The sequence below is a fragment of the Salvia miltiorrhiza genome, chromosome 5, assembly GCF_028751815.1.
Source record: "Salvia miltiorrhiza cultivar Shanhuang (shh) chromosome 5, IMPLAD_Smil_shh, whole genome shotgun sequence".
Taxonomy (NCBI): Eukaryota; Viridiplantae; Streptophyta; class Magnoliopsida; order Lamiales; family Lamiaceae; genus Salvia; species Salvia miltiorrhiza.
The window spans coordinates 2,388,755-2,515,754 of record NC_080391.1 but is presented as its reverse complement, the minus strand read 5'-3'; the positions used below and the strand labels follow the sequence as shown (position 1 = coordinate 2,515,754).

Below are 127,000 nucleotides of genomic sequence, written 5' to 3'. Positions count from 1 at the left end.
TATTATAAAATTAGTTAAAACATGATATTATTAAAAATATCAAAAACATTATTGCGGCTGTCAGAAAATATTAATTATTAATTAGTTTATTAGAATTTCAATTAAAATATTAATCTTTTAATAAATATTCAATTATTATTAATTAATTATAATTAAAAATGCATTAGAAAATGAATTAAGTCAATAAATATGAAATACATAAATAAAGTATTAATAATAAAAGATTGAGAATGATTGCTGAAACATTTGGACGATGTTTGGCTGTGTTTGGAAAAAGTGCTTAAACAATAAAGAGATATATGGAAATAGGTGATGTATTGATAATAAAATGATTTTGGAATGACATACAAACATAGCAGAAATAAATGGAGCATCTAATTGCAAAGTGGGGAATGGACAGGAAGAAAACAACAAATTATGAAATTCTCAAACAGTCTGCACCAATATTTCAATGGCTGTTATTATTTTTAAATTAAATAAAAATTGTAACTGCAGTAATACAAAAAATTATAGGGGTAGATTAGAATTGTTCGTGACAGCTGATTTTGTCTGTGGACCCCATGCGCTGTCGTATTTTACTAATTTACCCTTTCTTTGAGATTTATCCACTATTTGTGTGATTAACCAATAAAAGAAAAGGTAATAGGTCTTTGGTTTGATTTCATCAAAATATGAATAATTTTTCTAATATAATTGGAATTGGTTTAGTGTTTGTATTATTAGTATAATTATTAGTTTGATTAATCTGTTACAAACTTTTTTTTTGTAATATGTTCATTTTATAATATTATAAAAGATATGTATCATGTATCTCAAAAAACGAAACCACAAACAAAGAGATTATTTTTTCTATTTTTGCTTGTGTATTTAAACAAAATAAGCTCGGCTGATATATTCTCTTGAATTAATATAAAGTGATGTTATTAAGTCATATTGCGACTAGCTATAAATTTGTTAAATAGAAGAAGAAAAAAATGTTTAAATTGATTAACTATTTTTTTCACATTATAATTGTTTTTGCAATATTTTTTATTTTTAAAAAATAACTACAGTGTGAATAGAATAGTAAAACTAGCTTTTTATTTATTTAGAATCAAGAAAATTCAAACGAATGATTTTTTTTCTATTTAATCAGTTTATCGTTGGTTATAATATAACTGCATAAATTTACTTTTAATATATGCCCGATGACTTTTGTGAATTAATCAAATAATTAATAGACACATATCTATTATTCTCGCAATGTTAGTATATTAGTGACTCGGGATAAGAGCATCCGCAACAGGCTCGCGGAGCGGGCGCACGAGCCCCGTACGACTGATGGTGTAGGAAGTGCGCGCTGCAGTTTTTGTCCGCAAGCTGGGTGCGGAGAAGAGAGAGAAAGCCGCGTGGTGAGAATCGCCTAATAGAGAAAAAGAAAAGAAATTTGGAACAAACAAGCTATGAGACGAGGCTCGCTACTGCAAATTAAGCTCGATGGCTCGAATGGAGGGGCCCACCTGCGGGCTCGAAATCTTGGCTCGTGGTCGTGGATGCTCTAAGTAATTGAAGGTCGCTCATTAAATACACGTGTCACACTGATCAGTTAAATATAGTTGTACGAGTGGCATTATGAGATGTACCTCTTGTTTTCATCCTTTATGGATGTTAATAAATGATTCTGGGAAGTCAGTCACTTCCTCAACAAATTAATTAAAGCATGCAGACTCTGTTAGGCCAACTCCAGTGACATATACCAAAATATCAATTTAAATGCAGTTTTTCACATTATCTTATCCAACCTTTTACTATAGTAGTATTATTTTAGTGCCGATGTGGATGGATTCAAATATTCTTAATCTGTATATCGATATTAAATATGAAGACATATATTTCAGAGAATATTCTTTTTGGTGTACAATGTACATAGTTTTTTAGCAGATGCTAATCTAGTAGTAGTGTATATATTAGTTACATGTAAAAATTAAAATAATAGAAGTGACTTGTGTTTGTTAGAGAAAACTCAAGACTAGTGAACATGCATGAGACCCATAACATATTAATTAAATTGAATTAAAAACTGTTGACGTGATTTGCAACTTCATTTTGTTATAGTAATAATTTTTTTTAAGATATTAACACGAATATGGGATATGGCCGAGAAGACTCCCTACAAAAGGCTAGGGTTCGTTGCCATTAATAAAACTTGAACCAACAATCTTTTTAGAAGATATAGTTTTTGGTACCTTAATTTTGCTGCATGGGCTAGACCTCTTCGACGGCTAGGGTTTATTATAAATATGTGATGTAATATGTTGTAAACGAGCTGAGCCAAGTCGAATATATATTAGCAGGCTCAAGTTCGGCTCGTTTAAATATGTAATACCCGGACTTTTGATGACGTGTTTAATTGCTTGAGTTTGAGTAATTAGGGTTTAGATCCCTTGTTTGATTTACTTTGTAAACAGATGAGGAGTTATATGAAGTTTTCTTATTATTTTTAAGATGTTGAGATGTTCTTTCGATGATGTAAGAATGATGTGAGATTTTATATTCGTATTTGAGTTTGAGTATTTGAATAATTCGAGATAATTATTTGAATGAGAACGATGAACTCGGAAGTGAAATCTGAGTCCGTTAAAACGTTTTTGAAAATTTTGACTTTTTGACGATGAATAGTAAAATACTGCTATTTCGTCTTTTTGTCGACTTTCAAAATCTTACGTGCACGTCGTCGAGAAATATTCTTAGTTTTTCGATACGAGTCCAATAATGAAAGTTTTTATTTTTGGACGACGAGTGAATAGTAAATCGGGATTTCTCGATAAACGTGTAAATCTCGTTTATCAGAATTTCGAGAACGAGCTTGTATTTTCTATATTTATATAGAATTACGAGTGTAATAAAAGTGAGTAGGAGTTGAGAGGGCGAGTAACGAAGAGTATGGGTAGTTAGTCGTTAAAACGAGACGAGACGAAACGAGATATTTAACGACTAAATATCTAGGCCTACCCTACCAAAACCACCCCCCAACCGCCCACTACCCTTAACTCACGCTGCACACAACACACACACACTAATTTGTGCTGCACACACACTAAACCACATTAGAAACACACACACACTTCACGTAACACCATTGTTGAGAAGCTTAAGCTTTTGACCTCCGATTTGAGCACCGAGACGAGCGCCGATCATCTTTTCGATCACGTATCTAAGTAGGTAAGACCTCTACCTACGTTTTGATGGTTTTCTTTTCGATTTTCGTCGACGTCGAAAAACGTCGATTCTCGACTTTATTTTGAAACGACGTCGGATCGTCGTGAAATTTTAGTATGTTGTTCTTGGGTAGATGTTGAGCATGTTTAATGAAGGGAGTAAGAACGGAACGAACCGTAGCTATGAAACCCATGAGGGCAGCCCCGTTTTTCACATATTAGCTTGTCTTTCGATTTTTGTTTGATCGTTTTGACTTGATATTTGTGCTTAGGGGTATGCTAGAATCGATATATATTAAATTCGTATTTTTCCAAGCACGAAAATTGTATAAATTTTTAGAGTATGATTATTTAAATTCGTGAAGTTTGAGACGTTGCATAATGAATATTATTGCGTATATGTGTTCTACGATATCACATGAGCATGCTAATTGATTTACAATTTATGGATGATAATTGTTGAACGAAATTAAAACTGGAATTCTGTCAAAATTTTACAGCAGTTTCAAGCTTATGTTTCGATGAGTTTTCATTGCTTGATGGCTCTGAAATTTTAGTATGTTTATCTATGATATGTGTATTTCGTTTCTGCAAAATTTCATGTCTTTTGGATGATGTTTGCTATTTTAAAGATATTTTGAAAAATCCTTGACAGAATCTGTCAACTATTGGTAGACTTCACAAAAACGTTTATATCTATTAATCCATGAAGGATTTTGCATCACCGTTTTTTTTAAACGAAACTAGACTTCAATACTTTTCTAAAAACATAAGATTTCGATTTTTATGACCTCTGAAACAGAGCAGTTTATTATTTCAAAAATGCCCTGTTCTGCTGTCATATTTGTCCAACAGTAAAAGTGTATGAGTTTCATTGTTTATTTGGCAGATCATATGAACGTTTTCTCTTGTGAAATTTTAACCAAATCTTCAAGGATACCTTTAGTTTTGGATGATTAAATTTGATGGAATTTTATTAAGGTTTGCCTTGGTTTCTAATGGCCTAAACAAAATTGGCAGAAACTGTCAATCTTTGACAGCCTGCACTAAAAGAGCAATATCTCCAAAAACCTTTAACCTTTTTGGTTAACTACCATTTTTAGAGTGAACTACACTTCATGAAGTTTTTGAGATCAATTGGTATGAGAGTTTATGATGATTGAGTTGGTTGTTATGAATTTTTAAAGATGACACAAAAACAGCAAAACTTTCTAGAAAACAACTTGATTATATTTGTTTTGATGGATGATACGATATGACTAAATGGTGTGAGTTGTGAGAGTTATGATTAACGCACATAAATGTTGGTATCTGACACTCGAACAATTGGTGTCGAGTATAAATGATAGTTTACTGATAAAGAGTTTTGATGATTTTGAATTGTTTGGTTTGCGTTGAAAAGATGTCAAGATGTTAAGTTTTGAGTCGAGAGACGAGTTCACGTAGTGAGATTCACGCGTTGAAATCTCGTGGCTGACATTATATATGAATAGGTCATGCCGAAATTTTTAGTGAAATTAGAATTTGAGCATAGTCAATTCTTGTTGACCCGTGACTCAAATACATGCCTAATGGAAAGTTTAACTTTCTAATCGGTTAATTAGACGAGATGAGAGCGAATAGATCTGCTAAGAAAGTGGACTTTTCGATGTGTTAAATATTTCTTTTAATTGAAGCGCTGCTAATTATAACATAAGGATGTTATAATTAATGAGTAATGACGAGAGATAATAATTGTTATATTGATTAACAATCAAGAGAGATGAACATTAGAGATACTAATGTTTCATAAAAGAGATTAGATTATTAATCGAGGTTTCTTTTATAACTTCTCACCAATTCTTCATAACGATGAAGGTCCTTTTGGGAAGTAACGACTTGAGGGAGAGAGTGACGTTACTCATTGATACAGAGACACAACGAGGTGGGCATTACTTTTACTATACGTATATAGAGATCCCCTACGTATCGTAGGCCTCTTATACGAATGAATGCATGAGATGATCTAACTGTTAATTTCAGTTTCATATATATCAAATGAGTTTAAATGTTACATTCAAGCAAGTTATTTCATGACAAAATCTTTGAGTTAAAGTTATTTCAAGTATTGTCTTGCCATAAAATGTTTCAATTTTAGTATGATATCTATCTGCTTTGGCTTTGCCAATGATGCAATCGAATTCGGGTCCTGAGCAGTTGATAGCTATCCTGCCAGGACTAGTGTACATCAGTGACCGTGAGTCATCTAGCGGGTTGGCCGGTCAAGTGACCGTGAGAGGTGGCCACCTCTCCGGCACACAGTTTCAGATATGATAGATTACAAAAGAACTTAGTCTGATCAGACGAACTTTAAGAATCACAAATGAACTTAGTAAGCTTGGGCCTTTTTAGCGAAAAACTCCCTTGCTGTACTGATTATGATGGCATGACAATTTATAGTTTTGAAGCATGTATTTTTATACCTAGGCATACGTGCCCACTGAGTGCTTTTGTACTCAGCCCTGCATATGTTTTCTAAATGTGCAGGTTGAGCTGATGTGATGATGGTGCTGCAATGAGCGGAGTCTCCAGGGTTGTTAATAAATAGTTAACCTGTCTAGAATATGTCTTCATACATATGTCTAGCTACTTTCCGCTGCAAGATGTTGTTGATGTTATAGTATGTTATGTCATACTTTGAGTCTTAAGAGAATGGTTGCATATGATGTATAACTTGATTAATGATATTAATTAACTTTTATGCAGTCTTTCATAGACTGTTTTCAATTGAGTATTAATGAATAAAAATGACGAGTTTTATTAAGATGAGTAAGTTTTACGGCTATAAATGACGCCCCTTTTCTTCCCCTTCTTCTTTAACCCCATCCCTAGTCGTGGATCACTCGGCCTAACTATCCCTAGTTAGGGCGGGCTGTGACAAAATATTCGGATGTTCGAGCTTGATTCGAGCTTCTATCTTGTTGATTGAGCTCGCTCGAGCTCAATCGCCCACTTACCAAGCTCGAGCTTAACTCATGTGATACTCGATAATGTCGAACTTGACCTCAGCTCGTTAAATATTCATACACATGATGTTCGAATTCGTTAAAAGTTTATGAAAGACTTCTTAATTAATATATTACTCAGGCTCGAGTTTGACTCGTTTAAGATTCGGGAATTAACTCGATTGAAGGTTTGTAAACAAGTTCACTAATAATCAAATCTGAACATGTTCGCGAGCTCAACAAGTCGAGTACTATCAAGCCTGAACTCGGCTCGATAAAATTATCAAGCTCATAATTAGGTTTGAGCTCAACTCGTTTACTATCAAATCGAACTCCGAACGAGCTTTTTTCGAATTCAGTCTCAGTTAATTCATAATCTTAAATGTAAACAAAATTTTTAGCTACTCTATTAATCCATAAACAATATCGGTTTGCTCCCTGATGTGCATACCTTAATTTAAATTAAATGCCACTACTCACTAGGTATATATAGTAACATGTGTTATACTTATGAATGATTTTATTGCTAATGGAGTGAGCCGCTGCAGCCTGCTGTCATTTTAAGGATATTTAATATATTGTTAGTTTGTAACGATCTTCATTTAATTAGATCTATCTAAATTGACGCTTTTAGCTCGAAAATAATATATTAATGGTGGCCAACTAACACTTTTAATAAGCAGTGGTGTTCTTGATTATATTCCTCAATTCAACTACTTATTTTCTTATCCAATATGGCAAGATCTAACCCAAAACTCCGAAGATAGAAATTATAATTAAATTAAAATATAGAAGCGCGCAAAATCAAGAAAAATAATTTGGTCACTGAAAAACAGGTAAAAAATGATGAATACTAAAGACGGGCAAATCGTGCGTATCGGGTCATTATCGAGTCGACACGATAAGGTCAAACACTTGTAAATAATTTTTATGATTTAAGGAAAGTAATGAATTCACCGTAGATCTTCATGATTTAAGAATTGTAAATAATTTTTAATTTATATTTTAAAATTAATTTTTATTTTAGCCCATTTCTTTAATGATATATATAAGGAGAGAGGTTTAAAGGAGAACCATTATATAAAATGAAAACGATAATCATATTCAGCCCTTACATATTCAGCACATTTCTTCAATAAATTTTTTGTTCTCACTCATGATGCTTGTGAGTTATGATTCAGTTAAATAGCACTTAACTATAAACATAAATTTCATAAGGAAAATAAACAGCAGTTAAAGTAAATATATATATAAACTTCAACCTAATTTTGATAAGGAAGAAAACGCAATTAGATCTTGGATATATGAAAAGAGTACCGTATATTTGGCAATAAAATAAAGTAAATAATGAACAAGCTTAAAATTTAAGTTAACAATCATGCAATATCAAGCTTACCTCTTGGATTATTAAAAATAAAATAAAATAACACTAAATTTACACTTGAAGTTTATTACAATATTTTTTATGAAGAAACGATATACAAAAGAAATTGAAGTGGGGGTGTGTATATACATGTGATTGCATATATTATTCATATAAGTATTGGGTAATTAAATTTAAGAAAACAATTTTGTTCTAACAATTGAAGATGGTGGCCTATATTTTCTTTTACATAATTTACTCGTAATCAAATAATATACTCTCTCCATCTCATTAAGCACGGTTCACTTTTTATTTTCAGTCGTTCCATTACATTTTCATAAAAAAATATTAATATTTAACTTTTAAAAATTTGTAAACCTTATCATTTTTATCTAATTTACACTTTCTTCTATTGTTCGTGACAAAAAGAAGCCAGTCATGGTCAGGGAAGGGGGAATACTATAAATTAAAAAAACATAGCAAAAAAAAAAGGGAAAAAAAAAGAGAGGAAAGTTCTTGGGTTTTGTAATTGTGGGTACTTTAACAACTAGCCCCACCAATCTTGTTAATTAACCATTAATGTAATTGGATCAGGTCACTGAAATTTTTAAAGTTTGGAGAGGTTTTGATTGGCCCAAAAAATATTTATATGTATAGCATGATCGTGCAAGATGGTTGGAGCTAGAGGCTAGGTGCACCTGCACCCTAAAATTTAATATACCAATTGAAATACATTTGTATAAGTACTTTTAATTACATTAATCAATATCACTATTACATAACATGTTAGAAGGGTGTGGGCACTTATAAATATTTTTTTAAACATATGTGATGATATTCCAACTATTTAATTTACAGAATGTGCCATCGCTTGAGTTTCTCTTAAGAAACATTAGCTTTGCCGCAATGATCTGGAAGTCAGACTTTCCGTCTTGGCTTTTAGATATTATTCGTCATGATTTAATATAATTTGTCTTCCCCTAAAAAAAAAAAAAAAAAAAACATTAAAGGGGCCAATATTTATTTATTGCTAAAATAGGATTGCGGAATAATATGTATTATGGCACTTCCCCCTTTAATCTTTATAGTTAAATAGTATTGGTGTGAAAATTTAAATAAATGCATAAAAAAAGAAAAAAGAAAAGATCTTGGAGTAATGAGCCACAACAGTGGGGAAGAGTAATTAAATTGAATTAAAAATGGAAAATGGTACCCTTCAACTAATTAATAATTGTTGTTAGTTAAGTATATAGAGATGGAAAGGGATTTGTGTGTTATGCTTTAATTAATAGGTTATGCTTCAAATCAAAGACTTTCTTCATTCCTCCAATAGCTACTGCCCTTCTTTATCTCCATAACCATAATCACACCCCATTTCTCCACTTACTGCTAAATGACCTTATTATCCTTGACTACCTTTATATATAGTATTTTTTTTAAAAATACAAGATATATATAATATCATCAAAATGTTAAGTATAGTTCATTTATTTTTATTTAGTTTTCTTTATTGGAAGGGATGGGATTAATAATCTCAAAATATGCTACATAAAAAAATAGATCAAAACATCAATCCATTAGGACCATTACTCTCACATACCTCTACACATATATGTATATATATCATGGAATTAGATAAAATAAAGTTTATTTTAAAACATAAATTAAGAATTGTTTTTAACCCTCGGATCTTGAAAATCTATAGTCGCATTTCATAAAGGAAAAAACTTTCATTTTTTGAATTAATCAATTTATTACACAACACGTACAATTTTACTGCACTGGACATTTAAGTTTCTACATTATATTTAGTTCTCACAATTTTTACATTAAGAAAGAGTCTCATTTGAAACATTTCCTATATATTTAATTCATAAATGTAGTAACATACATTTGACTTGTCTATGCAACTCAAAAAGGAAAAAAGTTATAGGTCTTGATTTTTCTTATTAACTAGTACTACGTCCATTTGTGTGATGCACGGTGAACATAGAAATTAAACGACAGTGAAAAATTCCTTTTTTATATACTATATAGATATAGATATTAATATGGAAAGATTGAGGATAAATTCGCGACTCTCTTATTAGTGCATAGAAATTAAACGACAGTGAACAATTCCTTTTTTATATACTATATAGATATAGATATTAATATGGAAAGATTGAGGATAAATTCGCGACTCTCTTATTAGTGTGATATGAGGAAATAATTAACGATATGATTACACATTGATTAAGCTTTTCATTCACATTAAATGCTAAATAGATCGTGGATTTGTGGGTGTCGGACAACACTAACGCAGTCTCAAACTTAAGAAATTCTTTGAAAAATCAAACAAAAATAAATCATATTTTATACTTGGCCTTGTCATATTGTATATAAAGAAAAACTATATAATTAGAACTAAAAGAATACTTGAACTATTAGGAAAAATAATATCTGAAGGAGATAACTTAGAAGTTGGCTTGAGACTTGATACAAAGAATATGATTAATCATGTTTTTTTTTTTATGAACTTACAATATTAAATAAAGAAAAACAGGCCGCGCCACAGAGGACTCGAACCCAAGACCTTTGGCCTTAGGCATATAACTTCTTACCGCTTGGTTAACACACGCACACAATCATAGTTTTTTTATTATATCTGAAGGAGTATCATTAACTTTATTTATAATATTTTATGTTACAAGATCAAAACCATGATAAACTATATGCTGAAATCTAAAAATTACATACAAATATGCGTAATCAATAACTTAGACTTGCATTTTATAATTTGGAAAAAGTTTTAGCCTTTTCAATTCAAACAACTTGGTCAGCTTAATTCTCTAATTTCAAATATTCTTTGTTGCGAAATTATCGCAAAAATAGTCATAGTTTGAAACAGTATATTGAATTTCAGATTAACCAAAATCAATAATATTCGTACAATATCGTTCAATTTGAGGAGGTCTAGCGCAAACGATAAAATTGAGAGTTGAGACATCAAAATTGCTCTTTTATAAAAAGTCATCGATTCAAATCCCACATACATCATGTGAATTGAATTGTATTTGAAGTCAAATGATAATAAAAAAAATCCTTGATTGTGATAAATTTTACATGAAAATCAATAACACTTTAACATTGTTAAAAATATATTTTATCGGCCAACAAATACATTAATCAATGTGCTAGTCCATTAGCCAGGCAAAGGTCGACTGACTAACATATTTGTCACCGAACAAAATATATTTTGAATCGTCAATATCATATTTGTACTATTTCTTTACACAAAATTTGTTTTTGTTGATTCACTTTAAATTGAATATCTTATGCAAGTTTATATAATAATAACAACAACAACAATAATAATAAATTCGATTTGGTTCGAATAATCATAATCCACTTTGATTGATCTCCAATTTTCCACATATAGCACATGTACAATAAAAAGAATACAAAATTATTTATACAAAAGTTCGAATGATGAAGACACACACAAACTTTTTAATGTGATAATTATAAATATCTTATTAGAGGCATAATTTTAAATATCATATGAATTTTTTTTATGTATATTTGTACCATACAAACATACTCCGATATACATAAGATATCTATTTATAAAAGATTTGTCCTTAAATGGTAAATAATTCATTTTTCAGAGCATAAGATCACTGTAGACAGATGACATCCTCAAAAAAGGACAAACTTGTAAATGCAGCTCTGCAATAGTCCTAGATTTGCTGTTCCTTCTGTTGACCCTCTCTCTCTCTCACACACACACACACCATCATAATTTTTTATTTTTTTTTTCTTTTTTTCACATTCCACTTTTGTCTAGATTTCACACTTTATCTATCATTAACACTATTCTTTTTCTTATTTTCTCACACCATTGCTATAAATGCAGGCTTACTTCTAAGTTCTAACCTTATTTTTGCTTTCCCTTTACTATTCACCCTCTCTCTCTCTCTCTCTCTCTGGTTTTCCTCCATTGCAAACCAAGCATTCTTTACAGCTTTACTGATGTGCCTCTTTTCCCCCACATTCGCAAAACCCTACCTTCCATTTCGCTCATCTCTGCTTTTATTAGACATCCCACAGCTCTGATTTCCTCCCATCATTCAAAGCCCAACAAAATAAGGGAAAAAAGATGAATTCTTCCGCCTCACAAAGATTGGATTTTTGGTCTGCCATTGTTTCGAGAAAGAAAAAGAAATTTGCTTTCTCATTTGCATGATTGTTATCATTTTACTTGGCCCACTCTACACCACAACCTTCTACTTCTAAACTACTCTTTGTGCTGCTTATCTTTCTTTTGTGATACTCTTTTTTTCCTTCTTTTTTTTTTTCCCTTTCTTTTTTGGTGGGTTTGTGGTATTCCATCTCTGCATTGGGGTATCTATGCTCATTGGGCATCTGCTGAGACAGAAAAGTGCACTTTCTTCGCTTCTTTGGGTTCTCAAGGAGGAAGATCAGGGTGGTTGAGTTCAGATCACTCGCCAAGGTGAGGGCTTTCTCTCTCTAGATGTGTTTCTCTCCCTTTATGTTTCTGTTGCTTGGATGGAAAGCCACACATTTTCTTGATTTTGAGTAAGTTGTTAGATTTGGGATTGAATTTGAGCCTGTAATCTGTGTAGATCAATGGTGGTTTAGTTTTTCTTTAGCTCATAGATTTTTGTAATGCTGTTGAATGTGTTATGCTTGTAGAATTTATATGTGGAGAAGGCTTCTTGTAATAGGTTAACTGTAGTATTCTTGAAGATAAAGAAAGATGTGTGTGTTGATACTGCTAACTAGTGTTATCACAGTCAGCTCATTTCTTGTTTGGCTGAGTTTGTTTAGGAACTTAGAAGTCTAGCAGCATTGAATCTGTTGATGTTTCGTTTATACTGACATCTTGATATAGGGACATCTTACAGTATAACCACTGAGCTCTTAGATGCACATTGCTATATTTTGTGTGTTTTCTGATAATGTGATGCGATTCTCGAATTTAGGGTTCAATGAAGTAGTCCTTGTTCAGGACTTGCTGAGTGCAGATTACTTCCTTGTGCTAAAATCTCAGAAAATGACTTCTGGAAGTTTAAATTCTGAGTTATCGAAGAAGTATGGGGCTCTGAAACTTTGGGTTCTGATTGGCATATGCGTGGGTGCGTTTATAGTTCTAATTCTAGGGATCTTATCAATATGGATCATGTTCCAACGGAGATCTCGAAGAACCTCGGATAAGTACTCTATATGCCAGATTCCTAACATCTCAAAAGATATCAGGGTGGATAGAGTTGCGGAAGAAAGCACGCAAGATCATCCAGAAACATTATACTTGACTATTAACGACAAATCTAGTGATAAGAAAACGGAGAAGATGTTAGTTCATTTGGGTAGGAGTAAATCAAGTGATGCTGATAATATCAGCCAGAGCAGTTCAGTTCATCATCATAGCTCTCAGTCAGGAGAGGAGGGGAGTTCTGGTAATGCCCGTAAACAATCTTCAATGTCGTATGGGCTTGCCATGGCGTCTCCTTTGAATGGTTTGCCAGAAATATCTCATCTTGGGTGGGGCCACTGGTTCACACTTAGAGATCTTGAAATTGCAACCAATCGTTTTTCAGCAGAAAATATCATTGGGGAAGGTGGTTATGGGGTTGTTTATCGGGGAAAACTGGTCAATGGCTCTGAGGTGGCAGTTAAGAAGCTTCTTAATAATTTGTGAGTATCCTCATCAGGTTTCCTATCTTCAGCTTTTGAAAACTCTGTTTTTGATAAATGACGTGCTGAATTGCAGAGGTCAAGCGGAGAAAGAATTTAGGGTCGAAGTTGAGGCCATTGGTCACGTTCGGCATAAAAACCTAGTGAGGCTTCTTGGCTACTGCATAGAAGGAGTTCAGAGGTTAGCTTCTATAGTGCTGTAATTTTGCTTTTAAATCTGGTTTTCTTGCTGTTTCTTTGTTTGCATTTTGAGATAGGGCGGCATGACTTCTATTTTCAGGATGTTGGTATACGAGTATGTAAATAATGGAAATCTCGAGCAGTGGCTTCATGGGGCAATGAAGCAGCATGGCTCCCTAACGTGGGAAGCCCGTATGAAGGTTCTACTTGGTACCGCCAAGGCGTAAGTGAACTTTTTTCTTGTTTTTAATCTCTTGCAGCTTGCACTATACTTTTCTTCATAGAAAATTCCCTGACATCAAACTGTTTAAGGTATAACGGGGCACACTGTTTTTAACAATTTCTAACTAAAATGTTAACCGTTTTTGTTATGCAGACTAGCTTATTTGCATGAAGCTATAGAACCAAAAGTTGTACATCGTGACATAAAATCAAGTAATATCTTGATCACTAACGAGTTCGATGCTAAAGTTTCCGACTTTGGTTTGGCTAAGCTGCTGGAGTCTGGGGAAAGCCATATAACAACGAGGGTGATGGGAACTTTTGGGTATATTTGCCTTTTGAATTTCTGATATTTTTTGTTGATGTAGTTTTTCCTCATAATAATCAGGTGCTTTTGTTAATTTCAGTTACGTGGCTCCTGAATATGCAAATACCGGCTTGCTGAATGAAAAAAGCGACATATACAGTTTTGGTGTTCTACTTCTTGAAGCTGTCACCGGAAGAGATCCAGTAGATTACGCACGTCCAGCCAATGAGGTGCTAATTTAATTACTTTTATACGCATTAGCTAGTAAATTCTTAGTGAACCGGGATGTATGCTACTCCAGACAGAGTGACCGGGAAGCTGGTCATCCTCTTCGAGTAACAATCCATAATTGTGTCTGTGGCAGGTTAATCTCGTCGAGTGGCTTAAAATGATGGTTGGGAACAGGAGAGCGGAGGAAGTCGTGGACTCTAGCCTTGAAGTCAAGCCTACTACCCGTGCTTTGAAACGTGCACTTCTGGTTGCGCTAAGATGTGTAGATCCCGAGTCGGAGAAACGACCCAAAATGAGCCAGGTTGTCCGTATGCTGGAGACCGATGAATTTCCTTATCGTGAGGTGAGCATCTCTCTGGCCTAGATTTGTCAATTAATGTGAGATAATATATACTCCCTCCTTCGTCCACAAAAAAATAGTCTCATTTTGTTGTTTTGGTATATCCACAAAAATTAGTCCATTTCCATTTTTAGAAACTTTCTATCATATGGTGGCGCCGCTTTCTCAACTCACAATACACTTAACTATTTTTATTAAAACCCGTGTCGTTATTTTCTAGGATTATTTTTTGTGGACGAAGGGAGTACTTTTTTAGCATCATAGCTACACATATTGAACATATCTACTTGCATTACTTGTCGAATACATGAACTCTTTCGTGTCCGTTTGATGGATTCGCCTAGATACTAATTTCATTACCTGCAGGATCGTCGGAATAGGAAAAGTCGGACCACGAGCATGGAGATCGAGTCGATGAAGGAGGCCAGTGGTTCGGCTGAGCTGGAAATCAGGGTGGAGCCATCCGAAAGCCACACTTCTAAGACAATGGATAGAAACTGACAGAAAAAAAAAAAAAAAAAGATGACTTTTTAGAGCTCTCAGTGACACATCCCTACCATTCAACATTTTCTAAGTTTGTTTCTGGAAAGATTCCTCCAGTGACAGAGTGACTGTGAACAGCAGCAGGCCCAGAGTTTGGAATCTTGAATCATTGGGCATCGATCTGTTTTCGAAATAACGACCCCCTCGAGCATATGTGAGACCACGGCGGCTAACGTGCTTGCGGCCATCTTTTGTAACATTATGGTATCGTTCTATTTTCCGAGTTCATTTCGTCTTTCGTTGATGGTGAGGACTACGGCACCCCAGTTTATATCTACATCTTCTTATATAAATTTTAGGCAGAAACATTGTTCTTGCACTATTAATCTGTGTAAAACTCTTGCTACATCAGATGTTCTTCTTTGCTAGAAATTAGGACAGGCCCCTGAGATTCTGAAGAGAGAGAGAGAGAGGCTTTGATTGGTCACATGTCTTTCAAAAGTAGTGTTGTTGAATCTGAGGTTTGAATGTGCAAACATGGGCTTAGGTTTCAGACAGAATCTTGTACCCTACAATGTTGGAGTTATGGGCTAGCTAGTTACCTTCCTTACTATTTTGTTTGCTAATTTAAATAGATTTGACTCACAACGGCTATGTTTTTTGATTTCTTCTTCTGGGCATTTGCAGTTATAATCATGTAGATAGGGCTATGACACTAATTCCCCCCCCCCCCCCCCCCCCCCAACCCAGTGCCCACCCACCCCCCCAATCTATTTTTTTGGTGTCACATTGTATTGTGTTAGATACTTTTTCTTATTATCATTTTTTATTTTGGGTGAGGCTGTTAGATACTTTGATATCTGACTTGGGAGAAAGTGGAAGAATAGAGTTAAAGATGACTCCTCTGCATGCATTCTGCATTGTTTATTTTATACACCAATCATTCTTTCATGAAATTGAGATTCCATTAATGTAAATTTATGCATATGGAATTAAAGATTTTGGCATTTTGGCAAGAGAGTTAATTTAATATATGATGTAAATAAATACACATAATATGTGTGAATAAGTTGGAGAAGAAGTCCCTGATTCCCACCAATTTTCAATTGTTCACAATATATGTATATAATATTATTATTATATAAATATATGAATAATACTCTCTACGTTTCATAAGGCTGTGCATCACTTTTGGTGGCACATATTTAATAAAATGTTAAATGAGTGTATTAGGAGTGGAGAAAATGATCCATTATAAAGTAAGAGTAAGAATGGCAAATGTATATTCTTGTGGATATCCCAAAATAGAAAGAAATGCACACTCTTATGAGACGGGGGAGTATAAAGTTAAAAGTTAATGGATCCGTTAGTTTTGTTAATTAAAGATTGGATAGTATCAAACATAGAGGTAAAAGAACCTGTTACAACAAAAGAATTATATTCTGAATTTGTAATTTTAACGTGATTTTTAAAACATGGTAAATTAAATTATCATTTTTTTTAGAGGCAGCACCCTACTCTAGCCAAAACCTTTTAGTTATAGGAAATTCTAGCCATACAAATAAAAATATGGAAATAATAGCATTTTTGACTGAAATACCCTTTTAGTGTGTAACAGTATAAAATACTCTATTACACACATTTTATAAGCGAAAAAGTGTGTAACAGTGTAAAATACACTGTTACACACTTTTTCGCAATCACACACTTTTACGTAATTACACATTTTTGAGAAAAAGTGTGTAACATTGTAAAATACACTATTACACGATTTTTGAAAAAGTGTGTAACATTGTATTTTACACTGTTACACACTTTTTTGCAATTACACACTTTTACGTTATTACACACTTTTCCGAAAAAGTGTGTAACAGTATTAAGGGTATAATTGTACATTTACATTAAAAAAGGCTAGTTTTTCCATATTTTTATTTGGGTGGACATTTTTTCCTTTTCTTATCCAAGAAGTGCTAATTGAGCCCATTAACTCTTTTTTTTATTTTTGCAATTTCGTCTCCGCCATTTTTTTTCAATCATCAAATTGTTGAGTTGAAGTTTATATGGATTAGATCATCACGTAATAGTTACGACGTCGTTTTCCTATAAAATTGTTGAATATTGAAAATTATGGTGCAAATACAAGATACAATTCATTTATAATTTGGAGAAATTTTTAATTGAAATTGTAAAAAATGGCGTCATTTAAGCCTCACAAAAACAACGCCCTCTTTACTAATCCACGTAAACTCCGATTCAATATTCTAATGATCTAAAAAATGTAGGAATATAACTGTAAAAATTAAAAATATAGTGATTTAATTCCTCACACTTCAAAAGTTATATTAAAGTTACAACTTTGAAATAATTCATGATTTTATTTACTAAAATGCCAAAAGAAATTGATAATGAACTTTCCATAAATGGAAAATCATGTTTGCCAAAATTAAGTAATACAGTATATCTATAATTATTTCTATTTATCAAACTATGTTAAATTTTACACATTAAAAACATATAATACATGTGCATCACATGAGAGATAAGAGATAATATATTGTATATATATACACCAATCACAATTAGAATCTAATTAAGATGAGATGACTGCATATACTCCCAGAGTGTGCCTAAAAGAAGTTCTTATTTTTCAATTTTCTTTTTGTTTATAGAAAAATCTTGTTTTGTCCATGAGAATAAAAGAAAGAAAATAAAAGGAAATCATTATTGTCCGTTCCGTACATCTCGAAAGTGACCACTCTCTTCTGAGTAATAACTCAGACAAAATGATATGCTAATTTCGGGAAAAGGGTTTTGATAATACCGACACATTATTAAATGGTAAGCTATACGAATATATTTATCATATTCATTTACTTTTCAAAATCTAGTCATGAATTATAATTATTTCTATTTCATATGATTCCGACTGCATATTTTTTTTTTTGCAGAAATAGGCCTATGTTACTTTTCAAAGGATGCTCACAACCTGTTCGACGAAATGCCCGAGTGAACTTTTCAGTCATGTAAGCCCAATGCGTGAAGTGGAGTAGCCATTTGCAAGAAACTAAGAAGCAAAATGGCGCGCAATGTGCTGCACAGTTCTAACCAGGACTAGGCCGCCTTCTCCAAGAAGAAGAAATGGAGCCATTCCTTGAAAGAGCTCGACCTGATCGGCGGGAGGCTCGTGAGCATCAGCGATCATTCTAGAATCTTCGATGCGAAGATCGAGAAGAAAATGCGCACATTCAAGTCCATCGGCGGGGGCAGATCACGCAACGCATTCCCCCCAATGGGGAGATGCTCTCGAGATGTGCATTGATCTCGTGATCTGCTTGAGCGATGAGAGCGAGCTGACCTTCCATGTATCAAAGCTTGAACTGATGAAAGAAGGGCTTTTCCAGATACGGGACGTCTTGATCGACACGAGTCGTTACCAAGAGCGTTTGGTGCAGAGGAGGTTGACGAGGACATTAGGCCACTCCTCCAAATGCTTGTTCACTCTCTTGATGCACACAGCACCGTTGTGGATGTCGAGCTGGGGGTGTGTGGAGGGGTGCACGTCGTTGGGATCGGGCAGAAGCTGTGCTTGTACGCGGGGAAGATCTTGACGGTGGACGAGGAGGAGGTGGTGAGGAGCGGGGTGAAGCAGCTGGATGCGGCCATGGGGTTGTTCAAGTTTGTGTGGGAGAGTGCGGGGGTGAAGGGGGATTTGGAGGTGGAGGGCCATTTGTGGTGTGTTGGAGCTCAAAATAGGTCATTTATATATAGAGGAAATGTTTATATGGTGCATGCTATAAATCTTTGATCATCTTAGTATATTTTGATTGATTTAAGAGGGTGTTTGACTAAGTTTATAAACTCTTCAAAATAGCTTATAAGCTCTTTCAAAGTGTTTGACAAAATAAGCTCCAAAACAGCTTATAAGCTCTAAAAATAAGCTCCCCAAAAAATAAGTTCCTCTGTCCCAATTTATTTTTTTATGATCTTATATGCAATAATCATTTTATAAGTATTTTTCAACTATAATTTATTATTTTCATCGTATATCATTCTAGTTCGTTTTTTTCGATTTTCTTTCTCTAAAAAAATGTGTTCTCCAATCTCCATCTAGTAAAAAACTTCTCTCTCTAATTTATAAACTCAATTATCCAAACACTTTGACAACTTATAAGCTCTTAAAAAACTATATCTTATAAGCTCTTGAAAAGATAAATAAAAAAGATTCATCGTTTTGTAAATTTTTTAGCCCGATAAATTAGCCCGAAAATAAAAAATTTATGGTTAGGATCGAAAATTTTTAGCGAAATAAAAGTAGCCTGAATGACCCAAATTAAAAATAGTTGGGCTTGCCCGAATAACATCTGTAATAAGAATTATGAATAGCTATGTAAGCTTATTATAAAGAGAGAAATCCAAATTTTGTTTTTCCTTATGAGATGGGGTATAGCCCACTGAGACCATCTGGACACATTAACTAATACCAAAAATTAACCAATTCAATTGATGTGCCAAAAATATTGTTAGAGGTAATTTTATACATAGCTCACATTTTACTTTTAATAACCCTCTCTTTTAAAAAAATATATAGAAAATGGTGAACTTCTCTTTTGTTGAAAATGAGATAAGAACACACCCAATGTTAAGTTAGTTTCTTCATTTCTCATTCTAATTAATGAGAAGTAAGAACTGATTAATATATACAAAAAAAAGAAAAAATAATAATTAATGTTGTAAAATTAGCATTAGCTAGACTCTTTTGAACACGAGTGAGGAGGTGCTTGATTGAGCTCTAAGTAGTTTTGGATTATGTCAATATGGGATGTTATTGGCCAAATATTAAAAGATGCCAAGATGAAATAATTATTGCATGTGTGGAAGGATTAATTCAACCAACTCTCGGCATTAGACATAGAGCATCAAGGTATATCGCGTGAAAATAATTTAATATATATGTATAGAATTTATTCATTTTGATAGAAGATACTTTCACATCTAAAATTCTTCAAAATTGTGATAAATTTTAAATTCACAAGTTTTAGTCGAGTACTATTCGAATTTTATCCAGACGAGGCCTTTGCACCACACAATTAAAGATTATTTTTAATTATTCTAAAGAAGAGCTCACTGTGAGGGAGGGCTCACACGAGTTTAATTTTTGTCGAGAATTACTATTCTTAATTATAAGGAATTGAACTCATAGCGAGGAAGAGCTCACATAATTAATTTTTTTAGAGTACTAATCATTTTTCAAGAAGAGCTCATAGTGAGAGAAAGTTTTGTCGATTACTAATTGTTTCTCATGTAGGCGAAACCTCTACACTACATGCAGATGAGATTGAATCCAAAAATCCTCGCAAAGAAGAATTTTATGATGCCTCAACTTTACCGCTTGAATTAAGTCTTTATTTCTCTGTAAAAGGAGAAAAACAAATGTAGCATCCTCACCAAAACAACACAAAAACAAGATTAAACTAAAACACAAACAAAAAACTCTTTCACTAAATATTCTACAATATTGAAGCGCATAGTATTCAACATCACTATCCACATATGTCCCTCTCACAATTCCCTCTCTCTCTAGAAAAAAATGATGATAGAAGAAAAAGAAAGGCAATAAAGTATGCCAAAAAGCACAAGCTATGCTATCTCCAGCACACAAATGAAACCAAACTCTCTTTGTCCAAACTCCTCCTAGCTAGCCACAATATCATTATCATTATAATAATCATAATTTCTGTTTCCTTAACCCCAAAATCCTCCCTCAAAAACTGATAAATCCCATGTCTAATGATCCAAACAAGATCAATCCCTATTATCCCTTTTTCGAATTTGACCATGACCATGTTGATCACAACCACACCATGCTATCAGAAGGGTTTGCATTTCCCATAGTCACAGATCACAACAATTTCAGCCCTTTTATGTACCAAAACCCTAATGAATTTCACCACATCTTGCAAGGCTACAACACCCTCTCACCACCACTTGATCCACCACCACTTTGCAACAACACAAGTAACAATTCCAACGATGTTGCCGGCGGCAGCGGCGGCGATGGTGGTGGTGGTGAGAATATTCCGGTGACGCCGAATTCGTCGGCGTCGATTTCCTCGCAGGAGGCTGGAGCTGAAGAGGATTCCTCCAAAAGCAAGAAGGATGTTCGAGATGGCAAATCTAAGAATGTGTATGTTTTTTTTTTTTTTTTTGGTGGTAATTGAATTGGGAAAAATTAATAGTTGAACATGCGTTAGTTACAGTTGAGTTGTGGACTTTTTCGGTTAGGTTTGGTGATATATTAATATATTAATTAATTAATTAGCTTATTTTCAAAGCTGAAGATAATTCTTCACACTTGAAATTCTACACCAAAAATATGCATACACACACAACTAGTTATTCACAGCTAGAGAGATATGTATATTGATGCAGAAATGTTAGAAAAATCACCTAAGTTGGTGTGAGGGAAAATAGAAGAAACCCTAGCTAGTGCTACTGGTGCATTTGTGATCTCTTGCAACAATAAATATTGCTGCAAAAAATATGTAAAATATATATATATTTGATGAGCAGCAAAGCAAAAGAGAAGGAAGGGAAAAAGCAAAGACAAGCAAGGTTTGCCTTCATGACTAAAAGCGAGGTAGATAATCTTGAAGATGGATATAGATGGAGAAAATATGGCCAAAAAGCAGTCAAAAACAGCCCTTTTCCGAGGTAATTTATTTTAATTTCTTCTTCCTATCTTTACCACAAAAAAAGAAGAAAAAAAAAAAAACACTTTTTTTTACAAGTTGCACGAGTGGTAGGTCAATTTCAACTCATTTCTTGAATTTGATTTGCTCCTAGCTAGGTTAACTAATTAAATCATCATTTTCTAAGCAAAGGGAAAACATAATGTTTTGGGCTAAAAATGTATGGGATCCAAATGTACATATTTTTCTGCCTTTTTTTTCGGGTTAATATATTGTTTTATGTCCTCAACTTTCGTTTTCTCCTAAAAGATCTCAAACTTTCAACATTTTCTATAAGAGATCCTGCTGTACAAACTTCGGTGACGAAAAGATGCCTTATCTCGCCGGATGAAATATTTTGGACACTGTTATTGATGGCATATTAGGAACATCATTGTTCAAAAATATTGAAATTGGGGGGTTTTGTCAACTTTCTGTCACTAAATTTTGTATAGCGAGACATTTTATGAAAACATTGAAAATTCGAGATTTTTTAGAAAAAAAAAAAGATTGGGATATTTTAGGAAAAACCCTGAAAGTTCGAGATATAAAACAATATTAATCTTTTTTTTTCAATAGTTAGATAAATAGAAATTTTAAAGATCGTATATATATATGTAGGAGTTATTACAGATGCACTAGCCAGAAATGCAACGTGAAGAAGCGCATCGAGAGATCGTACCAAGACGCGACGGTGGTGATCACCACCTACGAGGGGCAGCACAACCACCACAGCCCCGCCGTGCTACGGGGCAGCGCCGCCGCCATGCTGGCGCCGTCTCTATTCTCGCCGCAACCAGCGTTTCCCACTTTCCCTCAAGACATGTTTTACCCATCATCAGCTACCAACTTCTACACACAATTAACTGATTCCGGCCGCCACGTACCGCCACCACCGCCGCCGCCAGCCTGATCAACGCCGCCATGAGTTTTTCTTTCCTCCACAAACCGGAGCCTGCAGATATGTATGGTGAGAAAGAGCTTCTTGATTTTGAAATATTGTAGCTAATTAATCATCTCTTTTACTAGTAGTTTCTTGCTTTAATTGGTGGATTTAATTTGTTGAAGCGTTTAATGCAGTTTCTTCTGACTTATATTGGAACATAGTATTGTATTATTCTTGTACATTTCAAGAAATGTGGTTTCATTGTGTGTGTGTGTAATATGTATGAATGAAAGATGCTAATAGAAATCGATTTTTAATTGGTTTTGTAGCCTGCAAAAATACTGGTTTCTTTCAGCGCATATTTTTTTAGTTCAGATACTGATTTTTTTTTTTTTTTTTTAAATCTATGAAACCGATTTTGACAAAACATCGGTATTTTTTAAGGCTGCGTTTACTTTGATGGATAAATTTATCCATGAAAAATGATGGATAACACAAATTTATGCCTTTAAATGCCTCATTCCTTTTCCAACATTTGACACAAAAAGAGATAGCTCATCATTTTCCCTTCCTTATTTTCACTTCAAGGATGGATAATATATCACACCTAAAATGGATGGATAATATTATCCATCTTTGAAGTGAAAATAAGAAAGGAAAAATGGTGAGCTATCTCTTTTTGTGTCAAATGTTGGAAATGGAAAGAGGTATTTAAAGGCATAAATTTGTGTGTTATCCATCAAAGTAAATGCAGCCTAAGTGGTTTATATCAGAGTTTTTGTTGTAGTAAAAAAAAATGGAAGGTAAGAAAATAAAATGCAGGCCAGATATTAATTAATTTGCCCGATATCTCAATTTGAATGAATTTGAGTAATATTTTGACCTGTTTGCAATCAATATTTGATATGATTGAACTCGAATTCTAGTTTGGACGTGATAAATATGTTGAGATTAAAATGTTAACGTTCATTTTGGATTAAAATTTAATTATTCATGTTCTGCACAAAAATTTAATTAAAAGTTATATACGAACATTGTACGAATCGACAATAATCGTGCAACATCGTATATTTGTATTGATGCAGTCGTGCAATAATAGAAACTTTTTTTTTTTGAAACGGCATTAATAGAAACTTTTATTACTGCACGATTGGTGGAATATTGCACTAGTCGCACAACAATGCAAATTTATATTAGTGCATGACTAATGCAGTAATATAAGGGCCCGTTTGATTTTCAGTATTGGATTAATCAGGATATAAATTATCTTGATAATTTAGTGTGGATTAGTCATGATTTCTAATCTCAGATGGGTGTTTGATATCATTGGTAATTAATCCCAAAAAGTGTTTGATATCCATTGAAATAGGTTGGATTAACATATTAAATACCTAAATTAGTAGCATATGGAGGGGGTGGAATAATTAGTGTGAGTTAATTCCATGGGGGAGGTGGGATAATTAGTGTGGGTTAATCCCACAAAATAAGCTAGGGTCTTGGGATAAACCTGGAGTTGACCATATTAGTAACACATAATATCAAACACTACATAAATCCATATTAATTTAACTTATCCTGCTTTTAAACTCATATCAAACAGGCCCTAAATTTGCATTGTTGCGCGACATGAAGGGCATTGTCGTCTATTTAGCTTTGATAAATATGCTTTTAAAATTTTGGCTAGAAATGTTTTTTCTCTCTATTTAAAACAGTTATTAATAAATGTGCCTCAATGATCATATATGACCGAATCTAGCTTTTTATAAATTAATAAAATATATTTTTAATTGGGGGAGAGGTGCATGAGGATTAGTGAACCCTAAATCACTTTATCTTTATTGTTTAGGAACATAAATTATAATATGAATTTTTAAATGGATTTTTATCATTTTATAATACCAAACTTACAGTCCCGCCGCAATTAGTTAGTTACAAGTAATTTATAGGAACTCAATAGAAAAAAAAATTAAGAAAAGGACAAGGTAAGCTAGTAATAATTAGTAGTGAGAAACCAAACGTGCGTAGGAGAAGATGAAATATGTAATAAATAGAGGAATACAAAATTCAAAGTATATAAGAGATGTTTTAAGTTAATTAATTAGTTATATTTCAGAAATATTTATGATGCTATGTTGTTATACATACATACATATATAGAAGATCCAATGAATATGATCAATATGGTGAAAAATGAAAATAAATCCGCAACGTCAGATATTCAAATCTTATATATAACTGATATTAATTTTTTCAAACTTATCGTGTAAATTAAAATAAAAATAACGAATAAATCAATATAAATATATGAAAAAGCTAACACGAATCTATGAATATACCACATATAATGCATGAATAGTCGTTCAAACTTGACTTCGAAGCCTGGAGAAGGCAAAACTTTCATCATATTGGCTGAATACATTATTCGTGCATTACAAGCAACTTATTCGTAAATTTATATTAATTTAATTATTATTTTCATTTCTTACATGAATAGTCATTCTCACGTAACCTAATTAACCCTATATATATAAGATCTAAAATTTATTAAAGTTTGTTTCTATCAGTAGCTAGACATACTATTTTTGGCCATCTTCCTCACTACTACTAATTTGCCATTTTTATACTATTATTGAATGTAATTAGTAGTTACAAACTTAGATCATGAGTTCATAACATGTGGAGGCACGCTTGCTTTCTGATTGCGTGAAATGACTTCTCAAGAGCTTGATATTATTGACCCTTTCAATATTACATGAATATATATACTCGTAGATATCATTTCTAAACCCATACACATATGTTGGGAAAGTCAATCATCACGTCATAATTTTATATTTATTCATCTTTCTATTATATGTTAAATAGCCGGAATGTTATTTAGTTAGTGGTTTATAAATTTTTAATTATTTTTTTTTTGAAAATAAGAGGTATCTATTATATAATCAAATAATCAATCCGCACGGGACCTCTACACTATACAAAAGTGGAAAAATTACACGCACGCGGGCAGAATTTGACTCTAAAGCTCTCACAGAAGAGAGTCTTTGTGTGCCTCGGCTTTATGACTTGAGCTAGGCTATTTATTTTTAATTATCTTATAACATGTTTTAAGAGCTAGTTGTAATAGGGATATATAGTGCCCAATCACCCCTAAAATATGAACAGTTATTAGGGTAAAATTTAAATTGAAAAAAAAAAGGTTCCACAAAATATTGAAAAAAAGGGTAAAACTAACATTTATCTGACGGTCACTATAGACGATGTCTGTTTTGGCAAACGGCGTTAAAGTGAACGTTTCTCACACCAGGATAATGACTATTAATGAGGATAAGATGACCAAGAAAGGGAAATGACAATTATTTGTATGTGTGCACTGCATTTGTCTCTTTCTTGGCTGGGAAATAAAATGTCATCATTTTTAATTGTGATGATAATATCTTCAAAAAAAATTTCTGTGATAGAATTATGTCCTTTCATAGGTAAAGGAATATCGTTTTAGGGTATGTTTGACATTGGCTAATACACTGTATTAGCTAATTTTAGTACGTACAGATTAATCTAATGTTTGGTATTATTTAGTAATAATGCGGATGACCCGGTTTAATCCCACGACCCAGTATTATTAATCCAGATTTCTTAGGATTAATAATACCACCTCCCCCCTAAGATTAACTTAAACCAGGATATTCTGTATTTAGCCATGATAGCAAACACCAACTCAGTATTAATAATTTGTCATTATCCACACTAAATATCCTGGTTACAAATTATCCTACATAATCCTTTACTGAAAATAATTGTGACGTTGGAATTGCAAAACAAAAAGTGTTGCAATTGCTATATTTTAAAAATCACGCGAAGATTGTAAATTAATAAATGTTACTATGTTATTGAATCAGATAATTAGTCATAATACATTAGATACCAGTGACAATTCCATACCCTCACTTCAATTTTAACCACCAAAATTAATTAAGGATTTTAGGGTTTATATTGTAGCAACTGCGAATACATAGAAGAACACTATATTCGAGGTTTGTGATTCACGACCGTTTTTTTAATAGTTTATTGTTTGATAAGGATAATTAAAATGTAATACACATACCTTAACATCTTAATTGATATTAAAAAACTAACCCTTTTATAACTCAAAGCTTGAAAATATTATATTATTTAATTATGTGATTATGTACACCACCTAACATTTATTAATTATATATAAGTTTAATACATTATACCATTTACAATGAATTATATATTACAAATATTTTAAAATATTGTACAAATATGATATTAATATGTTACTATATAGTAAGACATTTCAATTAAATATATCACACATTATCTCGTATCGCATATCAAACCAGCCCTATTTATGTGGCCAGTTTTTTATAAATAGTTTAGGTGTTTATTTGGCAAAAAAAAAAATGTTTACAATGATCGTGACAAGGACTGTAATTGAAGGCATGTTTGTATTCCAAGATTTAAAAGAAAAACCCATAGTTTCTAAATCAAAATGAATTAATGTCCAGGATCCTTTCCTATAGAAGAAAAGAGTACTAGGTGTCTAGTTTATAGCCTTAATTAGGTTCAACTCATTAATAAATAAATTAGAATAATCTTTTTTAAGAAAGAGTGACCCACATTATGATATATAGTATAATTTTCAGTTTCGAAATTTATTAGAGTATGCTTCCCTCAATATATACACCCCTTCAGTTAATTTTTGTAAGGCGTACACTTTGGATTCGTTCGCCACGTGATACGAAATAAGGTTTGATATATTTGATTCATAAGATATCTTTTACCCATACGCCATAATAATATCATATCTCGTGAAATACATTAAAATATCTAAAATATAATATATCGTTTGATTGATATGATGTATTAAAATTATATATAAAATTTTAATTCCTAAATTATATGATATTTGGTATGATGTCTGGCTTTAATTGATATTAGGGCAATATAGTTAATAATATAATTAAAATTGACATAACATACATATCGTCTCAGAAGTTGTATGAATAATCGCACAAACCTGTATATAGTTTCATCGGACTTTTGAATTTATAAATAGTCGTGTGTTTTGTACTATTTATTATCAAACAAGATATTATGGTATCATAAGTATACTATACATCCTAATCATTCGTAGCAAACGAGACCTTTAGTGTGTTGAAACGCACTTTGCGGACGACCGTTATTGATTGGTAATTATTTCGAGTTTAAATATATTATTATTAATTTTAATTAGATTTTATTAATTTATAGTATTATATCATATGTACAGTAGTGTACCTCTTTATTTAAGCACCTTCTATAAAAAGAATACATGTCATTAATAATGAGACGGAGGGAGTAATACTTGACTCAGATGAAGTACGGATGAAATAGTGCAATATGCATATGATAATTAGACCATTAATTAATCTAACAATAAACTTTGACCAAAGGAACATCACTTGGACCAATTATTTGTGGTTTGTTTGTTCTCTTATGGAGTACCATATTTTTTAAGTTTAAAAATTTATTAGATTAATTTAATCCCCTAAATTAAAACAGCCTTTTATTAAAGCATTGGAGGGAATACAAATCTGTTATTAAACAAAGAGAACACGTCCAAGAATAAAGTAATTAATCGCATAATTAACTTAATTAAAGAGATTTGAACAGCAATAATATGAAGGAGCAGGATAGTTAATTAGACAAGGATTGATGTATATAGTTAGCGTGTGTAAACAGATTAGTGAGAATTAGTGACCATACCATTCCATGTTAGGTAAAAGAGCTTCTCAAATCTAATTATATATATATTCAAAGTAGCTTACCTACCCTACTCTCTAAACAAATCCCCAATACTTTCTAGCTCTTAATCATTACTAAAATATTAATTACTATTATTTAGATAATTATTGGTCAAGAATTGGTCTTCGAGATGTTGTAGAGTGAGGGTTTTCTCATAACACTAGTTAATAAGTAAGACATCCACAAGATATAATTCTCGATTTATTTTAAATAGTGTTCTACTGTTGCTGCTTTTGCAAGCCCGCAAATTGAATTTCAAGTAAGTCTGAAACTATTTTTCCCACTTTTGTGTGGTGCAGAGATCTCGTCTACGTTCGAGTTGTTTATTTGATTCTAATTCAAAAAAAAAAAAAAACTACTAGGACTATATGATAAAAGTCAAAATTAATACCTACCTATCCAATAATTGGGTCTCATTCATATGCACATGGGTGAATGGTAATCACAGATATTTCAGTTGACATGTTCTTCAATTAGATCAATCGAATATAGAACATACTTTTCTAACAAAAGTCATACTCCCTTTTATGAACCATAAGTGTGTATGTTTTGACATTGTAAATCATTTGGACATATATTTCTTTAATTTTGTTATTCTTTTATTTTGTAATTATCTTAAATATATTAGTATATATTTTCTTGGGGGCAGCTTAAATTAGTATATTGTGATCTATAAACCTTTTATTTCATTGATGGGTAAGGAAAAATTAGTGAAACTACTCACACTTTGCACATTTCTATATTTTGGCCTATTATTGATATGTGTTAAGGAAAAATTAGTGAAAGCCACATTTCTTCATTAGTGAAACTACTCACACTTTGAAACATTGAAGAGTCTTGTACTGTATATTTGTATGCGCGTGTTGACTTAGTAGAGTGGTTAATATTTGAAGTTAATGGTCTCGTTTAAATGGGTTGATAGTAAATGATACATATACGATATATCAATTTTATATATAATCAAATACTGAAACTCAGTGGGAAAACTACCAACAGTAAGAGTATATTCCGTGTTTTATTTATTTTCTGAATTAATGAAATATTATTAGAAGAGGAAAAAAAAAGATATAACTATTTTTTTTCTTTTGGTTCACCACATTAGGACGGACTCGAAAAAATTGGCAAGAATCATGTGTACATATTTCTAAGTAAAATATATAGTTCACAAAGTACACTATCATATAAAAAGAATAAAGTGGAAAAGTATGAAAGGTGTGATGGAAATTGAAGTTTTCATGATGTAATATTGAGTGAGAGAAAAAAAATTGAATTAGATATCATGTTATTAGGGATGTCAATTTAGTGCGAAACCGATGAATTATTTGATCGTATTAAAAAAAAAAGAGTGTTATGGTAATAAAAAATTAGCTCGAAATTGAAAAAAAAAAATCTGAATGGCATGAACCAAAAAAAAGTCTGAAGTGCTAGCATAAAAACAGAGTGGGTCGACCTGATTAACCAAAAATTCTCTTATTACTTGATTGTCAAACTTCATTACTATAATTTTGAATTTGATAATAGAATATTTAATACTTGTGAAATGTGTTTTTATTTTTTCCAATGCAAAATAAAAAACTTTCTTATATGAAAATTAAAGGAATTTAATCTTTAATTTTAAATGTGCGTTAAAATCTTACCTCTTATGAAATTTCTTATTAATTACTATGTAAATCGGTATCGAAATAACACTCATTTTTGTATCTAGCTAATACAATACAAATCAAATGTCTGTTATATTTTTTTCGTATACTTTTTAACCCGATAGACTAGCTTGAAAGAAAAAAGCTTTAACATGAATCGATAACCCGAACGCCAATAGATTATCAGTGGACCGCCGGATTGACGCCCCTATTATTATCCAAATGGATACATGAAATCTATTCACTACTACAAAAATGCACATACATAACACTTCATACATAACGGTTTTTTTAAAAAACCGTTATGTATGAGCGCATTTTTGGAATAGATAACGGTTTTTATAAAAAACCGTTATCTATGTACTGTTGTCCATACACTTAGATATCGGTTTGAGTTAAACCGTTATGTTTGTGCGTTATCTATTAGTTACATACATATCGGTACTACAAAACCGTTAAGCCGACCGTTATCTATGATCATCTTTTTATAACGGTTGTTTTAACCGTTATATATGAGCGTCTCAAGACCGTTATGTATTATTTTTTATATTTATTTTTAACTTTAATAATATTATAAAAAATTAAAATCCTAATTTCCTAATACACACTAGCGAACCCACAGACAGTCTCCTTCTTCTCTAAAGTTTGAAATGGTACCTATGACTATTTTTGCATGTTAAACTAGTCGTGGAATTGTTGCATTATGGGGTAAATAGTTTTCAACACTTATCATTGCTTGCTCTTGGAATAAAATCTAGAATTTTAATGAATTCAATTTACTAGTCATGCAAAGACAATCAACGGGTCTCTGTGTTTTGTGTGTGGTGGTTAGCTTATGATATGAATATGACTACGAATTTGACAAGTGGTGTATGTGTTTGTATGTTATCAGGGGATGTTACTTCCAAGAAGGGACGAAGATCAAGATGGAGATGAGCGTGAAGGAAGCGTTGAAGAGGTCGATGAAGACTTTGTCAGAGTGGATAAGCCGGGAAGTGAATCAAAATATGTAATGATCATATATACTTGATAGTTGGTTCATTCGAATAACAATGTATGAATATTATGGATGATATATAATATTGTTATTATTGATTTTATCATTTTGTTGTTTTAAAGTTATTTATTTATTTCTTGAGGTAAATAAAATAAAATTAGAGAAAAAAAATATTAAATATTAAAGATAACGGTTAAAACCGTTATAAAAAGTACAAAAAACTGTTAACTATGATAAAAAAAATAAATATATATCTAATACATAACGGTAAAAATATTAAAACATAACGGTTTCTACCGTTATGTATTTCTTACAAAGATAACGGTTTAAACCGTTATAAAAAGTACAAAAAATTGTTAACTATGATGGAAAAAAACAAAAAAAAAATCTAATACATAACGGTAAAATCTTAATACATAACGGTGAGGAACCGTTATGTATAACTATTATAGATAACGGTTATATACCGTTACGTATGAGCGCATCGTACCGTTATCTATACTACTATACATAACGGTTTTTTTACCGTTATGTATGACCGTATCATAGATATCACCACTATACTTATCGGTTTTTTGGGGTCATAGATAACGGATAAAATCCGTTATCTATGAGCGTTTTTGTAGTAGTGATTGGCTCATATATAGTGCAAATGTGGTATGGGCATATGAGGTGAAATGCTCATTTTAGTCGGACAAAATATGGATATTTGTGGCGTTGTGCCCATGTCGCTCATTACTTATACATTGAATTGTTATATAAGCTTAAAAGCTCATTTCAACCATTATTGAATGTTGCAACAATATATTGAACGTGACCATTCCAATGTTGATTGATCATGACATCGTGTGTTTGCATAAAGAGTTAAATCAGCTTAATTTTATTCATTTCGATTGTTATTAATTTTATATATATAGTGTTCACACACCGAATTAAGATCATGGTAACTCAACGAAGATATAATCAAATAAGCTATCCATAAACATTTTAAGGTTGAGGCAAATAGAATAAAACCTAAATGGGTTACACTTTACCCTATCAAAATTACTTAAATAAGTAAAACCCCAATCTAACCAATATAAAAATTAAAGTAATGACAATCATTTGAGGTATCCATTTTACGAGCATCTAATACGCCTATTTGAGTCATTAGATCCTTTAAGCAATTGACTATATATGCTCCAATATTTTGTTGTGTTACAATATCCTCAAATTAAATATATTTAGCAAACCAAAACACACATATAAAAAGGTATATATGATATAATATTTTAATTATCCAAAATTGATGGGTCAATTTGTAGGGTGGTTTTGCTATCACAAGCGGTCACAAAATCACAAGTTGGTATTTTCAGTGGGGACTAAATGAAATGATTGGTCTATTGATTAAACAACAAACCAAATTTTTATTTTACTTTTGAATCGGCATGCCGTTTTTTTTCTTTTATAAGGGAAGATAGAAAATGGTAAGATGAAAACAAAAATGTTAATTACATATAAATTTTCAAACAATTATTATTTTGCATGTTAATTTTTAAATATGTATTAAATTTATTTAATTATTAATTTATTCTCATTTTGCTATTTCCCTTAATTCCCGGTCAAAATTAGTGTTGAGGTGGTTGTATGAAATTCTACTCGTCCAAATTCGCCAATTACAAAAACAACGTTGATCTGCATAGTTAGCATAATGGACGAGATAACATCCTCTTATACGACCACTTCAACCGAACAATGGGCGAGATAGTAAAATAAGAAGAAATTAATATTGGAGTAATTTTAATACAAATTTAACAAGTAATATATAAAATAAAAATTATTTGAAAATTAAATAATTTATATGTAATATTAATAGGCCTAGAAGCCTAGGTGTTGTGAGAAGTCCACTTCAAAAAGTGGGCCAAAAGAGCAAGTAAATTTCAGTCCTGAAATAGAGATTCAAGATAGATACAAAGGCCCACTATATAGGAATTCAACCTAAACAGATTTGATTGATTTGAAATAAAAGGGTATAAATGGGCCCAACCCCACACATTTGTTCATTGAACCTATCCTTCTATCATCTTTTCTATCTTTTCCACTATTTCTTTACTTTCAATAATTTCTTTGACAATCTGAAACAAATTTAAAAAGGGGAACATCAAATAGGGGTCAATGTTCTAATGATTTTCTTTATTTTTTTGCCTATTCTTGTAACGATATTTTGTTCCATTCTTTTAACATATGGAAGCAAGATTTTGATTCTCCGTCAACTTTTTTCTTCCTAAAATAATGTATAGTAGTATATTATTTGACCACTAATTTTTAGAAGCAATTTTTTTTTTTTATAAATTTTTAGAAGCAATTGAATAAAACATACACAAGCTAACTAATGTGGCAAAAATAAAAATAAAATGAGTTGGTCTCTTGTCAGACCTCCCTCACCGTATGGGGCGGGTTGGGGCGGGACTGGCATGGATTGATCTGAAACGCACAATACGATTGTTTTATTGGGAGAATTTATTAAATAAATAGTCATTTAATTTAGTGAAAATTTTAAAGTATATAATTCACATAAATGGGAGAATTTATTAAATAAATAGTCATCACATAAACTAAATGATGCCACCTGAAAGCGTAATTTGCACTGTCAATTGAATAGTTTAATTTGCACGATCAAAATTATTTTGCATTATCATACCAAATCATTCAATTTTCATGATTGAGATTTGAGTGAACCTTTGACTTGACTTTCCCTAAAAATTAATAGAGTTTATTTTTCCTTAAATTTTTGTATCGTCACAAAATATCACTTTTAAAATTTTGGCAAATATATTGTCACAGAATAATATACCCGAAGCAGATTCTTAGCAGTTTGGGCCCTTAACCATTAAGGGAAAGTACTAAGCCCATTAACTAGCAATCAGGTATATTATCTATAAATAATTTAGAGTTAATTGCATATAAATTATTAAATTTTTAATTAATTTTTATTTTACACATTAATTTTAAAATATGCCTTAAAATTATTCAATTTATAATAATAATTATTATTTTTATTACTATTTTTCTATCACATCCATTTTTCGCCAAGTTTCGTACTGCAATGACCGTATAAAATTTTACAAGTCCAAATCCGCCGATGACTAAAACAACGTCTATTTGTAAAAATAGAGAAATGAGCGAGATAACATCATTTCGGAAATGAGTTTGATTAAAAAATGAGCGAATTAATAAAATGGGAATAAAAAATAGTAAATAATTTTTATATAAATTTTGAAATTAGTATACAAAATAATAATAATTCTATAAATTCAGTAATTTATATGCAATTAGAAAATTTTCGATTTGAATTTAGGTTGGGTTATTGCAAAAATTAGATGAATATTTTTTAATCAAAAAACTACTTTATGCTTCCCCAAAAAAAAGGAAGATATGAAAAATTGGACTAGGAGTGTATATATGATTATTTCATACTTGAAAAAAAGGTAAATGTATATATATCTTATTTTTATGTACAGTTTATTTTATTTGTGTTTATCTCCCAAAACTTTTATCCGAATAAGATTTTGTAATTCTTTAATTTGAGAGTCGTTGACAGAGAGATGATACTGGATTGCGGAGCAGTGGCAGTTCAATGGCGGCCGCGTCGGCGCATTAAGACTCTGTGTAATTTGAATTCTCCGTCTGCTACGGCGGAGCAGCTCCGCCAACAGCTTGATACTCTTCACAAGGAGGCGGACAGCACAAGGATCAAAGGTCAATTTCTCGCTCAGTTCAAAATTATTTCAATTAATCGCATTTGCTTTCCATTTCCTCTTTAAATTGGCGATTTATTGCATTGAATCGGCGTTGTAGCAAAGCTAAATAGCTATTGGATTTTAGCTTCATTTTGTTTCCTCTCTATTCAGAGGAGCTGATGCTTGGTGAGGATGTGATGAATCTGTTTAATTCCGAACTAATTAGTAATTTTTAAATACGGTGTAGATTCTGATTGAGGTGAAGCAAAAGAAGAGTGATGATCGTAAACATGGAGATATATTTCCTAATTAGATTTTTTTTTTTTTTTTTTTTTTTTGAGGAAACAGACACAGAAGAATATGCTTAATGAATCTGTTTGTATTGCCAGCCAGTAACGCAAGGTTGAGACTCATCCGGTTATCTGAAGCAATTGAGAAGCTTAGACGGCAAGCAGCAGTTAATGTTCAGACTGGAAAGGAAAATGAAGCAAGGGAGTTGCTGTTCCAAAAGAAGAAAGTCATGCAAGCAATGGAGAAGTTGAAGACTCGTATTGAATTGTTTGATCAGTTTTCTGTGAAACTGAATGAGGTATAGCTTCATATCTGCAATTGGGGGTGACAAATACATAAGTCTGAAACTTAAGGATTGAATAAGGTTGGGGAATGTTTTTGTTTGACATGTCGCAATTTATTATTTTTATATCCCTCTGGTGTAGATAGAAATCATTTAGCAATAGAAGTCCAAGAAAATGTGAACATAGATGAATCTTTTTGCTGAATCACATGTAAGTCCAAGTAACTTAGCTCTGATAGATTCTTTAGGCTTCTTGTATTTAGGGTAGGACGTTTTCAAGAAAGCCTTGATATCATATAACGATCCGACACTAAAAATTTTGTTTCCGTTGGAAAATAAAATGTGTCTGAAATCCTTGCATGATGGTGATGGATATAGTTATTTCATTTCTTCTATAAGTACCAAAATTCTTAGTTGATATAAAATCTGCACCTAGCTAACTTTATCCATTTCCTGCTATTGGTAAGTTGCTAAAGCTTATCGTGCCTAGTGCAAGCTCAGTAATAAAATGGTTTTGCTATGATTCAAAAGATTAATTAATATCGCAAATAACACAACCATCACCCCAATTTGCACTTGCAACATGACTTCTATAATCATACTAAAACCGTGTCAGCCCTTTCCATTACCATATGAAGCACTTCTATATGTGCATGTATATCCATCGTTTATGTTATTCATTTGTCTCTTTTAGCTTTGTTTTTTAATGTTTATTCTGGATTGAAGAGAGATTGAAGGAAATTTCTTTCTGTTTATGAATTTAACTGAAGCTTGGTCTAAAGAAAAGATTAAGTTTCAGGCAATCTCCATGAAGGAAAGTCTACTTATTGGGAATATGAGCCTGGACCTTGAGGTTAGTGAGGCAGAAGCCCCTAGTCCCGTTCGAATTGTATCACCAACAGAGGAAAATATTATAGATGATAACCTGCACTTCGGTCCGGATAACATGGAATTCAGAGGGGATCAGGAAATGCAAGTTTCATCTGAGAGTCAAACAAACATCCACAATGAAAATGACTGTAATAGCCTCGAAGATTCTTTCAGTGAAAAAATGTTAAGTGATGCTGACGACGCCCAGGACCTGAGGGAATCCTCAACTTATGAGGACTTCATGATACACTTAGATCAACAGCTCAACAAGATCCAAGAAGAGCTTGAAACATTTTTAAGGGTTTCAAACTTGCTTCTGGAAAGCAAAGAAAGGCCGGAATATTCGAAGGTACAACATGCAACAGAAATTCTTGAGGGTGTTTATCATATAAGAGAAAGGTAACTATAGCTCAAGAACTCAATGTTTTCATCCGACCCTTTTGTTTTTTTGTCTTATTACTCTGTATGTATAACAGGATTGCCACTATCAAGCAAAGAAAATGAGCTCTAGGCCAAAGTTCCATTTTTTATGGAACCAAATCTTTCAGCAAATGACATGATGGTACGTTGCCTCATTTATGTTTTTTATTTTTTATTTCAAGAGTCTTTGTATTGTTTCTGAGAACTAAGTAATAATTGCAGATCAATAGTATAGAGTTGGAATGTGAACATTTGAGCTATGATATATTGATCATTGAAGTGTGCCAGGTGACATCTTGCACCATGAGATAAGTTATGTTGATTTGTGATCTCCAATATTTGATTTTATGGTTGTTTTTCCCCATGTGGTCAATCCTTCAAAGTCATATTTTACTTTCCAATGTGTCAAGGATGTTGTAGCATTTATTTAATTTTGAATAACTTTAATTTCAATATCTAATATATATTGACCACGTAATGTAGATTTTGCTATTGGTACTTTTTTTACTTGGGGAGGGAGAGCGGTGGGCTTCGAAGCCCAAATCTTGCTGCATACAAATTGAAGTCCTTACTGCTTGGATATCTCCTTGGAGACATTGCTATTTATTAGAATTTTACTATTTTATAAATTTAGTTGTTTATTTCAAAATGATATACTCCCTCCCCAAGAATAAAGAGACTATGAAGGTGGGACGGAGGGAGTATTTTTTTTTATGACAAGGGAAACACATTGAGATCTTTGGCCACAAGAATAAGTACTCTACCACTACACCATTTCCAAGGAGACAAGTTGAAGTTAATATAAATTTACTTGATATTGTGTGCGCATGTTGGCCAAGCGGTAATGAGTTAATGTTTAAAGCCAAAGGTCTTGAGTTCGAGTTCTCTGTGGCGTGGCTTTTAATTTTTTTTTATTTAATTTAATACTATTAATTTATCTAAAAAAATTACTTGATATATTTACTTTCCTCAGTGAAGAGGTTACTAGTTCGATTTCCACTTAAGATTTTCATATCTTGATCTGAAGCAAGAGTTTTGAGACCCAGTTTCAACCCGCGGATCCAATTATATATAAAATAGTATATATATAATTTAATTTTTATTTTTATGTAATTATGCCGTATATGGCTAATCTATACATATATTTTCATAACTAATATATAATTTTATTAAAGGTGATATTTTACTTTTATCTTAATTTAAAATTTATTTATTTATTTATTTATTTATTTATTTATTTATTATTATTATTATTATTATTATTATTATTATTATTATTATTATTATTATTATTATTCTTCTTCTTCTTCTTCTTTTTTCTAGGTAAAATAGATGACACATTGTTCTATTATTACTGAATATTGTGATGAAGACAATGATAAACTTGATTTTAATGATATGATAGTTAATTTTCATGACTTTTATACCTATACAATTGTAATAAGTGTGTATTTTATTATATTTTCTTATTAACTTCTTTAGGATGTTGAAAGTAGTTGTAACATGAAAGACGTCTTTAAACAATTACAAAATTGATTGTTTTGATATGTTGTTGAACTATTAATCTACTACTAATATATAATTATTTAATATTTTATTATTATATTCTTTTTTATTTTGAATTCTTATAAATATTTTTGTTGGATTATGGTGTAATTATTTATTTTTGTATGATTGTTGAAACTCTAGACAGTAATTATGATTTTATTCTAATTTTAATTAATTTAAAATTTATTTTATTTTAAAAGTGAAAAAAGTGTGAATGCAAGTCTGGACCCAAGACCCTGTATGAATTTGCGCATGAATCTCATTTTTTCAAATCCAATAAATCTAGACCAGATCCTACCTAAGTAAGACATCCAAATTTGGGTTTGAACCCTGTAAAGTTCGATCCAAATCTGGCCCATTACGATCTATACATGTGAGTTCTATGTAATTTTAAGGATAAATCTATTCCAAATTTCCATAATTAGTACGGACTACAATAATCTATTCCCCTTTATAAAAAAAAAAAAAAATCTATTCCCCCAAAACGGAATTGTGTTGAGTCAACCTTTGAAAATCAAGAAAGGAAATTACACCATTCATAAAATCTATTCGACCATCGCTGCCGTTTCATTCTTCACGAGCAATCCAACAATGGAAAACAATAAACCCTATACCTTTTTTCCAAAACATAAAAAAGAAAAAGATAAAAGCCATACTCATATGGTAATTAAGAGAAATTAATTCCCATTTCCCCTATTTAAACCTCACTCCATCATAATCCACCACCAAAATATCCAAAAAAAAAAAAAAACCCATAGAAAAAAAAATGGCAAACTTAGCTATTGCTACACTACTTGTGCTGCTATGCTTCATCCTCAACGGCCGCAGCGTATCGCCTTCATCTCTACCACCACGAGTATTCAACGTGATGGCCTACGGCGCCGTCAACGACGGCACCAGAGACAACAGAAAGGTAATAAAAAAAAAAAAAAAAAACCTCGTACGAAATCAATGCAGTTCGATTTGGTACGAGGATGATGAGATTGAGTTATATGTATTAATTGCAGGCGTTTGTGGCGGCGTGGAGGGATGCGTGCGACTACGAAGGGAGAGGTAGGGTCGTGATTCCCAGAGGCGTCTACGCATTAGGTTCGGTGATATTCGAGGGTTACTGCAGAGGCTCGATGAGCTTCATCATCTACGGAGTTCTCAGAGCTCCCACCGATCCTCGCTTCTTCCTCACCGACACGTGGATCGGATTCCGCTACGTCGACTACCTCACCGTCAAGGGCGGCGGCTACTTGGACGGCCAGGGCCATGTTGCATGGGGCTATAATAACTGCAAGTCCAACCCTAACTGCAACCCTCTTCCCGCCGTTAGTTTTCTTTCTTCTCTTATCACTCCGTCGAGTTCGAGGGTTTTTTTAGACAACAACTTACACTGATTTAAAAATTAGGTTAAAAAATTTCCGAGCTTGCAAAAATAAAACATTAATTAATCAGTAATGCATACGTAGGACAATTCTCGGCTCGTTGCTTACTCAAAACTAAAATAGGCCTAGAATTAAATTTTCCGAGTTTCAAAAATAGGACACTAATTAAAATGAGTCGAGGAGTGCATTTCCAAATCAATCTCACTTTGTGTATGTGAGACATTAGTTTGATTTTCTTTGTTTGGTAATTTTTTGCAAATTGTGGACTGATCGAATAGATTTAGTTTTCTTTCTTCTCTTGTCTATTTGTGTAGGTGAGATGTTAGTTTGATTTTCTTTAGGACTTGGAATTCTTGGTGGAGGAAAGAAATTTATTACTACGTCTAAAATGGAAAATATTTTTGCGTAAATATGGAAAACGGAATTTCGGCTTAAGTTGGAGTGAAAAATTAAAGGAATTTACTGGGAGAATGGTGCGATAGTATTTCTGGACTATTAATTAATTATTAAGATATGAATATGACTAGTCAATTGGATAATCTTATGTTTTATTCTTGGTGTACGTTGCATTATTTATTTAGATATGAACATGAATAGTCAATATTGGGTAATCTTAAGGTTTATTCTTAGTAATACGTGCCCTAAAATACTTGCCTCCACACATTTATCACCGTTCACTACAAGAATTAGGATGATAGACTACACGTTATAGATGACACAGTGCGTAAAATTGTTGTCTATATGTTAATAGACGACGGTTTATAAAGTATACATCGTCTATAACGTTATACTCTCTCATCCATCAAAAGTGTGGTGTGATTTAAGACACAATTAGGAAATGTGAATAGAGTAGAGAAATATATGTACTAAAATTGATTTGTTAAGCCATTTTTAAATGGTTTGTTAAACAATTTTTTGTAAACACTGAATATGAACGAGATTAGAAATGTAATTGAATTTGAAAATATAAGAATATGTATACCAAAACGATAAAACTACACTTACTAGGAATGGATCAAAATAATATAAAAACTACAACTTTTATGGATGGATGGACATGAATAATTATATATAATCATATCTAGAAATGAACATAATTTAGTTGAAACCGATCATTGATATTTGATTAAATCCGATATATATATATATATTTATTTTCTTCTCATGATGACTCCAACCTTCAATCTAATAATTAGAGAAAATGTGACTTTAAAGGTTTTAATGATTAAAGACCGTTTTTAGGGATTCTTATTTGGATGATTAACGACCGTTTTTAGGGGTCGTTATTTGGATGGTCGTTCCGTCTTGAAAGGTTTTAATGAGGTTTTTTGCATGGTGATTAATTTATCAGACAATGAGGCTTGATTTCGTGAGAAACTCATGGATCCACCATCTCCGATCCATCAACAGCAAGAACACACACTTCAGCATCTTCGCATGCCAGAACCTGACCCTCAGCAACGTCAGGCTCGACGCCCCCGCCGACAGCCCCAACACCGACGGAATCCACATCGGCTCCTCCGCCAACATCCGCATCCTCAACTCCGCCATCCGCACCGGCGACGACTGCATCAGCATGGTCTCGGGCTGCCGCGGCGTCGAGGTCGCCGACGTCCGCTGCGGCCCCGGCCACGGCATCAGCATCGGCAGCCTCGGCCGCAGCCACGCCGACGAGCCCGTCTCCGGCATCTCCGTCCGCAACACCACCTTCGTCGGCACCGACAACGGCGTCCGCATCAAGACGTGGGCCCCCTCCCTCGCCACCTCCGCCTCCAACATCACCTTCCAGGACATCAAGATGATGTCCGTCGCCAACCCCATCCTCATCGACCAGGACTACTGCCCCATGCCGCCCTGCTTAGAGGTAACTAACCCCTCACCCCACCATTCGTTCGATTCATTAATGTATTTTTTCCATTGGTTTTGAAAAACGGCCTCTCTCGCATCTCTGCATGCAGGGCGAATCGGCCGTGCAGATACAGGACGTGCTGTTCAAGAACATATGGGGCACGTCGAACTCCAAAGTCGCCGTGAAGCTGCAGTGCAGCGGCGCTCGGCCGTGCAAGAATGTGAGGCTCGTCGACATCGCCTTGCCGTACAGTGGCCGGAGAGGGACTACCATGGCTCTCTGCGTTAATGTCTTGGGCACTTCTTTTGGAACTCAAATCCCTTCTGGATGTCTATAGATTCTAAGGCTGCATCACAGAATTTTTTTTTTGCTATGGACTCCTAACTCCTTTATGCTTTAATTTTTTTTGGGAATTATCATGTAAATTTGGACTGCATCTATACAGTAAAGAACCTCCTCTTGATTAGGGTTTTGTCTAAACGGTTTCGGTAAATCGGTATTTAACAGTTCTAGACTGATTTTGGTATTTGGATATAGGATCGGTAGTGATAATTAATAAATTTAGAATTTTTTTCGATTTATGGATTTACAGATACCAATGGGTAAAATATTGAAATAGTAACTTTGGACCAATTCTGGTTTTTAATATGAACTTAAAAAAGTGTTAATAAATACACCAACTTATTGATTGTAGTAGTTTTAACACGAATTCTATTTTCGATCAAATTAAAGCTTACTTGATGTGGACAAATCAGATTATAGTAATTTTAACATGAATTCGAATTGCCGAATTATATTAAATTGTAAGACATTTATTTTGGTTCGCCTCGAATTGTATCTGTGAAATTAAAGTAACTACAATTTGTGTATAACAATCAATAAGTTGGTGTATTTTTTTGACACTTTTTCAAGTTCATGTTAAAAGTCAGAATTGATTCAAAGTTTGTGCACTTATGCTCCAATAACCCTTTTATTAATAATAATAATTTCTAAAATACTACCCAAACACAATTTATATTCAGTGAAACCGGATTCCCGAATGACACTACTTCGTTTGGGAAATGCATACTTGAACATTTCGAATGACACCGGTTTGTATGTTGAAGTAGAGTCATTCGAAAATCGATTTCACCGTGAAACCGGTTTCACGGGAGACCACCTCATTTATATTTGTCATGTTGAATACTTGGTATGATTGTGAATTAAGATTTATTGATTGACAGAATGATAAATTAGGATTTATTGCTTTGTAGGTTGATGATTTTTTATTTTTTATTTATTTTTATAAACTTTTTATATTTTTTGGTTTACCGAATTCCAACTCAGTTAACCGCTTCAGTAATTAGATAATCAGAATTATTTTCAGTACGGTAACGATTTTCAAAAAATTAGATAAATTTTGGAATCGGTAAACCAAAAATTTGATAATCGATACCGTACCGATCGACAACCCTTGATCATGTCATTCATAATCTCATTAACACAATACAACCCTAAATCCCAATTAGGTGCCAATTCCCACCAGCTACAAACTCATGGACTTCCCCATTCACTTCAATCAAGCTACATCCAGGTTGCTTCTCCATCTTCCTCTTCCCCATCTCCCTCCTCTCCTCAACCACCTTCCCGAAATCGTCCCCGGCCGCGTAGACATTCGACATGAGCACGCGAGCGCTCGTGTCGTTGCCATCGAGCAGCCTCAAGTTCCCCGCAGCCCACTCCGCGACCTCAACGCTCCCACCGTGCTTGCTGCACGCCGCGAGCAGAGACCCCCACACGGCAGCATCGGGCTTCACAGGCATGCTCGACACGAGCTCCGCCGCCTCCTCGATCCTCCCCGCCCTGCCCAGCGCATCGACCATACAACCGTAGTGTTCGATCCTCGCCTCGATCCCGTACCCCTCCGTCATCAACCGCCAGTACCCCCTCGCCTCGTCCACCCTCAACGAGTGGCTCGAGGCGGTCAGCACAGCGACGAAGCTGACCGCATCGGGCCTCAGATTCGAGGACTCGAGCTCCTCGAACATCCCAAACGCTTCCTCGTAGCAGCCACTCGTCGCCAGCCCGAGCATCATCGAGTTCCAGCTCGACAGCCCTCTTCGCGAGGCGTTGTTGAAGACGAGGCGGGCCGCCTCAACGTCCCCGCACTTGCAGTACATGTCCACGATCGCGGTCACGATGATCACATTCATCTCGACATTGTTCCTTTTGATGAAGTCGTGAATCCATTTCCCCTGCTCGAGAGCTCCCAATTTCGCAGAAGCATTCAGCAAGCTAACAAGAGTGAACTCTGTGGGCTTCACTTGTTTGCTCTGCATCTCGTGGAAGAGATGGAATGCTTCAATCCACCTCCCGTTTCTGACAAACCCACTAATCATAGTGTTCCAAGAGATCTCATTTCTAAATGGGATCTCGCAAAACAACCTCCAAGATTCCTCAATTTCCCCGCATTTCGCAAGCCCCATGATCATCGAGTTCCAAGCGACTATATCTCTCTCGCGACTTTCATCAAACAGTTTGCAGGCATTCATGAGAAGCCCACAATTTGCGTACATGTGAATGATCGAGTTCCGAATGAAGGGATCGGATTCCAGACCTTGTTTGATGATTCTTCCATGAAGCTGAGCTCCGTCCTCTGCTAAACCTAGCTGAGTATAAGCCTTGAAAATTGAGGGGTAAGTGAGATTTGAAGGCGGAATCTCTGAAGTGTTGAGCATCTCGATGAAGAGTGATATTGCGAGATGAGGGTTTGAGCTCCGGGAGAAGCCTCGGATTATGGTATTCCAAGTGAAGAGATTGGGTTTCTGGATGCGGCGGAAGAGTGAGAGCGCGTAATTGAGGTCGGCGGCGGCGGAGGTGGCGCAGAAGGTTAGGAGTCTGCTAGCGGCTATGGTGTCGGCGGCGAGGCCGGTTTTGAGGAGGTGTGCGTGGATTTGTTTGAGGTCTGTGATTGTGCGGCAGCTGGTTTCCAGCATTGAGAGGTGTGGGTGGTTTGAGATAAACTTTGAGATAGAGGTTGAAGGTGGATTGAAGGAGCTGAAACATGCCGGCATTCGTTTCTCTCTCTAGAAACTTGCAGAGTTTGTAATTGTAGAAGAAGAATTGCGTTTGGACTATGTTGAGGTGAGGGAAAAGGAATCTTACCATGAATGGGATTGCTTCTGCTTCTTGTAATTGTTTGATTAAGCTTCGTGAATGGAGAAAAATGGCGTAGTTTCAGAGTTTGAGTAGATTTGGCCTAAACCTCAAACTGTGTCGATGGATAAGGTTATGTGCAGTGATGGATTAGGGTGGGCTGAAGCACCCCCAACTTGTGTGGGCGGGATAGAAGATGAGAATAGGCTTCGTTTTCACTTTGGATACTCAATTTTAGTTCTGAACTTTTTTTTAATAAATTAACAGTATTAAATAAAGAAATTTAAAGTCCGCACCACATGGATTCAAAACGATAACCTTTGATCTTAGTCATTAATCACTTATCGCTTGGCCAACACACGCAAATTTAGGCCTGAACTTTTGATTTCTCATTTGTCATGTAATTAATTTTCTACTATTGCGCAAGAAGATTAAATGTGGTGAGAATTTTAATTTGACTAAATTTTAGAAGGGTTTAAAATTTTGTGTTTTTAACAAGAAAATAGTATTGATTTGAAACAGATTTAATTGTGCATAAATATACCAGCTTTGGTCAAAAATCTATTTTTTATGCGTACTTAGAAAAGTTTAATAAAATATACGAATTTTATTAATTATTTAGTTTTAAGTTATTTTAACTCCGATTTCATTTTTTTCAAATTAAAAAATGACGTGGCGACTGCGTAGCTCATCGAAATATTTAATAGATTTAACGCAAACAAGATAATACAAGTATGAGATAAGGCCAATGATCTTATTTAATACTGAAGCATTTCAATTACAGGTCAATGGTGTAGGTGTGGTTCGAAATCATTTGGGCGAGGTAAAGTTAGCAGCGGCAAAACCATCTAGAGACCGAGCTCGAGTGCTTTGATCATGGAGATTATGGCCGTAGTCGCTGGTATCACTTGGTGCATTGAACATGATATTATGCCGATTGAGACCCATACTGATTCTATGCTTGCGGCGCGTGTGATGGCCTGCACGGAGGAGGAGAGACAATTTCTTCTAGATGATATTTTAGATATTTTGCGTATTGCTAGTTCTTCTATTCTTATTAGTGTCAATCATGTTTATAGGAAGGCGAATAGAGTTGCCCATACTTTAGCGCAATTTTCGTGTTCGTGTCAACAGCCGATTTGTTGGACTGCTGATTTCCCTCGTTGATTAAGCGATATTCTTTTGGAGGATTACTCCTAAATAAGATGGTCCATCAAGGTTTCAAAATCCAAAAAAAAAAAAAAAATCCATTTCAATTCGTGAGATACTGAATTAAAGTGCCGAATACATGAATTCGATGGGCTTGATTGTTAATACTAATCTGAGCCCATATTCTTATTTAGACCCAGCCACGCTGTCCAACTCTTACCCTTGAACTTGGGCCTGGGCCAAATAGCGAAACCCGAAACTCGGCCTTTTACTGTATCGGGTCGGTAACTTTTCATCTAACTTGGGCCTTGTAACTTTTCATTATTAATTTATTTTTTAATTAAATTAGTTATTAATGAAATATAATGAAATAACATACCAATTTTTGAATCACGAATGTAACTTTTGGGATTATAAAAAGAGTAATTTGTTGTAGAATTTCTTGCCACAAAACCTAACTATCTTTCGAAATTGTATAAATCTCGCGTGTTTGAAATCATGCCATATACTTTATTTAGATTAATAATTGGTTAATTGAACTGTTTAGCCTGTTTTAGTGTGTAATACGGAACATACATAGTTTATACTAAATATTTGTATTCCCTTCGTCAAAAGTATTTGTAATCCTACGTATTTTGATGGTATAATGAAAATCCTTCAAGTGTCATTTATATGTTGAAGTAGTGTCATTTGTATGTTGAAGTAGTGTCATTCGTAAATCATCAAGTGTCATTTACCGAATGAAGTAGTGTCATTTGAGAATCCGATTTCACCGTGAAACTAGTTTCACGGGAGTTTTTGTGTTCTCTCAAACCCATTAATTTCAACACCATTGCTTCTATTTTACTATTGTTTTCAGTTTAGTAGTAATGGTGTACAAACAAAGTAAGGTGATCCAAGATACCAACGCTTAATTTTAATTTAGTGGTCTCTTTCAACTAATTCTTTTGTTATTTATTGCAATACTATTTGAATTTTGCTACGGTCAAGAAGCCACTTTAATTTAGCTTTATAAAGAAGCATAAGAAATGGATAATTTATAGTAAAGTACTGACACAAGAAAATGTATGCTATAAAACGAGCCTAGGTAGCTAGACTTTAAACATTAAATATAATTTGGCCAAAAAGAAGGGATTTATGTTGAGATTAATGTCCAATACCAAAAAATTAATAAATAAAAAAAATAAAAATAAAAATAGGACACCCAAATTTGCAAAGGTTAGCCGTAATTATTGCAATCGACCCACCATCTCTCTCTCCTACTTTTTCTTTTGTTAATTTGAATCTTCTCTTTGAAAAAAGAGGAAAAATCTATTTTATATGCACAAACAAATATATTCAAGCAGAAGGATATATAGTGTTAATTTTAAGTATTTGAAATTCTAAAAGAATAAGTTTGGAGGTATAAAAGAAGTTTAAAACAGAAAGATAAAACATATCATTGCCTTCAAATTACGTGAGGCGATAACTCGGTAAAATATATCATTAAAAATAAAATATAGAAAGAATCAAGAAATTGTTCACGTTTACCCTTGTTAATTAGCATTTTATATATATATATATATATATATATATATATTTATTTATTTTTATTCAAATACTTCATAAATTATTGTTGAGATCATTAATTTTATAAATTATATTAAAATCAAAATTCGATTGGTTCATATTTCCCTTTAACATCAAATAAGTAAAAAGAACAAATCAAACTTTTAATTATGTAATTATAAAATTAATGATCTCAAATTATTTAAATAAAAATGAACATATAAAACAAAAAAAATAACACTAACGAGGGTTAAACGTGAGAAATGTTCACATAAGGCATGTAACATAATATTTCTCAGTAACAAATTTACTCAAATTGTACTTCTGCAAAAGCATAAACGAAGGATAAATACACAAACAATGATAAATATATGCCTAAATAGTTCCTTTTACCAAATTCAAAATAAATAAGAAAGGAATTTAAAAACTAGGAGTACCGTGTGCGTGTGTTAGTTTAGCAGTAAGTAGTTAATGCTCAAGACATGAGGTCCTGAGTTCAAGTCCGGTGCGATCTTTAAAATATTATTTGATCAATTTGCATATTCTCTTAAATACAACACTCGTAAAATTACATCCACCTTAGTTTTTGGTAAAATAAATAAATAAAATGAACTGAATTCTTGGTATTTATAATAATAGGTGAAACTTTATTCTAGATTCGAAAGTTATTATTTCAAACGGTTCCAAATTCACAACTAACCTCCACACTATAGTACTTTAAAGTTTAATGGAGATTTATTGAAATTGTTAGCTACCTTAGCAACATGTTATCTAGAACAATCAATCACTATCTTCCCCAAAGCTTAAAAGGCAAATTCAAGAAGATAGTTGCCCAAATCTTTTTAAATTTGTACACAAAAAAGTGAGATGCAGATAAAGTGAAAGAGAAACTCTAAACATTAGTTAGCCAACAGCATCTTGGTCAAGACAAAATTGATTGTCCAACTATAAAGAAAGATCATACAAATATATCGAATAATCAATAACTTATGAAGTTATTATTACATTATTCAAATTAGTGGTCAAACAATTATCTTTAACAATATCCAAAATAATTCAATCTTTGTGTATGACTATTAAGTTCTTCTTTAAACTTTAACATTATGCCGCTCAGTATTTGCGAGCAGTTTATGTGAGCACCGCGGACATTTAATTCACAAATTTGGCATAATTAAAATATTTTTTTAAAATTTGGAACATATAAAAATAAATTAAAATTAACGCTATAAACTGAATTTCACTAAAAGTTAAAATTAATTTTTTTTATAAATAAATTAATCTTTCTTGTGTTATCTTAGATGGGTATATATAATTTGGCTCTAGTATTTTTTATGTAAGTAGTATAACTAATAACAAAATAAACTGTTATTAGAAAACTTCATGGAAGTAACATCTCAGATTAAACTTCATAACTCAGTTTATGTTGATCAAGGGAGTTGAAAATCGATCAATTTCCTTTTCGTTTTTCTATTTATATAAATAAATAATACTAGGAGCAATAATTGATATGAGTCTTCCACTAACCATTATTAAATCATTCTACCTAATAAGTTGGAACTCAACTTATGTTTTCGCTACGTAATTGTTTTAGAACAAATTGCTTTGCAAAAAAGGCATTGATATAATGCCCTAAAAGAATAATGCATTAACAAGAAAAAAGAATTACTCTGTCAATTGAAAAAAATATATACAAAACTAAAAGGACAATTCATGTAATGATAAGCATTTATTTGAAGATGATTAGCGGTAAAATGAGTATTTTTAAATCAAATATCTCAAATTTAAATTCTACTAATAGATCTAGCATGTAGATCATACCTAATTTTTCAAATGTAAATTATTTGTCTTATGTTCTCATAAACACTCAACTTAACAATCGTTCATGTATAGTCAATAATTTTCAATTCTAAATTATTTCATCCGGTATTCAAATATTATCAATACATTATTGAGTATATGATCTTTAGTTTGCGTTCTCTTTGATGGGAAATGGTGGAAAACATATATTTTTACTATTTTTTCATCATCTTCACATGTTCTGTAGGAAGGATAATTTTTCTTGGATATGATGGAAAAAAATTCGAGTAGCCCCTTTTTCTTCATTTTCACTTCAATTCATGATAATATTATCATGAGGCATTGATATGATATTTTTTTTTCTTGGGGTATTGATGTGACCTATGTTTTACACCTTAAAGAACTTGAGATAATAATAATAATAATAAAGACGGAGAGGATAAATTTTTTTCATATTTTTTATTTCTCCTTTTTTCATAATAAATTTAAAATCAAAGAAAATGGACCATATTAAATTTTTTGACATAATCTTTGATAGAAAAAAAGGAAGTTAGGTGAGAGGACAGGTTAAAAATAATGTAGATCAAGTAACTGTTGGTGGCTCCTGAGCAGCAGAATCAGTCTCCTACATAAGAGATAGTAAAACTTTATTTTTTATTTTGATATATATATATATACAAAAGCAGATGCAAAAGCATATTTCAGCCATCATCATTACCACCATCAATGCTGCAAACCCCACTCAAACTCCAAACTATTCCCTCTCTCTCTCTCACTCCTCTCTCAATCTCTCCTCCTTCCACCTCTTCACCACTCTCTTTATCTCTCCAGATATATTTGTATTTATATATGTGATGGATGGCACAAAGTCCTTTCTTTTCAAAGAGTAATGATGCTTGTTTGGATGAACATGGTTTATCCACTGTCTCTCTCTGTTTCAAAACCAAACTAAGAAGCTGATAAGAGAGAAAGGAACACATATTGCTAACAATGGCCAGAAACAGAGTAGCCTTCACACTCTTTCACATAGCTGCTCTCCTCCTCTCTTCAGGTGCTTTTTTTCACTCTTTCTCACATCAAGAATTCTTTAGATAAATTATTCTGTTGAAAACATGCATGTAAAGTTTTTTTTTTTTTTTTTGGAAAATTGTGTTTCAGTTTTCAATCTGAGAAGTGAGAAGAGTTTGCATGATTGTTTGGAGTTTAAAGGCAGTTTCTGTCACTAACTCAGTTCAGTTCTAGTTTTTCAGATTATGAATTTTTGTAATCTTGAATTGGTGAATAGCTGTATTTCCTTTTTTGTGGGAATTTCATCATTTCAGTAGGAGATTCCTGTTTCTAAAGTTTGATATAACACTAATAATTAATAATGCCATTGATTGTGTAAAAACACCACTGCTTTCCAATTCAGATCTTCTAGTGCATTCTAATGCCTCATCTTCTATTGCAGTCGTAGATGATTGACACGTGTCAATATTAAAAAAAGTCAAAGATTCATTGTGCGTGTGTTGGTCAAACAGTAGAGTGGTTAATACCTAAGATCACATGTCTTGTGTTCGAGTCCACTGTAACGCCGCCTTTAAATTTCTTTATTTTAATATTTGTCAATCTATTAACAAAAAAAGGTCCAAATTTTAGGATTTATATAAGGAAAATATACATCGTTATTCATCTCTATATACAATAGATATATAGTAATTCAATAATTGAACATAGTATCTAATCCTTGAATTGTGCTATGTTTTTAAGGTTCAAGTTCCAAAGAATCAGTGAGAATTTCCAGTAGGCAGATGGATATAACAACCCCAATCACAACAGTTCCAACAGCTAACAACCCTTTAACAACAACAACAACAACAACTCCGATGCTAAATCCAACTGATTCAAATTCTGATCAAAACCCCACCATCATGAACCCTGCCAATCCACAAATGACCCCTTTGTCCACAAGCTCACCCAGCCCTTTGAGCGGGAGCTGGTGCATAGCCAGCTCCTCCGTCTCCCAACCCGCGTTGCAGCTCGCCCTCGACTACGCCTGCGGCCACGGTGGGGCCGACTGCTCCCCCATCCAGCAGGGCGGGGCATGCTACAGCCCCAACACCCTTCGCCACCACGCCTCCTTCGCCTTCAACGCCTACTATCAGAGGAATCCCATCCCCACTAGCTGCAACTTTGGCGGCGCCGCCGTCACCACCAGCTCCGATCCCAGTAAGATAGGATACCATACCACCTGCATTCATCACTTGTGATTTTTGATTTGTTTTGTTGATTAGTGTTGTTTTTGTGCAGGTTATGATACATGCCAATATCCATCAACCAGGTGAATATTACTATCACATATATGTAATTTTGATAGAGATCATATATGTGTTAATGGGTAAAACTTCTAATTAAAAATGCCCATTTTCATAAAAAAAACTTGATCTTGTGCCCAGATTAAATGAAGGGTCTAGATTGCCGGTCAGAAAAGTAGGTTTTCGTGTGGGCGTCAATCTCGCCAGAGACTACTTTTTCGACCGACAACCTATTTTTCTCGGTTGAAAATTTTAATTTACCACGGAAAAAGTAGATTGCTGGTCGAAAAAGTAGACTCTGACGAGATAGCCGCCCGGGCAACAACTTACTTTTCCGATCAACAAACTACTTTTTCTTGCAATTATATTGATTGAGACATTAAGGATAATTTAGTCAATTTGTCATAAACACAATAATTTTATAAAAATGATATTTTTCGTTACAACTTAAGAAAAGTGGGCATTTTTAGTTTTTACTCATCATAAGTGTGTGATCAAATTTATGATCAATCAATGGTTTGAATTTTGCAGCACAAGTTCATCTCTGTTGAACATAACTAACTCGAGCGGATCGAGAGTTTTTGGAGCCGGTCGACCCATCACTCCGGCTACTTCGGCAGCTGCTAGGCAAAGCTGCATCCCTTGCCTTCACTGCATATTAGCATACTTGATTAATATCTTAGCTTTGTTATGAATTATGATAGAATTGATTGAATATTTGAGATATATATGGGAGTCTTTTTGTATGAATGTAGAGATGCTTGATGTCAATTGGTGCTCATGTTTTTTTGAATCATTTGCCAATTAAGATGATATCTTTGTAGTGAACACTTTATTTGTGTAAATGAAAAAGTATTAGAGTTGGTGTTTTTTGTATCAGTTTTTTTTTTTTTTTCTGTTTCCTTCTCTCTCTCTCTGATGAGAATCTTGGTAGGGAAATGTGTAACTAAAAAGCAGTCTTCTTCTATGTGTGTAGATGAACTTTGACAGCATAACTGACTGTGTCTGTGAAATTAAAGCAAACTGCAATGGAAAGGAGAAAAGTAGATATGTAGAGAAAAGTGGTAAAGATAAGAAAAGAAAGATTCAGTCTAAACCCTATGAATCCCATAGATAGAGATGAGGTTGCAACATCAATCAACAAAGCTAATCATATATTGGGCTACTTCAGGTAAAATTCGATTTACAATTCACCAATTTCTTTTCTTTTTTGGGGCAGTTTGATATCATCAGGTTGTTCTTGCTTAATTGGGCTTATATAGTTATATTAATGATTTGGAGAAAATAGGAGTAATTCGAAATTGTAAGAAATGCATGGTTAGTTACATTCATGACAATATTTATATATAGTTAAATTAATGTTTGGTGTCGATCATTTAATAGAATATTTTAGAGGTAATTGTCCCTAAATACATAAACTTTCACAAATTTCTAGAATTGCACACCACTTTTAAATTTCAGCCCCACAGTACATAATCTTTGATATCTTTCTGATTTATCCCATGGCACCAGAAACCCCCAAATTGAGAGATGACGTGGACGCCGGATTATCCACGTGGAGTTGCCGGACGTTTTATTAAAACGACTTCGTCCTAATTTAATAGGAAACGACGTCGTTTCTAACTTAATTTTATATATTTTTATTTATTTTATATAAAAATTATTAATATGATAATTACTTTTGAATAATAGCACATTATATATTATAATTTATTTTAAGAAATAGTAAATCAATATATAATTTAATTTAATACATTTAGATTTTTTATGTATTATATATATATATATATTTAAAAATTATAATTATTACGTATTATACATCACATGAAGAGCTAATCAAAAAAATAGACAGGGTTTCAAGACTTTTTTGGGTAGTAATGATGCAGTTTTAAATTAAACTGATATCCCAAAATTTTTATTAAAGCTAAAATTTTAATCTAAGGTAGTATTTCGTGTTAATTTGTGATATCCCAAAATTTTTATTCTTTAAAATTAAAACTTTTTCTTTTCACGATTTAAATGCTCCCAAAGGGACTCTTTCTCTCTTTCAAATGAAAACTTGAGAGTTAAAATTGTAAAGTTACGCTGTGTCACTTTTTTTTACCTTGTTACTTTCAGGTGTATATATATATATAATTATATTATCCAGTATGCTTTTATTTAAGAAAGCTGCCTTATTTATTTCCTTATCTTTTTTAGTTATTCTCCACATCTCTCTCTCCCACTCTTCTTTTTCTTATGCTGTTATATATAATTAGATCATTCTCTCCTTTTTTTTTTCTTCTCTCTTTTTAAAGTTAGATTCTAATTCCTTTTATTTCCTCCATTTTAAAAATTAATATAATAAATAAAGACAATATGCAAATCATCATATTTCTTCCGGCATTGAATCCATTGGTATTCTTTATTCTTGTATGCCACTACTAGATCAGAAAGAAAAACAAAAAGAATGTTGACTAAAAACTAAGGATTGGTCTTGCATGCGGTCGGTCGCATAGTATGCGGCCGGTTACTTTTAATAAGCATAAGATATACATTTGTTCGCACAAATATATACTTGTGTAATAGTACAAATTCTCATGAATAAAAGTAACACTTATCGTGAATAAATGTAATACTTTAGAAATATTACATTTCATTGTAACAATAATTACTTTTTATTAGGACAATGATTACTTGACCAAATAGTTAAGAATATAGTAAGTATTAATGAGTGAAAATAACTAAAAGTAAACGTTCTTATGAATAAAAGTAAATATTATTGTGAAGAAATGTAAACTTTCAAATTGATCGCATATTATGCGTCCGGTTGCACCCAAAAATTTGCCTTATTGGATTAAGTTTAATAAGGCCCACGAGGCTTTAGAATATAAATTTTAGCCCATGGGCCTCAACCAGGAAACCTAGTCCAGTGGTCCGCAGGCCCACTGGAAATACAAAATGAGCCTTAGAATTTAGAACTACGGGAGGTGGGCTCAGCGTAATATAACTAGAATTATAAATAAATCAAGTCATTCGGAGCTCGACTAAAAAAAAAAAGTTTATTCAGTAAAGCTTGATAAATAAATAAATTAAATTTGAGCTTTGTAGTATTCGATTCGTTAAATAATTTAACTTGAATTATTACTAGGTACTTATATACTATATATAATTAATAATAATTATATCAAATCTCTAATTAATTACTTTATTTGTTGTGAGAAAACAATCGGTATATTATGTTATTGTGAATGAAATAATTTATTTTCAAAATAAAATAATTATGTGATTTTTGAATATATTATTTTTCTTCAAACAGATTTTTGAATATATTATAGATACGAGGCATATGAAATGAATAACAGAGGGTCTAATTCAATGATTGGTGCTTATGTTTGTTGGTTTCCACTTTGTCGCATTTTACTTAACTTTTTTTTTTGAGGGGTCATTTTACTTAATTGGGCTTGAGTCTTATGTTCTCTCTTTGATTTTCTCTTTGATTTTCTTGGGCTGAAGGATGTCAGTGGGTGGATATTACCCGGATCAGAACCAGAACCGTTCATTACCCGTTGAGCTATAAAGCAACGGTTTTGGTTCTGATTCTAGACCCGACCCATTTAGACCCAAAACCTGACGGGTCAGATCCGACCCGACCCGTTTGTTATGGGTCCGGTCCGACCCGACATGTTTTGCCGCTCACCCACCACCACCCACCCCCACGCCCACCCCATCCACCCCACCCCCCACCTCAAATTTTTTTTTTTAATTTTTTTTTAAAAAATTTCTCCCCAATCCCACCCCAGCCCCGCCACCCCCACCCAGCTCACCCACCCACCCCCCACCCCCCTCCCAAAATTTTTTTATTTTTTTTATTTTTTAAATTTTTTTTCCTCCCCAATCCCACCCTAGCCCCGCCACCCCACCCACCCCCCACCCCCCACCCCCCAAATTTTTTTTTTTAATTTTTTTTTAAAATTTTCCTCCCCAATTCCACCCTAGCCCCGCCACCCCCACCCACCCCACCGCCCTCACCCCTACCCACCCCCCAATTTTTTTTTTAATTTTTTCTCCCCATCCCTCCGCCCAAAAAAATTATTTTTTTATTTTTTAAAAATTTTCTACCCAGCCCCACCCCACCCCCACCGACCGCAACCCCTTCCCCATTTTTTAAATTATATTTATGTCGTTCGGCTCTATAGCTTCCGATCAACACTCACACTTTTGTTACGTAATTTCTAATATAATAGATCGAACTATTTAATAAACGATAACAAAAAATTACAAAATGATACAAGCCGTTTTCATTGTTCAATCAAATTCTTGACCTATAAAGCGGTGGGGAGAAAATTTTAAAAGGGGGGGGGGTTGGTGGATGGGTGGGGATGGGGAGAAAATTTAAAAAAAAAAGTAATTTTTTTTAGGTAGGGGTGGGGGTGGCAGAGGTGGGATTGGGGAGAATTTTTTTTTTTAAAAAAATTAGGGGGTGGGGGTGGGTGGGGTTAGGGAGGAAAAATTAAAAAAAAAATGGGGGGGAGGGGGGTGGGTGGGGGTGGCGGGGCTGGTGTGGGATTGGGGAGGAAATTTTTTTTAAAAAAATTAAAAAAAAATTTTGGGGGGGGGGGGGTGGGTGGGGGGTGGGGGTGGCGGGGCTGGGGTGGAATTGGGGAGGAAATTTTTTTTAAAAAAATTAAAAAAAAATTTTTTTGGGGGGGGGGGGGTTGGGGGGTAGGTGGGGGGTGGCGGGGCTGGTGTGAGATTTGAGGAGGAAAAAATTTTAAAAAAATTAAAAAAAAAATTCTTTTGGGCATTTTTAAGTTTGGTAATGGATATTATTGGATCTATGGGTCTTATAATACCCATGAGTAATTAACCTACCCGCACCATTTAATTTTTCACTTAATGGTCTGGTCCGGTGTGGATCCATTAAGCAATGGGTCGGTTCTGGTTCCGGAACCGTAGCAATTTTAATGGTTCTGGTCCGGGTAAAACCCACCCATTGACATCCCTAGGCCGCTGAATTATGACGGCGTTGTGTGGGATTATATATATTTATTATGGCCAGCTTTTTCTAGGGCTCTAAGGGAGAAAGGAATATTCAATATTCATTGGGTAATTTATATACATAGCCCCTATTTTAGTTATTATAGCAGTCAATTTTAAAATAAAATAAAAATATTAATAAATTTACTATTTGTAGGGGATAGATCCAACAATTACGGATAAGGACGTCAGGGTCGTCTGGTACGATGGGCACTAGCAACCTGAAACATGAACAACGTTAGAGCCCTTCTTAAAGCACCGATGGGAGTGTCGATGGAAGGGTCTCCGACGCTCAAGTCAGTAAACAATATTAAGGAAAATTGTCTTGAAAGTAATTGAAAGTAAAGGAAATAGTAAATCGGGTCGGTCTGGTCGACAGAGTTGAGGAGCAATTGAGCAATGAGCGAGGGCTGTTGGGTCGTCCCGCGATTGATCTAATCACCGAAAAACCTAAGGCTGAGAGCGCGGAGGCAGAATAGTGCGAGTGGGGATAGAAGGTGGAGAGAGCGTGTTGGAGTGCGAATGATCGTCCGGTTCGAATGACCTAATTGATTGGTACTTATACCATGATGGCTTGACGGCTAGGGTTTTGGTGACACGTCTCCCTCAACTCTAGTTGTTCCGATTTTTGTGGGGTCGATATCCTGATCTGTTTCCTCTCTTCTTCCCCAAGTCGCCGCCCTATCTAGGGTTTGGGTCGACGTGCCTTAATGACTCAGAGTTCGGGCTGAATTAATTTAATTCAGCTTTTTGGATTGGACTTGACTTTTGGGCCGCGAATATTTATTTGAATGGGCTATACAAAATTTGTCCCGTACACTATTATATCCCCGTAATTCCCAAATAATAACAATCTTCATAGCCCATTTGGTGGCCCAATTTATGACTCAACATTTGAACTGTTAAATACGTCTTCTTCTATTTTTTCGTACATAATTTTGCAACTTATCAATTTATTAAAGAAACTTTATTCAAAATTAATATAGGGTAACTTTATGAGTAAATACATGGCCCAAAGTTTGAGCGTTGTCTGCTCCTTTATTTTGTAGTTTCACATAAAGTTTCCACGAATTCACACTAATGAATGCTAGCTGTAAAAAGAGACACTAAAGCTTCCACTAATTGAGGTATATATTGAATACAAGAATAAAGAATCTCTTCTTCTTCGTTCACACACTCCTCTCATATTCTGCTTTCCTCTGCAACTCCCAAAACAACCATGGCAGCTGCTTATGCAACTCTAGTTTCTGCTATGAATATCATAAACAGCCTTCACCATCATCCCCGCCCTCCTATTTCTCTTCACATTCAACAAGTTGAGTCTCTCACTCAAAAGATTCATTTCCTGCTCGAATTTCTCGAGGGGTATAACCCCCATCGTGGCTACTCCAACGAAGCGGATCCATTGGAGTCTCGCATTGCAGATGCAGCTTATGCGGCCGAATACGTCATTGAATCTCATATTTTCGATCAGTTCTCAAATAATGGAGAAAGTATGAGTTATGATGACTTGTATGAAGCTCTGGAGAAGGTGATACAAGATATGGCTTCTATCGAAGAGGAGGCCAAGCTAATTCAAGGGAGAGTTGGACTCCAACATCAGCTGCCTCCTGATTCGTCGAGATCTTCGTTCATACCGCAGCAGAGTATGATGGTGGGTGCTGATGATGTCAAGTGTCAGATGATGGATAAGCTCACTTCTCATTGCCACGACCTACAAATCATTCCCATTGTGGGGATGGGCGGCTCGGGTAAGACCACTCTTGCTAGAACTATTTATAGGCTACCATCTCTCAAGAAGCATTTTCATATTTGTGCTTGGGCTACCATCTCTCAAGAATATACCATTAGAGAAATTTTTGCATCTGTTCTTCGTCAGTTAAATATAGAAGTTGATGACAATTTGAGGGAGCATGAATTAGGAAAAAAATTGTATCAACATCTTTTCCATAGAAGATTCCTAATTATAATGGATGATATGTGGAGCATTGATGCATGGGATAGAGTTATAAATTATTTTCCAAATAACAAAAATGGGAGCAGAATAGTGGTAACAACTAGACTATCAGATTTGGCTTCTAAATTATCTAACTCTGATATCATTGGGATGAAACTTTTGGATGAGGCTGAAAGTTGGGAGCTTCTCTCCAAAACTGTGTTTGGGAAAGAAGGTTGCCCTCTTGAATTGGAGGAAATCGGAAAAAAGATTGGAAAAAGCTGCAAAGGACTTCCATTGTCAATTGTTGTGGTGGGCGGCCTTTTGGCCAAGTCCAAACGTGAAAGAGAGTGTTGGGAAGAGATAGGGGAAAACTTGAATGCAAGTGTTAATTTAGATGATGATGAACGTTGCTTGAAAGTACTATACATGAGTTACAAGCAATTGCCAACACATTTGAAACCATGTTTTCTCTATATGGGAGCTTTTCCCGAAGATGAGGAGATTGTTATCTCAGACCTCATTAAATATTGGGTTGCGGAAGGATTTGTGAAAGCAGTAAGCGGGAAAAGCTTGGAAGAGATAGCCAAAGAGTATTTAAAAGACCTTATTGGTAGATATCTTGTTTTAAGCAGTACTACAAGAAAGTGGGGAAAGAAGTGGTGCCAAATTCATGACTTGTTGAGAGACTTGTGCTTGAGAGAAGCTGAAAAAGAAAGGTTTTATAATAGGGCATCAGATAATGTAGGCATAAACGTCTTGCCGCCTATGTCACAAGCTCGTTCTTTGACGTGGAATGTTGGACGAGAAATATCACCTCTGAATATGAGCTTGTTGAGGATAGTGAGATACGAATGGATCGAAAAAGATTTATTTGAGCACGTGGATCAATTAGTTAACTCACGGTTCCTTGAAATAGGTTATCGCATAATAAAAGAGGTAAATTTTCCTTGTTCAATATGGCGATTTTGGAATCTACAAACACTAATTGTTGATTGTGGCAATGTGGTTACTGCGCCAACTGATTTTTGGTACATGCCTCACATCAGGCATGTTGAGTTCAACTACGGTCTTCGTCTCACAGATCCTCCTAACGACCAAGATGGCATTGTTTTGGAAAATCTGCAATATTTGGGGAAAGTAATTAATTTCAAGTGTAGCGAACAATTGGTCAAAAAAATTCCCAATATAAAAGAATTGGAAATTTCTAATGGGGGAAAGCCTTATGATGAGATGTATTGTTGGAGCAATCTTGATTGTCTAACTAAACTTGACTCCTTGGATTGCTTGTTTAGAGGAAAGTATGGAATCAACTTTCCCCATTCGCTCAAGAAATTGATTCTTCGTACCGACCCATCGAGTTTTTTGTGGGGAAACATATTGGATAAGATAGGTGTGTTGCCCCATCTTCAGAAGCTCTCACTTTACGATGGGAGGTTCAAGAAAGGGAAGGGGAAGTTCAAGATAGGGAAGTGGGAAACAACTGAAGGCCAATTTCGTAGCCTCAAATTCTTGTCTCTTTACGGTAGTAATCTAAAAATCTGGAAAATTGAAAGCTCCCACTTTCCATGCCTTGAGCGCCTTCATCTTGATGGACTCTATAACTTGCACGAAATCCCTTCAGATTTCGCAGAAATAGCCACACTTAGAGAAATTGTTGTGGAAGGTTGCAGTGATTCGGCAGTGGTTTCTGCAAAAAGAATATCAGAGGAACACGAGGACTATTACGGGGAAGGAGCCCTTCAAGTTCGCGTTCACCTCTGGAGAAAGAACACCGCAGCAGAAGTGGAGAGCTTGGCTAGTCCTAACTTTTTGTTAAACAAATCGAACTAAGGTACACAAAAGAAATTGTAGATTTGGTTTAAATTGATTGGTTTCCTAGTTTTGATTTGTAACATTTGAGTGATTTGCAGGTAGTGTATAGTGAAAGCGCACAGCACAGAATGAATCCATTTGTGCGTATGCTCTGTTTCTCTTTATATTTTGGCTTCTTTCTTTTGAATTATTACTCACTGCTCTTTTTTTTGTTATTTCCACTTTTTATCACTCAACATAGCTAACTCGACCGGTCGAACCAACAATCCGGCAACTTCGGCAGCCGCATCCCTTGCTTTCACTACATACTAGCATACTTGATTAATATATTAGCTTTTGTTATGATAGAATTGATTGAATATTTGAGATATATATTATTTTTTTCGAATCATTTTATATCTTTGTAGTGAACACTTTATTTGTGTAGATGAAAAAAAGTATTAGAGTTGGTGTTTTTTTTTTTTTTTTTTTTTTTTTTTTTTTTTTTTCTGTTGGTGAAAATAGCTGTGTTTCCTTTTTTGTTGGAATTTCATCATTTCAGTAGGAGATTCATGTTGTTTCTAAAGTTTGATACATGTAACACTAATAATTAATAATGCCATTGATTGTGTAAAAACACCACTGCTCTCCAATTCAGATCTTCTAGTGCACTCTAATGTCTCATCTTCTATTGCAGTCGCAGATGATTGACACGTGGCAATATTAAAAAGAGGCAAATCTTTTTATAGCCCTTTTTTTATGAAACATAAGTTAAACAACCATTTTTTGCTGAAAGTACTATTATACCCTTATTTATTTTTTATTTTTTTCTCACAAAATAGACAAACAATTACAATCCTCTCTTCTCTCTCTCAATTGAATTTACGTTTTTTCATCTTCAAAGAAAAAGAAGAAGGGGCGGCGACTGTGAGCATCTTCACCACCCGTCGTCGCCGCCGCAGCCGCAACTCCGCCGTCGCCGTCGAAGCCCAGCCAAGCCCGCCGTCGTCGCCGCGGATTTCAAGCAGCGCGATTTCAAGCAGCGCGATTTCCACCCGTCGTCGCGCGCCGGAACCGTCAGCCCCCGACCCGACGCGAACTGGGGCTCAAAGCCCAACCCTTGTTCGCCGACGAAGCCGCCGAAGCCCAGCCGCCGATTTAATCGAGAACTAGGGCTCGAAGCTCAGCCGTCGAAGCCGTCGAAGCTGCCATTTTTCACGAACTAGGGCTCGAAGCTGCGCCGCCGCCGTTAACTTCGTTGAAATGAGCGAAACGGATTCCGACCATCCCCATGATGAGGAAACACAACCTCCATTACTCCTCATGAACAGAAATACATCAATTGAAAAATTAATTGCAATTTTCCCCGGCGTCCATTTTCCGGCGAGCTCCGGTGTAGCTCCGATTAAACGTGGCATAATTCATTCCATCTGTCAAAATAAATTAATGACTAAGCAACCACATAAGCAGAAGGGAAATTTCTCCGCCGCTTGCTGACTTGGACACGTGTTGAAACTTGCCGTTGCCCGGCAAAGACGCCAGAGAGACGCCGGAAGTCATAATCAAAGCTGAACATCTATACTCCCGCCGCCGTCCAACAAACGTTTTTTCCCCCAAATTCAAGAAATCCAAGAAAACCAAACCAAAAATCAAGAAAAAGAGAGTGTAGGCGGAAGAACCTTTGTTAAATGTTTACAAATCTGTCCTTATCGCCGCCGCCTGAAACCCAAATTTCTGAAAGAGGCGCCGCAGATCTGGTTCTGTCTCCCTCCCCCTGCTTTGTCAAGCAATGAGCCCTACTTAATGAGAATGGAGGCGAGCGAACTGGGAGAGGAAAGGGGAGGGCGGAGGCGGTGTGTGGAAGCGGCGAGGCGAGAGGGCGGAGGTTGGAGGCGAGACGAAGGCGGCGGAGGTGGGAGCCGGGATTTGAATCAATTCTCTCAAAACTAATTGTCGTGCCAACTGCCAATCGCCGCTAGCGTCGGGGACTTGGGGTGGAGTCACGAGGCTCGGGCAAGGCGACCGTTGACAGGTCTGCTGGCGCCGGAGATCGAGGTGACGGGACTCAAAAAAGCTTCACTACCGCCGCAAAACTCCAATCCAGGAGACTGTTGACTGGTTTGCTGGCGTCGTTTAATTAAAATTAAAACGGCGTCGTCTCGTTCAATTTCCGGCGATGACACGCTGGAAATCCGATTGCCACCTCAGATTCAATTTGGGGAAAAAATGGACGCGGGGGAAAATTGCAATTAATTTTTCAATTGATGTATTTCAGTTCAGATTTTTTTTGTCATGAGAAAAAACCAAAAATCGAAAAAGTATATGATTTTTGCAGCAATTAACCCTTGTAGTCAAACAAATAGATAGGGTTTCAAGACTTTTTTGGGTAGTAATGATGCAGTTTAAATTATACTGATATCCCAAAAATTTTATTAAAACTAAAATTTTAATCGAAGGTAGTATTTCGCGTTAATTTGTGATATCCCAAAAATTTTATTCTTTAAAATTAAAACTTTTTCTTTTCACGATTTAAATGTTCCCAAAGGGACTCTTTCTCTCTTTCAAATGAAAACTGGAGAGTTAAAATTGTAAAGTTACGCTGTGTCACTGTTTTTTACCTTGTTACTTTCAGGTGTATATATATATATAATTATATTATCCAGTATGCTTTTATTTAAGAAAGCTGCCTTATTTATTTCCTTATCTTTTTTAGTTATTCTCCACATCTCTCTCTCTCACTCTTCTTTTTCTTATGCTGTTATATATAATTAGATCATTCTCTCTCTTTTTTTTTCTCTCTTTTTAAAGTTAGATTCTAATTCCTTTTATTTCCTCTATTTTTAAAATTAATATAATAAATAAAGACAATATGCAAATAATCATATTTCTTCCGGCATTGAATCCATTGGTATTCTTTATTCTTGTATGCCACTACTAGATCAGAAAGAAAAACAAAAAGAATGTTGACTAAAAACTAAGGATTGGTCTTGCATGCGGTCGGTCGCATAGTATGCGGCCGGTTACTTTTAATAGCATAAGATATATATTTGTTCGCACAAATATATACTTATGTAATAGTAGAAGTTCTCATGAATAAAAGTAACACTTATCGTGAATAAATGTAATATTTTAGAAATATTACATTTTATTGTAATAATAATTACTTTTTATAGGACAATGATTACTTGACCAAATAGTTAAGAATATAGTAAGTATTAATGAGTGAAAATAACTAAAAGTAAATATTATTACGAAGAAATGCAAACTTTCAAATCGATCGCATGCTATACGACCGGTTGCATCCAAAAATTTACCTTATTGGATTAAGTTTAATAAGGCCAAGGCTTTAGAATATAAATTTTAGCCCATGGGCCTCAACCAGGAAACCTAGTCCAGTGGTCCGCAGGCCCACTGGAAATACAAAATGAGCCTTAGAATTTAGAACTACGGGAGGTGGGCTAACTAGAATTATAAATAAATCAAGTCGTTCGGAGCTCGACTAAAAAAAAATAGCTTATTCAGTAAAGCTTGATAAATAAATAAATTAAATTTAAGCTTTGTAGTATTCGATTCGTTAATTATGTGATTTTTGAATATATTATTTTTCTTCAAACAGATTTTTGAATATATTATAGATACGAGGCATATGAAATGAATAACAGAGGGTCTAATTCAATGATTGGTGCTTATGTTTGTTGGTTTCCACTTTGTCGCATTTTACTTAACTTTTTTTTTTTTTAGGGGCCATTTTACTTAATTGGGCTTGAGCCTTATGTTCTCTCTTTGATTTTCTTGGGCTCAAAGTTTTTTATTATGGCCAGCTTTTTCTAGGGCTCTAAGGGAGAAAGGAATATTCAATATTCATTGGGTAATTTATATACATAGCCCCTATTTTAGTTATTATAGCAGTCAATTTTAAAATAAAATAAAAATATTAATAAATTTACTATTTGTAGGGGATAGATCAAACAATTACGGATAAGGACGTCAGGGTCGTCCGGTACGATGGGCACTAGCAACCTGAAACATGAACAACGTTAGAGCCCTTCTTAGAGCACCGGTGGGGGTGTCGATGGAAGGGTCTCCGACGCTCAAGTCAGTAAACAATATTAAGGAAAATTGTCTTGAAAGTAATTGAAAGTAAAGGAAATAGTAAATCGGGTCGGTCTGGTCGACGGAGTTGAGGAGCAATTGAGCAATGAGCGAGGGCTGTTGGGTCGTCCCGCGATTGATCAGATCACCGGAAAACCTAAGGCTGAGAGCGCGGAGGCAGAATAGTGCGAGTGGGGAGAGAAGGTGGAGAGAACGTGTTGGAGTGCGAATGATCGTCCGGATCGAATGACCTAATTAATTGGTATTTATTTGAATGGACTATACGAAATTTGTCCAGTACACTATTATATCCCCGTAATTCCCAAATAATAACAATCTTCATAGCCCATTTGGTGGCCCAATTTATGACTCAACATTTGAACTGTTAAATACGTCTTCTTCTATTTTTTCGTACATAATTTTGCAACTTATCAATTTATTAAAGAAACTTTATTCAAAATTAATATAGGGTAACTTTATGAGTAAATACATGGCCCAACGTGCGTTGTCTGCTCCTTTATTTTGTAGTTTCACATGAAGTTTCCACGAATTCACACTAATGAATGCTAGCTGTAAAAAGAGACACTAAAGCTTCCACTAATTGAGGTATATATTGAATACAAGAATAAAGAATCTCTTCTTCTTCGTTCACACACTCCTCTCATATTCTGCTTTCCTCTGCAACTCCTAAAACAACCATGGCAGCTGCTTATGCAACTCTTGTTTCTGCTATGAATATCATAAACAGCCTTCACCATCATCCCCACCCTCCTATTTCTCTCCCCATTCAACAAGTTGAGTCTCTCACTCAAAAGATTCATTTCCTGCTCGAATTTCTCGAGGGGTATAACCCCCATCGTGATTACTCCAAAGAAGCCGATCCATTGGAGTGTCGCATTGCAGATGCAGCTTATGCGGCCGAACACGCCATTGAATCTCATATTCAAGCTTCTTCGATTCCGCAGCAGAGTAGCATTCTGGGTGCTGATTATGTCAAGCTTCAAATGAGAGATGAGCTCACTTCTCAGTGCTATGATCTCTCAAAAAAAAAAAAAAGAAAAAAAAAAAGAAAAAAAAAAGGGGGAGTTGGAGTCAAACAAATAATGGAGAAAATGTTGTTCCTCTCGAGAAGGTGATAAAAGACATTGCTTCGATCGAAGAGGAGGCCAAGCAAATTCAAGGTAGAGTTGGAGTCCAACATCAGCCGCGCACAAAGCCAACGCCTTTGGATTCGTCGAGATCTTCCTCGATTCCGCAGCAGAGTAGCATGGTGGGTGCTGATGATGTCAAGCTTCAGATGATAGATAAGCTCACTTCTCATTGCCGCGATCTACAAATCATTCCCATTGTAGGGATGGGCGGCTCTGGTAAGACCACTCTTGCTAGAACTATTTATGGGCTACCATCTCTCAAGAAGCATTTTTATATTTGTGCTTGGGCTACTATCTCTCAAGAATATACCATTAGAGAAATTTTTGCATCTGTTCTTCGTCAGTTAAATATAGAAGTTGATGACAATTTGAGGGATCATGAATTAGGAAATAAATTGTATCAACATCTTTTCCATAGAAGATTCCTAATTATAATGGATGATATGTGGAGCATTGATGCATGGGATAGAGTTAGAAATTATTTTCCAAATAACAAAAATGGTAGCCGAATAGTGGTAACAACTAGGCTATCGGATTTGGCTTCTAAATTATCCAACTCTGATAGCCTTGGGATGGAACTTTTGGATGAGGCTCATAGTTGGGAGCTTCTCTCCAAAATTGTGTTTGGGGAAAAAGGTTGCCCACTTGAATTGGAGGAAATTGGAAAAGAGATTGGAAAAAGCTGCAAAGGACTTCCATTGTCAATTGTCGTGGTGGGAGGTCTTTTGGCCGAGTCCAAACATGAAAAAGAGTGTTGGGAAGAGATAGGGGAAAACTTGAATGCAACTGTTAATTTAGAGGATGATGAACATTGCTTGAAAATACTATACATGAGTTACAAGCAATTGCCAATACATTTGAAACCATGTTTTCTCTATATGGGAGTTTTTCCCGAAGATGAGGAGATTAGTACGTCAGAGCTCAGTAGATATTGGATTGCGGAAGGATTTGTGAAAGCAGTAAGTGGGAAAAGCTTGGAAGAGATAGCTAAAGGGTATTTAAAAGACCTTATTGGTAGAAATCTTATTTTAAAGAGTACTGGAACTAGAGGAAGGAAGTGGGAAAAGAAGTGCTGCCAAATTCATGACTTGTTGAGAGACTTGTGCTTGAGAGAAGCTGAAAAAGAAAGGTTTTATAATAGGGCATCAGATAATGTAGGCATAAGCCTCTTGCCGCCTATGTCACAAGCTCGTTCTTTGACGTGGAATGTTGGACGAGAAATATCACCTCTGAATATGAGTTTGTCGAGGATAGTGAAAATAACTGAAAACCAATGGCCCGAAGTAAAATTATTGAGACAGGCGGATCAATTAGTTAACTCACGATTCGTTGAAATACGTTCTTGCATAATAAGAGAGAGAAATTTTTGTTGTTCAATATGGCGATTTTGGAATCTACAAACACTAATTGTTGAGGGTGGCAATGTGGTTACTGCGCCAACTGAGTTTTGGTACATGCCTCGCATCAGGCATGTTGAGTTCAAGCGTGGACTTCGTCTCACAGATCCTCCTAACGACCAAGATGACATTGTTTTGGAAAATCTGCAAACGCTGGGAAGAATATTTGATTTCAAGTGTAGTGAACAAGTGGTCAAAAAAATTCCCAATATAAAAGAATTGGTATTTTGTAATGGGGGAAAGCGCGATCATGATATGTATTGTTTGAGCCATCTCGATTGTCTAACTAAACTTGACTCCTTGCATTGCGTGTTTAGAGGAAAGTATGTAATCAACTTTCCCCATTCGCTCAAGAAATTGATTCTTTGTATCGTCGACCGACTCGACCCATTGGGTATTTTGTGGGGAGACATATTGGATAAGATAGGTGTGTTGCCCCATCTTCGAAAGCTCTCACTTACCTATGGGAGGTTCAAGAAAGGGAAGTGGGAAACAACTGAAGGCCAATTTCGTAGCCTCAAATTCTTGTCTCTTTGCGGTTATAATCTAGAAATCTGGAAAATTGAAAGCTCCCACTTTCCATGCCTTGAGCGCCTTCATCTTCTTTTTCTAAAGAAGTTGCGGGAAATCCCTTTAGAGTTCGCAGAAATACCCACACTTAGAGAAATAGTTGTGGAATATTGCAGTTATTCGGCATTGGTTTCTGCAAAAAGAATATCAGAGGAACACGAGGACTATTACGGGGAAGGAGCCCTTCAAGTTCGCGTTCAATTCTGGAGAGAGAACACCGCAGCAGAAGTGGAGAGCTTGGCTAGTCCTAACTTTTTTGTTAAACAAATGAAACTAAGGTACACAGAAGAAATTTTAGATTTGGTTTAAATTGATTGGTTTCCTAGTTTTGATTTGTAATATTTGAGTGATTTGCAGGTAGTGTATAGCGAAAGCGCACAGCACAGAATGAATCCATATGTGCGTATGCTCTGTTTCTCTTTATATTTTGGCTTCTTTCTTTTGAATTATTACTCACTGCTCTTTTTTTTGTTATTTCCACTTTTTATCACTCAACATAGCTAACTCGACCGGTCGAACCAACAATCCGGCAACTTCGGCAGCCGCATCCCTTGCTTTCACTACATACTAGCATACTTGATTAATATATTAGCTTTTGTTATGATAGAATTGATTGAATATTTGAGATATATATTAGTATTTTTTTCGAATCATTTGATATCTTTGTAGTGAACACTTTATTTGTGTAGATGAAAAAAAGTATTAGAGTTGGTGTTTTTTTGTATAAGTTTTTTTTTTCTGTTGGTGAAATAGCTGTGTTTCCTTTTTTGTTGGAATTTCATCATTTCAGTAGGAGATTCATGTTTCTAAAGTTTGATACATGTAACACTAATAATTAATAATGCCATTGATTGTGTAAAAACACCACTGCTCTCCAATTCAGATCTTCTGGTGCACTCTAATGTCTCATCTTCTATTGCAGTCGCAGATGATTGGCACGTGGCAATATTAAAAAAGTCAAAGATTTAGTGTGCGTGTGTGTTGGTCAAGCGGTAGAGTGGTTAATGTCTAAGACCACATGTCTTGAGTTCGAGTCTACCATACCACCTGCATTCATCACTAGCTTGTGATTTTTGATTTGTTTTGTTGATTAGTGTTGTTTTTGTGCAGGTTATGATATATGCCAATATCCATCAACAAGGTGAATATTACTATCACAATATGTAATTTTAATAGAGATCATATATGTGTTAATGAGTAAAACTTCTAATTAAAGATGCTCACTTTTATAAAGAACTTGATCTTGTGCCCAAATTAAAGTCAAGGTCTAGATTTCCCTTGAGTGTGAATAATTTTACATCGTTTTTTTTGTATAATGTCTTACACTTTTCTTACACGTAGGTTGCCGATTAGAAAAGTAGTCGCCAGAGACTACTTTTGGCGACAACTTTTCTAAGTTTAACTTTTCTAAGTAGTACGCATGAATTGCTAAGTTTAACCAATCCAACCAACTAGTTTCCTCACCTGTTTGTGCAACATTACGATCATTTTCCACAGAGTTGAACACGGGTTTTCCTTCTTCTTTAGTTGGCCTTGCATACACAGGACCTTCCGAAGCATCAATGCTTCTGAAAGGTGGAAAACCGGGTTCCACTCGAGCAGGCCTAGCATACGATGGTGCATCAAGAGAAGTAGACCCCTTCTTTCCAGAATCCGTGGATTGCGAAGGCATGCTGGGTTGCACGTAGTTGCCCTGCATAACGTGAAAAAGGATTACGTTGCGACACACATGAAAATAGTTGCATAAATATCTAGGAGACCTGTTCATTCATAGCCTGTCTCATGTGGTAACCTTGAGAATCTGAGCCTTGCCGAGCAAAGTACATCCTGTTGTCGTATCTCCCCGGATGACGGAGTTCAGACTGTTGCTACACCTCTAAAAATGGCCATGAGGTGGCAAACTTTTAACATATTTTCATATGTGATAAGAAGAGGGAAGAAAACTAGCATGAAACATATCAATATCCTCTTGTAAGTTGTAACCCTACTGATATGAAATATAGAAAAAATAAAAGTATTTGACATTCTTTTGAGATCTACGGTGTATTTTCTGTTTAACCTATTTAGCATATAGAATGCTTAGAACTAATCTGCAAACTTTCAGATACAAATAATTTCTATATGCAGAATTCCAACGGCAAGCTCTCTCCTTTTTTGTAGAGAAATGGAACAATAATATATTCAATTTTTCATCATAAACGCATTTAAGCATACATTTTCCTTATCATTCTTATTCTGAACAGAGCTCCCTCAAGATACACAAGAATCACATATCTAACTTAACCAACAAAAGAGGCTAAAACTTGAACCGTAAACAAAGAGAATTGGCATTAAATACCAAGAATTTATTCATTAAACATCTAAACTCTCTTGAATTTAATTTAATTGCATAGATCAAACTCCGTAAAATATATATAGTACACAACCAAAAACCGATCCCTATTGAAACAAAACCAAGTTGAGGATAAAGATGTCGAAAATTTTCACAGTTTCCTACTCCGATATCTCCATTGAAGAAACAGCATATAGAGTAAAAAATTCAGAAACTGCAATTACCATGGGGAAAACGTGTGTGGCAGTGGCTGATATATCTTCATGAGAAGCTAGATGGGCTGCAATAACATTCGCTCTTCTTCTCACAGCTTGACTCTCCATTCCACAAACACTTTGGACAACCTAGTCACACTGCAAAGTTCAGCTGAAGGAATTGCTCAATTTAAGATGAGGGTGTCGAGATATTTTTGCTATTGTGATGTGAAATGTAGATTTTTTGTGAACAACAATTTGAGCACAGAAAAGCAGCATTGACTCATTGAGAGGCAAAAAGGGGTGTGTGTGAGAGAAAAAAATCTCCCTCCAAAAATATCGAGACTGGTCACTGAGACATGTTTGAAGCTACGTAACGTGTCTCTTTCTTGTTCCGAAAATTTTGGTGAATTATCCGTTGGAAAAATTGAGTAATTTGGAAAGAAGTTATCAAATACTCCTACAAATATATGATCTTTAAATTGGATTATCAAAACTTACATTATATCTTGCCTCACAAAAAAAAAAAAAAACGCAGACTAACACGCACATACTAAATAGTGTTTAAAAAAGTAGATATCACAATTTTATAAGTGGCACCAACAAGAAATTGCTGAAATAGTACTTCATTTCAAGAGAGAGAGCAACAAAATAAGCTAAAACTGTCACATTCATCCACCAAAATCCAGGAACAAAGAAGATATTAATTTCACAGCCAATGGAGATCAGCATCCTTACCTCGCACTGAATGTATACAACACCAATGGAGAGTTTAGACGTCAATCAACATGTCACCAATAATCACCACATGAACAAAGCCCGTCTTTGAAGTGGTGAAAGCGATTAGAATCCCTTACGATAATCTCCCTTTCTGTGAGTTTTGATATGAGCTTCGTGACATTATGACAGTCCCCACATACACGCAGATTCTTGTATATCCTGATACAAGTTTTAGGTGGTGTATTGAGGATTCCAAACACAATAGCCAACCTCTCACTGTGGTTTGCAAGGATATTTTCTTTCTCATCCGCTTCAACGTCCTGTAGTACAAAACTAGTGTCTGGGATATAACCAAGGCTTTTTATCTTAGCATTTAACATTCCCAGTTCTTTAAGTATCTCTCCATACTGTGGGTGAGACTGATTACCTGAATAAAAGACTTCGACCCTGCTATTCAGTTCAATTGAGCTCCACCCTGGAGTTTTCCACAAGCCCCTATCCCGAGCCAGCGATCTCACTTCATTCACCCCTTCCCATCGCCCAAAGTTTGCGTAAAGATTTGACAACAAAACATAGTGCCCAGCATCTTGTGAATCAAGTTCAAACAAGTGACTCGAGGCTTTTCTACCCATCTCCACATTTCCATGGATTCTACAAGCACCAAGTAGAGCTCCCCATACTGACGCATCAGGTCTTATAGGCATGCTCTCAATGAAATTATATGCAGTTTCTAAAAGTCCAGCCCTACCAAACATGTCTACCATACAACCATAGTGCTTCAAAGTGGGTATGATTTCATATTCTTGCTGCATCACTTGAAAACACCATTTTCCCTGATCAACCAAACCGGAATGGCTACAAGCATTCAATAAAGACAAAAAGGTCACCTGATCTGGCTTCACTCCTTCGTTTAGCATTTCCTCAAAGTATTTCAAGGATGTATCTCCGAGTCCATGAAGTCCATGACATGAGATTATGGCATTCCAAGGTACGGAGGTTTCCCTAGATACCTGATAAAATAAGGATATCGCTTCACTCAGCCTCCCACATTTTCCATATAGGTCTATAAGACAAGTACTCACGAAGACATCCAACTCAAGGTTTTCCTTGAGCACCTGACCATGGATTTTCATTCCATCTCTCCGAGCTCCAAGATGCGCATAAGCCGGTAAAATGGCGACCCAGGTCCCTTGGTTAGGTTTCAAATCCTCATGTTCTTTCATCATATGGTATACCTCAACAGCATCAGCAGCAAGACCATTTTGAGCATAGCCCGTGATCATTGTATTCCATGAGATTACATCTTTACGAGAAATCCTCTCAAAAACCTTTCGTGCAGAATCAGTAATGCCTAATTTGGCATACATGTCAATAACTCCATTTCCAATAACAATATCTTCTGTAATCCAACACTTCCTTGTGATGAATCCATGAACAGATTTGACACATAAAGGATCCTTCATTTGAGCAACGCATGAAGACAAGCTGACTAGAGTCAGCAAATCTGGTTGAACCTTATTCAAGTGCATCCGATGGAAGAGCTTGATTGCAACATATGGGTGATTATTTTGCTCATATGCTGCAATTACGGAGTTCCATGACACTATATCTCTAACATACATGTGGTCAAAGACATTTGGGACACATTTTAACTCACCAAGTTTGGCATACATATTAATCAAGGCATTGGAAACAAATACATGAAACTCCAAACCATGCTTTATGACAAACAAATGGATCAGCATACCTCGTAATAAGTCATTCAGTTGCGCACAAACTGAGAGAATAGTAGCAACAGTCATTGAATCCATCTTCACTCCCTCCAGTATCATGTCATCCAAGATACTTAATGCCTCTTTAGCATTACCATTTTGGAAATACCCAGAAATCATAGAATTCCAACATCCTGTATCACGAGATGGCATATCCTTGAAAATTGTATAGGCCCTATCAGCAAATCCAAAACGGCAATACATATGCACCAAGGAAGCAGCCACAAATACATCCCACTCAAACCCTGATTTCAAAATACGGCAGTGCAAGCTTGCTCCATCAGGTAAAGCACTACAAGCTTTCAACACAGGGGGGAAGGTATGAAAATCAGGTCTAACATCAGTTCTTGACAGCATCTCTGATACACATTTCACAGCTTTATTTGACTGGCGGTTTCGGACATAAGCTGATATCATCGAGTTCCAAGTGTAAGAATCCTTGTCTCGGACTTGATCAAAAGTATCTCGAGACAAGGAAACATTGCCAAAATAGGAATACATATTGATAAGCCTGGTGGCGACAAAAGAGCTTTTAGCTTTCCCTGATACAGCAAGAAGAGCATGAAGGCACTTGACGTCCTCAGATTTTGTGCAAGCTCTAAATAGCCCCTCAACATCAATCTCTCTGTTTCTTTCATCATTGCCATTAGACAAATTGCCGGTGCAGCTCACAACGTAACAACGTAAGAGGTAACAACTTGACCTTGACAGATATTTTAAGGAAATCCCATCCTTACAGACGGGTAGCAGTCTGCAAACAAAATAAATAATTAAAATGATGCACATCCGAGATAGCAGAAACAAAGCCTAATTATAATTGCAGTATTTGCAGTGCCAAACCAAAGAGTTTTACTATACTTCATATCAGCACAAAGAAACTTCCGTTAATTATTCAGCTTCAAAACATGTCATCCTCTCGTTTGAAAATTTCATTTTGGACCGTTAAACTTGGAAATCAAACTACCTCCACCAAGGAACGGGATTGATAATTATTCCATTGGTTATAACATAGCTTCATTTCAAAATCTGTTATTGACATTATAAACGTATTTAACCTACATTTCCAGAAAACCTCAAAATAAGAGAGTGAGAAAGTATTAAATTCAATTAACGAAAAAGCCGACGTAAAATTGTTTCCAACCTAAATTGTCCCAAAAAAACCAGCTGAAACTCCTTTCTCCAGAACAGTCATTTACATGCAAGATACAGATAAATATCTGCAAGATAGAGATTAAGCAAAAGCGTAATCGCATACCTCAACATTCATTTAAGATTAAATGCACGGCAAAATAGCAATCCTGCGATGAGAAACCATTTGTTAGGGTTTAAACAGATAAAATCCAAATCCAAAATCAGAATCTAACACAACTTCATAAATCAGAATCAAATCAAAATCAAAATCTAACCTTGGATTGAGAGCATCCTGTGGATTGAGAACATCCTGTGGGTATTTCAGAGCCGATCAATACAGTTAAGTTTTAGGGATTTACTCGAAATTGAGGCGAAAAAGAATTGGGATTCACAGTTCCTCGATCACTTTCGCGTTGAAAAGTTGCGTTGAGTTGGGGGCTTCTAAATTTGGCAGGAACCTTCACGCCGACGCCGTTAGATTCGGATTGGGTTCTGATCGATTCGTGGGTTCCGGCGGCGACCGGTGCAGCGAGCTGGTCGGCGAGATGACGGAGGAGGCAAGAACTGGAGTGGGTGGTCGGGTGAGTGAGGCGGCGGCGAAGAGCGAACTGGAAAGGGAGACGGCAGGCGGGGCGTGAGGCGAGAGGGGCGGCTAGCGGGAGAACTTCAGAGGGGCGGGGCGTGCGGGAGAACTGGAGAGGGCGGCGTGCGGCGGGCGTGCGGGAGAGGCGGCGGCGGCCGGCGGGTGAGGAAGCGGCGAGCTGGAAATGGGGGAGGGTTGAGGCGGCGGGTGAGTCGTAAGTGAGGTGAGGAACCGGGTTTGACTTTGACTATTTTGTTTTTAATGTTTTTAATTTTAAATATATCTAATATTATTAATAAAATAATATATATTAAATAAAACGGATTCACGGGTTGGATCTGAGTCGAATCCGGATCTTAAATTTTTAGATCCAGATCCAGATTCGTTTGAAAAATTAAGATTCAAATCCGGATCCAAATCCACAGGTCCAAGACTGGATCCACGGATCTGAATCGAGTCCAGAATCCACTCTCATCCCTAATCAGACTCCCATTAATTTCTTGTTAATTTGGATGAAAACCATTCATCTAGAGCCGTTATATTTATTGTTAAATTTTAATTTTCATTCGGTAAGTACTATTTATGCGTCATCTACATAATTACATTGAATATAAAGTAAACCTATTTGTATTAAATTGATTTTCATTTTTAAAAAATTAATATAATAAACAAAGACAATATGCAAATCAATCATATTTGTTCTGGCATCGAACCCATTGGTATCCTTTATTCTTACATGATGAGTACCAAGTTCGATTCTCCCATTACTAACTTAGAAAGAAAAACAAAATGAATGTGGACTAAAAACTAATTTTTCTAGTCATTGGTTCAAACTTAAAATGTGAATTTTGATAACGAATTAGATGGGTCTATTTAACCAATAACTCATAGCCGGTTTGTTGAATCTTTGAGAAAAAGATAGCAAGAATACAATTTTAACTCTCGAGTTTTCCCACATTTGTATGGTGTAGTAATTTTTCCACTTTTGTGTAGTGTAGAAGTCCTGCTTGCATGACGGTGGTTTATTTAATTATATTTAGATACTTCTTATAATTTTAATTCAAAAAAATATAAAAAAAAATAGCAAGAATACACACACAACACAACAATTATGTGGTTCAGCCACGGACGGCCTACATCCACGGAGGAAAGATGATCGGATCTTATTAAACTTAACGATGAGAAGAAGATTACAACGACGAGCTTCGAGCTCCACGCAAGGCTACGCCTAACTTTCGTTAGTTACCCCCCCAAAAAAATAAGGTTGTTGATTATGGCTAGGTTTTTCTGGGGCTCTAAGGAGGGAGAAAGGAAAATTCATTGGATGGAAAAAACCTCACAACCTTTGGTCCCAAATTTGGAAGATCACCTCCTTCAATTCAATATTATAAATAAAAAAAATTAACTGAATATATTTAAATTAAATATTAAAAAAATAAAAAGAAACTTATCAATTTATAAAAGAAATTATATACAAGGCCCAGCGCCAAGCATTGAGCCATATTTTATACTACTATTTCCAAAAAAGTTTCCACTAATTCACACTAATCCATGCTGGCGGTAATTAAAAAGAGACATTACACTAATTGAGGTATATATTGAATACTAGAATAAAGAATCTCTTCTTCTTCCTTCACACTCCTCTCATATTCTGCTTTCCTCTGCAACTCCGAAGCAATAATACAAGCCATGGCAGCAGCTTATGCAGCTCTGGTTTCTGCTATGCATATCATAAACAACCTGCACCATCATCCTCGCCCTCCTATTTCTCTCCACATTAAGCCCACGTTTGGTTGGGTGTTTTTAGAGGTTGGAAAGGGAATCAAGTAATTGAATCCATTACTTGTTGTTTGGTTTGGGTAATGAGATAATCATTACCCTTACTTAAGGGTAACCCAATCACCCAATTTGTTACCCCTCAAAATAGAGGGGAAACAAAAGAAAGGGATTCCCTTACTAATGATTCATTTCCATTGTTAAACCAAACACTCAATAAAAGTAATGGTTATTGTTACCATTCCACTCCTTTATTTGATTCCATTCCCTTTCCATTCCTCTACTTGAACCAAACGAGCACTAAACAAGTTGAGTCTCTCACTCAAAAGATTAATTTCCTGCTCCAATTTCTCCAAGGCTATAACCCCCATCGTGACTACTCCCAAGAAGCGGATCCATTGGAGTCTCGCATTGCAGATGCAGCTTATGCGGCCGAACACGCCATTGAATCTCATATTTTCGATGAGGTGAAAAATGATGGCTTGTATGAAGCTCTCGAGAAGGTGATAGAAGACATGGCTTCTATCGAAGAGGAGGCTAAGCAAATTCAAGGGAGAGTTGGAGTCCAACATCAGCTGCACACAAAGTCAACGCCTTTGGATTCCTCGAGATCTTCTTCGATCCCTCAGCAGAATAGCATGGTGGGTGCTGATGATGTCAAGCTTCAATTAATGGATAAGCTCACTTCTGATCTCCTTCATCTGCAAATCATTCCCATTGTAGGGATGGGCGGCTCCGGTAAGACCACTCTTGCTAGATCTGTTTATGAAGAACGTCTTATTAAGGAGCATTTTGATATTTGTGCGTGGGCTACCATCTCTCAAGAATACGTCATTAGAGATATTTTTGCAGTAGTTCTTCGTCAGTTTAATATAGGAGTTGCTGACGATTTGAATGAGCATGAATTAGGAGAAAAATTGTATAAACATCTTTATGGTAGAAGATACCTAATTATAATGGATGATATGTGGAGCATTGATGCTTGGGATAGAGTTAGAAATTATTTTCCAAATAACGAGAATGGCAGCAGAATAGTGGTGACAACAAGGCTATCGGATTTGGCTTCTACATTACCCAACTCTAATAGCCTTGGGATGGAACTTTTGGATGAGGCTCATAGTTGGGAGCTTCTCTCCAAAACTGTGTTTGGGAAAGAAGGTTGCCCTCTTGAATTGGAGGAAATCGCAAAAAAGATTGGAAAAAGCTGCAAAGGACTTCCATTGTCAATTGTTGTGGTGGGAGGCCTTTTGGCCAAATCAAAGCATGAAAGAAAGTTTTGGGAATACATAGGGGAAAACTTGAATGCAAGTATTAATTTAGAGGATGATGAATGTTGCTTGAAAATATTATACATGAGTTACAAGCAATTACCAATACATTTGAAACCGTGTTTTCTCTATATGGGAGTTTTTCCCGAAGATAAGAAGATTAAAATCTCAAAGCTCATTAAATATTGGGTTGCAGAGGGATTTGTGAAATCAGTAAGTGGGAAAAGCTTGGAAGAGATAGCAAAAGAGTATTTAAAAGACCTTATTGGTAGAAATCTTGTTTTAAGGAGTACTAGAAATCTTGAAGGAAAGAAGTGGTGCCAAATTCATGATTTGTTGAGAGACTTGTGCTTGAGAGAAGCTCAAAAAGAGAGGTTTTATAATAGCGCATCAGATAATGTAGCCATAAGCGTCTTGCCTCCTATGTCGCAAGCTCGTTGTTTGACGTGGAATGTTGGACCAAAACTATCACCTCTCAATATGAGCTTGTTGAGAATAGTGAAAACAACTCGAGATGAATGGGACGAAGAAAATTTATTTGGACACCTGGATCAATTAGTTAACTCACGGTTCCTTTATATAGATTGTCTCAGAAGAGGAGAGGGGAATATTCCTAGTTCAATATGGCGATTTTGGAATCTACAAACACTAATTGTTCACGACGGCGAGGTTATTATTGCGCCAACTGATTTTTGGTACATGCCTCAAATCAGGCATGTTGAGGTCGAATGGCTTCGTCTCACAGATCCTCCCAATGACCAAGATGACATTGTTTTGGGAAATCTGCAATGGCTGGGGACAATATTAGATTTCAAGTGTAGCGAACAAGTGATCAAAAAAATTCCCAATATAAAAGAATTGGTTTTTCGTAATTGGGAACAGTGTCATGATGATGAGATGTATTGTTTGAGCAATCTCGATTGTCTAACTAAACTTGAGTCCTTGGATTGCTTTTTGACTGGAAAGTGTGTAATCAACTTTCCCCATTCGCTCAAGAGATTAAATCTTTGTAGCAAAGATTATTGTTGGGAAGACATATTGGATAAGGTAGGTGAGTTGCCCCATCTTCAGAAGCTCACACTCAACGATGGGTGGTTCAACAAAGGGAAGTGGGAAACGACTGAAGACCAATTTCGCAGCCTCAAATTCTTGGCTCTTAAGGATTGTAGTAATCTAGAAATCTGGGAAATTGAAAGCTCCCACTTTCCATGCCTTGAGCGCCTTCATCTTTTTGGACTAAAGAAGTTGCAGGAAATCCCTTTAGATTTAGTAGAAATACCCACACTTAGAGAAATTGTTGTGCGCGGTTGCTGCGATTCGGCAGTGGTTTCTGCAAAAAGAATATCAGAGGAACACGAGGACTATTACGGGGAAGGAGCCCTTCAAGTTCGCGTTCGTCTCAGGGAGAAGAACGATGAAGGACTGATGAGCTTGGATAGTCCTAACTTTCGTGTTAACCGTTTCTGATGAGAATCACTACTACTACTACTAAGGTACGTACATAGAAGAAATTGTAGATTTGGTTTAAATCTACTTATGATTTGTAATACTCCATTCGAGTGATGGAACAAGTGTGCAGTGCAGGTAGTGTGTGGGGAAAGAGCACAACACAGAATGAAATGAATCCATTGATGCGTATGCTCTGTTTCTCTTTATGTTTTGGCTTTCTTTCTTTTGAATTCTTATTCACTGCCCTTTTTTCTGCTATTTCCACTTTTTCAATGGCAGCATAACTGAAAAACAAGTGGGAGATAAAGATACTTCGGCTCACAGCCACTTTCTTCACCCATGTCTGGCCGAGTTCGATGCTGCAACTCTTGAATTTTGTGCTTCATGTTTAGCTTTTTATGTATTTTCCGATGACAGTTGGTGTTGGTTTGGTTTTTGAGGTTCTTAGTTTGGGTCACTTGTTGTGACAATATCTTACTATTTGATGATAGCTAAGTTGCTTGTCTGTTGTTCATTGAGACCTAGCTTGGTCACTTTTGAACTAATTAAGTCCTATATATTTTGATACAGTATATACCACAATTTCTGATATATAGGGTATATAACAGTATATCGGTATACCGGTGATGCAGTATCATACCTTATTACCTTATATACATTTAATACAATATTTATTGATTTTTACGGTATACACCGGTATACCCTGGTACTTATTTGAAAAATATATACCTTTACTTACCGAAAATCTTCGATACGATATCATACCTTACCAAAAAGTCCAATATACCTTAAGTTCGATATTTGACGGTATTTTTTGCTACGGTATGATCGATATACCAAATTTTCGGTATATTTTCTCAGCCCTACTTATGTTTGTTGGTTTCCACTTTGTCGCATTTTACTTAATTGGGCTTGGGCCTTATGTTCTCTCTTTGATTTTCTTGGGCTGTAATTCCAATTGTTGAGATATCAAAGTTGGGCCAGGTTTTTCTGCTAATGAGGAAGAAAGGAAAATTCATTGGATCGGGTGGAAAATCCCTCACAACCCTTTGGTCCCAAATTTGGAAGCTCAAGTTGACTTCCCAAGATCTCCTCCCTCAATTCAATATTATAAAAATAAGCAAAAAATAATTTTAATTAAATATATTTGAATTGAATATTAAAAAAATAAACAAAAAATCATAATAATAAAAGTTGGTATTATGAAAATGCAAAAAAAGAGAGAGTTAAAAATCACAATAAAAATAAAAAAGAATTGAAACTTAGATTTATTCAAAAAAAAATGAGAAGTGAGAGAGACTTTAAAAAAAATCTTTAAATAAATATAACTTTACATTTTAAATCAAATATATACATAAAATATATCAAATTAAATTTTTTATTATGATATTTAATTTAATATGCATATTAAATATTTTATAATTAATCAAATTTTATAATTTCAGAAAAAAATAAAATAAAAATAAAGAAAAATAAAAATATAGTTTACAAATAAATTTTTAATTTTATAATAATTACAAAATTATCATTCAATTTGAAATCAGTTTAAAAATAATTTTAAATTAAAATTTTATCTTTTTAATATAGTATAGATAGATGGCGAGAAATTCGACATTTATGACTGATGACTCAACACGATAATAAAGATTGAAACTAAATTAATTGATAAAAAATCAGCCATATCATGAGTTTTGGGAAATCTGCAAAGGCTGGGGACAGAAATAATAAAAGAAATTATTAAAATAATAAATATGATAATGAAATATGATGACGTATATAGAAAAGGAAAAATAATAAATTACAAAATTATTTGGAGATTATAATATGTGAATGGACTATACTGCTGCTCCAGTCGCTATGTTTCTGTCTGCATGCTAGCTGTAAACTGAAATTAAATTCTCAATAATAGAGGCCAGACTTCGAGAATTCATAATTAATCAAACTCATCTCATCTCATATTCTGCTTCTCCCAAAACAAGCATGGCAGCAGCTTATGCAACTCTAGTTTCTGCTTTGAATATCATAAACAACCTTCATCATCATCCCCGCCCTCCTGTTTCTCTCCACACTAAACAAGTTGAGTCTCTCACTCAAAAGATTCATTTCCTGCTCCAATTTCTCCAAGGTTATAACGCCCAACGTGGCTACTCCAAAGAAGCGGATCCATTGGAGTCTCGCATTGCAGATGCAGCTTATGCCGCCGAACACGCCATTGAATCTCATATTTTCGATCAGCTCACAAATAATGGAGAAAATATGAGTTATGATGGCTTGTATAAAGCTCTCAATAAGGTTTTACAAGATATGGCTTCTGTCGAAAAGGAGGCCAAGCAAATTCAACGGAGACTTGGAGTCCAATATCAGCTGCACACAAAGTCAACGCCTTCGGATTCGTCGAGATCTTCTTCGATCCCGCAGCAGAGTAGCATGGTGGGTGCTGATGATGTCAAGCTTCAATTGATGGATAAGCTCACTTCTCATTGTCATGATCTACAGATCATTGCCATTGTAGGGATGGGCGGATCGGGTAAGACCACTCTTGCTAGAAATATTTATGAGGAACGTCTTATTAAGAAGCATTTTCATATTTGTGCTTGGGCTACCATCTCTCAAGAATATAGCATTAGAGAAATATTTGCAGTATTTCTTCGTCAGTTCAATATAGGAGTTGATGACAATTTGAAGGAGGATGAATTAAGAGAGAAATTGCATCAACATCTTTTTCATAGAAGATACCTGATTATAATGGATGATATGTGGAGCATTGATGCATGGGATGGAATTAGAAATTATTTTCCGGATAACGAAAATGGTAGCAGAATAGTGGTAACAACTAGGCTATCAGATTTGGCTTCTAAATTACCCAACTCTAATAGCCTTGGGATGAAACTTTTGGATGAGGTTGAAAGTTGGGAGCTTCTCTCCAAAACTGTGTTTGGGGAAAAAAGTTGCCCTGTTAAATTGGAGGAAATTGGAAAAAAGATTGGAAAAAGCTGCAAAGGACTTCCATTGTCAATTGTTGTGGTGGGAGGCCTTTTGGCGAAGTCCAAACGTAAAAGAAGGTGTTGGGAAGAAATAGGGGAAAACTTGAATGCAAATGTTAATTTAAAGGATGATGAACGTTGCTTGAAAATACTATACATGAGTTACAAGCAATTGCCAATACATTTGAAACCATGTTTTCTGTATATGGGAGTTTTTCCTGAAGATAAGAAGATTAAAATCTCAAAGGTCATTAGATATTGGATTGCGGAAGGGTTTCTCAAAGAAGTAAGTGGGAAAAGCTTGGAAGAGATAGCAAAAGAGTATTTAAAAGACCTTATTGGTAGAAATCTTGTTTTAAGGAGTACGAGTAAGTGGGGAAAGAAGAAGTGCCAAATTCATGACTTGTTGAGAGACTTGTGCTTGAGAGAAGCTCAAAAGGAAAGGTTTTATAATGAAGCCGTAAGCGTCTTGGCGCCTATGTCAGAAGCTCGTTGTTTGATGTGGAATGTTGGACGAATACTATCACCTCTCAATATGAGCTTGTTGAGGATAGTGAAAAGAAATAAATTTAAAAAAGATTTATTTGGACACACAGATCAATTAGTTAACTCACGGTTCCTTCAAATAGATATTTACGGAAGAATAGAGGGGAATTTTCCTTGTTCTATATGGCGATTTTGGAATCTACAAACAGTAAACGTTTACACAAACGATGAGGTTACTGCGCCAACTGATTTCTGGTACATGCCTCACATCAGGCATGTTAAGTTTGCAAGGCTTCGTCTCCCAGATCCTCCTAACGACCAAGATGACATTGTTTTGGGAAATCTGTAAAGACTGGGGACAGTCTATAATTTCAAGTGTAGCGAACAAGTGGTCAAAAAAATTCCTAATGTAAAAAAATTGGTTTTTGATAATTGGGGAGAGTGTCATGATGATGATGATGAGATGTATTGTTTGAGCAATCTCGATTGTCTAACTAAACTTGAGTCCTTAGATTGCTATCTTTGTACAAGAAGTGCAATCAACTTTCCCCATTCGCTCAAGAGATTGGTTCTTTCTACCATCCCATATGGGTGTTGTTGGGAAGGCATATTGGATAAGGTATGCATGTTACCCCATCTTCAGAAGCTCAGACTCAGCTATGTGAGGTTCGACGAAGGGAAGTGGGAAACAACTGAAGGCCAATTTCGCAGCCTCAAATTCTTGGATCTTATTTGGGGTAATCTAGAAATCTGGAAAATTGAAAGCTCCCACTTTCCATGCCTTGAGCGCCTTAGTCTTATTCAACTAAATCAGTTGCGGGAAATCCCTTTAGATTTCGCAGAAATACCCACACTTAGAGAAATACTTGTGGAATTTTGCATTGATTCGGCTGTGGTTTGTGCAAAAAGAATATCAGAGGAACACGAGGGCTATTATGGGGAAGGAGCCCTTCAAGTTCGTGTTTACCGCCAAAGTTATAGCAAAGCAGCAGTGGAGAGCTTGGTTAGTCCTAACTTTCGTGTTGAACGTTAATGAGAATCACTACTACTAAGGTACACAAAAGAAATTGTAGATTTGGTTAAAATTGAATGGATTGCTAGTTTTGATTTGTAATACTCCATTTTCGTGATGGAACAAGTGTGCAGTGCAGGTAGTGTGTGGGGAAATTAAGCGCGCACCACAGAATGAATCCAGTCATGCGTATGCTCTGTTTCTCTGCTAGGAAAAGCTGCATCCCTTGCTTTCACTGCATATTAGCATACTTGATTAATATCTTAGCTTTGTAATGAATTATGATAGAATTGATTGAATATTTGAGATATATATGGGAGTCTTTTTGTATGTAGATGCTTGATGTCAATTGGTGCTCACTTTTTTTTTTTGAACCATTTGATATCTTTGTAGTGAACACTTCATTTGTGTAGAGATGAAAAAGTATTAGAGTTGATGTCTTTTTGTATCAGTTTTTTTTCCTGTTTCCTTCTCTCTCTCTCATGAGAATCTTGGTAGGGAAATGTGTAACTAAAAAGCAGTATTCTTCTTCTGTGTGTGTCGATTAACTTTGACAGCATAACTGACTGTGTCTGTGAAAGCAAACTGCAATGCAATGGAGAAAAGTAGATATATAGATAGAGGAAAGTGGTAATGATAAGAAAAGAAAGATTCAGTCTAAACCATATGAATTCCATAGATACAGGTGAGGGTGCAACATCAATCAAAAGCTAAATCGTATATTGTGATCTTATTATTATACCGGTACGTTTCTAAAAATTGTGACATTTACTTATTTGAAAATGACCCATACAAATTTTTCCTCTCACTATTTACAAAAAGGTGTGAGACTCAATCTTCACTCAAACACACAATTACTACATTTTTTTCTTAAAACTCGTGACATCTCCCTTGGATTACAATTTTTAGGAACGGAGGGAGTATTAATGATTCGGAGGTAATAATAATTCGAAATTGTAATTTGTAAGGAATGGTTACTTGCATTCATGACAATATTATGTATATATGTGTAATAGATTTTGTTGGACTTTTGAAACACGTGTGAACTTGAATCTGTCATCCCATCACATTAATATAAGGCCTGTCACAAACAAAGCCTTGTTGCTGTTCATATATATTATCGAATATCGAGATTTTACATATTTTAATTTTTACCGCAAACAGAGGTCAGAATTTCGTACTTAATTTTGCAACTTATTAATTTATAAAAGAAACATATTTTATATTTCGAATAAAGTTTCCACTAATTCACACTAATGAATGCTAGCTGTTAAAGGAGACAATAAGGTTTCCACTAATTGAGGTATATATTGAATAGATTACAATGTTAGATTTTGAGAATAAAGAATCACAGTCTCATCTTCTTCCTTCACACTCCTCTCATATTCTGCTTTCCCCTGAAGCAATAATACAAGCCATGGCAGCAGCTTATGCAGCTCTTGTTTCTGCTATGAATATCATAAACAACCTTCACCATCATCCTCGCCCTCCTGTTTCTCTCCACACTAAACAAGTTGAGTCTCTCACTGAAAAAATCAGATTCCTGCTCGAATTTCTCGAGGGGTATAACCCCCATCGTGGCTACTCCAACGAAGCGGATCCATTGGAGTCTCGCATTGCAGATGCAGCTTATGCGGCCGAATACGCCATTGAATCTCATATTTTCGATCAGTTCACAAATAATGGAGAAAGTATGAGTTATGATGACTTGTATGAAGCTCTGGAGAAGGTGATACAAGATATGGCTTCTATCGAAGAAGAAGCAGAGCAAATTCAAGGGAGAGTTGGACTCCAACAACAGCTGCACACAAAGTCAACACCTTCGGATTCGTCGAGATCTTCTTCGATCCCGCAGCGGAGTAGCATGGTGGGTGCTGGTGATGTCAAGCTTCAAATGATGGATAAGCTCACTTTTGATCGCCTTCATCTACAGATCATTCCCATTGTAGGGATGGGCGGCTCCGGTAAGACCACTCTTGCTAGAACTGTTTACGAAGAACGTCTTATTAAGGAGCATTTTGATATTTGTGCGTGGGCTACCATCTCTCAAGAGTATGTCATTAGAGATATTTTTGCAGTAGTTCTCCGTCAGTTTAATATAGGAGTTGATGACAATTTGAGTGAGGATGAATTAGGAGGAAAGTTGTATAGGCATCTGTATGGTAGAAGATACCTAATTATAATGGATGATATGTGGAGCATTGATGCATGGGAGAGAGTTAGGAATTATTTTCCAAATAACAAAAATGGTAGCAGAATAGTGGTAACAACAAGGCTATCAGATATGGCTTCTACATTACCCAACTCTAATATTCTTGGGATGGAACTTTTGGATGAGGCTCATAGTTGGGAGCTTCTCTCCAAAACTGTGTTTGGGAAAGAAGGTTGCCCTCTTGAATTGGAGGAAATCGGAAAAAAGATTGGAAAAAGCTGTAAAGGACTTCCTTTGTCAATTGTTGTGGTGGGAGGCCTTTTGGCCAAGTCCAAACATACAAGAGAGTGTTGGGAAGACATAGGGGAAAACTTGAATGCAAGTGTACTTAATTTAGAGGATGATGAACGTTGCTTGAAAATACTATATATGAGTTACAAGCAATTACCAATACATTTGAAACCATGTTTTCTCTATATGGGAGTTTTTCCCGAAGATGAGGAGATTGCTATCTCTGGCCTCATTAAATATTGGGTTGCGGAGGGATTTCTGAAAGCGCCAGTAAGTGGGAAAAGCTTGGAAGAGATTGCAAAAGAGTATTTAAAAGATCTTGTTGGTAGAAATCTTGTTTTAAGGAGTGCTGCAAAATTCATGACTTGTTGAGAGACTTGTGTTTGAGAGAAGCTCAAAAAGAAAGGTTTTATTATGTTGCGTTAGATAATGAAGACATAAGCGCCTTGCCGCCTATGTCACAAGCTCGTTGTTTGATGTGGAATGTTGGACGGGAACTATCACCTCTCAACATGAGTTTATTGAGGATAGTGAAAACAACTGGACACGGATGGGTCGACAAAGTTTTATCTGGACACGCAGATCAATTAGTTAACTCACGGTTCCTTCAAATACTAGATTCTTACGGAGTAGGAGACATGGATTTTCCTTGTTCAATATGGCGATTTTGGAATCTACAAACACTAATTGTTGACAACAAGACTGTGATTTCTATTACTGCGCCAACTGATTTTTGGTACATGCCTCACATCAGGCATGTTGAGTTCGTGTTTGGACTTCATCTCCCAGATCCTCCTAACGACCAAGATGATGTTGTTTTGGGAAATCTGCAAAGCCTGGGGTTAGTATTTAATTTCAAGTGTACCGAACAAGTTGTCAGAAAAATTCCCAATATAAAAGAATTGGTTTTTAATAATTGGTTAGAGCGTGATGGTGATGATGATGATGATGAGATGTATTGTTTGAGCAATCTCGATTGTCTAACTAAACTTGAGTCCTTACATTGCTATCTTTGCACAAGAAGTGTAATCAACTTTTCCCATTCGCTCAAGAGATTGGTTCTTCGTGCCGCCCCACCGAGTTTTTTGTGCGGTGAAGACACATTGGATAAGGTATGTGTGTTGCCCCATCTTCAGAAGCTCACACTCGGGTCGTGGATGTTCAACGAAGGGAAGTGGGAAACAAATGAAGGCCAATTTCGCAGCCTCAAATTCTTGACTCTTGAGTATTGTCGTAATCTAGAAATCTGGGAAATTGAAAGCTCCCACTTTCCATGCCTTGAGCGCCTTCATCTTATTCAATTAATGAATTTGCGGGAAATCCCTTTAGAATTCGCAGAAATAGCCACACTTAGAGAAATTGTTGTGGAGCGTTGCTGCGATTCGGCTGTGGTTTCTGCAAAAAGAATATCAGAGGAACACGAGGACTATTACGGGGAAGGAGCCCTTCAAGTTCGCGTTGAGCGTGGATAGTCCTAACTTTCGTGTTAGACGTATCTGAGAAGTACTACTACTAAGGTACACAAAAGAAATTGTAGATTTGGTTTAAATCTACTTTTGATTTGTAATACTTCAGCAGCTGCTAGGCAAGCTTTGTTATGAACTATGATAGAATTGATTGAATATTTGATATATATGGGATTCTTTTTGTATGAATGTAGATGCTTGATGCCAACTGGTGCTCATTTTTTATTTTGAATCATTTGCCAATTAAGATGATATCTTTGTAGTGAACACTTTAATTGTGTAGATGGAAAAGTATTAGAGTTGGTGTTTTTTTGTATACAAGTTTTTTTTTCTGTTTCCTTCTCTCTTTCTCTCTGATGAGAATCTTGGTAGGGAAATGTGTAACTAAAAAGCAGTCTTCTTCTATGTGTGTAGATGAACTTTGACAGCATAACTGATTGTGTCTGTGAAAGCAAACTGCAATGGAAATATGGAATGGAGAAAAGTAGATATCTATACTATAATATATATAAAAAGAGTCTCGGGCATAACACATGATTGCTTATTTTACTCCTATTATATGTTATATAAAACTGGTAATTAAGGAACTTTGGCATGATGGAAAAGGATTATTAGCTTTTATGAATAGTATTATGTTTCATTAAATTAAATGGCTATTTTTCACCATTAATTATCTGTATAAAATAATATAGATTAAAGTTGTTCATAAAATAGTTCATTATGCATATGCAGAGCATTTTTTTTTTCGGATATATATTAATTAATCATTTCATTACCTATCAGTCTTAGCTACTACCAATACTATTCCTTTCTCAGCTTCATTTCATCATGAACTATTTTATGCATTAATAACAAAATATCACCTCAGTATTCTTTATAACAATAAATTTATATAGACACATTATAATCAGTCATAAACTAGTAAAATAAAAATAACTACAATAAATAATACAGTGAAATAACTATTTTTTTTATTATACATGCAATTAACCCTTTTAAAAACAAAAATCAAATAAATCAATTTTTTTAGTTAACTTATTTATATGATTAGTTACTACTAACATTACTTTTGATATCGACTAGTTAGGTGGTGCAATATATTACCACGAGCATTGACTTAATTGTAAAATAGTAAAAATTATAGGGTCGAAATTTAATCTACCCACTCTTATAATCTATCTTACAAAACTACCCACATTACCCAAAAGCAAAAGTGATGGTGATAGGCATGCTTGATTTTTTGTAAAAGTTCTTACACAATGTCAGAAAGATGCCATAAATGCCAACTCACGTCACTTTCCTGCATTAATATATACTGTAGGTTGAAAAATTGAAAAAAATTAGGGGACGTTTGTGTGTTAGAAATATTATTACGAAGGTACAAAAATTCACGATTATGTGTATTATGAAGGAAATATTTATTTTGAAGCGAATGGCATAACTAGCCGCCAGAAATTCTTAGCCGGCAGCACTAGCCGCGGAACTTTTTTACCGGCGGCTAGTGCTTACGGCTACGAATTTCTGGCGGCTAGTTACGAATTGAGAATCAAAAAAAGGTTCTGAAACTAATGGGTCAACTAGCCGCCAGTAAACCCTAGCCGCTAACACTAGCCGCCGGAGAAAACACCGGCGGCTAGGGTTTACTGGCGGCTAGTTGACCCATTAGGTTCAGAAATGTTTTGTTATTACATATATGTTTAAATTGGAATTTTTCAGCCCTCGTATTACTGTTTTATTAAATTTTGTGCATTTTTAACTACCTATCTTACACATTTTCTTACACAATTGTACTTGTGTAAGAACTTTTACAAAAAACCAAGCATGCCTATCATGCCTATCACCATCACTTTTTGCTTTTGGGTAGTGTGTGTAGTTTTGTAAGATAGATTATAAGAGTGGGTAGATTCCCCTATTCACGGAAAATTATATTATTCATAATATTATACCTCGTGCATCGATCGATTTCATAATTAGTCCAGTCAGATAAAACATTTATCTTATAATTTAGTCAACACATTCCAAATATTGAATCCCAATATATTTTAATCAATAATTAAACCCAACGACAGCCAATCACAAGTGGATAATCCATTGACACAATTATAACGTGTCACATGCAATTTTCCAAATCTTATATACAAATATATTGGTTTTCGATTGCGACACTAATTGCCCATTTCTTCCCATCTCTTGCTCCCTAATTCCACCCACTCATGGCGGAGAGCCGCCACCTCCTCCATCTACTTTTACCCCCCTCCGCCGCCGCCGAATCCCCAGCGCCGCTCGACGACGGCGACCTCAAGCTCATCTCATCGAATTCCGGCATCGTTTTCCGACTATTTTTGGTGGCGTTTATCGGCGTCGTCTCTGTATGGGCAAACCACGAAGCCTCCAAAGGCTACGCCATAACTGTAATCAACGAATCCACCAACACATTCCTCGCAACCAGATTCAAAGTCTTCTACGCATCCAACGACGAAGCCACGCGCGCGGCGATCAAGGCGAGTAGCATCATCGAGAGGTTCCTCTTCCCGGATTCCGACGGTGAAAAAAATCATTCCACCAAAAAGGTAATTAAGAGCGTCGTTATCAGATTAGTCGATCGCGATCTGACCGGCGACGTCGCCGTCGAAACGGATAGCAGCGGCGATCGAGATCGATTCGTGCTCAGCGTGAGCTCAAGGGTTTTGGAAGGTGCGAATTTTGACCGCGAAATGGCTCTCGCGATAAGGCGCGGCGTGGCGCGTGTTTGGTTATGGGACGGTGCAGGCGACGCGCCGAGGAATGTGGTGGACGGCATTGTGGAATATCTGGTCGAAATTTGTGATGACGCGGCGGCGCCGGAGGTGCTCGAGCCACCCGCCGCCGCCGCCGCCGTGTGCTGGGACGACTCGAGCAACGCTAGATCGGTGGCGGAATTGTTGCGGCGAGGCGAGCGCCGCCGTCCCGGATTCATCGGGAGATTGAACCGAGCCATGAAGGATGGGTGGAGCGACGAGAAGTTGGGCGGCGCGTTGGGCTTGCCGGTTGACAAATTGTGTGCGGCTTCCGAGTCGTTGAGGTACAAGTCTTCCAGCGTGTAGTACCACAGAATATATGTTTTATTTTATTCTTTTTTTTGAGGTAAGCAGTGCCTCGAGGTGGTTATCCACAATTCCACATGTACATTTGTCGTGATCGTCTACAGCTGGCGTAATGCACCCGAAAAAAAATGTGGGAAATTATTGGAAGGTGTAGATAAGATCGATGGTTAAGATTTGATGTTGAATTATGTATTTTTGATCTGTAAGTTTGACTCCCCAAGATGCACGGGAGTATGCGTATCGGTATCAACATTTCCGATTTAATTGTGTAATAAATTTATTATTAATCTAATAAAATAACATATTGTATTCTTGTATGATTAAATAAATAAATTATTAACAATTTAAGAATTGATAACAAAGAGAAACAACATTGAATTATATCATAAGACAAATAATGGCATCATAAGAAATGTTAACTAGATATAAAGAAATAGAATTACATCAAATGTTAATTATAAGAAATAAAGTTAATATTTTTTGAAAAAAAAAAATATACAGAGTATGAAATATTGTAGTAATTTCATTAATCGTAGAGAGCTTAGAATAGTAACATCTTATAAATGTAAGAAAATTATAAACACAATGCAAATATTTATAATTATACATGTATTATAGTTAAAATTGTATTCATTATAGAAAATAAATCTATTATATCTTTAATATATTTAATGAGTAACATTTATTAGTAAAATTTAGAAAAGGAAATAATAAACATTAACAAAAAAAATTCCTCTAAAGACATTAACAAACTTATAATTGAATAAGTTATTATGTAACAAAATGACGAAAAAAATATTAATATTTTTTTAACCATTATAATATTGTTATTACATATAACTATATATATAGAAAAAAATCACACATATATAATATAACTTCAAATTTATAATTGTGTGTTCATCTTAATTTGATATATACTCCCTCCGTCCGCCAAAAGTGGACCACTTTGGCTAGGCACGAGATTTAATAAAATTGGTAATGATTTTGATGTAGTGGAGAAAGGGTCCCATCACTTTATGAGATGTGTGGTTGAAATTGAATTTGGGGTGGTTTTTTTGTAAATAAAGAGTGTTTGTAAGGATAAAAGATTAAAGTGGGTGGTGGGATCATTTCTATAAAAGGAAAGTGGTACACTCTTTGCGGACGCCCAATATAGTAAAAGTGGTCCACTTTTGGCGGACGGAGGGAGTACATATTAATCATTAGTAAGAAACATTATTAAAAGTAGTAAGAACATTATTAATCATTAGTATATTAAAAGTAGTAAGAACATATTATATAAATTTTATTTGCAATGATAAGAAAAATATTAGATAAATTGTGAATGTCTTTTAGAATGAAAATAATATTCTTACTATAATATTTATCAATATCTAACTTTTATATATATAAGGACAAGCATATATCGTGGCTATAAATGCAAGGATTAATTGTAAAAGAGATGAAGAGATGTTTCTTCATTTATTATGAAGAAACAACCAAATATGCTCAATTAATGGTCACTCCAATACTTCTAAAATAAGCTTTAAGAGAAATTTAAATTCCAAAAACAACTTATAAGACTTAAATTAGCTTATAAAACTCCTGCATCAATAAGCTTACCAAATATCATGTGAACCAAATTAAATGGTTGGTCAGAGTAAATGTCAAATTTAAATAAAAGTTTTTTTTTTACTATTGGATATTATCAAATAAATGTAAAATTTATTTGAACAGCAGTAAATAGTTGGACCTTTAATGCTAATGTGTATAGTTATATGTAGCTTAGCAAATGAGTTTATTCCCCCAACTTAAAATAAGTGAACTTATTCAGAGTAAAGTTGAATGGTTTGGAGGAGTATTGAATAAAAAAATTATTTGTGGTGCAGCAAATTAATTACAGCTAGCAATTAATAGCATCAGATAGTAGAAATTAATAAGAGAGTCAAGCACTGCTAGCTGCATTATATGGCATTTGAATAAATGAATGAATTGTTTATTAATTAAACATTAACTGCAACAGCTAGTAATGATTGCAGTTGCTCGCTGCATATGCTGTGGCAAAACACAGTTTTCACCAGATGTTTTCCAACTCCTGCATTTTATATTTGTATGTAGCATAAGATTTTAATTTTCTTATTCTATTCAATTGATCGATAAATTAAGGGTGGATTGAGAATTTGAGATAGGATCATGAAAGAGGCTGATAATGTAATTAGTGATTTTCACTTTATAATATATATATATATATATATATATATATATATATATATATATATATATATTGTTAATAAATTAATGGTCGTATTATCCATTTGAGTTTGATCTTTTTTTCTCAAAAGTAGCTAGGTCTTGGATAGGACCGGTCTGAGTAAGAGCAGGGTGCGAATCGGGTAGGGGCTAAGTACAAGTCGAGGCAGGGTTGAGTGCGGGTCACGGGTCACAGATTGATTGAAAAATATGAATAATTTTACTTTTTTTGAACAATTATCATGTCTATTTACGATAAAATGTAATTTTACTTACTCAGACCTGACTCACGCAATACCTCTACTCGATCCGCGCACTGCCCTTACTCAGACCCGTCTTATACACGAGACCGATCTCACGTAATTTTTTTTATCAGAAAAGAAATTTTATTATTAACCACTTCACCGGTACCATGGTACCTAGAACTTAATACAAGACGAAAGCGGAAAATCACCGGAGCACCAAACATCAAAATTAACGTCAACATCAGAAATATTAAAAGTTTTAATCCAACTCCACAACCTTCCTTTCACCTCCGACATCATTCTTTTAACATCCCAAGCTTTTCCATGAAATCTACTCTCATTCCTTTTTTTCCACAAGAGCCAAATAATACCTGTCCATAATGCCTTGAGAATCTTCTTACTAGTCTTGCCTCGTCCGAGATGGCAAAACGAAGTGAAATGCTGGACGATGCCCCTCGATCTGACGTAATTAATTTTTATGTTTTTCAAATGTATAATTAATAAATACGCTCTAGACATATTTATAATATTTAATAAAATATAAAATATAAAAAACAAGTCGATATAGTATAGTATTAAAAATGTGAATAATTGATAGAGGGTAATAAATGATCTAGCACTTTTTTCAGAAAGAGTTATATGAACATGGTTTTGACGAGTGTTTGCCCATATTTTTGTACCTAACTTGATATGTATAAGTAAATATACACACAACCCCTCTCATTGGCTGCCCGTTCACCCCAATATTTTCTTCTTTTGACTTTTTCCATTTCTATTGCTGCCATTAATTCCTTAATCTTTTGTTTAATATTTTATCATCTTGAAAATTATGCCCACTTTCTACATCCACATTAAAACCCGAGCACTAGTTTTAAATACCATTTATTAATTAATTAGTATTTCAAATTTATCTTACTTCATTATTCATAGTACATAGGTATGACTGAAAAAACTCGACGACTACTTTCCTTTTAAAAAAGAAGCACGACGACTCAAAATTTAAATGGCATCATAATTCAGTCGTCGAAAAAGAGATTAGATAATAAAATTGACACTAATGGCAAAGATTAGGATAGATTTAATAAATTTTAAATATTCGTATATTATAATTAAAATGTATAAAATTTAGGATACATATGATTTTTTAAAATATAACCCTTCTTTTAACTTACTAAATTTCAATCTATAACATATGGAGTATAAGACAATTAAAAGCTCCCATTTATTAGGTCCTATTACGAGCACGGGTTGGGTCATTCATTCCGACCTAACTCAAATTTTGATCGAAATTCAACTCGAACCTAATTCAGATTTAACCTATAATTTAGCGAGTCGGTGGATGACTCAGATTCAATCTAGCTAAACCTTGATTCAAATTTATGTTCGAGCCGAGGTTGACCTGCGATTAATGCGCCTCTACAATATATATATTCGAAAAAAAACTAGAAAACTTCCACGAGTCGAGTTACTCTTATAACCATAATAATATTTTTTATTTTAGTTTTTTTTTATGTTAATTTGCTCAACAAGCTTAGCTGAAAAATGTTGCCATCAAGATGCACAAACATGAAACAACATCGTATTTATATTTATATATATATTTCCATTTAGATATTTCGAATACATTTCACACTCAAAAGTTGGCGCCAATCAAAATATTAAGAAGACTATACTCATAAAAACTAGCAACCATTAATCTATTTTCACATTAAAAAATCATTAATCTCTTACCCCAACCAAAAAAAAAAAAAAAGAATGATTACAATATCTATGAATTCTTGGTCTTCTTCTCCTTCACCACCCCATCGTTTCCAGCCAGCATCAAATACTTATCCCTCCTCGTCAAATTCGTGCATTCAAACCCTAGCGCCGCCCCCAACTCCCTCTGTATATAATTCGCCACCTCGTGGCTCGTCTTCCCGCCGCCGCACGTCAGCCGCCTCGGCACCTTCTCCAGAATCCTCACGGCGTACACCGGCCTCGGATTCATGAGGAAGAAGATCGGGTCCAGCCACTTCATCCCGCCCGCCGTCGTGCCGTAGAACATCCCCACCTCCGTGTCCACCGCCACCGGCACGATCTCGTCGGCGAGCTCCGCGAACAGCGAGCTGAACCGGAGCAGGTACGGCTCCCGGCACGTCGTCCCCTCCGGGCACACCACCAGGTCGCCCTCCGCCAGCAGCCGCTGCATCGTCGCGCCGTCGCGCCCCCGGTCGCGCGTCAGCCGCACCGTGCGGATCGGCGCCATGATCTCCGACATCTTGCTCAGGCTGTAGGTGACGGCGGTGAGGGGCTTGCGGAGGGCGGTGCTGAGGAAGACCGGGTCGAGGAGGGTGCGGTGGCTGCACACGTAGAGGACGCCCCTGCCGTCGGCGGACGGGGGCGGCGCGCCGCCGGAGACGCGGAGGTCGATGCCGGTGGCGGTGCCGAGGAGGATGGAGAGGTTGTAGGGGAGGCAGATGCCGATGAAGAGGCGGAAGACGGCGAGGAGGATACCGACGGGGAGCCACGAGAACATCGCGAGCGACGCTGCCGGCGTCGGAAGGAAAGCCAGCCGGCCGTCGTGGAAGACTAGGGGCTTTGGGTATCGGCTTCTTGGCATTATTGCGCTGCTTTTGGCGTTGTCTTCTCTTGTTATAACATATGATTCCTATTCAAATTAGAGCATATAAACAACGAGGTTTAGGGTTCATTCTCTTGATTATTTTTTATATTATATAAAAACAAAACCAAGATTCCTTATTTGAGAATATCTAAGGTAGAAGCATTATTGTACTTTCATTAATTTGATTTTATTAATGAAAGTTAATTGATTTTGAAACCTTCGTCGGAATGTGGCAGGTCTAGGATTTAATTCTCGATTATCTCTCATACTTTCTCCATCTTTATATTTATGCATATCTTTTATATTTAATATGTCTCTCAAATTTATACAATTTTATTTTTGAACACTATACCCATTTTACTCTTACACCTTATACTCCCTCCTATTTTTATTAAATGTCGGTTTGTGATATTATCTAATATATATATATATATATATGTGTGTGTGTCGTTTTGGTTTTGATTACCAATATTACCCTCATTTAACTCACACATTTATGCATATTAAAATCCTTTTATTTCCCCATGAATATGATACATGCATACACCATTTCTTTTTAGAGTGTCATTCAAAGAGTTAACTATCAATAATTGACATTTATGCGTATTAAAATCCTTTTATTTCATACATTTCTTTTTAGAGTGTCATTCAAAGAGTCAACTATCATTAATTGACATTTATGCGTATTAAAATCCTTTTATTCCCCCATGAATATGATACATGCATACACCATTTCTTTTTAGAGTGTCATTCAAAGAGTTAACTATATAATTGACATTTATGCGTATTAAAATCCTTTTATTTCCACATTTCTTTTTAGAGTGTCATTCAAAGAGTCAGCTATCATTAATTGACATTTATGCGTATTAAAATCCTTTTATTTCCCCATGAATATGATACATGCATACACCATTTCTTTTTCAATAAATCTATATATGCAGCCACATTGTGATCACCCACACACTAGTATTATAAGGAAAATCTTGATTTATTTAATTTATTTTTTAAAATAAATATAGGATTTAGTTATTTTACTATATTCTCTACATTGTACTTTTTTTTGCATTTTTTATTTTTAATTTATTTTTTAATAAAAATAAAAAAGTTACCAAAAAATTATAAATAAATAATTACAAAGTAGAGAATATAATAAAATAACTAAATCTTATTTTTATTTTAAAAAACAAATTAAATAAATTAAATTATTTTTTATTTAGGTAAATTGTGGGTAACCACAATGTGGCTGTTTAGCATTACTCTTTTCTTTTTAGAGTGTCATTCAAAGAGTCAACTATCATTACTCTTTATTTAGGTAATTGAGCATTACTCTTTATTTAGGTAATCGAGGTAAGTGTTGGCAAAAACAAATTTTGTTAATTTGTGTGCTTCAGCTGAAAACGACAAATAAAAAGAATGGGAGAGAGTATTTATTCACTACAATCAACTTAAAAATACAATCTTATTATCAATATTTTAAACAATTTTTTATTAAAATTCGTGCCTGTATTATATAATCAAAAAGAACAAACATCACATGATTCATATCATTAGGGTTCAAACCCGACCAGATTTATAAATGTAATTTCAGCATCTGTGATAGCATACATACACACATGAATCTAACAAATGAATCTAACACACACACATACACACATGGAACTAATAAGTATGCTAACGTAGAGTTCGAGGGTTTTTTAGGACAGTAACTTAGATTGATTTGGAAATTAGAACAATAACTTTCGGACTTGTAAAAATAGGACATTAATTTTTTTTAAGAGTAAAATAGGACACTAATTAATAAGTGTTGCATCAACAGGACATTTTTCGGCCAATTATCAGCCGAGAAATGTCCTATGTTTACGACGCTTATTAATTAGTGTCCTATTTTTACTCTAAAAAAAATTAGTGTCCTATTTTTTACAAATCCAAAAGTTTTTGTCCTAATTTCCAAATCAACATAAGTTATTGTCCTAAAAAATCCCCTGACTCTGCTAATGTATGCACAAAAACTGTTAACTTAGCAAGATTTTCTTGGTAAATTTAGCAAATAGAATGAAAAAGGGTGTCAACTTTGCAAGATTTTCATAGTAAATAGCAAATGAAATGAATCTAAGAAATGGAGAGAGCCTAATGAGTATATACTAATATTGATGACAGGACAATATGAAGAGAAATTAAACTGTCTACTTTGCAAGAATCACAGATGCTATCTCGAAACAGAAATTACTTCACTTCTATGTGCCGAAAACAGATTTATAAATGCAAATGTACCAAAACCGAGTAATAAACGAGCGAGAGATTTACACATACCTTGCATAGAGAGATCATCAAATGATCATGAAGCGTGGAGGCTCCGATGCCGACATCGGGCCTCTTGTCGCCGAACATCTCCTTCACGGCCCTGTGCTTCACGACCAAGCCGGCGGGAGAAACCAAGCCGGTGAAGAATTCTCCGGCGCAGCGGAGCTCGGTCCCGACGACCGAATCGACGGCGAGATACTCCTTCAGGAAGTGCTCCACCATGACCCTGGGCACGGCGGTGAAGACGGCCCTAGATCCGGCGGAATCCAGCGCCTCGACGGCGTGGAGGTTGAGGTTCTCGAGGTAGAACTTGGGCAGCACGGCTCTGGAAACGCTCTCGACGCCGCGCCGCCTCATGCCGCAGAATGTGATGAAGATCATGGCGCGCATCTTCGCCTCGTAGTCGAGGAGGAGGAGGAGCGGGCACGAGAGGAGGAGGAGGAGGGCGCGGAGGGGGCCGCCGCCCTCGAAGGCGACGAGCATGAAGTAGGGGAAGAAGGAGGGCGACCGCAGGAGGCAGCGGTGGATGTCGCAGACGAGCGTCTGCGACGCCCGGCCGCCGCCGCTGAATTTGGAGAGGCTGGGGTGCGGCGGCGGGGGGCGGAGGGGGGCGGATTTCTTGAGCTTCATGGCGGCTTTGTAGCATGAGTTGGCGAGGAAATGGTAGAGGAACCAGTCGGCTAGCTTGAGTAGTACCATGGGGAACTCCATGGTTCTCATGGAAACTGTCATTTTTTTCTGTTTGTGCTTTAGAGGGTTGTACCTTGTGGTAGTGATAACAGAAGTGAAGAGGAACACAGACAGATGCAAGAATTTATAGTGGTAATTAAGGTGGTCTGAAGAGGGATGGGGGTGGGGTGGGGTGGGGTGGGGTGGGGTGGGGGGGGGGGGGAGGTTGACCATGCACATTTGGTTAGCCACACCGGTGGCATTAATTACAGATCATACAATTTTCGGTTCTTTCCCTCTTAACGAAGTTTACTTTATTTTCTTTTCCTAGGTGAGCAATATTGGGTAGGTCATATGTTGTTCACCTCCATCGTATTATATTTGAAAATTCGAAATATATATTTAATTAGGTTGATTAACTTGATTTCATATAAATTTTTGGAACTTTCGAACAGCACAGTTCTGATTTTACACGCTGATTAGTTTTAAAATTCGTATTGAAATTATTTAATTCTTAATTTTTTTTTGTTCTCATTTTGGCATCTCGTCAGTTTTTGCAGTAATTAAAGCGTAATGTTGAAGTAGTTGTTTGAAATAATGCTATCTAGCCCATTTTGCTAGCTTTGCAAATCGACGTCGTTTTAGTTAGTTGACGGATTTGGATATATAGTATTTCAAGTTGGAGGATTTTTTCGGACATCAATTTAAATTGGACTTCATAATTAGGATAAAAATTTTTGGACTTGCAAAGTAAGACACTAATTAATAAGTAATGAACCCGCGGGATAATTCTCGACACATTTTTAATAAGTGTCTTACTTTTGCAAGCCCGAAAATTTAATTTTCTGCCTATTTTAGTTCTGAGTAAGCTCGAAACTCTTAAAATATATCGAGAATTGTCATGCGGATGCATTACTTATTGTCCTATTTTTTAAATCCGTCTAAGTTATTGTCCTATTTTTTAAATCCGTCTAAGTTATTGTCCTAAAAAAATCCTTTAATTCTCAGATTTCAGATGAACACTTCAGTACTAAGTTTACCCGAAAAAGAAGCGAGATAGTAAAATGAGAAGAAATTAATAGTTAAGTGATTTTAATACAGATTTTATAATTTGTGTGTAGAATACGAATTATCTAAAAGTTCAATAATTTATATACAATTACCCTATTTAATTTATGGGTTTTCTACGTATCGAATTGTGTACCTAGCTAGCCCTAGGAGACCTTCTCTTCATGTTCGTGTGCGTGTTCCTCTTCATCTTCGTTTGTTCATTAAACTTTAGATAAGTTCGGACAAGGCAATCAATGTGTTCCAATCGAGGGATTTAATTGATGTTCGAATTTTGACCTCCTAGCTGAACCAATAAGTTTGATTTATTTTGTTCAGACACAAGAGTTACTATGTAGTTAATTGCAGTTGCCGCCCATCAGTAGCCGTTGACTTCTTCTTGTTTAAAATTAAAGGGCTTGTATTAATAATTTTTCTTTTTACTAAATCTTAGATGCAATAAATGGAACTGGATATATATGATATATTAATTGATGATCATATAAGTAAAATTTATAGTATGTTATTTTTGATTCGAATATGTCACTATATCTTTATGTTACATCTAGTATTTCTTCTCCGCAAGTCATCATATATCTTGTGTAGGTTCACATGAGATCATCTTTCCATAATTTGTAATTATTTTTTCTTTAATTTTAATTTGTTATGTTTTAATATAATTTGAAGATATTAATCTAAAGTCAAGGTGTATAATTTTTTAAATTTTAATTTTTAGTGATAAATATTAATTATAATTTTATAATACTAATATTTTTTATTTTATAAAATAGCGAAATTAAAAATATGACACGATATAATAAAATAAGTTGTGGGACAGAAGATCTCAATCGATGTTGGTTTATCTCTCTCTTGGGTGGAACTATTCTTGATGGCACGCTTCAATTGTGGGAAGAAAAAAAAATCGTTAATAGGGGTGTAGATGCAATGCCAACTGCATTTCACCAAGAATTTGAAGATTTTAGTTTACATTTTTTTTTTTGGTTATTTACCTATATAGCCTATTACTTAGAAGAGTGGATGCCAAAATTGGAATAATTGGATAAGTCTTTCCGGTTTGAAAAAATCTTTGCAAACGGTTGAGTTAAGAAAATAGATCATGCAATAGTTGTCAATGAGTTTGGTGAATGTACAATCATTCTATGTGGATGTGTAATTCTCATAATGTCTGCATACGATTTGCATGCATCTCTCTAGCTTTGAATAGTCCAACAACGCGTTAAGTCACTTTTTATTTCTTTACTCTTGTGAAAATGTGCAATATATTATATATATAAACACACACGTTATGGGTTAAAATTTATATGAAAAAGAAAGGCAATTAGAGATTATTTATATATAAATTTTAATAAAATATTGACATGATGTGTTTTGCATTGATAATGAGTCCCACAAAGGGTATTTTAGGATCTCACAAATGGTTTTGAGTGTTGAGTTTTTTGGTGAATATATATTATATACGAATGAGACTGTAAATATAAAGAGGCACTCTCCCATACAACATGTTTCTGAATGATACTACTTTAACATACAAATGACACTTGAAGATCTTCAAGTGTCATTTGTATGTTGAAGTAATGTCATTCGGAAATGTTCAAGTGTCATTTCCCGAATGAAGTAGTGTCATTCTGAAAACCAGTTGCACGGTGCAAACCGATTGCACATGAGTATTTGTGAAATATAAAAGTATATATATGTAATCCATAATACTTCATATGTCCTATTGATAATGGCTCACTGTCTCTTTTAATCTCTCATTTATAATGACTTATTTCATAAAAGGAAATCACCTTCTCTCACAAAAGGTTGTGGGTTTCACCAGTTTATATCATTTTTACCCTTAAATCACTCTTCTTCTTAATAATCATGCCCAAAAATAATGAGTCATTATCAATAGGACGAATGAAATAGTAGTTTTTTGTGATAAAAGTGTATGTACGTAGTTGTTGTCTGAACTCTCAAGTGTGCATTAGATAAATTTAATATATTCATGTGTAATTGTCTGCAAATCACACAAAAGAGGTACGTAAATCACACAAAAACCATGTACGTAGTGATGCGCACTAAATAAATTTTGTTAGTTTGCTTGGTTCGTGATGCTTAACTTATAAGGTATTAATGGAAATCAAATTAAACTTGAGACATTTTTTTAGAGGAAAAAATTGAGACATTAGTCCTTAAAATTGAGAGTATCACTCAATCATTATATATATATATATAGAGGGCGTTTACTTTGTACGATTGATAAAATAGATGATTGAATATATCGTCAAGAGTAGGATTACTCCAATACCACCCTTTTGATGGGATATATAAGAATCAAACAAAACTAGCTAGTTTAAATGATAAAAATAATCAAGGGCCTTGGGATATCCCAAAGTTTCAATCCAACAAAGTAAATTATAAGGGATTAGCCTTACTATTTTTATCTATCAATACTAATATATCCTTCAAAGTAAACACTCTCATTGAGAGAAGGAGAGAGAGAGAAAATTAGGTTTGATTATATAGAAATCGTAATTTAAAATGAGAACTGAGAATATTGTATTGACGTATAAAGTTATTGCATTCGTTATGCAATTAATTGCAATCGGAAAAAATGGAAAATAAAATAAGAAAATTACTCTTTAGTGTATTCATCCATTAAGATGACACATCTATCGTGCATGTATATGTGTGTGTATATATATATATATATATATAATATATATAATATAACAAATTACTTTACTATCTTTATTATATATGCATGCATGTGTGTTTCTCTGCATGTGACGAAGTAGGCATCACGAACTTATGGTGATCCTCAATTTAATTTTAGGAGTATATATAATTGTGAACTCTCATTCATCTATTGTTATAAATTACTACAATGATGATATATATATTTTAGATCATGTACAATGTACCCAAATTTGTGAATTCCTACTTTAATCAATTATAACCTATAAGCATAAACTTTTCAAGGTTTCAGTCTTATATCTACGAATCAAATCCGACGTGGAATATGGGTATGTAGAATCTAACAAATTAGGGTATGGGTTATAATCAATTCACAGGCATTGGATATAGCCGCCCAAGATATGTAAAATTAAGTGCATATGTTTGCTACTTATTAATTATGCATCATAAAGTCTTATTGTGTGGAAGCATTTTATGGGTAAAAAATAATTCGTAAAATTGATCAAGATTCGAAATCAAAACACACAATTAATGGACACTATTTGCCTATTTTAATTCAAGATTTGAATTCAGATTTGAACGAATATTCGTACGTGTATTACAAACAACAATTATTCGTAAGTTTGTATTAGCTTATTCGTTATTTTTATTTTACACGATAAATTTTAAAAAATTAATATATATATATAAGTCATAGAATATCTAGGGTACCAAATTCATTCTCATTTCTCGACATATTTAATCATTCTCGCTGAATCTTAGCTATATATATAATTGACATGTCTTACAAATTTCAACTATTAAAAGACAAAATTTAAACTATTGAAAGACGAGGTGGTCTTGGGTACAACTGAGTGTATCGTACAATCGGGTTGCACCCTCACTTTAACCTTGATTTGAACTCATATTCTAACTCGAAATTTATAAATAACATATTTTGGATACAGATCAATTCGATTATACGGTACACCGTTGTTACTGATCATTAATTATACCGAAGATCCTTATCACTTTGACATAAAACCCTATCCTTTTCTTGTAGGGGTGGCAATGGTAATATCTTTATTAATTGCAGGAAAAATAGATTTAAAAATTTAATCACTAATGTGAGTATCAAAGAATTTATTTATTGAAAGCGCTAGAAGCAAGACGAAGTCTGAGGTGGGCCCACCATGAGTTTGCCGTTTTGATCCAATTCCAAATTAATGTGTGATATGTGAATAGTTACAAGTTCAGGAATTGTCGATGTAGGCTGGATTTGTATGAATTAAGTCCATGCTACAATAAAAACATATGATAGTTCAATATACATAATTTTAATATATTACAATAATTTAAGAATAGATACGGGCGAGCTAATATTGTTTATGCTTGAGGAAACAATAATAATTGATTTCGATATGTAGTCATTGACAAAACGTTACAAAGTTTTCTCATTATCAATTATTAATAAAATATCATTCACAAAGTATACAATTAAACTGTTATGTTATTAACTCATCTTTTATATGATCTCGCAAATCGCTCTTGACAATTTTTATTATATTGTGGCTAACTGCTATGAGTAAAACAGATGTCAATTCAGTCATTTGATAAATAAATTGAGAAATCAAATAATGATAATTTTAAGTAAGACTTCTCAAAATTGCGAATTGCATAAAATCGAGAATCATGCCGCATGTATAAATGCTATAAAATTCCGGGAATTATTTATTTTTTAGATTTATATTACTCCTTCCGTCCACTAACATAAAAGGTGAGATCTTTATTCCCCTCACAACACACTCCATTTCTTTATTAAAATTTGTGCTACTCTCAAATAGATACTAAAAATCGGGACGAAGGGAGTATTATTTTTAAAAAATTGTGGGGGGCTGCAGCCCCCATATGTGGATAACGATCTACTCTCTTTGTCTTGTGAGAGAGTGAGAGAGGGAAGAAGGAGATTGGAAAGATTCGATGAACATGATAAGAATAATGAAATATGCATGAGATCATTAATGGAAAATAAAGCATTAATGCAACAGATCAGAAATTAAAAGCGTTCACAAAGTGAAACCATATTATGTAGGGCTTGATATATTATTTCATTCAATTTCTTTTTTAGTACATTAAAAAGTTGGATCGACCTTGACTGTCAGGGTTTGTTTATTTTAGTAATAAATTTTTTTATTGGAATACAATGGATAAGAAAAAATGGAAATATTTACTCCTCCCGTCTCACTTATCTTGACACATTTTTTTTTAATTAGTATATATGTTCCATTTATAATGACACTTTTCAAAAATAGCATGTGATATCTACCTTCTCTACACACATAAAATAAGTGGTTCCTACCTAATTTATACTTTTAATCCTTTATTCTTAATTTCGGTGCACAAAGCAAATGTGCCAAGATAAGTGAGATGAAGGGAGTATATTTTTTTTTTCATTTTCTTATCATATATTTACTAGATATGAAAAGATAAGAAAATATTAATAAATATTTTCACACCCACTACCTAAAGATAATCTTATCCAACATTGAAGAGAAAATAAGTAAAAATAAGCCGTTCAAGAAAATATTCCACTCCATACTGGAGCTTTTTTTTTTTTAAATCATAATAAACATATGAAAATGGTGAAAAAAAGAGTGAATATATATTTTCTCTCATTTTTCTATCAAAGAGGTTTGGAATGATATTATTAACGATAGACTAAGAGTGTGCTCTTTATATTTAAATTTATCGTGAAAGAAAGGGATAAAATAAATTTCTCTTTTATTTTATTATTTTATACTCTCTCCGTCCACGAAGAATGTGTGTTTATTACTATTTTCGTCCGTCCACAAAGAGTGTGTGTTTTCCTATTTTGGAAATCTACTTTATACTTTAAACCCATTCACACTTTGTTCACCATTTTTCACTTATGAGAAATGATAAAAATTTCTTTTGTATAAAGTAGTACTCCCTCCGTCCATGAAAGAACTTCCTAGGAGGGAGTGGCACGGGTTTTAATAAAATGTTGTATAGTGTATTGAGAGTGGAGAAAAAGTTGTAAAGTGTATTGGGAATTGTGAAAAAGTATTAATAATTTATTGTGTTGTTTTAATTAATGTTATTTGAGTGGTGGGAATTGTCTTAAAAGGGGAGTATTTTTTAAGTGGTGGGGTATTGTCCCAAAATAGGAAAAAGTAGGAAGTTCTTTCGTGGACGTCCCGAAATAGAAAAATAGGAAGTTCTTTCGTGGACGGAGGGAGTAATTGATAATAAAATAGGCCAAAGCCCATTTCTAATTTATCAAAATCTAGTCCAGCTGCCAACACCTCCGCAAAAAGCCCAACAGGCTTGCCTTGCGTGATGTCTTTAAGGCCCAACATTTGTTTTTCCTTCATTTCTTTTTTTCTTTCATCACTTTAAGGCCCAAACACCATATGAATTTGAATTTTCTATTAATCCAATATATCATGAATTTGAGTACTCACCATAAGATTAATCAACAAATCAATTAATTTAATACTCAAACTTTGTATACTTGGTCATTTAAATAATAATAAAAAAAACAAGAAAATAGCTAATTAATTAAGAGCGGTGCAGATAATTTTTCGACCTTTATGTGATGTAGAGGTCCCGAGTTGCTGATTTGATTATATATTATATGCTTCTTCGTATGTTAAAAAAATTAAACATGTTTAAGGGTAGCTTCGCATAATTAACTTTATCCTTTAATATTTACACACTAATAATAATAATTTCAATTTATTTCAATAATGTCGCATTAATTTTAATTTGCTACGTCAATTTCAATTTCAAAAAACTTTACTCTATAATGTATTCTAAGTAAATTAAAAAATTATAATAAACCATTTAAATAATATATTTGAATCAGAAATGTGGTCATAGTTTCTTCACTCTTCATCAGCTCATAAAGAAAAAAAGAGAAAGTTGATTTCTCTTTTCTTTTTTCGAGTGCAGGGAATGTTGGTCTTCAGTTCTTGACGTTCACGCGAATCACTCCTCTCCTCTCCACTCTTCAAATTTTAGATTTGCCGCAGATACAAACAATTGGTAAACTCGATTGTTATCGTTTCAATTAAAGATTTTTATTAGCTGAAATCATTAAGTTTATATGTAATAATTTCCTATTAAGTTTTCTGTTCGTGCTGTTGTATAGGGTGTTTTTCTTGTTGTAGTTTATTGTCTTGGCTGGCTGAGCGTAGCTTAATTCTTGAATTGGGATGTTCAGTTTGATGGAATATTAGTAAAGTTGGAATTCCTGACAGGTTTGATTATATGGTTTCTGTTTTTGGTGTGGGTAGGTCTGGTAGTTTCTACGTGCAATTTTTCATTACCTAAAATTGTGAAGTTTTTAATTATGGATAAAAAGTGTTGAACTTTCAAGGTTAATCTGAGAATTAGCATACTTTGAAATTTGATGATCATGCCCTTCAACTTGTAAACCTCATTAAAGAAACTAATCAATCATATAATTGGTACTGAAATGTGCACCGAGACAGCATTCTAATGCGTAATATGCTTGAACAATGCATTGTTTTATTATTCTTTTTATGTACCATCTTGTCGATTTGATTTCTTAAGCTCAATATATGGTTCTTTAATGTTTTTTGTGCCTTGGCAGTTGGCTCTGCACCTGCCAGCCATGACGTTGATGTCCCATCCTGTTTCATCTCGTAGCATTCATTCTGAGGTTATACAGTGTAAAACTAGGCACAATGGAGTTAATACCTTTGCCAACAGAGTTGACTCCGCCAGAAGAAAGGAAACGTTTTTATGTCTGCGGTCCTCTTTGTGGAGTTCCCTGAAGGTGAAACCTAGCTCGTGCTCAGCTGGCACTGGGGTGGGAAGGAGGCTACGGCGCCATGTAATTGTTGGTGCTAGTCCTCCTACAGAAGACGCTGTTATCTCGACCGAACCGCTTACAAAAGAAGATCTCGTAGGTTACCTTGCTTCGGGCTGCAAGCCTAAGGAAAACTGGAGGTTGGAGTTATAGTTTTTTTTGGTACTAAGATTTTGATTGCATTTTGTTCATGCAAAAATACCCTTCGGTTTCAATATATGCTCTGAGTTGCTATTCAGCAGTTCTTTTTTCTTTGTTGCGAAACAACCAGTTTATTGGAGTTAGTTTTAAAGTCTCTTGTTGCTTTTCAATTACTTTGAGCAGGCTATACTGTAAAGGTAATTGACTTACACGAAACTGCTTTGAGATATCGTACTTTCTAGTTTGTATGGTGGTGGGGAAAGTTCAAACCTATAGTCTACAAAATCTGAGATTATTATTCTTGGAGGCTGTTATTTGAGAAATGTTCAATTGTTTCTTATCATGCCTTTGCATTGGGCCTGAATACCCAGCATCAATTAATGATTAACCACTTTCATTTCTCTTGTTTACTTGAATTTTATGGAGGATGAATTTTGCTTCATTAGTAGAATCCGGCCAGCATTTTGGATTTGAGTTTCTAGTTCATAATCTAAGTTTAAATGTGCAATACATTGGGTTGTTCTTAATCTATTAAAAATCTGACATCTGATGAAACCATATATCATTGGCTTGTACAGGATAGGCACTGAGCATGAAAAGTTTGGATTTGAGATCGGAACATTAAACCCCATGAAATATGAACAGATAGCAGAGCTTCTTAACGTTATATCTGAGAGATTTGACTGGGATAAAATAATGGAAGGTGAAAACATTATTGGACTCAAACAGGTATGTGATTTATTTCTCCAATTCCCAGAAAAATATATGGCCATTCTTCCCAATACTTTGTCTATGCTATGCGTGCTGATTTCCATGTAACATTAGGCAAATGCTAATATATATTATACTCCTCTATCAGAAACATATTGTCAGACCTTGGATTCCAATTTAAAGAATAAGTTAATTGGAACTACACTATTCTCATATCTGAAACCTATGATCCTATGAACATACTGAAATTGTTCAAGTTTATTAAAACTGCCAGGATAAACAAAGTATCTCGCTGGAGCCTGGTGGCCAATTTGAGCTTAGTGGTGCACCCCTTGAAACTCTGCATCAAACTTGTGCTGAAGTCAATTCTCATCTTTATCAGGTTTGTTCTGTTTTGTGGTATAAAGTTTAAGGAATCTAGTGCTCTGGGTTCTCTATTTTATTTTTTTTACTTTATTTTCTTTTTCCTGATATTCTTTCCTCTATCACCTCAACTGCATGAGAAAGAAGAACTATATTTTTGCACTTAATAACTTATTAACTTTTTTGTCTTGAAGAGTTATTTTATAAAGTGAATTTGTTCCTTTTAAATGTGATGATAAACCAGAACGAGTGGGAATACTATTGGCTAGAGTCAATTCCTATCATGAAATCAATTATTTCTTTATCACGTTATACAAAAATTTAGTCAGAATCGAAATGTGCCTTAAATGAGAGAAACTTTCCACAAAAGTGTAAAATGCCCATGTGCCCTTTAAATTGGGCACCTTCATGTCATACATCTGATCGAAGCTCTAAAAGAACCTCCCATATGGTGTGCTGGAGATCGCTCTCTCTCTCTCTCCCTCTCTCTCTCGTTTCCGTAAAGATGTCCAGTCTATTGTACTTGCACTTGCAGAAACTCTCTTTAACCAGCCAAATTAGACTTCAAAAATAGTAATTCATTTAGTAGTAATGCACAGGTTAAGGCTGTTGCAGAGGAGATGGGGATTGGATTTTTAGGAATTGGCTTCCAGCCCAAATGGAGACGCGAAGACATACCAATAATGCCCAAGGTAAAATCTAGTCAAACTTATATATTTAAATTTCAAATTTTATTGAGGCTGTAATTTCTAGGAACAAGAAACTTAATCATCTACTCTTCTTCATATACACAGATAAATCCTAGAATGCAAGTTATAAATTTACATTCGACAATGCTCTTGATAATAATGTTTTGATGTCATAAGTACTACTCTTGAACCCTACTGACAAAACTTTCAAGCTACACCCTCAGCACATCTTCATCTTATTTCCTGATAAGCTTCTCCATATGAATGACTTGGAAATTAAGCAATTATGTTGTGCCATTCATTGCTCAGGGAATAAGAAAATATTCTTGAAACATATAACATACAGGATCCCTTTAAACCATTTGAGGAATTGAGTCATAGATTTGGACATAGTTAGACAACCACTCTGTTTCACATTTCCTCAAAGCAATTTTAACTGATTGTACATAGAAGTAGCCAGTTTCCATTGCACATTGATCTTTTATTCTCTTGAGATGTTTCAATCACTTGGATTTATTCTTTAGTCTCGTGTTGTATTTTCCCATATGTTTTAGGATATTGTATTTTATCTGGCATATCCTTGTCCTTCAGTTATGGAATAGTCTATTGCATAACGCAATTTGTCCTTGTCCTGTTTAACTGCTATATACGATGTGATGAGTTCTATCTGTGCTGACAACATAAATTTTCTCAGGGAAGATATGTAATTATGAAAAATTACATGCCCAAAGTTGGGTCGCTGGGACTTGATATGATGTTTAGAACATGTACCGTCCAGGTGAGGAGGAGTAAAGCTGAATTTTCATTTACGGCTTGCTATTAATACTTATTCAGTTCTCACCATACTCTATTCAGCCTTCCATATTTCCAGCTTTTTAGATGCTTTATCAGGGTTGTTTTCACTTTATCTTATATAGGTCAACCTGGATTTTGATTCTGAAGCTGACATGATAAGGAAGTTTCGGGCTGGTCTTGCCTTACAGCCTGTAAGTTGGCACTTGTCTTTTGCAGGAAATAATTAAATATGTGGGATCTAATGTATTATTAAACAGATAGCTACAGCGTTGTTTGCAAATTCACCATTCACTGAAGGGAAACCAAACGGCTATCTTAGCATGAGAAGGTAGTTATGCTTTCTCATGATTGAGACATTTTAGTTTTTTTACTACCCTGAGTTATATATGTTGATTTCGCATAATAATTCATTTTTCTGCACAGCCAAATATGGACAGACACCGATAATAACCGAGCTGGAATGCTTCCTTTTGTCTTTGATGACTCCTTTGGGTAAGGACCTGTATATATTTTAATTGTGCCAGAACCCTGAAGTACATATTTTAATTGTGCCATGTACGTTGTTGATAATAGAAAGAGACATTCATATATAAGTTATAACTAATTATAGCAAATAAACACAACATAACAGAAAAGCTCGAAGTAGTTGGTTGGTTTTAACATTCTTCATTTGAAGTTTTCTTATGTTTTCAATAAATCCTTAGGAACTTTGAGCACCTGTGATTTGATTTTTCAAATATTAATGGAATGCTTGTATTTAATGCGCGTTTGTTTGCTGGAACAGGTTTGAACAGTATGTAGAATATGCTCTTGACGTCCCAATGTACTTTGTCTATCGGCAGAAAAAGTATATTGATTGTGCTGGACTGTCCTTCCGAGTATTTACCTCCACATGATTCTTTCTATGTAGATTCTTTCATGTAATTCTGCTGGGCGTGACTGTTTCTGTCTTATAAATCTTCTGTAGGATTTTTTGGCTGGGAAACTTCCTTCTCTTCCTGGTGAATATCCAACTTTCAACGATTGGGAGAATCATTTAACAACAATTTTTCCAGAGGTTCGTATTATTAATGATTGAGCATGAATATTTGGCAGTCATCTTCACCTTTAACAAATTCCAGTTATTAACTTTCCCCAGGTTAGGCTTAAGAGATACTTGGAGATGAGGGGCGCTGATGGAGGACCTTGGAGGCGGCTATGCGCGCTACCTGCATTTTGGGTATATTCTCTTAATTTGCATAGTATTTTATCTTGTTATTTTGTTTATGTGGTTTACACACTTTTGTTTATCAAACTATGAAATGGAGAACATAATAATTTCAAGGATTTATAATAAAAAAATTAATGATACATGTGCCGTCAGTGTGATATTTCTCGAGCTCTTCATTGATTGAAGGACACAGCTGGTGGTGTTGGTAAGGAGTGTGAGAAGGAGCCTAGAGTAACCTGTATAATGCATGCTCTTAACACAGAAAAATGATCTGATTCAAGATTCCTGCTTTTCTAAGGTTATATTTGGGTTTGTTTACCCTTATATTGGTTGCAGTAGGGAGCTTTGTACTAAGATTACTAAGTTTCAGGTTGGTCTCTTGTATGATGACGTCTCTCTACAAAATGTTCTGGACATGATAGCAGATTGGACACCTGAGGAAAGACAAATGCTTAGAAATAAGGTAACATGCTCAGTAGGCTGACTGTGATTTCAATCTTGTTTCATATCTAAGAAACAGATATCCAAGAGTTCTTAATTGTATGTCTTGGCTAATTGAAAATTATTAGATCATTTACTATGAACCTGTTAAAAGACTTCTGTGTATCTCAAAGGTATGTGATTTTGCTTCACTTTATTTTGCTAAGAAGTAAGAAAAAAAATTCTTCCGAAATAATTCTTTCTAGTTTACTAGAATTATCTTTATGAAATTGGTTAGGATTGGGCAAGAACGATATTTTGTGAGATAGAATTTATTCTGACAAACCAAATAAAACATGTGATGAAATTATGGGCAGAAGACTAATCAGCATGAAAATGGATTTAATTTTTACGAGAGGTATTCACCGGAATACCAAGAGGTGGTATTCCTGTGAGGGCATGCATGTGTTATGTGCCTGATGCAATATACAAAGCTTTTGAGTGCATGAAGTGCCATCTATAATTGGTATCATATAATGCATTCAATCTTCTACCAGCAGTCGTAAGCATTACGCCATATTTTAAGGATTGCACCTTGTTATTTGCAAACTTGTAGTGCTGAGCAAAGCACAGAATACAATTTATAGCTAGCCATGAAAATCCCTTTTAATCAGTGATTTTGTAGTAGGTCCCAAAGAGTGGGCTGAAGACGCCATTTCGTGATGGGTTGCTGAAGCATGTTGCACAAGACGTTCTCAAATTTGCTAAGGTGCCGTAACAGTGATCCTGTTTTGTGTTGTCATTGCTTGATTTGTACATAATAGCTTTCACTCAATTATTGGGACAAGGCTAGATTGAGTGGTCTTCCATCTTTTTCTCGTGGGCACTATTCATCTTTGTGTTTCTTTCTCATAGGATGGCTTGGATAGAAGAGGCTTCAAGGAAACCGGATTTTTAAACGAATTGACTGAAGTTGTTAATACAGGTGAGCACTGAAGCTCAAACACCTTCCCCCGAAAACTTCTAGGATCAAATCTCCCTTAGTCTCATCTCCTTCTTATTTACCAAGTTGGAATTTTATAATATGTGCTAAATGTCTTAACAGCTCATATCCTAACAATACAGAAGGTGTTAGATTCTGTGTCATGCAAATTAACCTACTTTTCATGCATTGAGATAGATTAGATCGACAATACGTTGGATCAAAATAAGCTCCAAACTATTCAATCCATTGAAGTGTGTGGTATATTAGCCTATATAGTGTTCTATTCTTTGTCTACTGCCTCTTCTACACCAATTTGAGTTGATGTTTTGTTTCTGTCAATGCCTAATGCAGGTATAACACCAGCCGAAAAGCTCCTTGCTCTGTACCATGGGAAGTGGGGGCGAAGTGTCGATCCTGTATTTGAGGAGCTGCTCTATTAGACGTCGTTTGAGAATATTAATCAACGTCTAGCTGATTAGCTTCTCACTGCTTCTCTCGTGTCCGTCCCAAGACAATTTGATGTGCCTCGCGTGAAGCTTTTTCGTTTTTCAGAATCCAATTTGAAACCCAGCAGAACGTGGTCACATGCTATGACTTGTTGGTGTTGTAGATGTTTTATCGACTGAATTACATTTGGTAGATCGAATTTCAGCAAATTGTATGTCTATTTGTAGATGCAAACTCATGTTCTATGCAAGTTGTATGGTTTGTTAATCAGCTTGAATTGAATGCATGGCAAAAAGTGAGAGAAAGGAAGGACGATAAGTAAATAAAATAGCCACATTTTAAAGCATGTGATTCTACCATATGTTAAATACAATCACTTTCAATCACAATATTATATCAGGTCAGATTTGATATTAAATCTTCATCAACTCATAATGATTTCTCCATGGTTGTTAAAATAATTTGAAAAATTCACTCAGATTTTGGATTAATCCTATTGAGTTCATGCTACTCCCTCTGTCCCACGAATCTTAACACGTATTCTTTTTTGGGTCGTTCCGCGAATCTCGACACGTTTCTAAATATAGTAACAATTATTACATTCTCTCTTTTACTTTATCACTTTTATACTTTATCACATACACACTTAAAATACTAATATACAACTCCTTAATTCTTCCCTAAAAAAATACAACTCTTTAATTCCCGTGCCGAAATCAAATATATCAAAATTCATGGGACGGATGAGGTATTTTTTATTTAGGCAAATTGAACTGATTTTTTTGGCTCGAAACACCATACTTGAGCTAGTCCATTGGGCCATGAAGTGAACAAAAGAGTGCATATATTCTCTTACTTCACAAAAAATAGTTCTAAAAAATAACGATACGGATTTTAATAAAAATGATTAAGTGTATTGTGAGTAAATAAAAAAGTTTATAATGTTAATAATAATTAATTGTATTGTGAGTCAAAAAAAATCACTGCATAATAAAAAAATTTCAAATATGAAAGTGGTTTAATTTTTGTAAACATTAGAGACAATTGATTACATACAACTCATGGAATATCCAAGTGTTTTTCAAACGATTTTTTTACTATCAAATTACATATAAAAAATTAAGTATTTCCTCAATCAGACATGGCTTGTCATTTCGTTTTCTCAATCGATATTTTTGTATGTAAGCCTTTAAGTATTTTTATAAATATAAATAAGTCTTAATGTTACTAATTATTGACATACAAATTAAAAATTAAAAGAAACCCTTTTAATTTGATATTTGAAACCCTTCGTCTCGCCGCCGCCGCTCGTTGCCGCTGTTGATGTTATAAACTGAAAAATCGGATACAAAGTCAAGAAAGAGCAAAGCTGCAAGCAGCCGTTGTTCTCTCCACTGCTCCTGCGCGGTAAATTTTGGCTTCTTCTTCCTTTTTAAAAAATTATTTAGAGAATCTTAATATCTTAGTTTGTCAACAGAATCTGTAGCTTGGGAAATAGATTTACTAGCTAAGGCTTTACTTTGTAATAATCAATGAACATATGAGGTTGATTGGCTCTGAAAGATCTTTTGTTTAATGGCGCTTAATTTATGAGGTTTTGAAATCACTAACACAGAAAATCATCAATTAATAAATGAAAAAAGCATAAAAAAAATGTCAAGGAAAGAAAAGTAGGACCCACCTGCCGAAAGGCATGCATCTTCCCGAGCCCGCACAGTCAAATAACGGGCTTTTTAAGGGCCACGGGCCAGCCAACCCGGCCCGCAAGCCTGCCCTGATTAGCTTTATGCCTAATGACCAATGACCCAATGCACTCTCACAGAGTTCCTCCACTGAATTGCAGGAATTGCGGAGACTCGTGAGAAAGACCCAATTTTTATCTCCTGCCTACTCTGTGTGTGTGTGTGAGAGAGAGAGAGAGAGAGAGAGAGAGAGAGGGAAAGGGAGATGGAGAGGTCAAAGAAGAAGGTGCTGCTTTTCTACTGTGTGGAAGCTGAGGATTTGGCGCGCAAAGTTGCTGCTCAATCAAACCTCATCCAACTTCAATCCATTAACTGGAGGTAAAGCCAAAACCACACCTTTAGATCGATGGAATGGGAAATTTGTACAAAGATGTCTTCTTCTTAAGGAAAAGTTTCGTTTTTTATATGGTTGGAGAAAGAGACTAGACTGCGCTTTCTTCTGCTTTTGTAAAAAAATGTAAAGTGCAGTGTTGCTTTCAACAAAATCATGTTGTTTTGTGCAATGTAATCGGCGTGTTGTAGCTAGGTGAAAAAGTGCTCCTGTTTACTCATTTGTGGTTGGGTGCATAGATTGCATATTGTGTAATTGTAAGATGAGATAGAGAGATTTGGTACAAATCATTATTTTCTTGGTGTAAAAGAATTACTTTTTCAGAGATCAAGCTGTATAGCATGAGTTCTCACCATTAGAATTGATTAGTTTGACACTACTTTATGTTGTTTGAAGCCTGACTATGAAATTTGAATTCAGAAAGTGTGGTATCGTGATTAGAATTGAAGGTTAGCTGGTGTACGAGCGGCTGTGTGCTCGTTGCAAGTTGATTATCTGTGTTATTAGGAGCCTTTTGGTTTGATAAATTGTCTTAAAACTTAATCTGAGTGAGGGGATAGCATTCTTTTGGTGTGTTAATATTTTCTTCAGTACTGGCCAGGGCTTTGTTTAGATTATGTGTTTGGTTTATGCAGGAGCTTTGACGATGGATTTCCAAATCTATTCATAAAAAATGCACATGATATACGAGGCCAGCATGTTGCCTTTCTAGGATCTTTCAGCTCTCCTTCAGTCATATTTGAACAGCTTTCGGTCATTTATGCACTTCCGATGTTGTTCTGTGCCTCATTCTCAGTTGTATTGCCTTTCTTTCCCACCGGTTCCTTTGAGCGAATCGAAGAGGAAGGTGACGTTGCAACTGCATTTACCTTGGCCAGAATGCTATCTAATACCCCCATCTCGAGGGGTGGTCCAACTAGTCTGGTTATCTATGATATACATGCTTTGCAGGTTCCTTTCTCATACCTATTCTATTATTTATATCTTTGTTTTAGATCTATTCTCTCCACTTCCCGGCATACGTCTTTGCAGTATTTTCCATAAATAGGGGAAAGCTACATTCCCCGTTTTAGTCTTTTCTTATGGCATAAAAAATGGCTTCTTTCGGTTTTATGATTTTACATTTCCTTCATTCCCAACAAGTCTTATCATCTGCCATTGGTTGTTGTGAAAAAAGTTGGTCTTGTCTTTTTATCCTTCAAGAAGGCTAGTCAATTCCGAATCATTTTAGTTCTTTTCGAGGACTCCAACTAGAAACATATTGTCTAACATCTCTGAGATGGGACTAGCGTACTTTACTTACGTCTGCTACTTTCTTTGCAGGAGAGGTTTTATTTTGGTGATAGTATTCTACCTGTTTTTGAGAGTGGAATCCCACTATTAAAGGAACGGCTTCAGAAACTTCCAGAATCGGACAAGGTCAATACTTTTAGTTTGTTTGGTAGACATTATTGTTGCTTTTATTAATGATATTGACGATCATAAAAACAATTAGGATAGTTTTATTTTGTCAACTATATTAGGCTGTTGCCTGACTTCAATTTCTTTGCAGATAGTTGTTGCGTTTCCAGATGATGGAGCATGGAAACGATTCCACAAGTTGCTCGATCATTTTCCTATGGTTTGTCCTTCAAGAAATAATAATCTTTTTCTTCTTTTGCTTTGCATTTTCTAATACGAGCTTTCATGTCCCAATAATTGGCCTTAGGTCATCTGCAACAAAGTTCGTGAAGGCGACAAAAGAATAGTGAGGATAAAAGAGGGTAATCCTGCTAATTGCCATGTCGTCATTGTTGATGACTTAGTGCAATCGGGTGGCACGTTGATCGAATGTCAGGTATTCCTTATCGCCTTCTATACCTTGAAGACTAAATTCTTGAAGCTTTTAATGTCTGAACATCTATTGTGAAACAAATTGATCATGGATTTGACTGAGAGTTAGCTTGGATTGAACTATTGAGAATGTGATTATTCCCATGGCATTCATGATTTCATTCTATTCCATTTCTTGTTTTGTCAGAAAGTTTTGGCAGAAAAAGGTGCAGCAAAGGTGAGTGCATATGTCACTCACGGTGTGTTCCCAAAGAAGTCGTGGGAGCGATTTGTTCACAAGAATGACAACGGTAGGGTTGCTTCGACACTTGTTGATTGCTCAATCTTTCGGGTTTTCTTTCACCTGTTCCTCGTTGTGATTGTTGTTGTCGGTGCGTCTGAAGTTTCAGTGAAGGCGTTCGCCCACTTCTGGATCAGCGATTCGTGCCCCCTCACCGTTGAAGCTATCACCGGGAAAGCCCCTTTTGAAGTGTTGAGTCTTGCGAAATCCATATCCGACGCCCTCCAAATCTAAGGCGGCCGCGGCCACGGCCACGGAGGAGGAGGAGGAGGAGGAATCCATTACTTAACTTGGCACTGTGTTGCACTCTAAAGAATTCATGTCTGAATGTGGAATTTGGTGTCTCCTAACCCACAATAAGTTCTCACTTTCCTATTAATTTAACCGAATGAAAACAGGCAATCTTGTATTTTGTGGAAGATTTATTTGAGTATTCTTTTCAAGATCGATCTTTAAGTAGATTTAGAAAAAGAAAAAGTGCATTAAAATAGATAATTCCTATCACATTTTCGAAGAATTGCATTTAAATAGTGAATATATATATGTTAAAGTAGATAGATTTTATCATAATTTTGGATGGTTAGACAAAGCAGTTTTATACACCCCCTATTCCTAAAGTTATGCATTTATTTTCTTTTTGGTGTCTCTTAGACATATGTCATTTATATTTTTTTTAATATTACCTTAAATATAATTTTATAATTTTTCTCTTATTGTGAACCTTTTCTCCATCATTAATATTCTCAACGTGGGATCATTTTTCTACTATAATATTAGTTTTTATTCATTATCAATATACATAACAATTTTCTCAACTATTTTTTATTAAAATATATGTCGAAAGATTTTAGACATAGATATAGGGGACGGATGGAGTATTACATAAAATGTACAACACTTAAATATATTAAATTAGCAAATTATTCAAAAAATAAAGATACTATAAGTACAATCAAATCAAATCCATAGGAAATTACGCATACACTTTCTAAAAATAATAAGATAAATATGGTGTCATCCCGATATCAAATTTTGCAAAACAATAATTTCCCTAGATCGAATAATTATGAGCTTGTTCGATTGTGTAGCAGTTACGTAAATTAGCGCACCGTGCAGATAGTAGTCGACTAAAGCCGGTGCTGAGACGACACTACTAGGATAGTTTTCAAGAATATAGGCGATAGATTAGCGCACCGTGCAGGTAATAGTCGACCAAAGCTGGTGTTGAGACGACACTACTAGGTAAGTTTTCAAGAATAAAGACGGTAGATTAGCACACAGTAGTCGACGAAAGCCGGTGCCGAGACGACACTACTAGGTTAGTATTCAAGAATAAAGACGATAGATTAGCGGCTTAGCGCACCGTGCAGATAGTAGTCGACGAAAGCCGGTGCTGAGACGACACTACTAGGTTAGTATTCAAGAATAAAGACGATAGATTAGCGCACCGTGTAGGTAGTAATCGACCAAAGCCGGTGCTGAGACGACACTACTAGGTAAGTTTTCAAGAATAAAGACGGTAGATTAGCGCACCGTGCTGGTAGTAGTCGACAAAAGCCGGCGCCGAGACGACACTACTAGGTTAGTTTTCAAGAACAAAGATGAAGACGGTATAACAAGTCAAGACCTTAGAGTATAAACATTCATGTCATAAATCCATGATTCCATTTAGTACATGACCACACACAAACCTACTACTCTATGCTATACATTTTTCACCAAATCTCAGCCAATTCTAGAAACTTCTTCTATACATAGCTAGAAATGGAGACCAACACAAAACAAGGTGAGAAAAAAGATTAATTTTGGGAAAAAGCAGAGAATGAGCAAACAGCAATGGACAGCTTCACCAACTTCTTCTCCCATTGTTAAAAACCAACTCATGTCTTTTCGAGCATCCATCACAAAAAGTGGACACGATCACGGAACTTCAATAAATGCGAAAACTGTACAAGAGAGTCGAGCACATACTCTACCACGAAAGTCTTACTAGAATCGGTTACTCCACGAGCATGTTAGCTTCCGTACAGCCTCTCGTCCGGATCGCCCTTTGGGCTGTCGAGAGAGTCTCCTAGGTAAGACCCATCTGGCTGACGGATAAAAATATTCAGATTGCCGGACGAGAAGGTTGCCTGAGTCACCAAAGACAACAGTTCGAATAGAGATTTAGGGTGCAACTCGAAATTTTGATAAACACAGATAGAAACCATAACATACCATATCATCAGACTCTTGGCCCTCGTATTGGAAAAGAATTGGTCGACACCGCTTGTCTTCGTTCATCAAACTTGAATTTTGAAAATGTGAAACGAGGGCGACTTTCCCCTGGATTCTTGCATATGCCAACGAAGCAACTTTTTCGCTATTAAACTTCTCCCATTTCTTGCCATTAAATGCCTTCAAAGACGCATGACGCAAGTCAAATTAACAAAATATTCGGGATTCATGGAAACAAAGAAGCAAATACCTCGACGAAGGAGATGATGTGAAAAGGAGAAACCATATTGATGAAGGCATATCCAACATTGCACTTATTCTGGCTCAAGATCAATAAACACGTTAATATCGAATCACTGGAAGAGGGAACAATTTCTCTAACTAACTAAACATGTGATTACCTTGAAGTCTATTGGCAAATAGAGAAAATCATATGCACCCTTGTGCGTTTCATCGATAGCTAGAAGAAGCATCTTCGAAGTGTACCTTTAGAGATGGATAAGACGACGAAATAGGAAATAAATAAGCATTCAGAATACAAAACCCCATATAAAGCAAGAATTACAATTTTCTTACTTGTTTGGGATGTTCTTAATCATCAGAGTAGTCCTAGTATCTTCACCATTTCTGATCTTTTCCAAATCAAGTTGGTATTGCCTTTTGTTATCCATTTGGCTTCCATTATCAGCCCTTCTTCGACCACGATCTATTGTTCCATCATTACCAGCAGATCCCATGCCTCCAAAATATATAGGACCATTTCTTGACATCGACATCATCCGGGAACTAGGAGAACCACTTTCAGCGAAATTTCCAGCATAACCAACGCCTAGGTTGATAGCCGCAGGGACTCTATTCCCGTTACCGTGACTAAAATTTGGAACTCCATATGCTGCATGATTTAGGTAGGACGACGGTTCAGGGGAGTCGGGGAAAAAACCAAAATGTCTTTCCATTTGAAAACCAGATGGAGCAGATCCAACGTGAAGATGATGTGAACCATGAAAAGGACCGTGCTGACTCGTGTATGGAAATCCGATTCCCTGTGCTCTAGAAGGAAACGGGCGCCCTTTCTGCGAAGATGCCCACGCCGAAGAGTTAATGTGGTCGGAGTGGATAGTGGGACTTCCCCACAGAAACTGAGGACCGGAGAGCGTTCCGACACTGGATGGCTTGGAATCACTAAATGATGAAGTAGCTCCAGGACTTAAACTTATCATCGGGTCCGGAACAGAGAAGTGTTGCTGATGGGCTGCTCCATGCGTGCCGTTAGTAAATACCTGGTTCGGATGGCTCATTCGGGCGGTATCTTTACCGATGGGTGAAATCTTCACAGGACTTGATACATGAGAAGGAAGAATTGAAGCCAAACCAGACAAGTGAGTGCTTCCGACGGGGCTGAGCAAAGTAGGCGACTGACTGTAACCATGCAAGGAATTTTGCTCGACCGGGCTGCCAAAATTTGGCCAAATACCTGCAGACACACCATGATTGTTAGTTTATGAATTAAAGTTGTAGGCGGAACCAACAACGGGCTTGTTTAATATGCAGACCACCAGTTAACATGCCTGGAGGAGAGTTGCCTAGAGGTGAGCCGATTGGATGTCGGAGACCTCGAGCTTCATCTAGTTCCTGATCTTGGCTCAGTTGCAGCATTAAGCTGTGCACGGAAAGCACATTAAATCTTCCATATAAGCCATCATCATTAAAACAAAGAATACATTCCTAGAGACAAAGAAGATCTATAGAGAAATAAATTTAGTATGTAGAAGTCCTATGTACAAAGAGGCATAATGATTTTTTTTCTTTTTTAGAGACATAATGAGTTAAAGAAGCAAGATTCCGACTTCTTTGCAGTAAAAGATCATAACAAAAACTTTGCACGAGCCCATTTATGCAAAAGTTACCCCTACCAGTATAAAAGATTACGCGGCAAGGTTACTCGATATTTCCTTTAATGTTGTATACAATGCAAGAGTTTGATATAAATTTATTCCAATTGCCAAATATTCATATCTGAACCTTGGAACTTTCATTTGACCTCCCCCCACCCAACCCGCATAAAACGAAAACGAAAAACGGAAGAGCTTTTAAGGAGAAAGGAGTTCTCGTCTAGGCTAATCAACCCTCTTAGAATAGTTAAATGATGTGGCATTTAAATGTTTTCATATCTCAAATCTCTGAAATTAGGAAAAACTCGTGTGCATCCAAATGTAGGGTGCATCCACCCTAATTAAATCCAATCGAGATTTATCCATTCCTAATTAGGGTGTAATAATGGCGGATCCGGATGTACCGGAGTGTGCCTCCTGAAATTATTGCTCTTAAGCACTGTATTATTGTCTTCCTCGGGTCAGACAATGTGGATGTACTAAAAGTGTGCCATGTGTAGATGCTGACATAGCAGCTATTCATTCTGCTCAAAGCTTCAAAAAAATAACAGCACTAGTGCCGGTAGGAAAAGCATTAATGATTGTAAACTTAAGAGGAAAACAAGATGCTAAAGTACAAACAACCAAGAAATATAGGCGCAAAGCATGGCTTTTAGAGGTTACCTGCGACGAGCACCACCAGGCCGGCTAGGTTCAAGCTTTATGCGCTTTCCAGCTATGTCACATCTATTTAAAGCCTTCAGGGCTGCATCTGCAGCTCTGACATCATAGAACTCGATGAACTTATGGTGTCGTTTGTGTGGTGTTTCCCTTATCTGCATTTAATGCAAAACATAGCAAATTCAGTTCACCAAATACAAGCAAAACAACTGCTTGGAAAGTAACATTTAGATGCATGTTACGATTTGACATGGTAAGAAGAACCTACCTCCTTCACTTCCCCATAAGCACCAAAAATTTGGCGAAGGTCGTCATTGGATACAGAAGCATCCAAATTGAACACCACTAAAGTTCCCTGATTGACATCTTTTTCAGACGGATTGTCCTGTGCATAGCAAGATACGATAGTCGTTAGAGGTATAATTATATAAATAATCGAGCAACACACATAATGAGAATCAAGAGATAACAGGGTCCAGACCTTTGGAATTGAGAAATGGATGTCAAGTTTCCTTCGTCTCAGGGGCTTATTTTGTAAGCCACGCATCGCACTTCGAGCAGCTCTGATGTCATAGTAAGATATCATCACAAATCCCCTATGCTTACATGCAGTATAAAGAGTTCTGATATCTCCATATTGCTATTGGGCAGGAGCAGAAAGAAAAAATAGAGCACAAAATTAGTATTTTCATAAGATAATGAGGATTTTTGGATGGACCTTAACATGAAGTACAAGAAATACTCAACAAACTGAGATACGAGTGATTAAAATATCAGGACCCTTCACATAGGGGCTTCATCGCAATGTGTTTCACCGCAGTGTAGGGTCGTCAAACTTCCGGCCAGCCAAAAATCTAAGGTACTGTCAGTTATAGCAATATCTCTATACAATCAAGCGTAATGAAACTGATCGTATCTATATTACCAAAGAGAGAAAATGAAGGAAAGGAAGGATGGAGACTGCAGCTCCAAATCAAGGGACATCCGTAAATAGAAATCTTTAGAAGAGGCATAACCAAACAAAAAGATAAAAGCTGAAAACTGAATTTGAATCTTGTTAACCATACCTCAAAGAGAGTCTTCAGTTCAGAATCTTCCACATTACTGTTTATATTGCGAACAAACAAAGTCCTCGAAGGGTGCTCGCCGTATGGATGTTCACCACTAACCGATCCAACACCATTTGCAAAACCAAATTGCGGAATGCTGCTAATACCAATAGAGTCACTACTTAACCTTGATATTCCATTAACTGAATTTTCTTGAGTTTCATGTTCAATTTCCATTCCCCCTCCGCTTCCAAAAAAATCATCATCCAAGTCCTCAAGTTGAGTCGGCAATCCGGAGAGATCAAAATCATCCATAAGGCCAGCCAAAAGCTCATCTTCATCACCAGGGAGAAAAGTTCCTGTTATACCCGGATCAATTTCTTCGAGTGGATCCAATACTTCTTCTTGTAGCCGTAGCTTGCTAAGGCTAGGAAAGCCGTCATCCAGCGACACACCAATTTGATTGGATGCACTAAAATTAACTACAAACAGAAACAAGCAAATCTAAGAGTTCACAGTAAAATAAAAGAAAATCAAAATAATGATGGCATTGCTTGTGCTTACGCTTCTCATGTGAAAGCACGGGCAATGAAGAAGAAAACAAGCTAGCATCGCTAGATGCGTGATACGCATCAGTTCTGCCAGGAAGTTTCCACGCGGTTTTTTCTTTCCCTCCAGTACTCATGAATGGGATTTCAGACAGGCCTAAAGAAAGTGGCGGTACAATCTGGTGGCTCGGGTTACAGCAGAATGGAGTCCCTCAAAACTTCACATGAATGTATCGTGATGCATCAAATATATGAGAACTCGTTAAATGTTCCTGTGGTTGCTTCACTCAAATCAGTTCCTGCAAGAAACACAACAACATAAATTGGAATATCTTAACTTTGTGGTGGCAAGTCAATAGCTATAACTGATGTAAGCAACTTATAAACAGAAAGCAAGAGCGTATAACTAATAAACAAAAGTATCTTCAATGTGCTAAGCTAACCACAAAATTTCTTGTAAATATGAGGATCATTAGAATACAAGAGGAGTTGATTTTTGGGAATAAATTCAGCAGCATGCAGAGGCATATAAATCAAGACTGCCTACTTCTCAAAATAGTAAATTAACAAAAAGAAAATGGAAAAAAAGTCAACATATCAAATAATTACAAGGAGAAAGGACAAACAGTTGCTCATGGAGAAAATTAAGCTTTAATTTACCAAACAACCAAAAAGAGGGATAAGAAACAACACAAAAGTTTCCACTTATCATTCTGTATTATTAAAGCTTCCAAATTAAAGCACAAGAAACTCAGTTTCAGTGAATTAATAATCAGAACTTGGTTCAATTAGTACAACATATAGAGATGCAAACTATTTAGTTTTGGTCAACCATCGGTAACTGATGAACACTGCTATAAACCGAAACACCCATAAATTTCCCAAATCAAATAAACAACAAGCTCATGTTAGAGATGTCCAAAAGAAAAAATCTTGTTAATAACTAGACAAATTTAAAACTTTTACTCAACCACATGCAACTATTAGACAAAATCAAGAAAAAGATCATAACTTTACCATATAAAGATCGCAAATTTGCAGCAAAATCTACTGAGTTACAGATTTTGAACACAACCCAACTCGCATAACCTTGAAACATAAATAATTATACATGGCCCACCTTAATTGTGCACTGAAAAATCATAAGACGGTTTCTCAAAACTCACACACACACACACAAAGAAAACAGAACCCAAAAAAAAAAAAAAAAACAAACTTGGGCTTGGTGGGAAAGAGAAGTCAACAAGGAAGAGAAAGAAATGAATTCACAAGCTAGAGAGAAAAACTGAAGAAGAAAACAAAACACCACTTACGTAGAAGCAGAGGAATTGTTAACTTCCACTCTTTCACTTCCTTCTCTCCCGCCGCAACACCAGTTAATGTTTGAGAGGAGAGAGAAAATTGTTTTTAGAGAGATAAACAACACTTGCACAGAGAGGGGAGAGAGAGAGAGAGAGAGAGAGAGATAGAGATAGAGACCCACAAAGGCAAAGTGGTCCAAAGAGAAAGCACAGTGGGAAATGATTGGAGGGAAAGAGGTATCTGACAATCCTATAAAAGATTATTAAAGTGAATTGATAATTAGATTTTTTGCTTAAGAAATCTTTAATGGCTGAAAGCAGAGAAAAATATTATTGCTTTCAATTCCATCTTCGGTAAGCTCTGTTTGGGTGTGATTATATATCTCAAAAGTAATTATTAATGAAGGTCTTTATAAGGTTGCATATTATTACCTAAAGAAAAAAATTATCATATGAATTACATGCAGTAGCTATCTGAAATACGTATTGGATAAACGTTTGTTTTTAAGAAATAGTCAAATCTTATTTGAATTGTGTTGATAAATTTAAATACACATGATAAAAAGTTATCGCAACGAGAGCTCTCAAAGAGAACGCAATTCAATTTCTGATATATTGATAATGATACAATCCAAAATGATTTTTTATGAAAATGATTTTTTATGACTACTAAATAGTAGAATATAAAAAGACTTGAAAAAATTAAATCGTATGGCCACTTGATGACTTCAAAGTCGAAATACGATCAAATTCCACCACTCTCACTCCCCCTTCTCCAAATAAAAAAAAAAGTTGGAATATAGTCGAACTTCTCTAAGTAAATCAATGTGACTTTATCTCTGTCATTATTTCTGGGTGAAAAACGATTCGCCCTCGAATTGGCGACAACTCTCAGAAGTAACACAATTTAATTATCAAAATATCGAAAAGAGCGATGGGATACATAGATGAGGAAACGTTTTCTCAAAGCAACAAAGTAGCAAATGAAATACTACTAATATGTGTGTGTGTTTGTTGACCTAGCGGTAGAAGATTAATGTTCAAGGCCTTGAGATCTTGGGTTTGAGTCATTCGTCGTGCGGTCTTTGAATTTATTTATTTATTTATATAATTTACCAAAAAAAAATACTAAACATATGCATAGAATATATATAAAAAAAAAGACTTGAACAGTTAAATTACACAAAATCTCCTGTGCACCCAGGTGTACGTCACACCTGAGTGTACAATGTTATTTCGATAACATGATAGTATTATATAATGTTAGTGTCATTTCAATATAGTATTAGCGTCATTTTGAGATAGTTTTATTTATATAACATCATAGTGTCATTTATAAAACAAAATAGTATTAATGCCATTTGCACTCGAGTGTACAGTATACCCAGTGTACATGAGACTGTCTCATTAAATTATATGATCGTTTCATTACTTTAAATTTGGAAAACGATCAAATTTCTCCAAGTAAATTAGTGCGGCTTCATCTCCATCAAAAGTACAAGAAAGTAATGATAAATTGATATCATAGTGAAATGAATAGATCCATCCAATTTATGAATTTCCTAAGCAGCTAGCTTGTAGCTTTCATAATAAAATGTAGCTTGCTTTTTTATATAAGAATGATATGTTAAAATAAATTAAATGCTACAAAGTGACCGAAAATGATCGTGTTTAATGCAACGAATCCAAATCAATGAGTTTCTTTCATAACGTAATATGTTTGTCTTTAAATCCAATTATATAAACGCAACAGGGATTGAATCCAAAACATCTTATAAAATAGAGTATTTGAGTGCCTCAACTTTACGACTTGAGTTTTTTCCTTAACGAGTAATGATAAATTACTATTATAATGGACTTATGGAAATAGTCATGACTCGTTTTATACTATTAGAACTGCAATTCGAATATACATATATACTAGCATTTGCACTCGTGCAACGCACGAAAAATATTTTTATATTTTTATTATATATAAAATTGATTATCATTTGATTATTATATAAAAATTCTAAATATAATTAAAAATATTATAATTTAAGATAAATATATTTTAATTAGTTTAATATAAAAATAATAAATAATAATTCTTATTAATAAAAAAATGATATTGTGTAAAAAGAAAATAATATAAGTTAAAAGATAATTGAAAAAAGATAGATTTATTCAAAAAAAAGAGGAGAGAGGAGAGAGAATTTTCTTAAGTTTTAATCTTTAAATAAATATAATTTTTATATTTTAAATCCAATATTTACATAATATATATCAAATTAAAGCTCTTGTCATGATCTATAATTTGATATGCATATCAAATATTTTATAATTAGTCTAATTTTACAATTTTAAACAATAAATAAAATAGAAAAATAAGAAGTTAAAGAAAAAGAAAAAAAAAGATGTATAGCTTATAAATAAACTTTCAATTTTATTTTAACTACAAAATTGCCACTCAATTTTGAAATTGATTTGAAATTGAAAACTCCATTTTTAGTATTGATAGATAGTTTAGCTATGTTAGTGGTAATCTCGTAATTAACGGGTAATAAATTGGAATATACTCCCTTAATAAGTTAGAATCTGTGAATTGACGACATAATTACTGCAAATGTGAAAACAAACACACGCAATAATACTTGAAGACAAAATTAAATAGCTTATAAACAAATCCTAGTGTTTTGCTTATTTCAACCTCTTTTGAGGTAACCACAAGCAATAATTTTTTTTTCTAATACAAGATACAAATCAAT

At 35.0% G+C, this 127,000-nt stretch overlaps 18 protein-coding genes and 1 long non-coding RNA gene across 43 annotated transcripts; 14 read left to right on the top strand and 5 right to left on the bottom strand.

Annotated features, from left to right (window-relative positions):
• The first annotated feature begins 3,068 nt into the window (after positions 1-3,068).
• LOC130985057 (uncharacterized) lies at positions 3,069-5,962 on the top strand. The gene is made up of 3 exons (XR_009088871.1): positions 3,069-3,201; positions 5,055-5,121; positions 5,724-5,962. It is a non-coding gene; the product is annotated as an uncharacterized LOC130985057 (long non-coding RNA).
• Positions 5,963-11,335: 5,373 nt separating this feature from the next.
• On the top strand, positions 11,336-15,655 carry LOC130985056 (probable receptor-like protein kinase At2g42960). Its single transcript, XM_057907824.1, has 8 exons — positions 11,336-12,039; positions 12,533-13,244; positions 13,321-13,425; positions 13,525-13,647; positions 13,801-13,971; positions 14,054-14,183; positions 14,318-14,527; positions 14,891-15,655. Exons 2-8 carry the CDS (start codon positions 12,604-12,606, stop codon positions 15,023-15,025), a joined length of 1,515 nt encoding a protein of 504 aa, XP_057763807.1. The 5' UTR covers positions 11,336-12,039; positions 12,533-12,603; the 3' UTR covers positions 15,026-15,655.
• Positions 15,656-18,315: 2,660 nt separating this feature from the next.
• LOC131024775 (uncharacterized) lies at positions 18,316-18,812 on the top strand. Its single transcript, XM_057954314.1, has 2 exons — positions 18,316-18,464; positions 18,524-18,812. Exons 1-2 carry the CDS (start codon positions 18,316-18,318, stop codon positions 18,810-18,812), a joined length of 438 nt encoding a protein of 145 aa, XP_057810297.1.
• Positions 18,813-20,453: 1,641 nt separating this feature from the next.
• On the top strand, positions 20,454-22,960 carry LOC130985054 (WRKY transcription factor 28-like). 2 transcript variants are annotated; one of them, XM_057907822.1, is made up of 3 exons: positions 20,454-21,191; positions 21,578-21,718; positions 22,357-22,960. In XM_057907822.1, exons 1-3 carry the CDS (start codon positions 20,788-20,790, stop codon positions 22,646-22,648), a joined length of 837 nt encoding a protein of 278 aa, XP_057763805.1. In that variant the 5' UTR covers positions 20,454-20,787; the 3' UTR covers positions 22,649-22,960. The 2 variants fall into 2 exon arrangements, with proteins under 2 accessions (XP_057763805.1, XP_057763806.1); XM_057907823.1 differs by having other exon boundaries at positions 20,597-21,191; positions 22,369-22,960.
• An 11,595-nt stretch (positions 22,961-34,555) lies between these two features.
• LOC130985053 (uncharacterized) lies at positions 34,556-37,441 on the top strand. 6 transcript variants are annotated; one of them, XR_009088869.1, is made up of 6 exons: positions 34,556-34,807; positions 35,178-35,377; positions 36,162-36,631; positions 36,709-36,794; positions 36,875-36,940; positions 37,136-37,441. XR_009088869.1 is itself a non-coding variant. In XM_057907821.1 (4 exons), exons 1-4 carry the CDS (start codon positions 34,654-34,656, stop codon positions 36,734-36,736), a joined length of 852 nt encoding a protein of 283 aa, XP_057763804.1. In that variant the 5' UTR covers positions 34,570-34,653; the 3' UTR covers positions 36,737-37,125. The 6 variants fall into 6 exon arrangements, 1 of the variants encoding a protein (XP_057763804.1); XR_009088867.1 differs by having other exon boundaries at positions 34,570-34,807; positions 36,875-36,964; XR_009088868.1 differs by lacking the exon at positions 36,875-36,940 and having other exon boundaries at positions 34,570-34,807.
• A 664-nt stretch (positions 37,442-38,105) lies between these two features.
• LOC130985052 (exopolygalacturonase-like) lies at positions 38,106-41,897 on the top strand. The gene is made up of 4 exons (XM_057907820.1): positions 38,106-39,113; positions 39,208-39,516; positions 40,925-41,437; positions 41,532-41,897. Exons 1-4 carry the CDS (start codon positions 38,967-38,969, stop codon positions 41,757-41,759), a joined length of 1,197 nt encoding a protein of 398 aa, XP_057763803.1. The 5' UTR covers positions 38,106-38,966; the 3' UTR covers positions 41,760-41,897.
• Positions 41,898-42,903: 1,006 nt separating this feature from the next.
• LOC130985051 (pentatricopeptide repeat-containing protein At2g42920, chloroplastic) lies at positions 42,904-44,760 on the bottom strand. Its single transcript, XM_057907819.1, has one exon. It carries the CDS (start codon positions 44,473-44,475, stop codon positions 42,916-42,918), a length of 1,560 nt encoding a protein of 519 aa, XP_057763802.1. The 5' UTR covers positions 44,476-44,760; the 3' UTR covers positions 42,904-42,915.
• Positions 44,761-49,649: 4,889 nt separating this feature from the next.
• LOC130985049 (glucan endo-1,3-beta-glucosidase 12-like) lies at positions 49,650-52,224 on the top strand. The gene is made up of 4 exons (XM_057907818.1): positions 49,650-50,102; positions 50,801-51,259; positions 51,341-51,371; positions 51,877-52,224. The coding sequence occupies exons 1-4, from the start codon at positions 50,042-50,044 to the stop codon at positions 52,037-52,039; spliced, it is 714 nt and encodes a 237-aa protein (XP_057763801.1). The 5' UTR covers positions 49,650-50,041; the 3' UTR covers positions 52,040-52,224.
• Positions 51,149-74,274, bottom strand: LOC130985048 (pentatricopeptide repeat-containing protein At4g33990-like). Of its 8 annotated transcripts, none has more exons than XM_057907816.1 (7): positions 73,729-74,274; positions 73,578-73,620; positions 72,298-73,073; positions 70,569-72,129; positions 69,861-70,002; positions 69,065-69,180; positions 68,499-68,997 (listed from the first exon to the last, which is right to left on the bottom strand). In XM_057907816.1, exons 2-4 carry the CDS (start codon positions 73,583-73,585, stop codon positions 70,622-70,624), a joined length of 2,292 nt encoding a protein of 763 aa, XP_057763799.1. In that variant the 5' UTR covers positions 73,586-73,620; positions 73,729-74,274; the 3' UTR covers positions 68,499-68,997; positions 69,065-69,180; positions 69,861-70,002; positions 70,569-70,621. The 8 variants fall into 8 exon arrangements, with proteins under 8 accessions (XP_057763794.1, XP_057763795.1, XP_057763796.1 ...); XM_057907817.1 differs by having other exon boundaries at positions 69,861-69,989; XM_057907815.1 differs by having other exon boundaries at positions 70,569-73,073.
• LOC130985046 (putative late blight resistance protein homolog R1A-10) lies at positions 57,503-68,346 on the top strand. 5 transcript variants are annotated; one of them, XM_057907807.1, is made up of 3 exons: positions 57,503-60,134; positions 67,662-67,703; positions 67,805-68,021. In XM_057907807.1, the coding sequence occupies exon 1, from the start codon at positions 57,584-57,586 to the stop codon at positions 60,131-60,133; it is 2,550 nt and encodes an 849-aa protein (XP_057763790.1). In that variant the 5' UTR covers positions 57,503-57,583; the 3' UTR covers position 60,134; positions 67,662-67,703; positions 67,805-68,021. The 5 variants fall into 5 exon arrangements, with proteins under 5 accessions (XP_057763790.1, XP_057763788.1, XP_057763789.1 ...); XM_057907805.1 differs by lacking the exons at positions 67,662-67,703; positions 67,805-68,021 and adding exons at positions 60,214-60,255; positions 60,357-60,568; XM_057907809.1 differs by lacking the exon at positions 57,503-60,134 and adding an exon at positions 64,792-67,582.
• LOC131024774 (uncharacterized) lies at positions 68,765-69,959 on the bottom strand. Its single transcript, XM_057954313.1, has 4 exons — positions 69,861-69,959; positions 69,065-69,172; positions 68,846-68,997; positions 68,765-68,768 (listed from the first exon to the last, which is right to left on the bottom strand). The coding sequence occupies exons 1-4, from the start codon at positions 69,957-69,959 to the stop codon at positions 68,765-68,767; spliced, it is 363 nt and encodes a 120-aa protein (XP_057810296.1).
• Positions 74,275-76,116: 1,842 nt separating the features above from the next.
• Positions 76,117-79,042, top strand: LOC130985045 (putative late blight resistance protein homolog R1C-3). The gene is made up of 2 exons (XM_057907804.1): positions 76,117-78,573; positions 78,809-79,042. Exon 1 carries the CDS (start codon positions 76,328-76,330, stop codon positions 78,545-78,547), a length of 2,220 nt encoding a protein of 739 aa, XP_057763787.1. The 5' UTR covers positions 76,117-76,327; the 3' UTR covers positions 78,548-78,573; positions 78,809-79,042.
• Positions 79,043-80,476: 1,434 nt separating this feature from the next.
• Positions 80,477-83,447, top strand: LOC130985044 (putative late blight resistance protein homolog R1B-16). Its single transcript, XM_057907803.1, has 2 exons — positions 80,477-83,052; positions 83,146-83,447. The coding sequence occupies exon 1, from the start codon at positions 80,510-80,512 to the stop codon at positions 82,346-82,348; it is 1,839 nt and encodes a 612-aa protein (XP_057763786.1). The 5' UTR covers positions 80,477-80,509; the 3' UTR covers positions 82,349-83,052; positions 83,146-83,447.
• Positions 83,448-84,428: 981 nt separating this feature from the next.
• On the top strand, positions 84,429-85,826 carry LOC131024773 (putative late blight resistance protein homolog R1B-16). The gene has a single exon (XM_057954312.1). It carries the CDS (start codon positions 84,429-84,431, stop codon positions 85,824-85,826), a length of 1,398 nt encoding a protein of 465 aa, XP_057810295.1.
• Positions 85,827-88,949: 3,123 nt separating this feature from the next.
• Positions 88,950-90,320, top strand: LOC130985043 (uncharacterized). The gene has a single exon (XM_057907802.1). The coding sequence runs from the start codon at positions 89,134-89,136 to the stop codon at positions 90,001-90,003; it is 870 nt and encodes a 289-aa protein (XP_057763785.1). The 5' UTR covers positions 88,950-89,133; the 3' UTR covers positions 90,004-90,320.
• Positions 90,321-94,047: 3,727 nt separating this feature from the next.
• Positions 94,048-98,178, bottom strand: LOC130985042 (glycerol-3-phosphate acyltransferase 1). The gene is made up of 2 exons (XM_057907800.1): positions 97,396-98,178; positions 94,048-95,130 (listed from the first exon to the last, which is right to left on the bottom strand). Exons 1-2 carry the CDS (start codon positions 98,116-98,118, stop codon positions 94,249-94,251), a joined length of 1,605 nt encoding a protein of 534 aa, XP_057763783.1. The 5' UTR covers positions 98,119-98,178; the 3' UTR covers positions 94,048-94,248.
• Positions 98,179-105,667: 7,489 nt separating this feature from the next.
• LOC130985041 (glutamate--cysteine ligase, chloroplastic-like) lies at positions 105,668-112,667 on the top strand. Of its 3 annotated transcripts, XM_057907799.1 has the most exons (17): positions 105,683-105,849; positions 105,975-106,064; positions 106,421-106,779; positions 107,359-107,509; positions 107,766-107,873; positions 108,454-108,546; positions 109,238-109,321; positions 109,461-109,529; positions 109,596-109,666; positions 109,762-109,830; positions 110,123-110,216; positions 110,306-110,395; positions 110,477-110,557; positions 110,919-111,011; positions 111,657-111,737; positions 111,884-111,953; positions 112,305-112,667. In XM_057907799.1, exons 3-17 carry the CDS (start codon positions 106,442-106,444, stop codon positions 112,391-112,393), a joined length of 1,581 nt encoding a protein of 526 aa, XP_057763782.1. In that variant the 5' UTR covers positions 105,683-105,849; positions 105,975-106,064; positions 106,421-106,441; the 3' UTR covers positions 112,394-112,667. The 3 variants fall into 3 exon arrangements, 2 of the variants coding, with proteins under 2 accessions (XP_057763781.1, XP_057763782.1); XM_057907798.1 differs by lacking the exon at positions 105,975-106,064 and having other exon boundaries at positions 105,668-105,849; XR_009088863.1 differs by lacking the exons at positions 105,975-106,064; positions 112,305-112,667 and having other exon boundaries at positions 105,674-105,849; positions 111,654-111,737; positions 111,884-111,921.
• Positions 112,668-113,608: 941 nt separating this feature from the next.
• On the top strand, positions 113,609-117,029 carry LOC130985039 (ribose-phosphate pyrophosphokinase 4). Of its 3 annotated transcripts, none has more exons than XM_057907796.1 (8): positions 113,609-113,807; positions 114,244-114,460; positions 115,109-115,424; positions 115,797-115,892; positions 116,026-116,094; positions 116,182-116,310; positions 116,494-116,596; positions 116,690-117,029. In XM_057907796.1, the coding sequence occupies exons 2-8, from the start codon at positions 114,348-114,350 to the stop codon at positions 116,818-116,820; spliced, it is 957 nt and encodes a 318-aa protein (XP_057763779.1). In that variant the 5' UTR covers positions 113,609-113,807; positions 114,244-114,347; the 3' UTR covers positions 116,821-117,029. The 3 variants fall into 3 exon arrangements, with proteins under 3 accessions (XP_057763779.1, XP_057763780.1, XP_057763778.1); XM_057907797.1 differs by having other exon boundaries at positions 113,639-113,807; positions 116,696-117,029; XM_057907795.1 differs by having other exon boundaries at positions 113,639-113,807; positions 116,494-117,029.
• A 1,185-nt stretch (positions 117,030-118,214) lies between these two features.
• Positions 118,215-124,629, bottom strand: LOC130985038 (protein MEI2-like 5). Of its 4 annotated transcripts, none has more exons than XM_057907791.1 (12): positions 124,266-124,629; positions 122,969-123,251; positions 122,423-122,886; positions 121,837-121,995; positions 121,624-121,740; positions 121,359-121,510; positions 120,372-120,463; positions 119,380-120,277; positions 119,205-119,289; positions 119,054-119,122; positions 118,804-118,983; positions 118,215-118,718 (listed from the first exon to the last, which is right to left on the bottom strand). In XM_057907791.1, the coding sequence occupies exons 2-12, from the start codon at positions 123,087-123,089 to the stop codon at positions 118,602-118,604; spliced, it is 2,454 nt and encodes an 817-aa protein (XP_057763774.1). In that variant the 5' UTR covers positions 123,090-123,251; positions 124,266-124,629; the 3' UTR covers positions 118,215-118,601. The 4 variants fall into 4 exon arrangements, with proteins under 4 accessions (XP_057763774.1, XP_057763775.1, XP_057763776.1 ...); XM_057907792.1 differs by having other exon boundaries at positions 123,970-124,434; XM_057907793.1 differs by having other exon boundaries at positions 124,073-124,434.
• Positions 124,630-127,000: the final 2,371 nt, after the last annotated feature.

Excerpts from the sequence above, each read along its gene's own strand:
- LOC130985046 (XM_057907807.1), top strand. The coding sequence starts at position 57,584 with ATGGCAGCTGCTTATGCAACTCTAGTTTCTGCTATGAATATCATAAAC.
- LOC130985051 (XM_057907819.1), bottom strand. The coding sequence starts at position 44,475 with ATGCCGGCATGTTTCAGCTCCTTCAATCCACCTTCAACCTCTATCTCA.
- LOC130985044 (XM_057907803.1), top strand. The coding sequence starts at position 80,510 with ATGGCAGCAGCTTATGCAACTCTAGTTTCTGCTTTGAATATCATAAAC.
- LOC130985053 (XM_057907821.1), top strand. The coding sequence starts at position 34,654 with ATGATACTGGATTGCGGAGCAGTGGCAGTTCAATGGCGGCCGCGTCGG. Across the intron at positions 34,808-35,177 it reads GGACAGCACAAGGATCAAAG|CCAGTAACGCAAGGTTGAGA; the intron begins GTCAATTTCTCG and ends TTGTATTGCCAG. Across the intron at positions 36,632-36,708 it reads GTTTATCATATAAGAGAAAG|GATTGCCACTATCAAGCAAA; the intron begins GTAACTATAGCT and ends TATGTATAACAG.
- LOC130985038 (XM_057907791.1), bottom strand. The coding sequence starts at position 123,089 with ATGAGTACTGGAGGGAAAGAAAAAACCGCGTGGAAACTTCCTGGCAGA. Across the intron at positions 121,511-121,623 it reads CTTATGGGGAAGTGAAGGAG|ATAAGGGAAACACCACACAA; the intron begins GTAGGTTCTTCT and ends CATTAAATGCAG. Across the intron at positions 120,278-120,371 it reads TCTAGGCAACTCTCCTCCAG|GTATTTGGCCAAATTTTGGC; the intron begins GCATGTTAACTG and ends GTGTGTCTGCAG.
- LOC130985043 (XM_057907802.1), top strand. The coding sequence starts at position 89,134 with ATGGCGGAGAGCCGCCACCTCCTCCATCTACTTTTACCCCCCTCCGCC.
- LOC130985056 (XM_057907824.1), top strand. The coding sequence starts at position 12,604 with ATGACTTCTGGAAGTTTAAATTCTGAGTTATCGAAGAAGTATGGGGCT. Across the intron at positions 13,426-13,524 it reads TGCATAGAAGGAGTTCAGAG|GATGTTGGTATACGAGTATG; the intron begins GTTAGCTTCTAT and ends TTCTATTTTCAG. Across the intron at positions 14,184-14,317 it reads ACGCACGTCCAGCCAATGAG|GTTAATCTCGTCGAGTGGCT; the intron begins GTGCTAATTTAA and ends TGTCTGTGGCAG.
- LOC130985042 (XM_057907800.1), bottom strand. The coding sequence starts at position 98,118 with ATGACAGTTTCCATGAGAACCATGGAGTTCCCCATGGTACTACTCAAG. Across the intron at positions 95,131-97,395 it reads TGATGATCTCTCTATGCAAG|GAATCATATGTTATAACAAG; the intron begins GTATGTGTAAAT and ends TAATTTGAATAG.
- LOC130985054 (XM_057907822.1), top strand. The coding sequence starts at position 20,788 with ATGTCTAATGATCCAAACAAGATCAATCCCTATTATCCCTTTTTCGAA. Across the intron at positions 21,192-21,577 it reads GATGGCAAATCTAAGAATGT|CAAAGCAAAAGAGAAGGAAG; the intron begins GTATGTTTTTTT and ends TTTGATGAGCAG. Across the intron at positions 21,719-22,356 it reads AAAAACAGCCCTTTTCCGAG|GAGTTATTACAGATGCACTA; the intron begins GTAATTTATTTT and ends ATATATATGTAG.
- LOC130985039 (XM_057907795.1), top strand. The coding sequence starts at position 114,348 with ATGGAGAGGTCAAAGAAGAAGGTGCTGCTTTTCTACTGTGTGGAAGCT. Across the intron at positions 115,893-116,025 it reads AACTTCCAGAATCGGACAAG|ATAGTTGTTGCGTTTCCAGA; the intron begins GTCAATACTTTT and ends ATTTCTTTGCAG. Across the intron at positions 116,095-116,181 it reads TGCTCGATCATTTTCCTATG|GTCATCTGCAACAAAGTTCG; the intron begins GTTTGTCCTTCA and ends AATTGGCCTTAG.
- LOC130985052 (XM_057907820.1), top strand. The coding sequence starts at position 38,967 with ATGGCAAACTTAGCTATTGCTACACTACTTGTGCTGCTATGCTTCATC. Across the intron at positions 39,114-39,207 it reads GCACCAGAGACAACAGAAAG|GCGTTTGTGGCGGCGTGGAG; the intron begins GTAATAAAAAAA and ends TATTAATTGCAG. Across the intron at positions 39,517-40,924 it reads ACTGCAACCCTCTTCCCGCC|ACAATGAGGCTTGATTTCGT; the intron begins GTTAGTTTTCTT and ends TTAATTTATCAG.
- LOC130985048 (XM_057907814.1), bottom strand. The coding sequence starts at position 73,108 with ATGTGCATCATTTTAATTATTTATTTTGTTTGCAGACTGCTACCCGTC.
- LOC131024774 (XM_057954313.1), bottom strand. The coding sequence starts at position 69,959 with ATGGAGAGTCAAGCTGTGAGAAGAAGAGCGAATGTTATTGCAGCCCAT. Across the intron at positions 69,173-69,860 it reads CCACACACGTTTTCCCCATG|CAACAGTCTGAACTCCGTCA; the intron begins GTAATTGCAGTT and ends TTAGAGGTGTAG. Across the intron at positions 68,998-69,064 it reads GACAGGCTATGAATGAACAG|GGCAACTACGTGCAACCCAG; the intron begins GTCTCCTAGATA and ends CACGTTATGCAG.
- LOC130985045 (XM_057907804.1), top strand. The coding sequence starts at position 76,328 with ATGGCTTCTATCGAAGAGGAGGCTAAGCAAATTCAAGGGAGAGTTGGA.
- LOC131024775 (XM_057954314.1), top strand. The coding sequence starts at position 18,316 with ATGTGCATTGATCTCGTGATCTGCTTGAGCGATGAGAGCGAGCTGACC. Across the intron at positions 18,465-18,523 it reads GAGCGTTTGGTGCAGAGGAG|CACCGTTGTGGATGTCGAGC; the intron begins GTTGACGAGGAC and ends TGATGCACACAG.
- LOC130985049 (XM_057907818.1), top strand. The coding sequence starts at position 50,042 with ATGGCCAGAAACAGAGTAGCCTTCACACTCTTTCACATAGCTGCTCTC. Across the intron at positions 50,103-50,800 it reads TGCTCTCCTCCTCTCTTCAG|GTTCAAGTTCCAAAGAATCA; the intron begins GTGCTTTTTTTC and ends TATGTTTTTAAG. Across the intron at positions 51,260-51,340 it reads CACCACCAGCTCCGATCCCA|GTTATGATACATGCCAATAT; the intron begins GTAAGATAGGAT and ends GTTTTTGTGCAG.
- LOC131024773 (XM_057954312.1), top strand. The coding sequence starts at position 84,429 with ATGGCAGCAGCTTATGCAGCTCTTGTTTCTGCTATGAATATCATAAAC.
- LOC130985041 (XM_057907798.1), top strand. The coding sequence starts at position 106,442 with ATGACGTTGATGTCCCATCCTGTTTCATCTCGTAGCATTCATTCTGAG. Across the intron at positions 107,510-107,765 it reads ACATTATTGGACTCAAACAG|GATAAACAAAGTATCTCGCT; the intron begins GTATGTGATTTA and ends TAAAACTGCCAG. Across the intron at positions 111,954-112,304 it reads GACTGAAGTTGTTAATACAG|GTATAACACCAGCCGAAAAG; the intron begins GTGAGCACTGAA and ends TGCCTAATGCAG.